The sequence below is a fragment of the Lithobates pipiens genome, unplaced genomic scaffold (assembly GCF_037356315.1).
Source record: "Lithobates pipiens isolate NorthernLeopardFrog02 unplaced genomic scaffold, aLitPip1_a1.2 Scaffold_28, whole genome shotgun sequence".
NCBI lineage: Eukaryota > Metazoa > Chordata > Amphibia > Anura > Ranidae > Lithobates > Lithobates pipiens.
In genome coordinates, this window is record NW_027507789.1 from 34088248 (window position 1) to 34232426 (window position 144179).

Genomic DNA, 144179 nt, shown 5'->3' on the forward strand with positions numbered 1-144179 from the left:
CGAACTTTTGAGGACTAAAATGTCTCTAAGAAAGTAATGGAAAGGGCTAGAGGGCTGAAAATGGCAACAAAATCTTGTTAAGAGCATGGCAAGTGCTCTGCAAACAAATGTGGATAGGGAAATTACTTAAAATAACATAAAAAAAAATAAAAAAATAAAGTATATATGCTGGAGGCCCCCTTCTCAGAAGAAGAGGTACAGTAAGTGATTAGGAAACCTCAGAAACTCAACGGCACAATGCCACACATATGGTGGAAATGACCCAGAATACGCCCTTTCTGGAAAAAATGATTCAATTTAATGGATATGTGAAATAAAAAGGTTATGGCGCTAAACCCTATTAGTGATGAGGTGAGTTGACTTATCAAATCCTAGTGTTTGATTTTTTATATAAAAAGAGAAAGAAAAAGAAAAGAGCTGTTGGTGATACCGTGAAAAAAATATATATATCCTAAAGCAATTTTATCCAAAACAAATTGTGTGTGATTAATGTGGAGTCAGCATTCATGTTCCATTATAATAAAAACAAAAAATGAGTATTAAATTATCATATACGTATCAGCCTGCTAAAAACATGTAAACCTTCATTAAATGTGCAAATTAGTGGAAATAATGTTAATATTCAACAGTATGTTAGTGTAAAACAGATTGTGCAAACATGTGCAAAAAAATGTACAAAAAAGCAACTAAAGGTCAGAACAACCAAGGATCAGAAATAATTTAACCATAAAATCGCATGAAGTCGCTAAATGTGCGAATAGACAATATTTTCAACCAATAATCGCATGAAGACGCATCTGTGTCCAATATAAGTCCAAAATTAATATTTGGCTTGGTAGTGCTGCCTCTTCAGACTATTTTTGTAATTGTTACAAAAAGTCAATGGGGGGTATTTGATTTATTCGTGCAAATAGTGCGGGCTTTCAATTAGAGAACTTCATCCCCGGTGCGCCACTCTGTGCTATAGTATGTGAATGCTCTCACCAGAGTTAATGCCCCTGTGGGGCTGGATGGACCTTCACAATGTAAGCCACTGTGTCGCTCTCTGGCTGCTGCTGGTGCACTGGGTGAAGCTTCGTTGTTCCGTCCGTATGGTATCCAACGTTAATTATATAAGGGAAGACATATCCATAGTGTAATACGTTCTTAACCAAATCGTTCGTTTATTAATATTAAAATCTACTCACATTTTACATTAAAAGCATATGCATATAGGAAAAACTCCGCCGTTCGTCTCAAACGAGTGCACACAACGTGGCCACGCCCTACGCGTTTCGTCACTACGACGTCCTCTGGAGCGGCCATATTGGTGCACCTTATTGCTTAAATAGGGTGCAGTGCTCCACTACGCCTGCGCTAAAATAACAGCGCCATTTTGGGTGTGGGATGCCCTTACTCTACTGGGGATGAATGCCATTACTCCCCCTAGTGTCCTTAGGGAAGACTGATATACTTAGCCTTGGAGCACTGCAGCCTACCCATAAACCATACTCAGTTTAGATGACATTCTTTAGTATTTCCCATTTAACCGGACGTTTATAATTAAGAGAATAAAAATAAAAATAAAATTAAATGACACTAAAAATACATTGAATAAATGTATGTATAGGAATACATACATAAAATTCACGTATATAAAATTCATACATATAAAAAATTCTTACATAAAAATTCATGCATAAGAAGGGGGGTATACATTAATACTGAAAAAACGCATAAATTTGTAAAGATTATAAAAATTATAAAAATTATTTAAGAGGTTTTTTAATATTATTTGATTATTTAAGGGGTTTTTTATGTTTAAAAAAGGTTTTTTATGCATACTAATATGTGAATGTAAATGGAGAATTTATTCCAAAGGAAAGTTTTCCAAGAGGAAAGTTTTTTTGGGAAGGAATTAAATAAAATAAAATTCTTAAGAAATAGATATATATGAAGGTGCTAAGAAGGTCTGTTTAACATCGTCCTATAGGTGATTGTAGTGTTTATGACTGTATGTTTGATTCCTACAGGGGAACTTTTAGATAATTTTGATCAGTCTTGTTGTAATTCCGACACGTCCAATGTATTTTGAATGAATAACATTCGACCTGAACCCGAAGGTGTGGGCCATGTGATGTTAATATTGGGGTAGATAGGTTACTTATATATGTGGTTAGATCTTATCGGGATCCTGTAGTGTTATGTATGTGTATGGGTAACATTCGACTACGGAATGTTCGTCCAGCATTATCTAATGCTGAGGCAAACAGTTAACTGTTAAAAGTTAGTTAAGAAGCAATTGACTATTAAAAGTTAGTTAAGAAGCAATTGAGGTCTAATTCTATGTTCATTCCCCTTGGCTGGAGGGTGTCTAAATTAAAAATCCATTTCGTTTCGTTCCTGGATATTTTGATCGTTTTGTCTTCCCCTCTCCAGTGGCCTCTTATTTTGTCTATTCCGTAGAAAATCATTTGTCCAGGGTCCCGATTGTGGAAATCCCTAAAGTGTTTGGAGACACTGTGTTTCTGGAAGCCTTTTTTGATATTTGCAATATGTTCCCTTATCCTGACTTTTAACTCCCTGGTGGTCCTTCCCACATATTGCTTATGGCAAGGACATTCAATGACGTAAGTAACGTGGGAGCTGTTACAAGTAATCAATTCTTTGATTTTATATTCTTTCCCATTAGAGGTGGAATTAAAAGTAGTTTTCTTCTTTTCTGTCTTTTTACTATTTCTGCATGGGAGGCAATTTCCGCACTTGTAGAATCCTTTTAGGGTTTCGGAAATTTTTATTTGTTTTGGTGGGTCCACCACATTTTTTACTAGTTTGTTTCGGAGTGTTGGAGCCCTCCTGTAGATGAACCGTGGTTTGTTCGGCAACATGGCCTGGAGTGAGCTGTCTGCTTGTAAAATCGGCCAGTGTTTTTTGATGATACGCTCTACATCTTTATGTTGTCTGTTATACCCTGTAAGGAACGCGATGTCATGGAGGTTTTGTTTTGGTTTTACTTTCTTGCCTTCAATTAGTTTTTTCCTATCCATATGTTTTACTTCATTTTTTAATTTACGGAGATTTTCTTCTTTATATCCTTTCTTCCTAAACCTTTCGATGACTATATCCGCCTGCTTATCAAAGTCGTCAATTTTGCTACAGTTCCTGTATAGCCGTAGAAGCTGGCCTTTGGGTATGTTCCCTAGCCACCTAGAATGGTGGCAGCTGTTTGTGGGGATGTACCCATTGCGATCCGTGGTCTTGAAGAAGGTGCGGGTGCCAAGATTTCCTTCATGTTTGTAAATTTGGAGGTCCAGATAATCTACAGTCTGGGTGTTAAACTTTCCTGTGAATTTGATGTGATATATATTGTCATTGATTTCTCCAAAAAAGTCTTGCAGTTGTTCTACCGTGCCTCCCCATACCAATATAATATCGTCTATATATCGACGGTAAAATTTCAAATTTTGCCTATGCACTCCATAAATTTGTTCTTCCTCCCATCGGTTCAAAAACAAGTTCGCCACACTTGGAGCGTACTTTGCCCCCATTGCCACGCCTTTCGTCTGTGTATAGAAAGTTCCATTGTACCAGAAATAGTTCGAAGTCATTGCCATCCTTAGGCCTTCAATGATGTATCTTATTTGTTCCTGTTTTAAATCCGATAGTCGTTGTAATGCCCACTCGACACTACTGATGCCATCCTCTTGTTTTATATTTGTATATAGCGATTCCACGTCTATTGTCACCAATATGTCACTTTCACTAATGGGGATTCCATTCAAGTCCTCTAGTAATTGCTTACTGTCCCTTAAGTATGACCTTCCTTTTGTCACCAGGGGCTGTAGGAAACCATCCACATATGCCCCCAACCTGGAAAACAAAGAATCGATTCCACTTATTATGGGTCTCCCAGGTGGGTGAGTTTGATTTTTGTGGATCTTAGGGACGTGATAAATAACTGGGGTCTTTGCCGCCTTTGGAAATAGGTATTTCACCTCTTTTTTATTCAAAATGCCTTGGTCTTTGCCTTTTTTGATATATTTCTTAAGTTTAGTTTCATATTCTGATTTCGGGTTTTTCTTCAGCTTTTTATATGTGTCAGGTATATTTAACAAGTTCTCCATTTCTTTCTCATAGTCTTGTTTATCCAAAATGACAAGGCCGCCTCCCTTGTCTGCGGGTCTGATGATAATCCCCTTTCTCTTTTCAATTGATTTAATGGTGTCCCATATTCCTTTTCCTTTGGTTTTTCTCACCTCTATATTCCTTAGGTCATGTTCGACCATCTTTTTGAAGACCTTAATGTTTTCATCCTGCTGGACTTTGGGATTGAAGGTTGAATTGTTTCTTAATTGCGAATGCTGGTAAAGTGTGTTAGTGTCTTCCTTCATATGTGGATTCTTGGTTGCAAAGAATTTTTTGATGTTAAGTTTTCTCACAAATCTTTGGAGGTCTATATATGTTTCAAATTTATCTAGTCCCTTATCTGGGGCAAACTTTAAGCCCATGTCCAGCACCCTGAGTTCTTCCTCCGTAAAAACCGCCTTACTTAAATTATAAATGCCCTCCCCTATTGTTCCCTTCTTCTTTTTCTGGAGGCCTCCTCTCTTTCCTCGTATGCGTTTTCTGCTCTTCTGTCTTGTATCCAGTGTGTTTCTTCCCCTCTTTGATTCCGATGATGGCCGTTTCCCCCATAGTTCCTCCTCGTATTGTCTTCTCTGGTCCATCTCGGGTTCCATCCACCATTTCTTCTGGGGGGCCCGTACTGTTGATTCCTTATTGGATATCGAAATGGTCTCCAATCTCTCTGGGGACCATGTCTCATATCTCTCGGGCCTGGTGGTCTGTGTTCCTGTCCCCTGGGAAAAAAATCTCTTTCAAACCTCCGGTTTCTAAATGGGGTGTATTGGGGGTATTCCCTTAGAGGAGAGTATCTGTTGTGATGTCTCGGAATATTTGGTGTATAGGGAGTATGATTCCCCCTATATCTGTCTTGCTCATATTCCCCTACTGTCCTCCCTTCGGGTCTCCTATACCCTGGTGTGTGTGGAATGTCATTTCTTACTGTTCCATCTTGTGTGTGTGTGGGTTGGTTCCACTCCTGTTCTGTGTTTTGGGTTGGGTTTTCCCTGGATTCTTCCATTATGGATAGTTCATTGTCTTCCTCGTTATAGTTGCCCTCTATTTGCCATTTGTAAACCTGCTGGTTTTTGTAATCCAGCACATCCCTCTTGAATTTCTTTTGCTTCTTTTGTTGTATTTCCTTATCATACTTTTTTATGTGTTCTTGTAAAATCTTTTCCCTATCTATATATTCTGCTGTTTCTTTAAATGGTATGAGTTGATCCCTGAGTTGTGATATCTCTGTTTCTATGTTTTTCAATTTATGTTGGCGTCTGATCACTATTTTTTGTAGGAGTGCTCTTTCACTCTGATTGAAAAACTGATACCACTCTTCCATAAGGTGCCTATCGCTTATTGCATCATTTGGGGAGACATCCCATCTTAATCTCCTGGGTGTAATTTGTTCCGCTATATACTTTTCAAGAATGGCCACATCCCACCATACCCTCAATTGCTTCTCAAGGCTATGTTTCAGGTGTTTGAATAAACTATCCAAGTCCTGCTTAATGACCACATGTTCTTGATTAAATACCTCCACAAGGTTTACCATTCTGCTATTAACATATTTAAAAATATCCATTGCTGCAACTTTGAATTAGGGTCCGATAGGTCCCTTATATATAGATGAATAAATAAATAAAGTCGCGCTATGGAAAAACCAAATCTCCTAAGTGATAGAAATATGTGAAATAAATTAAAAATAAAAATATACTGGGTTAGAGCTGCCTGTGCCTGAAGCCCTCACTTCCTTATTGGGGAGGAGAGGGAAATGAAAATGTGAAATAAAAAGGTTATGGCGCTAAACCCTATTAGTGATGAGGTGAGTTGACTTATCAAATCCTAGTGTTTGATTTTTTATATAAAAAGAGAAAGAAAAAGAAAAGAGCTGTTGGTGATACCGTGAAAAAAATATATATATCCTAAAGCAATTTTATCCAAAACAAATTGTGTGTGATTAATGTGGAGTCAGCATTCATGTTCCATTATAATAAAAACAAAAAATGAGTATTAAATTATCATATACGTATCAGCCTGCTAAAAACATGTAAACCTTCATTAAATGTGCAAATTAGTGGAAATAATGTTAATATTCAACAGTATGTTAGTGTAAAACAGATTGTGCAAACATGTGCAAAAAAATGTACAAAAAAGCAACTAAAGGTCAGAACAACCAAGGATCAGAAATAATTTAACCATAAAATCGCATGAAGTCGCTAAATGTGCGAATAGACAATATTTTCAACCAATAATCGCATGAAGACGCATCTGTGTCCAATATAAGTCCAAAATTAATATTTGGCTTGGTAGTGCTGCCTCTTCAGACTATTTTTGTAATTGTTACAAAAAGTCAATGGGGGGTATTTGATTTATTCGTGCAAATAGTGCGGGCTTTCAATTAGAGAACTTCATCCCCGGTGCGCCACTCTGTGCTATAGTATGTGAATGCTCTCACCAGAGTTAATGCCCCTGTGGGGCTGGATGGACCTTCACAATGTAAGCCACTGTGTCGCTCTCTGGCTGCTGCTGGTGCACTGGGTGAAGCTTCGTTGTTCCGTCCGTATGGTATCCAACGTTAATTATATAAGGGAAGACATATCCATAGTGTAATACGTTCTTAACCAAATCGTTCGTTTATTAATATTAAAATCTACTCACATTTTACATTAAAAGCATATGCATATAGGAAAAACTCCGCCGTTCGTCTCAAACGAGTGCACACAACGTGGCCACGCCCTACGCGTTTCGTCACTACGACGTCCTCTGGAGCGGCCATATTGGTGCACCTTATTGCTTAAATAGGGTGCAGTGCTCCACTACGCCTGCGCTAAAATAACAGCGCCATTTTGGGTGTGGGATGCCCTTACTCTACTGGGGATGAATGCCATTACTCCCCCTAGTGTCCTTAGGGAAGACTGATATACTTAGCCTTGGAGCACTGCAGCCTACCCATAAACCATACTCAGTTTAGATGACATTCTTTAGTATTTCCCATTTAACCGGACGTTTATAATTAAGAGAATAAAAATAAAAATAAAATTAAATGACACTAAAAATACATTGAATAAATGTATGTATAGGAATACATACATAAAATTCACGTATATAAAATTCATACATATAAAAAATTCTTACATAAAAATTCATGCATAAGAAGGGGGGTATACATTAATACTGAAAAAACGCATAAATTTGTAAAGATTATAAAAATTATAAAAATTATTTAAGAGGTTTTTTAATATTATTTGATTATTTAAGGGGTTTTTTATGTTTAAAAAAGGTTTTTTATGCATACTAATATGTGAATGTAAATGGAGAATTTATTCCAAAGGAAAGTTTTCCAAGAGGAAAGTTTTTTTGGGAAGGAATTAAATAAAATAAAATTCTTAAGAAATAGATATATATGAAGGTGCTAAGAAGGTCTGTTTAACATCGTCCTATAGGTGATTGTAGTGTTTATGACTGTATGTTTGATTCCTACAGGGGAACTTTTAGATAATTTTGATCAGTCTTGTTGTAATTCCGACACGTCCAATGTATTTTGAATGAATAACATTCGACCTGAACCCGAAGGTGTGGGCCATGTGATGTTAATATTGGGGTAGATAGGTTACTTATATATGTGGTTAGATCTTATCGGGATCCTGTAGTGTTATGTATGTGTATGGGTAACATTCGACTACGGAATGTTCGTCCAGCATTATCTAATGCTGAGGCAAACAGTTAACTGTTAAAAGTTAGTTAAGAAGCAATCAGAGTGAAAGAGCACTCCTACAAAAAATAGTGATCAGACGCCAACATAAATTGAAAAACATAGAAACAGAGATATCACAACTCAGGGATCAACTCATACCATTTAAAGAAACAGCAGAATATATAGATAGGGAAAAGATTTTACAAGAACACATAAAAAAGTATGATAAGGAAATACAACAAAAGAAGCAAAAGAAATTCAAGAGGGATGTGCTGGATTACAAAAACCAGCAGGTTTACAAATGGCAAATAGAGGGCAACTATAACGAGGAAGACAATGAACTATCCATAATGGAAGAATCCAGGGAAAACCCAACCCAAAACACAGAACAGGAGTGGAACCAACCCACACACACACAAGATGGAACAGTAAGAAATGACATTCCACACACACCAGGGTATAGGAGACCCGAAGGGAGGACAGTAGGGGAATATGAGCAAGACAGATATAGGGGGAATCATACTCCCTATACACCAAATATTCCGAGACATCACAACAGATACTCTCCTCTAAGGGAATACCCCCAATACACCCCATTTAGAAACCGGAGGTTTGAAAGAGATTTTTTTCCCAGGGGACAGGAACACAGACCACCAGGCCCGAGAGATATGAGACATGGTCCCCAGAGAGATTGGAGACCATTTCGATATCCAATAAGGAATCAACAGTACGGGCCCCCCAGAAGAAATGGTGGATGGAACCCGAGATGGACCAGAGAAGACAATACGAGGAGGAACTATGGGGGAAACGGCCATCATCGGAATCAAAGAGGGGAAGAAACACACTGGATACAAGACAGAAGAGCAGAAAACGCATACGAGGAAAGAGAGGAGGCCTCCAGAAAAAGAAGAAGGGAACAATAGGGGAGGGCATTTATAATTTAAGTAAGGCGGTTTTTACGGAGGAAGAACTCAGGGTGCTGGACATGGGCTTAAAGTTTGCCCCAGATAAGGGACTAGATAAATTTGAAACATATATAGACCTCCAAAGATTTGTGAGAAAACTTAACATCAAAAAATTCTTTGCAACCAAGAATCCACATATGAAGGAAGACACTAACACACTTTACCAGCATTCGCAATTAAGAAACAATTCAACCTTCAATCCCAAAGTCCAGCAGGATGAAAACATTAAGGTCTTCAAAAAGATGGTCGAACATGACCTAAGGAATATAGAGGTGAGAAAAACCAAAGGAAAAGGAATATGGGACACCATTAAATCAATTGAAAAGAGAAAGGGGATTATCATCAGACCCGCAGACAAGGGAGGCGACCTTGTCATTTTGGATAAACAAGACTATGAGAAAGAAATGGAGAACTTGTTAAATATACCTGACACATATAAAAAGCTGAAGAAAAACCCGAAATCAGAATATGAAACTAAACTTAAGAAATATATCAAAAAAGGCAAAGACCAAGGCATTTTGAATAAAAAAGAGGTGAAATACCTATTTCCAAAGGCGGCAAAGACCCCAGTTATTTATCACGTCCCTAAGATCCACAAAAATCAAACTCACCCACCTGGGAGACCCATAATAAGTGGAATCGATTCTTTGTTTTCCAGGTTGGGGGCATATGTGGATGGTTTCCTACAGCCCCTGGTGACAAAAGGAAGGTCATACTTAAGGGACAGTAAGCAATTACTAGAGGACTTGAATGGAATCCCCATTAGTGAAAGTGACATATTGGTGACAATAGACGTGGAATCGCTATATACAAATATAAAACAAGAGGATGGCATCAGTAGTGTCGAGTGGGCATTACAACGACTATCGGATTTAAAACAGGAACAAATAAGATACATCATTGAAGGCCTAAGGATGGCAATGACTTCGAACTATTTCTGGTACAATGGAACTTTCTATACACAGACGAAAGGCGTGGCAATGGGGGCAAAGTACGCTCCAAGTGTGGCGAACTTGTTTTTGAACCGATGGGAGGAAGAACAAATTTATGGAGTGCATAGGCAAAATTTGAAATTTTACCGTCGATATATAGACGATATTATATTGGTATGGGGAGGCACGGTAGAACAACTGCAAGACTTTTTTGGAGAAATCAATGACAATATATATCACATCAAATTCACAGGAAAGTTTAACACCCAGACTGTAGATTATCTGGACCTCCAAATTTACAAACATGAAGGAAATCTTGGCACCCGCACCTTCTTCAAGACCACGGATCGCAATGGGTACATCCCCACAAACAGCTGCCACCATTCTAGGTGGCTAGGGAACATACCCAAAGGCCATCTTCTACGGCTATACAGGAACTGTAGCAAAATTGACGACTTTGATAAGCAGGCGGATATAGTCATCGAAAGGTTTAGGAAGAAAGGATATAAAGAAGAAAATCTCCGTAAATTAAAAAATGAAGTAAAACATATGGATAGGAAAAAACTAATTGAAGGCAAGAAAGTAAAACCAAAACAAAACCTCCATGACATCGCGTTCCTTACAGGGTATAACAGACAACATAAAGATGTAGAGCGTATCATCAAAAAACACTGGCCGATTTTACAAGCAGACAGCTCACTCCAGGCCATGTTGCCGAACAAACCACGGTTCATCTACAGGAGGGCTCCAACACTCCGAAACAAACTAGTAAAAAATGTGGTGGACCCACCAAAACAAATAAAAATTTCCGAAACCCTAAAAGGATTCTACAAGTGCGGAAATTGCCTCCCATGCAGAAATAGTAAAAAGACAGAAAAGAAGAAAACTACTTTTAATTCCACCTCTAATGGGAAAGAATATAAAATCAAAGAATTGATTACTTGTAACAGCTCCCACGTTACTTACGTCATTGAATGTCCTTGCCATAAGCAATATGTGGGAAGGACCACCAGGGAGTTAAAAGTCAGGATAAGGGAACATATTGCAAATATCAAAAAAGGCTTCCAGAAACACAGTGTCTCCAAACACTTTAGGGATTTCCACAATCGGGACCCTGGACAAATGATTTTCTACGGAATAGACAAAATAAGAGGCCACTGGAGAGGGGAAGACAAAACGATCAAAATATCCAGGAACGAAACGAAATGGATTTTTAATTTAGACACCCTCCAGCCAAGGGGAATGAACATAGAATTAGACCTCAATTGCTTCTTAACTAACTTTTAATAGTCAATTGCTTCTTAACTAACTTTTAACAGTTAACTGTTTGCCTCAGCATTAGATAATGCTGGACGAACATTCCGTAGTCGAATGTTACCCATACACATACATAACACTACAGGATCCCGATAAGATCTAACCACATATATAAGTAACCTATCTACCCCAATATTAACATCACATGGCCCACACCTTCGGGTTCAGGTCGAATGTTATTCATTCAAAATACATTGGACGTGTCGGAATTACAACAAGACTGATCAAAATTATCTAAAAGTTCCCCTGTAGGAATCAAACATACAGTCATAAACACTACAATCACCTATAGGACGATGTTAAACAGACCTTCTTAGCACCTTCATATATATCTATTTCTTAAGAATTTTATTTTATTTAATTCCTTCCCAAAAAAACTTTCCTCTTGGAAAACTTTCCTTTGGAATAAATTCTCCATTTACATTCACATATTAGTATGCATAAAAAACCTTTTTTAAACATAAAAAACCCCTTAAATAATCAAATAATATTAAAAAACCTCTTAAATAATTTTTATAATTTTTATAATCTTTACAAATTTATGCGTTTTTTCAGTATTAATGTATACCCCCCTTCTTATGCATGAATTTTTATGTAAGAATTTTTTATATGTATGAATTTTATATACGTGAATTTTATGTATGTATTCCTATACATACATTTATTCAATGTATTTTTAGTGTCATTTAATTTTATTTTTATTTTTATTCTCTTAATTATAAACGTCCGGTTAAATGGGAAATACTAAAGAATGTCATCTAAACTGAGTATGGTTTATGGGTAGGCTGCAGTGCTCCAAGGCTAAGTATATCAGTCTTCCCTAAGGACACTAGGGGGAGTAATGGCATTCATCCCCAGTAGAGTAAGGGCATCCCACACCCAAAATGGCGCTGTTATTTTAGCGCAGGCGTAGTGGAGCACTGCACCCTATTTAAGCAATAAGGTGCACCAATATGGCCGCTCCAGAGGACGTCGTAGTGACGAAACGCGTAGGGCGTGGCCACGTTGTGTGCACTCGTTTGAGACGAACGGCGGAGTTTTTCCTATATGCATATGCTTTTAATGTAAAATGTGAGTAGATTTTAATATTAATAAACGAACGATTTGGTTAAGAACGTATTACACTATGGATATGTCTTCCCTTATATAATTAACGTTGGATACCATACGGACGGAACAACGAAGCTTCACCCAGTGCACCAGCAGCAGCCAGAGAGCGACACAGTGGCTTACATTGTGAAGGTCCATCCAGCCCCACAGGGGCATTAACTCTGGTGAGAGCATTCACATACTATAGCACAGAGTGGCGCACCGGGGATGAAGTTCTCTAATTGAAAGCCCGCACTATTTGCACGAATAAATCAAATACCCCCCATTGACTTTTTGTAACAATTACAAAAATAGTCTGAAGAGGCAGCACTACCAAGCCAAATATTAATTTTGGACTTATATTGGACACAGATGCGTCTTCATGCGATTATTGGTTGAAAATATTGTCTATTCGCACATTTAGCGACTTCATGCGATTTTATGGTTAAATTATTTCTGATCCTTGGTTGTTCTGACCTTTAGTTGCTTTTTTGTACATTTTTTTGCACATGTTTGCACAATCTGTTTTACACTAACATACTGTTGAATATTAACATTATTTCCACTAATTTGCACATTTAATGAAGGTTTACATGTTTTTAGCAGGCTGATACGTATATGATAATTTAATACTCATTTTTTGTTTTTATTATAATGGAACATGAATGCTGACTCCACATTAATCACACACAATTTGTTTTGGATAAAATTGCTTTAGGATATATATATTTTTTTCACGGTATCACCAACAGCTCTTTTCTTTTTCTTTCTCTTTTTATATAAAAAATCAAACACTAGGATTTGATAAGTCAACTCACCTCATCACTAATAGGGTTTAGCGCCATAACCTTTTTATTTCACATTTTCATTTCCCTCTCCTCCCCAATAAGGAAGTGAGGGCTTCAGGCACAGGCAGCTCTAACCCAGTATATTTTTATTTTTAATTTATTTCACATATTTCTATCACTTAGGAGATTTGGTTTTTCCATAGCGCGACTTTATTTATTTATTCAATTTAATGGATAAGCTAGTGGGAAAATAAAATACTTTGAGATAAAAAAAATAAAAAATTATAATCTTGACCTAGGAGGTCGAGGAACATATGGAGTAGAAGGTTGAGGTGGCGGTGGATGTGGCAGTGTAGGTGGAAGCGGCGGTGGAGGAGGACGAGGTAGCCAACACTGTTTCAAAAATACAACAATGGCTGGGTAAGGCCGTGATGTGTCGAATTCTGTCCCCCGTTGGATAGTGTCCGCCCTGTACTGCGTTTTCTCAGTATGTAGGATAAGGGGATTTCGAAAATCTCCAAAGACAAACGGCGCTGCAGCATGTAACGGAGACACTGCAGCATGTAATCGCTCATGTGTGCCAGGCTGCCCAGAGACAACGAAAAGCTGTCCTCTGTGGGAGGTGTATCGTCTGTGTCCTCTGTATCCCCCCAGCCACGCATTAGTGATCGCCATAAGCTGGTCTGGGTGCCACCCTGCTGTGAACATGGATCCTCCTCCTCCATCTCCTCCTCCTCATCCTCCACCTCGTCGTCCTCCAGAACTGTGCCCTTGCTGCCGGACAATTGTGTACCTGGTGTTTGTTGGTGCAGGAACCCACCCTCATAGCCACTTGTCAATGTCTGCCCTGAAAGCCTTGCAAATGATCCCTCTTCCTCCTCCTACCGTGCCACATCCTCTTCCATCATCGCCCAAAGCGGTTTTTCAAGGAGGCATAGAACTGGGATAGTAACGCTGAGAGCGGCGTCATCGGCACTGGCCATGTTGGTGGAGTACTCAAAACAGCACAGCAAGGCACACAGGTCTTGCATGGAGGCCCAGTTATTGGTGGTAAAGTGGTGCTGTTCCGCAGAGTGACTCACGCGTGCGTGCTGCAGCTGAAACTCCACTATCGCCTGCTGCTGCTCGCACAGTCTGGCCAGCATGTGCAAGGTGGAGTTCCACCTTGTGGGCACGTCACATATGAGGTGGTGAGTGGGAAGGCCAAAGTTACGCTGCAGCGCTGACAGGTGAGCAGCAGCAGGGTGAGAACGCCTAAAGTGCGCACAGACGGCCCACACTTTCTGCAGCAGCTCTGGCATATGGGGGTAATTTTTAAGGAACCTCTGGACCACCAAGTTCAGCACATGCGCCAGGCAAGGGATGTGTGTCAAACCAGCTAGGCCCAGAGCTGCTATGAGATTTCGGCCATTATTGCACACCACCAGGCCGGGCTTGAGGCTCACTTCCACCAACCACTCATTGGTCTGTTGTTCCATGTCCCTCCATGACTCCTGCGCGGTGTGTGTTTTTTCCCCCAAACAGGAAAGTTTTAAAACTGCCTGCTGTCGTTTACCCCTGGCTGTGCTGAAGTTGGTGGTGAAGGTGTTACGCTGACTGGATGAGGAGGCGGTAGAGGATGTGGAAGCGGAATATGAGGAGTTAGCAACAGGAAGCAAACTGAAGCGCCCTGCAATCCTCGGTGGTGGAAGGACATGCGCCAAACTCTTATCCGCCTCAGGCCCAGCCGCCACTGCATTTACCCAGTGTGCTGTTAGGGAGATATGACGTCCGTGACCGTGTTTACTGGTCCAGGCATCCGTAGTTAGGTGGACCTTGCCACAGTGCACACCTGATTTTGTCCCCCACTTGGTTGTGCAGGGAAGGGATGGCTCGCCTGGAAAAGAAGTGGCGGCTAGGCACGACGTACTGTGGGACAGCCAATGCCATCAGGCTTTTAAAACTCTGCGTCTCCATCAGACGAAATGACAGCATTTCAAAGGTGAGGAATTTTGAAATGCTGGCATTAAGGGCCAGGGATTGCGGGTGGCTAGGGGGGTACTTTCTCTTCCGCTCCAGTGTTTGGGAGATAGAGAGCTGAACGCTTCCATGGGACATTGTGGAGATGGTTGGTGACCCAGGTGGTAGTGTTGCTGGCAGATCCTCTGTTTGTGGGTTGGCAGGTGCCATTGTTACAGAAGTGGATGAAGAGGCCGAGACTGCAGCAGAAGAGGTAGCAGGAGGAGTCAGAGACCTTTCTTGGTTTTTGAGGTGTCTACTCCACTGCAGCTCGTGCTGCCTCGTGTCTTGTCATCAGCACATTGTCTGAAGAACTGCCATGCTAGAGAACTCCTTGGACCTGGCTTTGGTGTGCTCAGTCCCTTGCTGTGTTGAGCAGTAGCAGGCGTACTGTTTTGGGGGACGGACGCTCCGTTTTTGCACTCTGCTCCCTCTTCTGCTCTGTTGGTGGCTCTGTGCGACCACCGCCTCTTCCTCTGAACTACACTGGTCACCTGCATGATTTTGATTCCATGTGGGGTCCAGGACCTCATCATTCTCCACATCATCTTCCACCCAGTCTTCACCCCTGCCCTCCTTGTCAGTCTGCACAATTGCGAAAGCAGCAGCAGTTGGCACCTGTGTTTCCTCAGTATCAGAGACATGCTGCGATGGTCCTCCCATGTACTAAACTTCAAACATAAGTGGTTGGGCATCAGTGCACACAATCTCTTCCACTTCTGGGTCAGTGCTAAGTGGATGGCCCTGGGAAACCCTGCTAACAGAGTCATCAGAATGCAGAAGAGACTGCTGCGTGATTTGGGGCTCAGACTGCTTGGCTGATTTGCAAGGGGGTGATGTGAAAGACTGATGGACATCGGCTGCAGGTGCCAACTCTGATCTTTCATCAGGAGACTGGGTGGGAGACAATGTCAAGGAACCGGAGGCACTGTCAGCAACCCAATCTACTATCGCCTGTACTTGTCCTGGCCTCAACATTTGTACAGCCACATTAGACCCGACCAAATACCGCTGCAGGCTCTGTCGTCTACTCGCACCTGAGGAAGGTGTTTCACTTGTGCGTGTAGCTGGCACAGATCGACCAGGTCCTTTCCCTGCAACAGGAGCTCTACCAGCAGCACCACGACCGGAGCCACATCCCTTCTTTGACATTCTCCTCATATTTTCCAAATTTAGGATCTTGCCCTAAATGGGTGTTTTTGCAATAGCAGAATACACCCGGAGTATGTAAATGTGTATCTTCGAGCTGCAGAAATGGCAAAAATGCTATTCCAAAAAAATGTTTTTGCCCTAAAAAATTTTTTGGAATAGCACAATAGAAGAAAAATATATAAATTGTGTAACACGCACCTCCACATATGCAGAAAACACTGCAAAGTTTTATTTTTTGGCACTAAATGGGTGTTTTTGCAATAGCAGAATACACCCAGAGTATGTAAACATGTATCTTAGAGCTGCAGAAATGGCGAAAATGCTATGGAAAAAAAAAGTTTTTTTGTCCTAAAATTTTTTTTTAGAATAGCACAATAGAAGAAAAATATATAATTTGTGTAACACACACCTCCACATATGCAGAAAACACTGCACTACACTTTTTTGGGGGTGTGTTTTTGCAATAGCAGGATACACCCACAGTATGTACAGGGTGTATGTCACAGTAACATATGCAGTGCTGGTGCACTGAGCTTGCAGATAAAAGTTAGATTTTCTCTGGCACTGGGCTCATGGCAGTGTAAACAGGAACCTTGCCCTACACTATCTTTTCTCTCAGTGCAGTGTAAAATCACTGACTAATTACAATAGATTTCAGAATCAGGACTCCTATGTTATACTTTCCCTAACAGCAGACAGGAACCTTTCCCTACACTGTCTAAAGCAGAGTGACGTGCTGTGCTATGTACACACAGGGCTGGGAGCCGGGCCCTTCTCCTCATAGGAGGGGCAAGCAAACTTTACTGGCCTCCTATTGGTTGTGTCCCAAGACACCTCCCTCTCCGTCCACCCATACCCCTATCCCTCCTCCCCTGAGTACCAATGCCCCCCCCTCTATCCACCTATCAGCAATGTCCCCCTCTTCCTCCCCTGCCAGCAACAATGCCCCCCCTCCATTGATCACCATTGATCACCAGTGTCCCCCTTCTAGCACCAATGCCCCCCCTTCCACTGATCACCAGTGCCCCCCCGCCCACACCTAGCACCAGTGTCCCCCTTCTAGCACCAATGCCCCCCCTTCCACTGATCACCAGTGCCCCCCGCCCACACCTAGCACCAGTTTCCCCCTTCTAGCATCAATTCCCCCCCATTGATCACCAGTGCCCCCCCTCTGCCTACACTTAGCACCAATGCCCCCCATTGATCACCAGTGCCCCTCCTCTGCCCACACCTAGCACCAATGCCCCCCCCTTCCACTGATCACCAGTGCCCCCCCTCTACCCACACATGGCACCAATGCCCCCATTTCCATTGATCACCAGTGCCCCCCCTGCCCACACCTAGCACCAATGCCCCCCTCAGCACTACTGTCCCCCCTCTAATTTCACTGAGCTATAATGTCCCTCCTAACCCCACTGAGCCCTATTTTCCCCCTCTCCCACCTTTCAGAGCATTGATTGCCCCCCCCCCCCCCACTGGGAGTATTGTGAGGACACTGAAGGACTGTTGTACGTTTGTCTTGTGTACAGCGAGTAGGCAATAAAGTGCTTGTAACCTCCAGACATGAAATATGAACAAAGCATATCCCTCTATAGTGTACTGATAGGCTGCACTGATGAGGAGGAACTGATGGGCTGCATTGATGGGCGGTACTGATGATGAGGCACTGACAGGCAGCACTGATGAGGAGGAACTGATGGGCACTGCTGGGCGGCACTGATGGAGAGGAACTGATGGGCGGCACCTTTAGGCGGCACTTATGAGGAGGAACTATTGGGCGGAACTGATGGGCACCGATGAGGAGGAACTGATGGGTGGTACTGATAGATGGTACTGATGAGGAGGCACTGATGGGCACCGATGAGGAGGAACTGATGGGTGGCACTGATCAAGAGGAACTGATGGGTGGCACTGATGAGGAGGAACTGAAGAGGAGGAGCTGATGGGTGGCACTGATGGACACATATGAGAGGGAATTGTTGGGTGGCACTAATAGGCTGCACTGATTATCAGTGTAAATGTGGCTGTCAAAATTGGTGGTTAGTGGCTCTCCTTTCCTTATGGTGTGGCAGCGCACAGGGAAAGAACTGTCCATACCCAGCAAGTCTGTTTACAATGTGATCAGCTGTGATTGTACACAACTGATCACATGGTAAAGGGCCATCCAATTCCCATGACAGGAGACTGTGACTGTCTCTCAATGGAACCAGTTTACACAGCTGTGGTGCGGTTGAGGTCCGCATTGGAAAAAGGTCCTGTGTGTCTTTGGTTTCAGGTGCGAAAGCAAAAAAAAATAAAAAATCGGACCCGACTCGTACCTGGATCGGTGTACAGGGGTGCACCGGACCCCAAGCTGGGACCCGTGGCTGTATCAGTGTGATCCCAGCCTAAAGGTTTTATTACCTTATTACATAGGATGCATTGAGATATAAAACTGTTACCCTTTACAACCCCTTTAATGCTCACTCCCCATCCACCCAGCCAACCTGGACTTGATTTGAAGCCCTTCACTGCCGTAGTGCAGCTAATTCAGAAATCGGCTTTTATCAAGCTGGTCTCATCTGACTATGAAATGTGTCTCATTTGGTTTTGATTCAGCTAATGTACCATAAAGCCCCATACACACTATCAGATTTTCTGCTGGTTTTTGTCTTCAGATTTACCAAAACCATGTAGTGCAAGGGCCTGCCTGATTGCATACAAATTGAAACTCCTAAGGTTTGACCTCATATTATATGGTTTTGGTAAATCTGAAGAAAAAACCGAGCAGAAAATCTGATAGTGTGTATGGGGCTTTATATGGAGAAAAAGCCACTGACGTGTAAGCGATGGTTATCCTTTTAAAGTGACTCTCAGGCCCCATTCACACCTGGAAGATCCAAAACCCCGGAGGAGAAAAAAAGAAATAAATTATTCTCTATGGAGTTGGTTTACATCTCCACTCCAATTGGCCTGAAGCTCAAAAAAGGTCTGGAGATATTTTTTTGTAGCTCAAATTGTGCAGATTTGCACTTTTTTTTACCATAGAAGTGAATGGAAACGCACCAATTGTGCATTTTGTGCACAGTTGCGTGTTTTGATGCTCATTTTTGTGCAATTTCCTGCTCAAAATAAAAAAAATAAAAATAGTAGTAATATATCAATAAATATATGTAAAATAAATACACAAATAACAAAAAATCATCATAAAATAAAAATAAATTAATAATATGTAATAATACTTAAATATATAATAATTAACTTCTAACCCTAAAACAAATTAAATAAATTATTATTATTAATAAAAAAATAATAAACACCCCCCAAAATATATATATATATTATTAGTAATAATACAGGGATCATTTTTACAGTAATCAATGCATTTTTAATCGCACCCAGGTTTCACTGCTATCAGCCTGCCAAGGGGCCATCATTTATCGTATTTATTTATGATTATTTTTATTTGTTTCTGTATTATTATTATTATTATACAGGATTTATATAGCGCTGACAGTTTACACAGTGCTTTACAACATTAGGGCAGACATTACAATACAATACATTTCAAGACAGGGGGAATCAGAGGGCCCTGCTCGTTAGATATGCCGCACAGTTATCTGGGACACGTGACAGGTCCCAGATGACTGTGCGGCGCGAGGGGAAGTGATGTCACCAGCCCGGGCAAGGAAAAAGGCAGACTACGAGGGACCCCCTAGCAACAGGTACCGTATTTAGAGGTGAGTAAAAAAAAAATTTCCAATTATTTTTATTTATTTTTTTAAAAGAATTTTAAGCGCTTTTTTATTTTTTGGTGGCAATACCACTTTAACTCTAACCCCTTACCATACAAAAAAATAGGAAAGAATAATAAAAAAAAATTAAAAAATTAAAATCTGATGAAGAAGCTAAAAAAGCTGAAAAACCTAGCAAAAAATTATGCAGCAGATAATAGTTTTCTCTATTAGCTAACAAAAAATGCCAAAGCTCAAAAACACTGTATAAAAACGCACAAATCGCACATAAAAACATGAAAAAAAAAAAGCTCAAAGACGCTAGGTGTGAATGCAGCCTTAACAAAATCCTTATACTGCCAAACTATTCTATACACATCCACTACTTAATAGTCCTGTTATCTCTTTTTCATTAAATAGTTTTTTTTTTTGTTTTTTTGTCCTCTGTGAGCTCCCAAACCTTTCCTTTTCCCCTCACTTCATTTGTTTGGGAGGAGCAGTGCACCTTAGTTTTGGTAATGTACGCTGCTCTATGCACACTATAAATGCTTTAACCACTTGCTGCCTGCCCTATAGGCAATCGACGGTGGCAAAGTGGTTGCATAATCCTGATCGGACGTCATATGACGTGATCAGGATTATGAGCCGCTGTGCTCCCCTCAGTCTGACACCCGGCAACTACAATCTCGGTAAAGAGTCTCCGATGGACACGGCTGATCACAGTGTAAATAGGAAGAGCCGTGATCGGCTTTTCCTCACTCGCGTCTGCCATACGCGAGTAGAGGAGAGCCGATCGGCTGCTCCTTTGACAGGGGGGTCTGTGCTGATCGATTATCAGCACAGCCCCCCCGAGGATGCCCACACTGGACCACCAGGGATGCCACCAGACCACCAGGGCTGCCCAGCAAAAGGTAATCCTCCCTAGACCACCAGGGATGCCAGTCAGTGCCACAATGGATGCCAATCAGTGCCCATAATGGATGCCAATCGGTGCCCACAATGGGCATCACTGATTGGCATGCATTATTGTTTGGCACTGATTGGCGTCCATTAGTACAGTATAACACCAATGCCGCCTATCAGTGCCCACCTGTGCCGCCTGTCAGTGCCCACCTGTGCCACCTATCAGTGCCCATCCGTGCCACCTATCAGTGCCCACCCATGCCCATCTGTGCCGCCTATCCATGCCCATCTGTGCCGTCCATCCATGCCAATCCGTGCCAGCTATCAGTGCCAATTTGTGCCACCTATCAGTGCCCATCTGTGTCGCCCACCAGTGCCGCCTATCAGTGCCCATCAGTGCCACCTATCAGTGCCACATATCAGAGTTAATCAATGCCACCTCATCAGTGCCACTTCATTGGTGCCACATCATTGGTGCCCATCAGTGCCGCCTTATCAGTGCCCATCAGTGAAAGAGAAAACGTACTTATTTACAAAGTTTTGAATCTGAAACAAAAAAAAAACATATTTTTTTTCAACATTTTCCGTATTTTTTTATTTGTAGCGCAAAAAATAAAAACCGTAGAGGTGATCAAATACCACCAAAAGAAAGCTCTATTTGTGGAAAAAAATGATAAAAATTTCATTTGGGTACAGTGTAGCATGACCGCGCAATTGTCATTTAAAGTGCGACAGCGCTGAAAGCTCAAAATTGGTCTGGGCAGGAAGGTGTTTAAGTGCCCTGTATTGAAGTGGTTAATAATAAAAAAATAATAAACACCCCCCCAAAAAAAATATATATTATTAGTAATAATACAGGAATCATTTTTACAGTAATCAATGCATCAGTACATCTCAGAAGCAAGCAAGAGAGGGTGGCTACATTCATATGTACATTGGGACTGTGGAGAGGGTGTGTAGCCACTAGGGTTGTCCCGATACCACTTTCTTAAGTACTCGCCGATACAGATTACCAATACTTTTTTTAATGTCATCTGACAGTTTGACTGATGGGCACTAACTGATGAAGACTGCTGGCTGGCACTGACTGATGAAGACTGCTGGCTGGCACTGACTGATGGAGACTGCTTGCTGACACTGATTGATGGGGACTGATAGGTGGCACTGACAGGTGGCTGGCACTGATAGGCGGCACTTATGGGCATTGATAGGTGGCACTGACAGATGGCTGGCACTGATAGGCAGAACTTATGGGCATTGATAGGTGGCACTGATGGCTAGCACTGATAGATGGCACTTATGGGCACTTATAGATGGGACAGACAAGTGGCTGGCACTGATAGATGGCACTTATGGGCACTGACAGGTAGCTGGCACTGAAATGCAGCAATAAATGACGTGAGGAAAATAATTTATTTTGAAATGGTTTGCTGTGATGCCCATCTTGGGACACCCTGCCGCAGTAAGCAGCAGCAGCCATCTTGTTACACCCACCTTGAACTATATGAACTGGTTGTAATAAGGCTTACTATAGCCGAGTGTGCACGGTGTACCAAGATGGGCGTCAGGGTGTTCAGCCGCCGACCGAATTTGATGGCTCTGGTCAGCGATCCTTATGCGGCTGTGCCCTGCACCCCTGCCAGCTTACCTAGCTAGTTCCTCTGCAGGTGAGGACTCGCTCTTCACTCTGCTGACTCCTCCTGCCCTCTCCGTCGACTGACTCCACCCGCTTACTCTGTACAAGTACTTGCGCAAATGCTCGGTATCAGGTCCGATAATAGTATTGGTATCAGGACATCCCTAGTAGCCACCCTCTAACAGTAAGTCGGATGACAGCAGCCCAAAAAAAAAGGAATTTAGAGATTTGTAGGAGGCTGAGAGCAATAGCAATCATTTTCTGAATTAAGAATACATTCTTCTTTATTCAGCTGTTTAGTGTCACTTTAAGTGTGCACCTGCTCCATCTATTGGGCATTATTCAGTACTACAAGCACCATATTCAGTATCAGACTGAAGTAGGTGTTAACAGCCCAGGAACAGTTCCCTTTTCTTGGTCCTGGTTCTGTCCTTGGTTTATTCTTAACCTTCTCACCAAATAACTCTAGACTGCCTGTGTTGTGCTCATCCTGGTTCTTAAGTGCTTATTCCTGTCGCCTCAGGTATGCTCAAATGAAGTATCTCCGCTCAATATCTCTTATAGAAATGGTCCTCATCAATTTGCTGCTTTGGGATGCTTTTTGAATCCTGCATTTTACAAGCATTGCAAGCAGTATCAAACCAAAACCAAGAATGTAACAGATTGTAGCTTACAAATCCTTAGATGTGGTGGCTGCATCAGTTTTCTTTTTCGACAATTGTGACAGCTTGCCCTCCAAACAAAGCAGCGATCCTTTCCATCTATTATCCTCGCTTCTTAGCCGAGCTCTGCCAATACCAGCCTCTTACCTGCCAACCTCTAATGCATCTACCAGCCTCTTACTTGCCGATCTCTGATACCTCTCATACACATACCTCCCAACTTTTTGAGAAGGGAATGAGGGACACCTATGAGCCAAATCTAAGAATTGGTAAGCTGTTTCTTGTAAAAAAAAAGAATTGGTAATCTGCAATATAATCTAATAAATATTTGCTTTTGGGTTTAATACCACTTTAACTGCTTCCGGACCAGCCGCCGCAGTTTTACTGCGGTAGGTTGGCTCCCCTGCACGAAACCATGTAACTGTACATGTGCTCACGGGGTCCGGATAGCAGGCGTGCGCCCGCTGCACAGCGGGGGTGCCGATGCCCGTGGCCGACGGTCACGATGACCGCCAGCCAGGAGCGATTGTGAGCTGGAGACATAGAACAGGGACCAGTGTATGCAAACACGCAACTTCCCTGTTCTGTTCTGACAGGAGTGACAGATCGTGTGTTCCTATTAGCTAGGAACCACGATCTGTCGCTTCCTGTAGTTAGTCCCTCCCCCTTCAGTTAGAATCACCTCCCAGGGCACACAGTTAACCCCTTCACCGCCAGTGACATTTTTACAGCAATCAATGCATTTTTAATCGTGCTGAACGCTGTATTAATGTCAATGGTTCCAAAAATGTGTCAAAATTATCTGATGTGTCCTCCATTAAGTCACAATAAAAATCGCAGATTGCCGCCATTACTAGTAAAAAAAAAAATATGGGCATATAGGGATTTTTAAGTACCGAAGTTTGGCATCTTTTCATGAGTGTGCGCAATTTTAAAGCGTGACATGTTGGGAATCTGTTTACTCAGAGTAACATCATGCTTCACATTATACAAAAAAAATGACTATATCGTGTGTTTTTTTTTCAAACAATTGGTCTAACTTTACTGTTTTGCTATTTTTTAAATCATGAAATCAAAAAAAGCGCTTGAAAAATTGTTGTGCAAATACCTTGCGAGATAAAGTTGCAACAATCGCCATTTTATTTCCTAGGGTGTCTGCTAAAAAAATATATACAATGTTTGGGGTTTATGAGTAATTTTCTAGCAAAAAAATGTAGGAGAGGAGTGCCAGAATAGGCCCGGCATGGAAGTGGTTAATACATATGTTTAGCGGCAAAGAAGGTGGGCTTTAATGCCTGCATGCCACACATATGCACCAATGAGGTTTCTGTGCTGAAAATGCACTCACTGCTTGCTCTCAGTATGGAGAATGCGCTGTTAAAAAACTGCTTTGAGTAATGATCAGGAACTGATGAGTCTGGCTCCGGAACCATATGACCACTGTGACAGACAACCACACTGGTCACGTGATCGGGCAGCAGACTTTCCTATTCCACCCCCGGTGCAATCCAATTCAAGGAATATTGGTGCAGGGCAGGAATGGGTTAATGAATACAGAGCTGTATTAAAGTGGTTGTAAACCTCTGACATGAAATTTGAACAAAGCGCATCCCTCTATCTCAATTAAGACCATTAAGTGTCACTTTTGTCTCCTATTAACTATTACCTATTCCTCTGCTATTAACATGAATCTCTTCTGACAAGTTTTCCTGACACCAAGAGAAAAATGGTGGCAAGGGAGGGAGCGCCAGCTGATTGACAGCCCATTCTGTTCCTGTGTGCTGTATGAAGGAGGGTGCGTCCCTTTCCGCCAATCAGCTCTCGGAGCTCTCCTCACTGAGCTCTGTAAAGTATAATTTCAGCTCTCAGGCAAGCTTTATAAATTCTGCACTTTGAAAGGATGTATAGAAGAGGAGACTACAGATAAACATGTACAACTTATGTAGGAGGATTTATTTGATATCTGTGTATCACATGAGGCCAGTCACTTCACTGGATATATGTAATGCCGCACACAAACGACCGGAATGTGACAGCAAAGGTCCGACGAAACGAATCCGTCGGACAATTCGATCATGTGTAGGCTCCATCGGACCTTTGCTGTCCAAAAATCTGACGGACTTTAGAAATAGAACATGTTTCAAATTTTTTTGCCGGAACGCTGCCGGACTCGGTTCCTATCGAGATATCCATTCGTGTGTATGCTAGTCTGACGGACAAAAAACAACCCTAGGGCAGCTATTGGCTACTGGCTATGAACTTCCTTATTCTAGTCTGGTCGTACGTCATCACGTTCAAATCCGTCGGACTTTGGTGTGATTGTGTGTGGCCAAGTCTGTTCATTTGGAAAGTCTATCGGAACTCCGCCGAAAGTCCGTCGGGAAGACCGTCGGACGTAGTCTACCGGAAAGTCCAGTGGTGTGTACGCTGCATAAGGGTTTACAACCACTTTAATTTGTGTGTTTTATATCTGCCTAGATTTCAGCTTTAAATTAAACAGACATTTATGAACAATCAGGCCAACTTAGTATTACGCAGTATTAAAAACCCAAACTAGTTTATATTGCAGCCAACCAATTCAGATGTAATGGCTGAATTAGCTTGCTTTTTCAGGCTTTTTCCTTTATTTTCACCTGGTGATCTGGTCAGTGAGTACCGTATTTATCGGCATATAACACACTTTTCCCCCTTAAAATCAGTGGAAAATCATGGGTGCGTGTTATATGCCGATCCCCCCCGCTGTCTGTGGGGAAGAGGAGCGCCGCCGACATAGACCAAGCCGAGTGTACTGTGTACTCGGCTCCGCTCCCAGTCACGCCCAGTCCCGCCTCTTAACATTTACATCCCGCCATTGGACCAATGTTGTGTCAGTCATAGGAGCCGGGCCAAGGGATGGGACTGCAAAACGAGCCAAGAGGAGCCGAGGACACAGGACATCCAGCTCTGTCTCTCGGCGGCACAATTTAAAAAACTCATGCTCAAATCATGCTGCAATTGGCCATGGCTGCAGATGGACATTATTGGGTATGGCTGCAGATGGACACTATTGGGTATGGCTGCAGATGGACACTATTGGCCATGGCTGCAGATGGACACTATTGGGTATGGCTGCAGATGGACACTATTGGCTATGGCTGCAGACGGAGACTATTGGGCATGGCTGCAGATGGACACTATTGGCCATGGCTGCAGATGGACACTATTGGGTATGGCTGCAGTGGACACTATTGGGTATGGCTGCAGATGGAGACTATTGGGTATGGCTGCAGATGGAGACTATTGGCCATGGCTGCAGATGGACACTATTGGGAATGGCTGCAGATGGACACTATTGAGCATGGCTGCAGATGGACACTGATCATTCTGCAATGATGGGCAATGCAGCAGATGGACAATTATAAGGCTGCATTGATGGGCATTTAAATGTAAGTTTTCCATAAACTTCCCTCCTAAAAGTTTTTTCCTTAAACTTCCCTCCTAAACTTGGGGCGCCCATTAAACGTAGATAAATACTGTATTTTGTTTTTCTACAGAACAGCTGTCCTACAGATGTAACAACAAGAATGTTGAGACAAACCATTTACTACTGACAGGGGTGCTTACAATGATGAGCTTTTATTTATTCATGTAAAACCAAAAGAAAAAAAAAAGTTTGTGGTAACGGCTTATTAAAGTGGACCTTCAGTCATTTTTTTCATCTTTCCATCTATTATATCTTCTGCCCTTGTTGTTTTAACTTGGATAGTAAAACATTTTTTTTCTGCCAGTAAATACCTTATACAGCCCACTTCCTGTTTCTTGTCTGGTGAAACGCCAAGGCTTATGACATCATTCACATCCATCCATCTCTTCCTCTCTCTCTCTCTCTCTGAGTGTTTGCCAGGAAGGGAGAGGGGATGAGTCAAAAGAGAGCCAATGAGAGCTGGAGGTGTGCCTCTGTGTAAATCCAAGAAGTGAACAGGCAGCAGCTTCAGCTTCTCACAGTTAAAATGGATGCAGCCAGACTCAGCGGAGGGAGATTTCTGCAGCATATTTGGCAAGTACAACATCACAGTATATATAAAATAATATGCAAAGTGGTTGGAGGGAAGCTTCAGAATGGCAAAGATTATTTTTTGTATTACAAATCATGTGAGCAGACTGCAGTTCCTCTTTAAGCATTAGCTGGAGTTCGGCTTTAATTTGTCTAAATCGGCTAGTACATTTAACACTCTCCTCTCCTCAGATTGACAATGTTGCTGTTCAAATGTGCTCCCTGTGCTCTTTCATCCAGAGGGAGGAGGGGGGACACTCTAGAACAGGAGCTGTGTTACAGATCATTCGGAGTAAACAGAGGGAAAAAGTCTAAAAACGAAAACTTCTAATGATTGGTATAATTGTAAAATATTACATTTTTGTTTTGGGGTTTAATACCACTTTAACATGATGATAATAATAATAGAACTAATAATAATAATGACTATTAGTTCTATAATTATTATTATTTATATTATTACTATTAGTAATATTAGTTCTATTATTAGTAATATTAGTTCTATTATTATTATTAGTTTTATTATTATTATCTCTATTATTATTATTATTATTAGTTTTATTATTACTATTATTAGGTCTATTATTAATTATTATTATCCCTATTATTATTATTATTAGTTTTATTATTATTATTATTATTATTATTATTAGGTCTATTAATAAGTATTATTATCTCTATTATTATTAATATTATTATTAGTTCTATTATTATTAGTATTATTATTATCATCATCTCTATTATTATTATTATTATTATTATTCGTTTTATTATTAATATTATTAGGTATGTTATTAATTATTATTATCTCTATTATTATTATTAGTTTTATTATTACGTCTATTATTAATTATTATTATTATCCCTATTATTATTATTATTAGTTATATTATTATTATTAGTTTTATTATTATTACTATTATTAGGTCTATTAATAAGTATTATTATCTCTATTATTATTAATACTATTATTATTAGTTCTATTATTATTAGTTTTATTTTTATTATTACCATCATCTCTATTATTATTATTATTATTATTATTATTATTATTAATAATAATTGTATTATTAATATTATTAGGTATATTATGAATTATTATTATTATCTCTATTATTATCTCTATTATTATTAGTTCTATTATTATTATTATTATTTATTGTTGTTAGTATTATATGCACTGAATAAACTGAGATCAGACATATAACTCTCAGCATGCTGAAGTCACAATGTATTCTATTGTGCACCATGTAGTATAAAGTGTTAATGAGTATTTTTTCCTTTGGTCATGAATACTCTGTATAGTATAATAAGAGTATGTGCTGGAGTCTTATTGAGCAGGCTGAGCTCTTCATTGTCACATCAGGTTGGACAGAGATGTATGTGCAAGTGGATAATAGCCATGCAGACGTCACCCTTTCTGTTTGATCTGTGTCTCCCCAGCACCCCGTTCTCCTCCCACTCAGGGAGTTCAGGTATATAAGAATGTGGGCTTCAACTTCCCGACACAACTACCATCTCACAGTCCCAGTGCGGGGAATTACTGAGCATCAGAAATCTAAGGAGAGGAAGAGAGAAGACTGGAGCTGCAGAGGATGTAAGTAAATGCAACACTTTATACAGCTTTGCACTGCTACGAGGGTCATAGGCACTTTTCTATATGATTTCTATGTACTGTATGACTCGCTGTCATGGGTGGTCATTTTGACATTTACATTACTGCTGCTTCTGGGGAATTCTAATTGGGCCACTGCTAGGTGAGATTTTTCAACCTGACAAAAGTGAGGCCGCGTACACACGCGGGGACTGTCTGCCGAAACTAAGTTCGTCAAACAGTCCGCTCAAACTTTTGAATGAACGAACACGCCCACACACGGCACTTTTTGAGCGGACAAATACGGCAAACTTTGTTCGTCGTACTAAGTCCGCGCAACTTTTGAAATGAACGGACTCGCCCACACACGAGGCAACAGTCCGCTCATTTCGAGCGCGTGTGCAGGTAGGCGGGGCCCGCGACGGAGACGTCGCGGGCTCCGCCGCCTGGAATGTACTTAAAGGGGAACCCCAACGCCGAAAAAAATCGGCTTGGGGGTCCCCCCAAAGTCCACAACAGACCCTTGTCCGAGCACGCTACCCGGCCGGCCAGGAAAGGGGGGCGAGCGAGCGCCCCCCCCTCCCGAGCCGTACCAGGCCGCGTGCCCTCAACATGGGGGGTGCCTTGGGGAAGGGGGGGCCACGCGGCCCCCCCCACCCCAAAGCACCTTGTCCCCATGTTGATGAGGACAAGGGCCTCTTCCCGACAACCCTGGCCGTTGGTTGTCGGGGTCTGCGGGCGGGGGGCTTATCGGAATCCGGGAGCCCCCTTTAATAAGGGGGCCCCCGGATACCGGCCCCCCACCCTATGTGAATGAGTATGGGGTACAATGTACCCCTACCCATTCACCTGTAAAATAAAAGTACCCAAAAAAAAACCACAACACACGAGATAAAATATTTTATTGCACAGCTCCGGGGGTCTTCCGTCTTCGGGGGTCTTCTCGCCGGACTCCTCCGCTATCTTCTTGTAGCTCTTTTGCTAGCGGAGGAGTCCGGCTTTCTTCCTCCCCGCCGCCGGCCTCTTCTCCCGACTTCGGGGGTCTTGTCCCCCTCTTCGGTTCTTCTGCCGGGCCACCACGCCTTCTTATAGCTCTTTTGCAGGCGGTGGCCCGGTCTTCTGTCGCCGCCGCCTTCCGTTCTTCTGCCGGGCCACCACGCCTTCTTATAGCTCTTTTAGAGGCGGTGGCCCGGTCTTCTGTCGCCGCTGTCGCCTTCCGTTCTTCTTCTTGTTCTTCTTCTTCTTCTTCTTCTCCAGGAGATGTTGACACGTCGCTCTCTCCGGCCGGAATGCCAGAGCCGCGCTGTGCGGCCACTTATATAGTGACAATGGGGCGGTGTCACATGGTATATGTCACATGGGTTGGTCACATGGTGACCCCGCCCCCTTACGATGTCATAGTCCCCATGTGACATCAACCCATGTGACCAACCCATGTGACATATACCATGTGACACCGCCCCATTGTCACTATATAAGTGGCCGCGCAGCGCGGCTCTGGCATTCCGGCCGGAGAGAGCGACGTGTCAACATCTCCTGGAGAAGAAGAAGAAGAACAAGAAGAAGAACGGAAGGCGACCGGAAGGCGACAGCGGCGACAGAAGACCGGGCCACCGCCTCTAAAAGAGCTATAAGAAGGCGCGGTGGCCCGGCAGAAGAACCGAAGAGGGGGACAAGACCCCCGAAGTCGGGAGAAGAGGCCGGCGGCGGGGAGGAAGAAAGCCGGACTCCTCCGCTAGCAAAAGAGCTACAAGAAGATAGCGGAGGAGTCCGGCGAGAAGACCCCCGAAGACGGAAGACCCCCGGAGCTGTGCAATAAAATATTTTATCTCGTGTGTTGTGTTTTTTTTTTGGGTACTTTTATTTTACAGGTGAATGGGTAGGGGTACATTGTACCCCATACTCATTCACATAGGGTGGGGGGCCGGTATCCGGGGGCCCCCTTATTAAAGGGGGCTCCCGGATTCCGATAAGCCCCCCGCCCGCAGACCCCGACAACCAACGGCCAGGGTTGTCGGGAAGAGGCCCTTGTCCTCATCAACATGGGGACAAGGTGCTTTGGGGTGGGGGGCCGCGCGGCCCCCCTTCCCCAAGGCACCCCCCATGTTGAGGGCACGCGGCCTGGAACGGCTCGGGAGGGGGGGCGCGCTCGCTCGCCCCCCTTTCCTGGCCGACCGGGTAGCATGCTCGGACAAGGGTCTGTTGTGGACTTTGGGGGGACCCCCACGCCGATTTTTTTCGGCGTTGGGGTTCCCCTTTAAGTCCATACCAGGCGGCGGGGCCCGCGACGTCTCCTTCGCGGGCCCCGCCTACCTCGCGCTCGAAATGAGCGGACTGTCCTCCGAGCAGGAACAGTTTGCTCATTTCGAAAGTGGCCTACACACGGGCGGACTGTCCGCTCAAACCAAGTTCCAGCGGACAGTTTTTCGGAATTTCCGAAAAACTTTGTTCGTCAAACTGTCCGCTGAAACTGTCCGCTGAAGCCCCACACACGAGCGGACTGTCTGCTGAAACACTGTTCAGCGGACAAAGTTGAGCGAACAGTCCGCCCGTGTGTACGCGGCCTCACTCTTCATTTGTCTGACATCCAATCCATTTCTGGTGAGGTTCTTCAATCTGACAAAAGTCACTCTTCATTTGTCTGACACCCTGTCCATTTCAGGTGAGGTTACATAGTTACATAGTTAGTCAGGTGGAAAAAAGACCCAAGTCCATCCAGTTCAACCACAAAAAAAATAATAAGAAAATAAAAAAAAATAATATCATACAATCCCATATGCCCAATTCTATACCCACAGTTGATTCAGAGGAAGGCAAAAAAAAAACAGCAGAGCATGATCCAATTTGCTAAAGCAGGGGAAAAAATTCCTTCCTGATCCCCCGAGAGGCAATCGGATTTTCCCCAGATCAACTTTACCTATAAATGTCAGTACCCAGTTATATTATGTACATTTAGGAAAGAATCCAGGCCCTTCTTTAAGCAATCCACTGAGCTGGCCAGAACCACCTCTGCAGGGAGTCTATTCCACAATTTTACAGCTCTTACTGTGAAGAATCCTTTCCGTATTTGGAGATGAAATCTCTTTTCCTCTAGACGTAAAGAGTGCCCCCTTGTCCTCTTTGTTGACTGTAAAGTGAATAACTCGACACCAAGTTCCCTATATGGACCCCTTATATATTTGTACATGGTGATCATATCCCCCCTTAATCTCCTCTTATCAAGAGTGAATAAATTCAGTTCCTCTAATCTTTCCTCATAGCTGAGCTCCTCCATGCCTCTTATCAGTTTGGTTGCCCTTCTCTGCACTTTCTCCAGTTCCCCGATATCCTTTTTGAGAACTGGTGCCCAAAACTGAACGGCATATTCCAGATGAGGTCTTACTAATGATTTGTACAGGGGCGAAATTATATCTCTCTCTCTGGAGTCCATACCTCTCTTAATACTGGAAAGGACTTTGCTCGCTTTGGAAACCGCAGCTTGGCATTGCATGTTGTTATTGAGCTTATGATCTACCAAAACCCCCAGATCCTTCTCCACCATGGATCCCCCCAGTTGTACTCCCCCTAGTATGTATGATATGCATATTCTTCGCCCCCAAGTGCATAACTTTACATTTCTCAACATTAAACCTCATCTGCCACATAGTCGCCCAATTAGACAGAGCATTGAAGACGGCTTGTAAATTGGAGACATCCTGTAAGGACGTTATTCCACTGCATAGCTTGGTGTCATCTGCAAAGATGTTACTTTTGATCCCAGACCCAATATCATTTATAAAGATATTAAAAAGTAAGGGTCCCAACACTGGACCTACCTTAGACCATTCAGAGTAAGAATCATTGACCACTACTCTCTGAATTCTGTCTTTTAGCCAGTTTTCTATTCATTTACAAACTGATATTCCCAAACCTGTAGACTTTACCTTACACATGAGCCGTGTGTGGGGAACTGTATCGAACGCTTTTGCAAAATCCAAGTATATCACGTCCACCGCCACCCCTCTGTCCAAGGTATTACTTACCTCCTCATAAAAAGAAATCAGGTTTGTCTGACAACTTCTGTCTTTCATGAATCCATGTTGTCTGTTGCTTAAAAACGGAAAATTGTATACTCACCTTCGGTAATTTTCCTTTCCTGACGCTCCTTCATGGCAGCACACACTGGGTTGTGACTCCGCCCCCACAACCTGACAGGATTGGATATCTATAAATTTGAAGGGGAGACCTCCCGCTGCATTCTCCGTATATATTAACACCAAGAAACAGGGAGGGAATTGTGTGCTGCCATGAAGGAGCGTCAGGAAAGGAAAATTACCGAAGGTGAGTATACAATTTTCCGTTTTCCTGACGCCTTCATGGCAGCACACACTGGGAAATAACTCGCCAGTCGGGTGGGTGCAAGTAAAAAATAAACTTTAATTCCTTATAAAGCAGAAGAATTTGCTCTAATAACAGCTTTTCCAAAGTCGGTCATGGATAGGTAAGCTGAATCCACTTTGTAGTGGGAAATGAAGGTATGTCTGGAGGACCAGGATGCTGCTCTGCATATCGTCTCTGGAGACACTCTACAATACGCTGCCCAGGAGGTAGCCACTGCCCTTGTAGAATGAGCCCTGATGCCTTCAGGAATTGCCAGTTGCTGGGAGGAATATGCTTTTTTAATGATCCTAACCAGCCAGGATGCGATGGTGCGTGAAGAGGCTGCTTGACCCCGCTTAGAACCGTGAGGAATGACCAAGAGAGAATCTGTCCTTCTGATTGTGGTAGTAGCAGATAGATAACTGACAATGGCTGACTTCACATCCAAAGGGTGCGGATCCCCCTGATCGTTACGGAAGGATGGAAGAATGATATCCTGGTTATAATGGAATGGAGTGGCCACTTTGGGTATAAACTGCTCCGAGGGTCTTAGAACCACTTTGTCGGGAAAGAGCACCAAATATGGCTCCGAGATCATTAGTGCTTGTATTTCCGATACCCTTCTAGCTGATGTAATAGCAATCAGGAAAGTTAGCTTCAAGGTCAAGTCCCATAAAGAAATCTTTTCAGATGGAATAAATGGAGGTGAGGACAGGGCATGAAGAACTACCGATAAATCCCATGATGGAAAAAACGGCTTCCTGGGAGGTTTGATCTTCAGATAGGCTCTCAAAAACTGAACAACTAGAGGATGAAAGGCCCACTTAGTGTCCGTTTTGACTGATAGAGCAGACACCTGAACCTTGAGGGTGCTTAGACTCAGGCCCTTATTGACCCCCGACTGGAGAAATTCCAGAATGTGAGCAGGTTCTGGAGAGACGTTATTCCATCCTCTCTGCTGAGCCATGGAACAGAATCTTTCCCAAACTCTAGAATAAACTGAGTTGGTCGTGAATCTCCTAGCTTGCATCAGGGTAGAAATGACCTCCTGAGAACAGCCCTGGGCTCTCAGCCTAGCCCTCTCAATTTCCAGGCCATCAGGTGCAGCCTCTCTGGAGCAGGGTGCAGGAACTGTCCTTGGGACAAAAGATCCGGAGATACCCGAAGTGGAATAGGAGGTTGAAGGCTGAGTTGCAGAAGAGTCGTGAACCACGGCCTCCTCGGCCACAGTGGGATAATTGCGATCACAGTAGCTGAGGATCTCCGGAGTCTGGATAGAAATCTTGCTATCAACGGAGTTGGAGGAAAAATGTACCCCAGCCTGAAATTCCATGGGTGGCTCAGACAGTCCACCCCTTCCGCCGATGGAAATGACCCTCTTGATAGGAACCTGAGACATTTGGTATTTGCTGGTGTAGCCGCAAGGTCTATCTCCGGCATTCCCCAAATTTCTGTCAGAAGAGCGAAGGTTCGAGGATTCAGGGACCACTCGCTGTTGGAAAGGGACTCCCGACTCAGGTAGTCGGCTAACATGTTCTGTGCTGCTGGGACATATATCCAGTCCTTCCAGTCCTGAAAGATGAATCTGAGCCCAATCTAATATGGGTCGAACTTCCTCCATCAAGGTGGCACTCCTGGTACCTCCTTGCCTCTGAATGTAGGCCACTGCCACTTTGTTGTCCATGCGGATAACTACATTCTTGCCTCTGAGGAGAGGCGCAAAGGCTCGCAAGGCTTGGAAAGCCGCTCGAAGCTCCAAGATGTTGGAAACTAGGCCCACCGCCTGAAAGAGCCATTGCCCCTGAGCTGCCAGGTCTCGAAAATGGGCTCCCCAACCTGTCTGGCAAGCGTCCGAAGTTATAATCTCTGGATCTGGAGGAATTATCGGCCTGAATCTCCCGAGATTGCTGTGGTGAGTCCACCACCATATCGATTGCTTCACTGAACTGGGAACCCGGATGGTCTGACGCATCGATACTCCATCCCACTGCCTGAGAAATGAGCTCTGGAGAGGTCTCATGTGCCACTGGGACCACTGGACCATAGGTATAGTTGCTGACATGGACCCCAGAACACTTAGGCAGACTCTGGCTGGCAACTGATCTGTCGATAATAGCCTCTGCATTTTTTGTACTAGAGGTTTGACTTTCTCTTGTGGAAGCTGTATCCTGTTTAGTCTGGTGTCCAGGTCTGCTCCCAGAAAGACCATTCTCTGCGTTGGATGCAAACTGCTCTTTTTCCAGTTGATTATCCATCCAAATTTCTGGAGGGCCGCAAGGAGAATCTCCCGATGGAGAGTTAGAGATTCTTGATCCTTCGCTAACAGCAGGATGTCGTCCAGATAGTGGTGGACTCGTAATCCTTTTTCCCTGAGGAAAGCTATTAGTGGCAGCAGAATTTTGGTAAATGTCCTGGGAGCCGAGGAGATGCCGAACGGAAGACACTGAAATTGGAAGTGGTGTTGATTTATGGCGAAACGCAGGAATTTCTGAAAAAACGGGTGAACTGGAACATGAAGATAGGCGTCTGACAAGTCTATAGAAAGCATCCAGTCGTTCAGGTTTATGGCTAAGAGAATGGATTGCAAACTCTCCATTTTGAAAGACTCCACTTGGACGCTTCTGTTGAGTCTTTTGAGATCTAGTACGGGCCGTAAGTCGCCTGTCTTCTTCTTCACCAAAAAAAGAGGGGAATAAAACCCCCTCCCTCTTTGGTGCGATGGTACCTCTAGGATTGCACCCTTTAGTCTTAATTCCGTTACATATTTTACTAACAGGCCTCTCTTGATTGAGGAAGACGGAAGCCTGGTTGCGCGGAAGTAGCTTAGTGGAAGACCGTTCTTGAACTTCCATCTGTGGCCAAATTTTATCGTGGAGAGTGCCCATAAGTCTTCTATGTGACTTGCCCATACTTTGAAAAAACTCTTCAGCCTGGCGCCCACCTGGGCCGGGTGGGCAGGCAGATCTTCAAAATGATTTAGGCTGATCCCCAGTCGGGATGGCCTTGGACTTCTGTAACTTGAGAAAGGAGGTCTTTGTGCTTCTCCAATCTCTTCTAAACTCCCTACCTGGACGGTAGGATCTGGACTCCCGGTATTTGTCCGGTAAATTACGCCTGAAGACTGGACCTTTCTGCGCCCTAGGTCTTCTGTCGGAAGGGATCATGCCTGATTTGCCTCCGGAAACTTTGGAGATGGCCGAATCTAGTTTAGCGCCAAACAGATTTGAGCCATCGTAAGGAATGCGACACCAGTTAGTTTTAGAGGCTGCGTCTGCAACCCATGGCTTGAGCCATAAAGCTCTTCTTGCAGTTACTGAAGCCAGCATTGATCTTGCAGAAGATCTAATAATGTCTACCGAAGCTTCTGCTACGAAATCCCCTGCTAGTCTGATCTCCTGCAAGGAGGATATTATCTTCTCCATCTCCACACCGTCTTTGAGATCTCTTTCCACTCCGGATGCCCATCCTGAGATGGCCCTGGCTACTGCCCCTGTAGTAATCGCTGGTCTACAGGCTCCTCCAGCCGTGGAATAAGCTTTTTTTAATTCTAGATCCATTTTCCGATCTAAAACATCCCGGAAGGAGACCGCATCTTCGATCGGTAGGGTTACATGACGGGCTAAGCGCATCAATGAAGAGTCAACGACGGGGGCATTCATAAGGGGCTTTACCTTCGCCTCCTTCAAAGGATACATCTTTGCCAGTCTATTAGAGAGGCTCGCTCTTTTATCTGATCTTTCCCATTCGTCCTTGATGAGGTCCTCAAGCTCCTCAATAAAAGGGAAGGTCTCTGGATCCCTTTTCAAATTCGGAAAATATTTCCGTACCTTAGGAGGATTAGCCGAATCTTCCTGCCAGCCAATTGCCTCCTTAACGGATTTTGCAAAAGGCTCCACCAGGGAAAAGTCAAAGCCAGCTGACATATCCTGACACTCTTCCTCAGATGAGGATTCTGAAGCTTGGGTGAGGCGAGGTTCCGCAGAGGATGTGCTGGGAACTGCTCTATCTAGAGCTGGCGTTGCTGACTCAAGCAATGTGTCTCGAACGGACTCCCTAATGAGATCCGTGGCCATTCTAGCATCCGCCTCCTTTTCCCTAGTGGCCTCACAGAAGCAGGAGCGACAGACGAGCTTGTCTGGCAAAGCTGGGGCACCGCATACCCAGCAGGCATTTGGTGCAGGACGGGCATGGCGACTTTGATGCGAAGGAGATTTCCTGCGTCCTGACTGGCTACGGTGCGTGTGGCTATGCCGTGAATGGCTATGCCGTCGGTGGCGTGAAGGGGATCTTGAGCGGCTTCTATGCGATCTTCTGCTTGAAGTATGGCTGGATCTTCTTCCCTGTCTCGAACTTGCCGTTCTTGACTCAGCTGGGCTGCCGAAAGAAAAAAAGGCAGCACTAAGCGTCCAGCACTCTTTTGATCTCCCCTTCAATACGTACCTACTGGAAAAGCCTCTTACCTAACTTGCTGATGGTGGTCTGCGTGGGCAGTGGACTCCATAAGGAAAGGGTACAGGATAGTCTAAAAACGTAAGAAGGAACGCATAAGCAGGAAGGGACTACTATGATTCGTACCGAGAAAAAACGCACATTTTATATATATATTTTTTTTTTTTAAATAAAATCGCTATGAATGCATAAAAAAAATACGTTGAAATTTAATAAAAATAAATTAAATATTTAACTACAATTATTAAAATAATATTAAACATAAGCAAAAACAGTTAAAATAATATAAGAAATCCCACAGGGACTTACCTTAGAAAAAACCAAATTTTTAGGGATGCAGAACAGTTCTTTCCACTAGCAGCAGCCATCAATAGAAACTTCATAGAATTTCACACAGGAGCACTGTGTTTTTAAAAAATGGCGCCATACCGCCGCTGTGTGACGCTCCGCGCATGCGCAGAAGCGATACGAGCGCTCCAGCGCCATTTTAGAAGAGGGAAACCTTAGGAAAGTATAGGAGCAGAAAATCTCAGTACGGGGCATGCGCAGAACGGCGGAACGAACGGCGGACAAGAGGGATAACAGGTGCCAGCAGACCTGAACCCTCCGCTGCAGCCACTCCTGATGCCCATCCAGAAAAACAAGGTACAAAGTAAATTCAGGAAGGGACTACTATGATGACCATAGGAGGGAAACTTAGGGGTACTATGTACAAAAAGGCATAAAGAAATGGAAAGGAGAGAAAGAGGAATCCACTGCAAAATAAGCTTCTTTAAAGCTTGTAAAATGCCAGGCAGAAAAAGATATCAACGCCCCTTGAGACCACCAGAGCGGGGGGCTCCCTCCATAGAAGCTCCTTTAGAGACTGTACAGGAGGGACTTCCAAACAGGAGAGGCTTGAACCTGCTGGGGCGAATGCGGTAGAGGCTTGATTCATCTGTCACATGGAAGCGCGTCCGTCCAACCTGTCAGGTGAGGATAAAAAAGAGAATGCAGCGGGAGGTCTCCCCTTCAAATTTATAGATATCCAATCCTGTCAGGTTGTGGGGGCGGAGTCACAACCCAGTGTGTGCTGCCATGAAGGCGTCAGGAAATATTTTTTTCCTGCAAGAACTCATCTATGTGATCTTTTATTAATCCCTCCAGTATCTTCTCAACTATAGAAGTTAAACTAACAGGTCTATAGTTACTTGGTAAAGACTTTGTTCCCTTTTTAAATATTGGCACCACATTGGCCCTGCGCCAATCCAGTGGTACTATTCCTGTCATTAATGAGTCCCTAAAAATTAGATACAATGGCTTTGGAATTACAGAGTTCAATTCTTTTAGGATCCGTGGGTGGTTCTTCAACCTGGTTCTTCAGTCACTCTTCGTTTGTCTGACATCTTCTCCATTTCTAGTGAGGTTCTTCAACCTGACAAAAGTCACTCTTCATTTGTCTGACATCCTGTCCATTTCTAGCTCGGACCTCCTAGGCAGAAACTAGTGCTGTACCAGGGCAAGAATCGGAGAAGAGCTTTTATGTCAGAATTACGCAGGCTCTCAGAAAAATTCTTCAGAAAAATATTTCTTGCCTGGCTGTCATGCTGATCTAATGTCATCTTCTTTTCTGAGTTCCTGATCTGGCACATGGGTGCAGATCAGGAATTCTGATTTGATGCATACTTGCTACAGAGCAGAAAGTACTGGTTGGGATCCTTGTACATGGAAGTCCACAGCTTTATTTTGCTGGTTCTGTTGCAATGGGACAACTCCCAAGCAGATTTGCTCTTTTGTGCTTTAGTTAATGTTTTAAATTTATTTATTACAAGTACTTATATAGCACCGTCAATTTACGCAGCGCTTTACATATACTGTATATTGTACATTCACATCAGTTTCCTGCCCTTGAGGCATTTACAATCTAAAGTTCCCAACTCGCATTCACATATACACATACCAGGACAAATTTAGACAGAAGCCAATAATTTACCAGCATGTCTTTGAAGTAGGGATTCACCTAGACAGTCCGGGTTTTGAATCATATTATTCAGACAGGAATGGGACTCGGAACGGGGCCTGACGGGAGGGTGAGGGGGCACTATGTGCCCCGCATTACTATTCTCTTTGGAGTGCCCAAAGGTATCACAGGTCTGTTACAATCCTATAGTTTATACTAAAATGCGCTTCTGGAAGAATGGTGAAACATTCCCATAGACACACTCCTAAACCTTGTGGACAGCCTTCCCAGAGGAGTTGAAGCTGTTATAAAGGGTGGCCTAACTCAATACGGAACCCTACAAAATAAGACTGGGATGCCGCTAAAGTTCATGGGCGTGTAAAAGCAGGCGTCCCAATGCTTTTGATAATATAGTGTATTTGTATGTCTCACTTCCATCACAGATCCAGAAAACAAGGGAAGTAGTCCTCATTTCAGAATACTGGCCTGAGCCTGCTATGCTAAACAATAGGTTATGTGACAATAACGATAAATTAAAAAATGATTGGAATTATTCAGTTTACAGAGTTTTATTGGATTGTAGAAAGTTTGTTTTTTTTAATCAATTCTAGTTTACCTTTTCAAATGCCATTGATATATATCATCTATCATAAGCTTACTTACCAACACCAATCCTGCTCCTTGGCTGCACAGTAACCGTTATGGGTGATCCCAGGACACAGCATCATTGGGACAGAGATCCAAGGTGACCCAGATTTGCCGAGTCAATCCCTCAGCTATGCACAAGTACTTCTTTGTCAGGACTTTGTACTTCTTTGTCAGGAATTGTCTATTCATTTCTCTGGTCACTGGAGGTATAAATATATATAATTAGGATTCTGCATTGTTGGCGGGATAACTGTTACTTTTTTTTTTTTTTTTTACTTTTATCTCCCAGCACGATGGCCAGATCCATTTACCTTCTGTTATTGCACCTTGCCTTATGCATACACTGCTACATTCTTCATCCAGATTACAGGTAAGTAATTATTCCATAAGGAATGATGTTATAACAGCTACTCTAATGGTATGCACGCTCGGTTAATAACTTCATTTGCTTTGTGTATTACACCTAGCCACAGGTGTTGCAGGAAATATTGTTTAACCGATTCAGCACCGGGAAGATTTTCCCCCTTTATGTCCAGGTGATTTTTTTGCGATACGGCACTGTGTCGCTTTAACTGACAATTGCTTGGTTGTGTGACGTTGTATCCAAACAAAATTGACATCTTTTTCCCCCCACAAATAGAGCTTTCTTTTGGTGGTATTTGATCACCTCTGCGGTTTTGATTTTTTGCGCTATAAACAAGAAAAGAGCGTTAATTTTGAAAAAAAAACAATATTTTTTATAGGGCTGTGAAAATTAAATTCCTTGATTAATCACATTAATTTTTTTGATCAATCAAAATTCTCACCTCTCCGCCGGCTTCCAGGTCTTCAGGGAGTTCCGTCGGAGATCCGGTGACGTCACGGATCTTAAACCTTTTGATACCCACTTGCATGACCACCTGATGATGCACAGGGGTCCATGCCATAAGGTGAAAGTGATTAGTTAGACCGGAGGTGGAGGGATTGTCACGCTACTGGGGAAAAAAAACTACTTATGTCAGTGCTACAGTTTGAATTTAAAACTTATTTGTGTGAACTGTGAAGTTAAGTCATGGATTGTGGAAACTAACTAGTGTCGTGTGATTGTGGTATACACAATATACATTTACCACTGACTAATGCAGAGTTGCAATGCAAGGAGATCAACTAAAAGTAGTTGGATCTGTATGTGTGTTTATAATTAATTGAAATTTTAATCAGTAACAGCCCTAATTTGTTACTTTTTGCTATAATAAATATCCCCCCCCAAAAAAGAAAAAATTCTTCCTCAGTTTAGGTCAATATGTATTCTTCTACATATCTTTGGTAAAAAAAACAAAAAAAAAAAAACAATCGCAATAAGTGTATATTGATTGGTTTGCACAAAAGAGGGGATAGATTTATGGCATTTTTATTATTATTTTAATTTTTTTTTACTAGTAATGTGGTGATCAGCAATTATTAGCAGGACTGCGACATTGCAGTAGATAGATCGGACACTTTTGACACTTTTTTGAGACCAGTGACATTTATACAGCGATCAATGCTAAAAATAGCAACTGATTACTGTATAAATGTCACAGGCAGGCAAGTGGTTAACACTTGGGGGCGTTTAAGGGGTTAAATGTGTTGAGCTGTCCAGGTGGTATGGATCGCCCAGTCCTGTGGTGCAGTGCCCGGATGATGAGGGGCCCCTCAGCGGAGGGCTAGCAGGCTGCATGTTCCCCGACACAGACAGCGCTCCGCCTTCCTGCACTTCAACACTTGTTCGCTAGGTGGCGCTGGGCACCATACAATCTGCTGCTAGGAGACGGCTGACTAAACAACCCGCAGAGATGTGTCCTCATTATATGTTCTCACAACATGAGGCGTGCCGGTGTCTTGTCAAATAACGTACTCCATCGGATAGTGTCCGCTGCGTACTGCACATGCGCAGTACACAGCAACACAGATTCCGAAAATTGCCAAGGATGAACGGCGCCTGCGCCCTGAGTCCAGGTTCTGGCCCCACTATCCAAGTGGACATAGAGTAGGATAAAAAAGAGCCGAGCGCAGCAAAGCTCACCCGCGAGGGGCCTGCTAAAATTCACAACCCTATGTCCGCTTGGATGGTGGGGCTACCACCTCCACTCACGGACACTATTTGATGGCCGGACACTATATGGCAGAACACCGGTGTCCTATCATATAAGGTCCCCCATCGGATAGTGTCCGCTGTACACAGCAACACAGATTCCGAAAATTGCCGAGGACGAACGGCGCCTGCGCCGTGAGTCCAGGTTCTGGCCCCACTATCCAAGTGGACAAAGAGTAGGAATAAAAAAGAGCCGAGCGCAGCGAAGCCGAGCCCGAAGTGTGGCGAGCAAAGCTCGCCCGCGAGGGGCCCGCTAAAATTCACAACCCTATGTTCGCTTGGATGGTGGGGCTACCACCTCCACTCATGGCGCAGGCGCCGTTCAGCTTTGGAGATTTTCCGAAGCTGCGTCTGCTCCGTACTGCGCATGCGCAGTACGGAGCGGACACTATTTGATGGCCGGACACTATACGGCAGAACACCGGTGTCCTATCATATAAGGTCCCCCATCGGATAGTGTCCGCTGTACACAGCAACACAGATTCCGAAAATTGCCAATGATGAATGGCGCCTGCGCTGTGAGTCCAGGTTCTATCCCCACCATCCAAGTGGACATAGAGTAGCAATATAAAAGAGCCGAGCGCAGCGAGGCCGAGCCCGAAGCGTGGCGAGCGAAGCGCGCCCGCGAGGGGCCCTCTAATATTCACAACCCTGTCCGCTTGGATGGTGGGGCTACCGCCTCCACTCAGGGCGCAGGCGCCGTTCATCTTCAGAGATTTTCCGAAGCTTCGTCTGCTCATGCGCAGTACGGGGCGGATGCTATATGATGGCAGGACACTATCTGCCAGAACACCGGTTCGCTCGGCTCTTTTATATTCCTACTCTACGTCCACTTGGATGGTGGGGGTAGAACCTGGACTCACGGCGCAGGCGCCGTTCATCCTCTGTGATTTTCGGAATCTGTGTTGCTGTGTACTGCGCATGGGCAGGGAAGGTATATCACTTTTACTGCCCACTGGGTGAACCTTCTGACGGCCGTCAAGCATGTAACCCGTGGCACCCGTGTAGATTTGGTTTTACCGCCATGGATTGCATGCAGGCCTGACTTTTCTTCTCCTCCTCCTCCTACTCCATCCTCCTCCCTCTCCTCTTCAGCTGACTCCTCCTTTTCCGCTGCTAGCGTCTCTTCCGCTGCGCCGCCCTAGCTCCCCAGAACCTATTCCACATGCCAGGTGAGACGTTGCCATGCCGTGCTGCGTCTGTTGTGCCTGGAAGCCAAGAGCCACACTGGCCCGGCACTCCTTTCAGCTTTGCGTTCACAGGCAGATCAGTGGCTAACACCGCTCAATTTGACAGTTGGTAAAGTGGTGTGTGACAACGGTGCCAATCTGCTTAGCGCATTGAAACAGGGCAAAATCACGCACGTGCCATGCATGGCACACGTCTTAAACTTGGTCGTGCAGCGATTCCTTGTCAAATACCCTGGGGTCCAGGACATCTTGCGGCAGGCAAGGAAAATCTCGGCCCATTTCAGAAGATCTCACATGGCCATGGCTCGCCTTGCTGACATTCAGTGGCGACACAATCTGCCGGTCAGACGTCTTATTTGCGATTGCCCGACGCGATGGAACTCCACCTTCTATATGCTTGATAGGCTGCTCCAGCAGAAACGTGCAGTTAACGTCTACCTGTATGAACTGAGCGGCAGAACCGATTCTGGGGAGCTGGGGGTTCTTTCACCGCGCCAGTGGCTGCTCATACGCGACGCATGCAGACTTCTGCGCCCATTTGAGGAGATCACCAAACTGGTCAGTCGCAGCCATGGCGCCATCAGTGACATGGTACCTTATGCCTTCTTAATGGAGTGTGCATTGTGTCGTGTCATTGATCAAGCTGTGGAGGAGCAGGAGCGGGAAGATGAGGAAGTCGCAATGCTGGATGAATTCCCAGGGGGGGGCTACTCTATCTGAGACAAGTCAACAACAGGAGTCTGAAGAGGAGTCAGAGGAGGATGGTGCCGGGGCGGATGAGGAGGAGCAAGAAGAGCATGCTTTAAACCTTTCTGGGATCCCTGTTGTGCGTGGATGGGGAGAGGAGAATGAAGAGGACGACATTATCCTGGATGATGAGCAGGAGCCAGGCCACCACACCGCTTCCACTTTAGTGCAAATGGGGGCCTTCATGCTCCAGTGTTTTCATAGGGACCCCCGTATAAAAAGCATAAGGGTCAAGGACCAGTACTGGGTGGCAACGTACTTACAAACACAAAATGGCAGAAATGTTACCGCCGTCACAGAGGGCTGTCAAAATGCAGCACTTCCAGGCCTTGCTTCGAGAAATGCTGCATTCTGCTTTTGCGTGCGCTGGCAGAGGAGCAATTCCCACTCCCAAAGAAGGAGCGGGTACCAATCCAACAGCGCCTGCAAGAAGAGGCCGGTTTGAAGATGTGTTGGTGACTTCGGATATGAGGTCATTCTTTCAGCCGACCCATCGGCAGGTGTCATCCAGATCCAGCATCAGGGAACGCCTAGACCGCCAGGTGTCCGACTACATCGGGTTAACGGCCGATTTGGACGCTCTGAGGAGTGATGAACCCCTGGACTACTGGGTGGGCAGGCTTGACCTCTGGCCAGAGCTTGCCCAGTTTGCAATCGAACTGTTGGCTTGCCCCTCATCCAGTGTCATGTCCGAAAGGACGTTCAGCACAGCAGGGGAGATCGTGACCGATAAGCGTACTCGCCTAGCTCACGACAGTGTTAACTACCTTACATTTCAAAAAATGAATGAGGCATGGATCTCGGAGGAATTCAACACATGTGACCAATAGACCATGTATATGTCTATAAACAATTTTTTTAATCGAGCACAGAGACCTTCTTTTTTCATATGGCTCACTTCCTTGTCCAAAAAAAGCACACCGTACTATATGCCCGTACTCTCCTCTTTGAAGAGGTTGAGTGGTGTCATATTTCTACTGGGGCTGCTTATTATGAGGGGCTCCCACCATCCCTGTGCTGTGCTGACATCCTCCTGGGGCTGTACCTCTGCTGTGCATATTATGATTGGCTCCCACCCTCCCTGTGCTGTGCTAACTACCTCCTTTGGCTGTACCTCTGCTGTGCATATTTTGAGGTGCTCCCACCATCCCTGTGCTATGCTCATTATGAGGGGCTCCCACCATCCCTGTGCTGTGCTGACTTACCCCTAGGGCTGCTTATTATGAGGGGCTCCCACCATCCCTGTGCTATGCTGACATCCTCCTGGGGCTGCTTATTATGAGGGGCTCCCACCATCCCTGTGCTATGCTCATTATGAGGGGCTCCCACCATCCCTGTGCTATGCTGACTTCCTCCTGGGGCTGCTTACGGTGCAGATGTCAGTGCTGTATATCATGGTGCTGATGTCAGTGCTCTCTATCACGGTGCTGCTGTCAGTGCTGTATATCACGGTGCTGGTGTGAGTGCTTTATGTCACACTGCTGATGTCAGTGCTCTCTATCACAGTGCTGCTGTCAGTACTGTATATCACGGTGCTGGTGTGAGTGCTTTATGTCACGCTGCTGATGTCAGTGCTCTCTATCACGGTGCTGCTGTCAGTGCTGTATATCACGCTGCTGGTGTGAGTGCTTTATGTCACGCTGCTGATGTCAGTGCTCTCTATCACGGTGCTGTTGTCAGATGACTCTATCACGGTGCAGGTGTCATTGCTGTATGTCACGCTGCTGATGTCAGTGCTCTCTATCACGGTGCTGGTGTCAGATGACTCTATCACGGTGCAGGTGTCATTGCTGTATGTCACGCTGCTGGTGATCATCTCCTGCACCCTCTTCTTTGTCTACCCTGGTCCCTGACCTTCCCTCTCCTCCATTGCCTTCATGCGCTCCACAGTCCTGAATTGTCACAACAATTTCCCATATAAAAAAAGAATGCTTGTAGTTGTCGATCCCAGATTCACCTCATACATGTGTTATGTCATTGGCCATGTGGTGGGACTATGTTTGCACAGCTATTAATTATTTTGTGGCTGCAAATTTGACCTGTAGATTTGAGAAGTTCGCCTCCCATTGAAGTCAATGGGGCCCACCGCGAATGTTCCGGTTCGCAAACTATCGGCCGCGTTCGTGGTCCGCGTTCGCGAAACGTCCCGTCGGAAGTTCGTCCACTATACACCAGCATCTCCCCTTTAATTCCTGTTCTATAATAAAGGCATCTGCAGGAGTTAGTGGATGTTTTGTGCATCCAGCACAATATACACTACCCAATTGCTGGTTTTCCCATCTCCCTTCAGGCCATTACCATGTCTGAAAGGCCAACAAGGAGAGGCAGACAGGCACGAGCCGATAAAAGAGGGAAAGCAGGCTCTGTGTCTAGAGACAACAGTGCTGGTCATGGACGCGGTGCATCGTCATCATCAGCACCTGGCCATGGGACACGCTTGTCCTTATTTTCGGCAGCTGGACGTGTTGAGCCGCATCATGCCGAAGACTTGGTAGAGTGGATGACCAAGCCCTCTTCATCCTCCTCATCCTCTGTCACCCAGGCTCAGGGTACTAGCAAAGCAGCTGTCAATGCATTGTCTTCCCTCGTTTCAAGTCCCCTGAACTCTTTGAGCACAGTGTTGGGTATATGCTCCAGGAGGATGCCCAGTGTTTTGTAGGCTCTGATGATGATACTCAGCTAGAGGAAGGCAGTAGCGTGAACGCAGAGAGAGGGGATGCTCAAGAAGGACAGCAATCTGGCAGTCATAGTCCACAAGCTGCAGCATACTGCCAGGTTTACTCCAGCGATGAAGAGGGAGGGGATGATGAGGGCACTGATTCCACATGGGTGCCTGGTAGGAGAGAGGAGGAGGAGGCACATGTCCAACGAGGCAGGATGCCCTCTGGGGGCCAGCTTAGGGGGCAGCACACCGACTGAATCACACCGCAGAGCTCCGCCTGTGCAGGGCGCTGCCTCTGCGTGTTATTCTAAAAGTTCTTTGGTGTGGGCCTTTTTTGAGACGAGCGCATCAGATCGCACCGCTGCTATTTGCAACATATGTCTCAAGCGTATCTCGCGTGGCCAAAACATCAGCCACACTGGGGCAGATATTTTGTCAGCTCTGCAGGGGCAGGCCGAGAGGTGGTTGACACCAGCTTAAGCCAGGAATGGTGGTTTGCGACAATGGCACCAACCTCCTCTCCGCCCTCCGACAGGGACAACTGACCCATGTGCCCTGTGTGGCTCACGTCCTTAACCTGGTGGTGCAGCGGTTCTTGGGCAGGTACCCGGGCTTACAGGATGTCCTGAAGCAGGCCAGGAAAGTCTGTGTGCATTTCCGCCGATCATTTAATGCCTGTGCTTGGCTGGCTGAGCTCCAAAAGGAGTTGAACCTGCCCAAGAACCGCCTTATATGTGACATGTCCACCAGGTGGAACTCAACGTTGGCCATGCTGCAGCGGCTGCACACACAGCAGAGGGCCATCAATGAGTACCTGTGTGACTACGGCACTAGGACAGGGTTAGGGGAGCTCGTTTTTTTTTCACCACTCCAGTGGGGCATGATCAGGGATGCATGCACTGTCCTGTCACTGTTTGAGGAGGCCACAAGGATGGTGAGCAGTGACAGTGCATGCATCAGTGACACTGTACCTCTTGTCCACCTGTTGGAGCACACGCTGCGTGGAATAATGGACAGGGCCCCCTTTATCCAGACAGTGTTCCTGCTGTCCCACCCATCACACAGGAAGAGGACGAGGAGGAGGAGGAGGATGATTGTGTCAGCATGGAGGTGGAGGCTGGCACTCAGCAGCAGCAGCAGTCTTGTAGGGATGATTTACAGTCCCAAGAAACCCGTGGACTTGTACGTGGCTGGGATGAGGTAGCAGCGGATCATGTTGTCCTTTGTGACCCAGAGGACTCTGGACTGAATGCCTCAGCTAACCTACGCTGCATGGCCTCCCTGATCCTCCCTGATCCTGCAAAGCCTACGGAAGGATCCTCGTATTCTTCGGATCAAGGAGAGGGACCATTACTGGCTGGCCACTCTCCTTGATCCACGGTACAAGGGTAAGGTTGCCGACCTTAACTGCCCATCGCAGAGGGAGCAGAGGATGAGACATCTCTGGGAGGCCTTGCAGAAAGGTCTGTGCAACGCGTTCCCAGAGACTGGGAGGTTACAAACTCCTGGTCCTGGACAACGTGTTACTAAGGCATTGGTCAGAAGGAGTGGTGGAGAAGGTGGCCGTCTGACCAATGCGTTCAGACAATTTTTTAGTCCGCAGCCCCAAGGTATGATCGGTTCCAGCAACCATCGCCAGCGTCTGATTTACATGGTGCAGTAATACCTAGGGGCAAGGTCAGACTTGGACACCTTTCCCACCAAAATCCTCTGGCTTACTGGGTCTTGAGGATGGATCACTGGCCAGAGCTTGCACAGTATGCAATTGAGCTACTGGCCTGTCCTGCATCCAGCGTTCTTTCGGAACACACCTTCAGTGCTGCTGGTGGCTTTGTTACTGATCACAGGGTGTGCCTGTCCACCGACTCGGTGATCGACTGACCTTCATAAAGATGAATCAGTCTTGGATCACCCACAGCTACCAAGCACCTGAAGCTGATGTAACCGAATAATTTTTTTTTTAAATATCACATCCCTTCAAGATTGCCTATGCTGATGCTGAGTGACTGTCCTGTTATGTTGATTGTTTATCCTCTTCCTCCTCCGCTGATATGTTGGAAGAACATTTTTGGTTCTGGGTGATGCCACCAGCCCAATTTTTCAGCCCCTGTTTAACAGGGGCGTTTAATTACAATTTTTGATGCAATGCTTTGCAGCAGGGCTCATTCCTGCACCACAACTAGAGTATATAAAGAGTAGAAAAGGGAATTTTGGGACTTTGAGTGAGGTTGTAGACAGTGGTAAACTGGATGGAAATACATATTTATTAGTCATAAAAAATGCACAATACATCTCAAAAATAGAACCACATATAAGGAATAACATTATAGTGAATGTGATCCTAAAAATATCCATATGCACATAAGTATGCGCACATGCGATACAGGCATCAAGGGTACGACAGTGCATAACAACCAAGTGCCACATAGTGGTCTAAAATGATAAGTAATTACATTTGATGAATTAATCTATGTACATAAGTCATCTGAACAACATTGCGAAAGAAATATAAATTTATAAAACCATTGAGACCATGATGGTTAAAATTGGATGTTTGAAAATTGATGTTGGAATCGGTGCTTATATCTGCATCCCTATTGCCCGACGTGTTTCGTGTATGGAACACTCATCAGGGGCGGATGCTCTAGGATATCTACAAGATATAAGGAGGTGTAATTAGTCTGGTTATATTGAAGTGTATAGGGGATGAGACAATGAAGCTCACCCCGAGTACTTACATAGAATCCATGCGATGAAGTGTGGCAAGTGTGGAACCAGGGCCAAAAATTAGTCCGTGTTCCCCTGCCACCCATGTGTTAGGTTGTTAGAGCCCTGGTTGGCCATGCACCAGGTCCGGGCTCTGTCCATCCTGGACTTAATTATTTTAGGTCCAGGAGACTGTCCAACATATATGCGTTATGACATAGTCCTGTGATGTATTTGTGTGGTGTTTTGCTGTGTGACCCGGGGCCTTAATCTGTCTGTCTCTGGGAGCTGCGATGCGCTCTGCGTGCCCCCTCCCTACCGCCCCTCTCTCCGCCCCTTTTTGGGCGGACGGATGTGGGTGGGGGGGTTTGGTGCACACAGCGCATCGGCGCCACGCTTCCCGCTTCACGTGTGACGTCACACTTTGGCGTCGTGACGTGGAGCGTGAGTCGTTCCATCTGGTTGGTACAGCTGGGGAATATGGGCGTCCTCTGTGGGCGGCACAGACCGTCCGCGTCGGAACGCCTCCCCGTCTGTGCCAGACCTGCGTGACGCTGGTGGTGGATTCCTTGCACGTGTGCTGGGCGGCTATATCTGGCCTCCCCTGACCCAGTTTTGACGCTCCAATCTGTAGATTTCACATCACACCACTATGGGACTCCAGGATGCCACCTTAGGTTATTATATCCATTAATTTGATTACCAGTTCTTTGCCCTCATTTCTTTATGGGAAACAACATACATGACACTATGATATTGTCTTTTTTAGAATTCCTCTGGCTGTCCCCATTGGTCCAGTATCTGGTTCCATTTAGAACATCAACAATTGGTATCATGTGTCTCTGGTGTTCTGGGGGGGCTGTGTGTTTTGCGCCCCGCTGGCGTGCAGCTGTACGCTACCTCAGCTCCCATGACGGACTAATTTTTGGCCCTGGTTCCACACTTGCCACACTTCATCTCATGGATTCTATGTAAGTACTCGGGGTGAGCTTCATTGTCTCATCCCCTATACACTTCAATATAACCAGACTAATTACACCTCCTTATATCTTGTAGATATCCTAGAGCATCCGCCCCTGATGAGTGTTCCATACACGAAATGCGTCGGGCAATAGGGATGCAGATATAAGCACCGATTCCAACATCAATTTTCAAACATCCAATTTTAACCATCATGGTCTCAATGGTTTTATAAATTTATATTTCTTTCGCAATGTTGTTCAGATGACTTATGTACATAGATTAATTCATCAAATGTAATTACTTATCATTTTAGACCACTATGTGGCGCTTGGTTATTATGCACTGTCGTACCCTTGATGCCTGTATCGCATGTGCGCATACTTATGTGCATATGGATATTTTTAGGATCACATTCACTATAATGTTATTCCTTATATGTGGTTCTATTTTTAAGATGTATTGTGCATTTTTTATGACTAATAAATATGTATTTCCATCCAGTTTACCTTCACTATGTCTACAACCTCACTCAAAGTCCCCAAATTCCCTTTTCTACTTTTTGTAACAGGGATGGAGGCACATCATAAATGTGCCTCATTTAAAGCGGGAGTCCGCCGGGACTCCGCGTTTTTTTTTGTTTTAAAAGTCAGCAGCTACAAATACTGCAGCTGCTGACTTTTAAAATAGTGACACTTACCTGTCCAGCGCGCCCGCGATGTCGGCACCCGAAGCCGATCTCTAGATCGACACTCGAGTGCTGCCGCCGCCATCTTGGGTATGGGAATCAGGAAATGGAGCCTTTCGGCTTCATTTCCCGGTTCCCTACTGCGCATGCGCGAGCCGCGCTGCGCAATGAGGACGGTCCCCGCTGCCTCTGGGATCTGTGTGTTTCCCAGCAGGCAGCGGGGCACTTGCGGAAGGGGGCGGGGACACTTGCGGAAAGGGGCGTAATGTACGCCCCTTTCCGCAGAGAGCTAGCCCGGAAGTGAGTGCAGTTACCTAGATTATCCAGGTAACTGCACCCCCCTCCCCCCTGAAAGGTGCCAATTGTGGCGCCGGAGGGGGAGGAGGAATCCGATGAGTGGAAGGTCCATTTTAGGGTGGACCTCCGCTTTAAAGTCCAAAATTTCCCCCTTTTTAGTATTCGCAATAGGGATGGAGGTTTGTTTTGACAGGGTGAGCAGTGTTCCCCTGCCACCCATGTGTTAGGTTGTTAGAGCCCTGGTTGGCCATGCACCAGGTCCGGTCTCTGTCCATCCTGGACTTAATTATTTTAGGTCCAGGAGACTGTCCAACATATATGCGTTATGACATAGTCCTGTGATGTATTTGTGTGGTGTTTTGCTGTGTGACCCGGGGCCTTTATCTGTCTGTCTCTGGGAGCTGTGATGCGCTCTGCGTGCCCCCTCCCTACCGCCCCTCTCTCCGCCCCTTTTTGGGCAGACGGATGTGGGTGGGGGGGTTTGGTGCACACAGCGCATCGGCGCCACGCTTCCCGCTTCACGTGTGACGTCACACGTTGGCGTCGTGACGTGGAGCGTGAGTCGTTCCATCTGGTTGGTACAGCTGGGGAATATGGGCGTCCTCTGTGGGCGGCACAGACCGTCCGCGTCGGAACGCCTCCCCGTCTGTGCCAGACCTGCGTGACGCTGGTGGTGGATTGCTTGCACGTGTGCTGGGCGGCTATATCTGGCCTCCCCTGACCCAGTTTTGACGCTCCAATCTGTAGATTTCACATCACACCACTATGGGACTCCAGGATGCCACCTTAGGTTATTATATCCATTAATTTGATTACCAGTTCTTTGCCCTCATTTCTTTATGGGAAACAACATACATGACACTATGATATTGTCTTTTTTAGAATTCCTCTGGCTGTCCCCATTGGTCCAGTATCTGGTTCCATTTAGAACATCAACAATTGGTATCATGTGTCTCTGGTGTTCTGGGGGGGCTGTGTGTTTTGCGCCCCGCTGGCGTGCAGCTGTACGCTACCTCAGCTCCCATGACGGACTAATTTTTGGCCCTGGTTCCACACTTGCCACACTTCATCGCATGGATTCTATGTAAGTACTCGAGGTGAGCTTCATTGTCTCATCCCCTATACACTTCAATATAACCAGACTAATTACACCTCCTTATATCTTGTAGATATCCTAGAGCATCCGCCCCTGATGAGTGTTCCATACACGAAACGCGTCGGGCAATAGGGATGCAGATATAAGCACCGATTCCAACATCAATTTTCAAACATCCAATTTTAACCATCATGGTCTCAATGGTTTTATAAATTTATATTTCTTTCGCAATGTTGTTCAGATGACTTATGTACATAGATTAATTCATCAAATGTAATTACTTATCATTTTAGACCACTATGTGGCGCTTGGTTGTTATGCACTGTCGTACCCTTGATGCCTGTATCGCATGTGCGCATACTTATGTAAATATGGATATTTTTAGGATCACATTCACTATAATGTTATTCCTTATATGTGGTTCTATTTTTGAGATGTATTGTGCATTTTTTATGACTAATAAATATGTATTTCCATCCAGTTTACCTTCACTATGTCTACAACCTCACTCAAAGTCCCAAAATTCCCTTTTCTACTTTTTGTAACAGGGATGGAGGCACATCATATACAGTGGTGTGAAAAAGTGTTTGCCCCCTTCCTCATTTCCTGTTCCTTTGCATGTTTGTCACACTTAAGTGTTTCGGAACATCAAACCAATTTAAACAATAGTCAAGGACAACACAAGTAAACACAAAATGCAATTTGTAAATGAAGGTGTTTATTATTAAAGGTGAAAAAAAATCCAAACCATCATGGCCCTGTGTGAAAAAGTGATTGCCCCCTAAACCTAATAACTGGTTGGGCCACCCTTAGCAGCAACAACTGCAACCAAGCGTTTGCGATAACGTGCAATGAGGCTTTTACAGCGTCCTGGAGGAATTTTGGCCCACTCATCTTTGCAGAATTGTCCTAATTGTCCTAATTCAGTTACATTAGAGGATTTTCGAGCATGAACGGCCTTTTTTAGGTCATACCACAACATCTCAATAGGATTCAGGTCAGGACTTTGGCTAGGCCACTCCAAAGTCTTCATTTTCTTTTTTCTTCAGCCATTCGGTGGTGGACTTGCTGGTGTGTTTAGGATCATTGTCCTGCTGCAGAACCCAAGTTCGTTTCAGCTTGAGTACTCGAACAGATGGTCGGACATTCTCCTTCAGGATCTCTTGGTAGACAGCAGAATTCATAGTTCCTTTTATCACGGCAAGTCTTCCAGGTCCTGAAGCAGCAAAACAGCCCCAGACCATCACACTACCACCACCATATTTTACTGTTGGTATAATGTTCTTTTTATGAAATGCAGTGTTCCTTCTACGCCAGATATACTTGGACACACACCTTCCAAAGAGTTCCACTTTTGTCTCATCGGTCCACAGAATGTTGTCCCAAAAGTCTTGGGGATCATCAAGATGTGTTGTGGAGAAATTGAGACGAGCTTTGGTGTTCTTTTTGCTCAGCAGTGGTTTTCGCCTTGGAACTCTGCCATGCAGGCCATTTTTGCCCAGTCTTTTCCTGATGGTGGAGGCATGAACGCTGACCTTAACTGAGGCAAGTGAGGCCTGCAGTTCCTTGGACGTTGTTGTGGGGTCTTTTGTGACATCTTGGATGAGTCGTCGCTGCGCTCTTGGGGTAATTTTGGGCGGCCGGCCACTCCTGGGAAGGTTCACCACTGTTCCATGTCTTCGCCATTTGTGGATAATGGCTCTCACTGTGGTTCGCTGGATTCCCAAAGCTTTGGAAATGGCTTTATAACCATTTCAAGACTGATAGATCTCAATTACTTTCTTTCTCAATTGTTCCTGAATTTCTTTGGGTCTCGGCATGATGTGTAGCTTTTAAGGATCTTCTGGTGGACCTTACTGTGTCAAGTAGCTCCTATTTAAGTGATGCCTTGATTGTGAACAGGTGTGGCAATAATCAGGCCTGGGTGTGGCTAGAGAAATTGAACTCAGGTGTGGACAACCACAGTTATAGTATGTTTTAACAAGGGGGGCAATCACTTTTTCACACAGGGCCATGATGGTTTGGATTTTTTTTCACCTTTAATAATAAACACCTTCATTTACAAATTGCATTTTGTGTTTACTTATGTTGTCCTTGACTATTGTTTAAATTGGTTTGATGTTCCGAAACACTTAAGTGTGACAAACATGCAAAGGAACAGGAAATGAGGAAGGGGGCAAACACTTTTTCACACCACTGTATGTGCCTCATTTAAAGTCCCAAATTTCCCCCTTTTTAGTACAACTAGAGTATATGGGAGAGGTTGCAGTGTCGTGGCACCAGCACCAGTGCCACCAGCCCAAGTTTTCAGCCAGGGGCATTTAATTACAATTTTTGATGCAATGCTTTGCAGCAGGGCTCATTCCTGCACTACAACTAGAGTATATTGGAGAGGTTGCAGTGTAGTGGCACCAGCACCAGTGCCACCAGCCCAATTTTCAGCCCCTGTTTAACAGGGGCATTTAATTACAATTTTTGATGCAATGTTTTGCAGCAGGGCTCATTCCTGCACTACAACTAGAGTATATGGGAGAGGTTGCAGTGTCGTGGTACCAGCACTAGTGCCTAAGGCCCAATTTTTCAGCCCCTGTTTAACGGGGCAGGCAATTACAATTCTTGATATAATATTTCACAGCAGGGCCCGTTCCTTTGCCCACCGAGAATAACTTTGAGGACTTATAGTGTTGTGGCACCAGCACCAGCACCACAACCACCAAAGGCCCAATTTTTCTACCACTGTTCAACAATGGCATGTAATTACAATTCTTGATATAATCGTTCACAGCAGGGCGCTCCAGCGCCCACCAAGAGTCACTTTGAGGGCTTACAATGTTGTGGCAACACCAACACCTTGTTCCGCCATTTCTGCAGAGCATATAGGGCAGGCCCCTACTTTCAAACATCCAACTTACAAATGTCTCCTACTTGCAAATGGAAGGAGACAACGGGGAGTGAGATGAAAAAAGACGGATGGCAAAACAAATTATACAGGGGTGATAATCCTCCCCTATGTTTTCCAAAAAGCTTAAAAATAGATTTTTTGACTGGAGCTACACTTTAAAAATGTACCAGTTCAAAATTACAAACAGATTCTACTTAACACAACAAATCTACACAGTCCCTGTCTTGTTTGCACCACCTGTATACTGCTGTTCTGAGTATATAGGGCTTGGGGGCCCCACGTCTTTCCTTTTTTTAATATGGGTAAGGGGCTCCCCTTAATATCCGTACAAGACCCAAAGGGGCTGGTAATGGGCTACCCATGCCATTTTTCTCAATGATTTTCATCCATATTGCCAGAACCAGATATTACATTAAAAACGCAAGCAGTTTTAAATGACTTTTTTTCCGTTAAATGTCATTTTGTGCAGGGACTGTTCTAAACATGGGAAACATGTGGCACTTCACAGGCATACTATAGACACCCCAGGCATGATATTTAAAGGAATATTTCACTTTTTTTTTTACTTTAATCGTCATTAAAATCAGTGCTCCCGCCAAAACGGCCATTTTTAAAAACATTTTAGGCATTGAACCATGTCCCCTGGGGCAAGAGCCAGGTCCCCAAACCCTTTTTAGGACAGTATCTTGCATACTAGCCATTAAAATTAGCACTTTTTATTTCGAACCTTCGAGTCCCATAGACTTCAATGGGGTTCTAAAGTTCGTACGAATTTGCGGTCCATTCGAAAGTTCTGATGCGAACTGAACCGGGGGGTGTTCGGCTCATCCCTAGTCACCACATATACCAAAACTGGGTTAAAGTGTAAATACCATAGAATTAAAAATTCCAAACCAGTATGTGATACCACTTAAATATCCAACCAAATTAATGAAAGTATGTGAAAAATTAAGTGATAAATGAACCACCTGCCGAGCAATATGTCTTCTACAAAAGGACAAGAGGTTAAGTGACACTAATTGAGTCCACAAAAAAGTCCAAAAACCAGTAAACATTAAAGTCTGTATAGAAATATATATAAAAAATTATATTGAAGATCCAAAATAACTAAGTGTTGCAAAAAATGTGACCAAAAGTTGTGTTCACAAAGTAAGATAAGGTGACGCTTGTGCTCAGCAGATCAGGTGACGCTTGTGCTTCCCCTCAAGGGTCCCCACTCACCAGCTCCTATTACCCCTGCAGGGGTTGTAGGCGTATATAGATAGCCGTGGATGATTTTTCCTGGTGACTTATCCAGCCACACACCGGTAGCCCCTCTCACTGGCTTCTCCAGCTACTGCAGCAAATCAGGAAATCCACACCAATCTTCTTTTTTTAGGACGAGGTTCAGGGTTTACCCACGGATGAATCCTGTGTAGTTGGAGGCAGAAGAACTCCTACGGTGGCTGTGTCTTCAGGATGGAGACTGAGAATGTGTTCACCATGTGGAAGGCTCTAAAATGGCCAACAGTACACAGAGCCAAGAAATTTAAGCACTTTGGGGCAGAATTAGATGGCCCGTGCTGCAAAAAAATAAAACTTTGTGATATTCCACCCATAAATCCACCCACAAGAAATATAAAAATCTGCCCATCACAAAGTTTTATTTTTTGTGCTGCACTGGCCATCTAATTCCTCCAAGTGGCCATATATCCCCCCATCATGGACATGAATTTGCAGTGGGGAGCGTGGGGCAGATCTGAACAGCTGATGGTAAAATCAGCTGTTGTGATATTACGTACAGCGCATGCATTGTGCATGCGCCCTCCAGCCCAGGCACTATTCGATGGGGGGCATATGACCGTCTAGCTAAAAGGCCAATATAATGATAATAATAATAATAAAAAATTGCATATTAATCATTGATATATAAAGATGTAGCGCCCTGTTCCTAATGAGCAGACGCTATTGTTTTTCCAAAATGAAGTTGTCTGAAGCTGCAGTTTGGCTCAGGCTAATTATTTCAAAGTTCTGGTTTCTGTACCAGTTCAGCTGGGTTGTGCTAGTTCCACTTGGCCGTAGGTGTCGCTGTCGCCACCGGTAAGTGTTGGAAATGCAACAGGCTGAATGTACTGAATACCCCTTTTACTCGGAAATAGCCCAGTGGGAGTGGTTCACCCGCTGTGCATTCTGGGTGGGGGTATTTAAGGTACTGATGCCATTTTGAAAGGTCTCTTTTGTGGGGTTTGCTATCCCGACTTCATGGCCCTCCTGACCTGGGGTGTGTGCTGCCTGTTCCTATGTCTGAGGGCCGGCTGGCCCGAGGCTTTGCAACTGAAAGGGTAGTCCCAAAAGTCTTGGGGCCTACTGATCCAGGGGTGGTCCTGTGCTGTCTTGCCTGCGGGGAGAAGCCAAGCAACTGGAGGATCCAGGGGAGGACTTTTCCATGAGAGGACTGAGCAACAAGGCTGGTATCTCTGGAGGAGCCTGGAGATTCAGTTGGAGGACCCAACCCGGGTCACTAACCACACAGTATCGCCGGATCGGCCGAAGGAAACTGGTACTGTGTGACAGTTCTTTAATGAATTTAATGACGTTCATTTAAATTAAAAGTCTGTGGCAGAGACTTTGTTTGCGCAATCGATCCAGCTGCTAGGTCAGTGAGAGGCCTATCCGGTGATTGCTGGATCCAGCTTGTGGAAGCTGTTTGTCCTCTGGATCAAGGAAATACCTCTAACCCACAATTACCAAGTACCTGAACTCCCCTTAACCCTCTATCCCTCTATTGCAAATCGGTTGGTTTATCTCAAATAAATCTTGGAAAAAGGACTAAGTGTTGGAGCTGACATTCTTTGATTCACTTTACAACGGGACCCCTGAGATGGTGAAGCGAGCAGGTGAGGTAACGGTAAGCCCAATAAAAACCAGCAGCTCCTCCGGGGGTCAGTGCTACATAGAGAAATAAACATATTTTATAAATGCTGGAAGCATGGCATGGCTATAAATGGCTCTCCATGGCTGGTAAACCCACACATCCCAATACCTACCCTGTTATCCCCAAAGGCAAAGATGGCATTGAGACCCTCCCAGGGGAATCAACAGAAATGCACCCCAACTTAATGTGGCTGCAGGGGGCTAACAGAGACCTAGCATGTAAAAATAAAAACTTGTATCAGTATAACACATGAACACCATCGGGATAAATTGTATACCAGACAAAAGGGCTAACATAGCCTCATTACTCACAATTACATGATATTAAAGTCACAGTGCCATATTCGCGTTTGGGGATATCAGGGTAGGTATTGGGATGTGTGGGTTTACCAGCCATGGCGAGCCATTTATGGCCATGCCATGCTTCCAGCATTTATAAAATATGTTTGTTTCTCTATATATATCAATTATTAATAAGCAATTTTTTGTGTGCTTTTTCTGTTTTTTATTCAGAATCCACATTTTTGCACAGGTTAATAACATAATTTCCCCTGAAGAAGCAAATGTTTTGGCGAAACATGTAGAGATCTATTACCTGTAACTTATATTGGCCTTTTAACATCTCGGCTTGTTTTAAATGTATATTTTCTTGTCCTGGCCTTGTTTACACAAACTTACATGTTAGGAAACAGAACTTCAAACAGTGCCCTTGCCATTATGAAGTTAAACAGAAATCTCTTGACATCATCCAAGTGCCTGATGTCACGCCTGACCTTTGTGGTGACAACCTAGGTACCACAGTGTTTTCTACTACAAACGATGACAACAAAATAGCCTTGTCAGTCGAAGACAGAGAGTTCATCAAAATAATGGACAACGAATTCTTCCAGGATGAGTCTAACAGCTGGGTTGCACCATTACTGCTTCGTGCTGCAAGGGTTAAACTCCCAACCAATCATGAACAGGCTCTATCCAGATTCAACTCACTTCAACAAACACTAAAGAACAGGCCTGAAATGAAGGACCATTTCATCTCTTTTATGAAAAGGATCTTTGACAATGATCACGCCAAACCAGCCCCACCACTTCAATGACACAATGAGTGCTGGTACCTGCCTTTCTTCGGAGTGTATCATCCACGTAAGCCAAAGCAAATCAAGGTAGTATTTGACTCCGGTGCCAAGCATCAAGGCGTATCCCTGAACGACGTTCATCTCACTTGTCCAAACCTAACCAACAACCTTTCTAGGTGTACATATGAGGTTTAGAAGAGAGCCAGTTGCCATAACTGCTGACATTGAACAAATGTTTCATTGCTCCATTGTATGTTAAGACCATAAGAACTGCCTAAGTTTTCTGTGGCACCATGACAACAACATGGACAATGAGATGATTGAATACCGCATGAAGGTACATGTTTTTCAGAAATAGTCCCTCACCCGCTGTTGCAACATACGGTTTATGAAGGACTGCCCTTGATGGTGAAAAGGAGTATGGCATGGATGCTCGACACTTCATTGAGAGAGACTTCTATGTGGACGATGGACTTAAATTTTTACCTACAGGCGAAGAAGCCATAAACCTGCTCCAAAGGACACAAGGTATGCTTTCTGAGGCTAACCTCAGACTACACAAGATTGCTTCAAATAGTGTTGCTGTTATGAAAGCCTTTCAACCTGGCGATCAAGCCACATGGTTTAAAGACTTGAATATGGGAATGGACATACCACCTGTACAGAGAAGTCTGGACCTATGGTGGGATTTATTAATAGACAACAACAAAAGCCTGGGGAATGCCCAGGAAAAAAAAGCCTGCTTACCACCAGCTCGCAGACAACCAAATAAACCTGTCTAACAGTATGTGTTAAAAACAGGAGTTTAGACTGTACGCATTTGCAAAGGCATGCCTGAGCCACAGAGCCACGTCATGGCACCCTGGTATCTGTGGTCCTAACACTAAATTAAAAGACACTTATTAAAAGACACCTTCAGCTTTCAAGTCAGCTCTGCAGACAAGCCATTTACGAAAAGTGGTGTTCTGTCAGTGGTGAACAGCCTATATGATCCATTGAGATTCGTAGCTCCCATCACCATACAAGGTAAATCCTTACTTAGACAGTTCTCAGAGACTATTAAAGATTGGCTTCAGCTGACTTTTTCAGCGTGCAGTCTGGCGGACTAAGTATTTCGGAATGTTCGAAATACTGTCCGCTGGACTCACATTTCGGCGGACAATCCGCCCGTGTGTATGCCAGTCCGCCGTACTTTTGAAATGAGCGGACTTTTCCCGCCCGGAGAAAAGTCCGCTCATTTCGAGCGGGTCTCCAGGTAGGCGGGGCCCGCAAAGGAGACGTCGCTGGCCCCGCCGCATGGTATGGACTTAAAGGGGAACCCCAACGCCGAAAAAAATCGGCGTGGGGGTCCCCCCCAAGTCCACAACAGACCCTTGTCCGAGCACGCTACCCGGCCGGCCAGGAAAGGGGGGGCGAGCGAGCGCCCCCCTCCTGAGCCGTACCAGGCCGCGTGCCCTCAACATGGGGGGGTGCCTTGGGGAAAGGGGGGGGCTGCGCGCCCCCCCCACCCCAAAGCACCTTGTCCCCATGTTGATGAGGACAAGGGCCTCTTCCCGACAACCCTGGCCGTTGGTTGTCGGGGTCTGCGGGCGGGGGGCTTATCGGAATCCGGGAGCCCCCTTTAATAAGGGGGCCCCCAGATACCGGCCCCCCACCCTATGTGAATGAGTATGGGGTACAATGTACCCCTACCCATTCACCTGTAAAATAAAAGTACAAAAAAAAAACACAACACACGAGATAAAATACTTTATTGCACAGCTCCGGGGGTCTTCTGTCTTCGGGGGTCTTCTCGCCGGACTCCTCCGCTATCTTCTTGTAGCTCTTTTGCTAGCGGAGGAGTCCGGCTTTCTTCCTCGCCGCCGGCCTCTTCTCCCGACTTCGGGGGTCTTGTCCCTCTCTTCAGTTCTTCTGCTGGGCCACCGCGCCTTCTTCTAGCTCTTTTACAGGCGGTGGCCCGGTCTTCTGTCGCCGCCGCCGCCCGTTTTTCTTCTTCTTCTTCTTCTCCTTCTTCTTCTCCAGGAGATGTTGACACGACGCTCTCTCCGGCCACAATGCCAGGGACGCGCTGCGCGGCCACTTATATAGGGACAAGGGGCGGTGTCACATGGCTTTATGTCACATGGGTTGGTCACATGGGTTGATGTCACATGGGGACTATGACATCGTAAGGGGGCGGGGTCACCATGTGACACCAACCCATGTGACATAAAGCCATGTGACACCGCCCCTTGTCCCTATATAAGTGGCAGCGGAGCACGTCCCTGGCATTCCGGCCGGAGAGATCGTCGAGGCAACATCTCCAGGAGAAGCAGAAGAAGAACGGGCGGCGGCGGCGGCGGCGGCGACAGAAGACCGGGCCACCGCCTGTAAAAGAGCTAGAAGAAGGCGCGGTGGCCCGGCAGAAGAACCGAAGAGGGGGACAAGACCCCCGAAGTCGGGAGAAGAGGCCGGCAGCGAGGAAGAAAGCCGGACTCCTCCGCTAGCAAAAGAGCTACAAGAAGATAGCGGAGGAGTCCGGCGAGAAGACCCCCGAAGACGGAAGACCCCCGGAGCTGTGCAATAAAGTATTTTATCTCGTGTGTGTTGTTTTTTTTTTGTACTTTTATTTTACAGGTGAATGGGTAGGGGTACATTGTACCCCATACTCATTCACATAGGGTGGGGGGCCGGTATCCGGGGGCCCCCTTATTAAAGGGGGCTCCCGGATTCCGATAAGCCCCCCGCCCGCAGACCCCGACAACCAACGGCCAGGGTTGTCGGGAAGAGGCCCTTGTCCTCATCAACATGGGGACAAGGTGCTTTGGGGTGGGGGGGCCGTGCGGCACCCCCTTCCCCAAGGCACCCCCCCATGTTGAGGGCACGCAGCCTGGTACGGCTCAGGAGGGGGGGCGCTCACTCGCCCCCCTTTCCTGGCCGGCCGGGTAGCGTGCTCGGACAGGGGTCTGTTGTGGACTTTGGGGGGGACCCCCACGCCGATTTTTTTCGGCGTTGGGGTTCCCTTTTAAGTCCATACCAGGAGGCGGAGCCAGCGACGTCTCCCTCGCGGGCTCCGCCTACCTGGAGACGCGCTCAAAATGAGCGGACTTTCCTCCGCGTGTGTGGGCAAGTCCGTTCATTTCAAAAGTAGGGGCGGATAGTACGGCGGATTGTCTGACGGACTAAGTTGGCCAGACAGTCCGCCCGTGTGTACGCGGCTTTAGATGGAATCCGTATACCACACTGCTACACTTCTGCCTCCCTTGCCACAAGTCAGAGGAAAGAGCTTCACATCTTCTCAGATGCATCCACTGAGGCCATCACAGCTGTCTCTTACCTCAAGCTAAGAGTTTCTTCTAAACAAGCCCACATAGGGTTTCTGTTTGGGAAAGCTAAGTTAGCACCTAAGCCTGAACACACGATTCCCAGGCTTGAACTTTGTGGAACTGTGCTAGCTGTAGAAATAGCAGATTTCATACTGCGTGAGCTAGACATTCAGATAGATGACGTCACATTCTACACAGACAGCAAAGTTGTTCTGCGCTACATCTACAACCAGACTAAACGTTTCTATGTCTATGTCAGCAACCGTGAACTTTAGTTGACATGTCTTGAAGCCTTAAACTAAGAGTTATTGTTATTGCATTATATGCATGTTCTTTTATGTTTTTCAGGTCTTCAAGACATCCAGAAAATTACATTGTATTGTTATTTGCAGTTGCATCACTACCATTCTGATGTATATAGTGGCATTTACCATGCCAGGCGGGGAGTGTGCTGCCCCAACGGGCATTTTCTATGGGCGTTTATATTTAGTTCACATGCTGCCATCTAGTGACCCTTTGTGGTAATGCACTTGTGTTCTCAAGTTTATTTTCCCTTATGTATGACAAACTTCCTTTGTATGTAACGTTCCACCCTTCTTCCTGTGCTTTTGTACTTCCTATGTCATCAATGCAACTATCAAGCCTCATGTAGCAGGGCACATGTATTCTGCATTGTAAGCTGCAGACAATATCATCTTTTAACCGCACAATACCATAACCTATTCATCTGTATCCTGTCATCTGCTGTATCCTGCTGTTTAGAATAAAAGCACCTCTGTGGGTAGAATCGATATTGGTGAGTTCAAGCTATCTGATGAGGATAGTCTTCAGTGATTATATCTTATAGCCAGGCATAGAGGTCTTCACAACAATCAGAGTCAGAATAGATGTATAGATCCAGTGATCATTTTGAATTTAATATATTAACTTTGTTATTTTTAAATAATTAAATAATTGACACAAGGAATACAAAATTCTAAAAATAAAGATTTATTAATAAAATGATATGAAAAAAACATTTACATTGTACACAAATTAATAAACTTTCCATTACATTGGAATATGTATGCAGCTAAGCAAAAAATAAATAACTGCATTAGATTGGGGATATTATGAGATATAATTAAATGCAAAGTTACAAATTTGAGCCAATTAACCTACCTACATGTCTTTGGAGTGTGGGAGGAAACCGGAGTACCCGGAGGAAACCCACGCAGGCACAGGGAGAACATGCAAACTCCAGGCAGGTAGTGTCGTGGTGGGGATTTGAACTATCGACCCTTTTTACTGCCAGGTGAAAGTGCTAACCACTACACCACTGTGCCGCCCTAAACCTATACCACCGCTTTAAGAAGGTTTTCGTGTTTACACAGCCATCCTGTTTGAAGAGAAACCAGATCCTAAAAATTGATAGATAGCTTATCCCAATTACCAGTGAACACCAACTCATTGTTGTTTATGTATTCCAACTCCAAAAAAAATGCCAGCGTGTCGCCACTTCCTCGCCATAGAATCACAATATCTTCTCTTGAAAGGAACTAGATCACAAGGGTGGGTAGGTGTTTCCACCACATCCCCTCCTATGGCCTCTGACCGAGCCTCTCTATTTGGTGATGGCTCCCTGGAGTCAATAACCTCATTGATGTTTAATTCCTGCCACTTATATACTTTGTTTTCTCTATAGTTGTTCCAATTCCTTTGGTATTTTTAGTTTTTTTATGTTTGATGCAGGGCCGTCTTTAATATTGATTGGACCCTGAGCAAAAATTTTCTTAGCCACCCCCCCCCCCATGCAATTTCGCTCTCCACTTTCTCTGAGACATACAATAAATAGCAGCTAGACTTAAAATCAGTTTACTGTATCAGATCAGGCAGCAATTGCGATTGGTTGCCAGAGGTTACAGTATATCATTACTGCTTACTGACTGGTTGCTAGAGGTTACAGCACTCCTTAAGGCTCACTGATTAGCTGCTAGAGGTTACAGCACATTTCTGCTTGTTGATTGGCTGCTAGAGATTACTGTACAGTAATACTGCTCACTGGTTGCGATAGGTTACAGCACATCTTCTCCTCACTGCAGGGGGGGCATGATATACCTATGAATGCTGCCTTTATTTACATATCAATGCCGTTGGCCTCAGCTATTTACATATGCATGTGACTGCTATTTACATATGAATGCCAGTATTTACATGTAAACACAGGTCTGCAGGTGAGTCATCTGTACACAACAATAGGGCAGAGCTGGGCAGCATTCGTAGCAGCACAGGACTAAAACTTCAAGGGACAAGGGAATGTAAACTGGGATAGTTGGCAAGTATGAGGCAGCTACTTTGGGCCCCACAACAATGACAGGGCCCTGGGCAGCTGCCCCTTTTGCCCTGCCTTAAAGACGGCCCTGGTTTGATGTCTTCATCAGCTTTAGCTAAAAACTTTTGTATTTGAGCAGATATTTCTTTGTATGCTGATGTGTCTTTGAATGGACGCCATCTTTCTTTTAATTCAGCTATTTTTGTGGCTATTTGTTGGAGCAGTGTGACCATATGCAAACGGAGGTGTGCCAGAGTCCCAGAGTCTAAGGAGCCACCTGGACTTCACCAGAGCCACTGGAGGTGCGGATGTTGCACTGCAAGGCAGCTCCCAGGTTGTGGATCTCTAGCACACCCGTGCGGGCACAGTACATCCAAATAGGCTTAATATTACCTAGGTTTCAGGCATTATAGTGTCCACTGACATCAATGCTTGGGTGTTAATATTGCTTCTACAGACACCAATGCTAGGGATTTTTGCACCCACTGAAACCATTGTCAGTGGTTATTATTGCGTCCACTGACCTCTTATCCACTGACCTCTTATCCTTTACAAGCAAGGAAGCTTCCATCTTAATTTCATGTTTGATCTGCAGTTCTCATGGTGTTGTATAGGTGCTAAGTCATGACACCAGCCATATGATGTGTTTATAGTTTGGTTGAAAACAACATGTTCTGCTTTAAAAGTACCCTATAATATTAAAAAATGTACATTTGAAAAATGATAGTCCTTCAGTCTGTTAGATACCCTGCCACCAGGTTCTGTCAACTGGCTAGGTGCCTTGCCACCTGGGTCTGGAAGCTCGCTGAGTGCCCTGCTGCTGGGGCCTGGAAGCTGGCTGAGTTACCCGCAGATCAGATCCTTTAAGAAGAAGAAGACTTGGAACTTGCAGCTCCACAAGGGAGAAAATATCCCAATGCTGGGATCCCATGGACTATCTGCAGGCTTAACATGGAGTCCCTTAACCCATACTGCTTTTCATTTTACCAGTCTCCAAGGTCTTACCAAGGAATTGGTTCCCCAGCAAAGGTCCCCTAACGCCCTTGGAATCTGCACAAACGTCAGATGGAAATCTGCCCTCACCCAGAACACCTCTACTACTGGAGCTGTAAGTGTAACTGTATTTTAACAGTCACCCTGGTCTTACCAAGACATTGGTTCCCCGGAAAAGGTCCCCTAACGCCCTTGGAATCGCAGAGGCACACATTACAACTGGATCAGGACAAACGTCAGATGGAAATCTGCCCTCACCCAGAACACCTCTACTACTGGAGCTGTAAGTGTAACTGTATTTTAACAGTCACCCTGGTCTTACCAAGACATTGGTTCCCAAGCAAAGGTCCCCTAACACCCTTGGAATCGCAGAGGCACACATTACAACTGGATCAGGACAAAATTCAGATGGAAATCTGCCCTCACTCAGAACACCTCTACTACTGGAGCTGTAAATAAAAAGCAGAGATCTGGACCACCAGGCTTTGACACAACCTAAGCAAATGGCTCATGAAATTTGTCTACAGGAACCTTAGACCAAACGGGTAACCCATGCCAGGCATGCAACAAGCATGGAGATGCAGAGGTATTAGAACTATGGAGCTGGTGATATTTTGACCCTAGTAAAAGAGACTGACTGGGCAGCAGGCACAAAACTAACAGAAGCAGGCTGGGCAGTAGGTGGTATATAAGCAACATCAGGCTTGTCAGCAAATAAAGGTTTAGTGGCATATGGCTGGGCAACAGGTGAAATACCAATGGATTCAAGCTGGATAGCAAGTAAAGGATTAGTAGTCAGAGTGGACAGTAGGTAGAGAATCAGTGGCATCAGACTGGATAGCTGGTGGCGTATCAGACTGGTCAGTGGATAAAGAATCAGTGGAATCTTTCTGGGCAGCAGGTGAAGTACCAATGGAGTAAAACTAGATAGAGGGCAAAAGATTAGTAGTATCAGCCTGAACAGTAGGTAGAAGATCAGTGGCATCAGATTTGATAGCTGGTGGCGTATCCATGAAGTCAGGCTGGTCAGCGGGTGAAGGATCAGTGGAATCTGGCTGGGCAGCAGGTGAAGTACCAATAGGTGAGATCTGTGAGAGCAGCTTCCCTGCACAGTTCTGCAGAAGTAGAGATGCCTTTTAGGTGAGCACAATAGAGGAAGCGCTGGTGTACCATTCAAGTGCTCACCAACCAGATGGTGGTTAAAAATGCAGAGTAGTTCAGCATTTCATGTCCTATAAAAAAAGAAGAGAAAATTAGTTCTGATCCACTTATCTTAAAAAAAAAATTTTTTTTACCTTAACCGCTTGCCAACCAGCTGCTGTCATTATACAGCGGCAGGTCTGCACGATCACTTGAAATCCCGGTTCTGTGAGGCAAGGAGAGACAGATTGTGAGTTCCTAATAACTAGGAACCACGATCTGTCATCTCCTATAGTCAGTCCCCCCCCCCCCTACAGTTAGAACACACAGGGAACACAGCTAACTCCTTGATTGTCCCCTAGTGTTAACCCCTTCCCTGCCAGTGACATTTACACTGTAATCAGTGCATTTTTATAGCACTGATAGCACTGGTTCTGTATATAATTGTATTCTATTTTATATGTATTGCACAATGCCCTCACTGTGCACACGGCACTAACAATGTTTTCAGTACATGTTTTGCATTCTTTCGAGTTCTGATTAGAATAAGCCTGCCTATGTAACGCCCCTTGTTACCATAAACGTACAATTGTAATATTAATGTGATACCTACGTAATCATGTGTATAAAAACCTTCACATGCGCCATAATAAAGGAGAACGGTTATTTGGAAAGATGCTGAGCGTATCTTTTGTGTCTGTTCCCTACTGCAGTAGTTATTAATTTGGAACCACTAATCAATATGAGGATAGGAGTTGCCTATCATCAAAATATCCATTTCAGGTGGCGAGCCAGCCAGGAGGGGTTATCAGGTGACCCTGAGTATCCGAAACGAGGAGCTTGAGACGATCCGGGAATTTCTGATAATCAGCCGGCTGAGGTAAGCCTTTTGCTTACATTTGAGTTATCAGACTTCCTTAAACGGTAAGGCATTTTCGGGACAAAGGGTACCTATTTTACTCCCCTTAATCGAACTGTATTGATTAGTGGTTATATGTTATGTTGTCACTGTCTACTGTCCATCAGAGTGTTATAGAGAAAGGGAAGAATAGTGCTGTTCACAGAGTATAATGTAGTACATCTGCTAGTTAAAGTAGTTTAGAGGCAAGAGGGTATAGGCACACGTAGAGAAGACTGGCCAGTCATTATGGGCATTAAATTAAGTAAGGGAATGATGGGTAAGAGACCCTCAAAAATGCCCAGCGCAAGAGGAGCGCTATATATGAACCGAAGGTGCGGTTCCGCCTATACTGAGCCCCTAGATTAATGGTTAAAGTGGACAGGGATCCACAAAGGGTAACTGGGTTACCACCAAAGTCCACAGGGACAAAGAATCATGCAGAGTATACAGCTAGAGAAACAGCTATTTATGTGAGCAGGATGGATCAAGAGTGACATTAACACTAGACGGAAAGGGACTTTTTGATGTTAAGTTGTGGGATGAATTTGGGGTCAGGCACTACAACTAGTAAAGTCAAGAAACAGTAATGAGAGTTAAAACAGAATGCTTTATATGTTGTCAGAGAGGGAAGATGGGATGAGCACTATAGCTGCCCGTCTGATCATAGAAGGTACAGTATGTGAAGTATGGTATTACAATACATTGGATGCAAAGGATATCAGAACAAAATAAAGAAAGCAGAAATTTAAGCAAGAAAGTATTAAAAAGCGTTAAAAGAAAGTGAGAGAATGATAGGCATGTGTTGTGTACAAATGGGAATAATGTAAGCAATTTTAGAGATATATTTGAGTATGTTTGTGAATGCTGGAACCTTTAGTTCGCTCGCTTGTGTCATGTACGCAGATGTGACCCCCTCCTTTGTGCTCTCCTCAAAGAATGTAGCTGGGATGAGAGTTGGTGATAAGCTGGGAGGACACCATGCCAATTTCAGCTACATTCTTTGAGGAGAGCAGAAAGGAGGGGGTCACATCTGCGTACATGACACAAGCGAGCGAACTAAAGGTTCCAGCATTCACAAACATACTCAAATATATCTCTAAAATTGCTTACATTATTCCCATTTGTACACAACACATGCCTATCATTCTCTCACTTTCTTTTAACGCTTTTTAATACTTTCTTGCTTAAATTTCTGCTTTCTTTATTTTGTTCTGATATCCTTTGCATCCAATGTATTGTAATACCATACTTCACATACTGTACCTTCTATGATCAGACGGGCAGCTATAGTGCTCATCCCATCTTCCCTCTCTGACAACATATAAAGCATTCTGTTTTAACTCTCATTACTGTTTCTTGACTTTACTAGTTGTAGTGCCTGACCCCAAATTCATCCCACAACTTAACATCAAAAAGTCCTTTTCCGTCTAGTGTTAATGTCACTCTTGATCCATCCTGCTCACATAAATAGCTGTTTCTCTAGCTGTATACTCTGCATGATTCTTTGTCCCTGTGGACTTTGGTGGTAACCCAGTTACCCTTTGTGGATCCCTGTCCACTTTAACCATTAATCTAGGGGCTCAGTATAGGCGGAACCGCACCTTCGGTTCATATATAGCGCTCCTCTTGCGCTGGGCATTTTTGAGGGTCTCTTACCCATCATTCCCTTACTTAATTTAATGCCCATAATGACTGGCCAGTCTTCTCTACGTGTGCCTATACCCTCTGGCCTCTAAACTACTTTAACTAGCAGATGTACTACATTATACTCTGTGAACAGCACTATTCTTCCCTTTCTCTATAACACTCTGATGGACAGTAGACAGTGACAACATAACATATAACCACTAATCAATACAGTTCGATTAAGGGGAGTAAAATAGGTACCCTTTGTTCCGAAAATGCCTTACCGATCAAGGAAGTCTGATAACTCAAATGTAAGCAAAAGGCTTACCTCAGCCGGCTGATTATCAGAAATTCCCGGATCGTCTCAAGCTCCTCGTTTCGGATACTCAGGGTCACCTGATAACCCCTGCTGGGCTGGCTTCGCCACCTGAAATGGATATTTTGATGATAGGCAACTCCTATCCTCATATTGATTAGTGGTTCCAAATTAATAACTACTGCAGTAGGGAACAGACACAAAAGATACGCTCAGCATCTTTCCAAATAACCGTTCTCCTTTATTATGGCGCATGTGAAGGTTTTTATACACATGATTACGTAGGTATCACATTAATATTACAATTGTACGTTTATGGTAACAAGGGGCGTTACATAGGCAGGCTTATTCTAATCAGAACTCGAAAGAATGCAAAACATGTACTGAAAACATTGTTAGTGCCGTGTGCACAGTGAGGGCATTGTGCAATACATATAAAATAGAATACAATTATATACAGAACCTACAAATTTCCATTACACTGTATAATTGTCAATGGTTTCAAAAATGTGTCAAATGTGTCAAAAGTGTCCGATTTGTCTGCCATAATGTTGCAGTCCCGATAAAAATCGCAGATATTACTAGTAAAAAAAAATTAAAATAAAATAAAAACGCCCTAAATGTAATCTAAAAATCTAAAAATGATTGGTTAAACCCACAAGTGCTTTTTTACCATTACTATACTTATATTGGCCTTTGGAATTTACAAACGCAGCAAATTATAAAGTGGATGAAAGGTTTAGCACTGGGAATACCTTTTGAAAGATAAATAGTGTATTTTATGTACAACTATATAGATTGGACCAATATGAGGAGGAAAGAGGGACAGAGGGACTTTTTTTCCAAATCAGGGACAGTCCCTTGAAATCAGGAACAGTTGGGTGCTATGTTATGTTACGGAATATACTTGTAGTCCATCTATTCAAAAAATTAGAGTCTGGGACTATACTCACTTTAGAAGACATTCCACGCCAAGAACGCTTTTTCCTACTGCTGCATGGATTGGCGACGTCGTTGTTCCTCTTTAGTCTGTAAAACCTGGGACTTGTGGTGGCAGCCTCCACTGGTGCGGGCATCTGACTTGCAGCCGCACCTGGTCCCTGGGAGGACTGGTCAGACGTGTCTACTTCTGGTGCGGGACACGAGCTCGCAGCCGACACTGGTGCAGGACACGAGCTCGCAGCCGACACTTGTCTCCGGATTGCTGCTATGATGCTGCTCACTTCAGCCATACTATAAGATCGATTTATCCTGTTCCTGCACACTGGTGCAGGACACGAGCTCGCAGCCGACACTGGTGCAGGACACGAGCTCGCAGCCGACACTGGTGCAGGACACGAGCTCGCAGCCGACACTGGTGCAGGACACGATCTCGCAGCCGCCACTGGTGCAGGACACGATCTCGCAGCCGCCACTGGTGCCGAGACTTGTCTCCTGCTTGCTGCTATGATGTCTTCACATCTCAGTTCCTATAAAAAGAGGTAAAAATTAGTTCTCTTCCACATATCTTAAAAGGTGTGTGTATTGTGATCACTAAAATTGTTGTTATTTTCAGCATAACGCAAGGTCCATTTCTTTATTTTGCTCCCCCTCCCCCATAATACTGCAATATAAAAAAGCAAGGGAGACATTGTTAAAGGAATTGTAAAGTCAGAAGGTTTTTTTTGGATAAAAAAAAACCTTTTGTGTGTAGCCCCCCCCTCTCAGCCCCTCCCCCCCAATACTTACCTGAGCCCATCATTATCCAGCGATGTTGCAGGAGTGTCTCAGCTGTAGACACATGTGCAGTTCAATTTGTTTCAAAATAAAATTTGGAAAAACTTTTGTTATTCAGAAATTTGGATGTATCCACATTTCTGAATTGGAAAAGTACAGAGGAAAGAGGGACTGAAGGACTTTCTTCCAAATCAGGGACAGTCCCTTGAAATCAGGGACAGTTGGGAGCTATGTTATGTTATGGAATATACTTCTAGTCCATCTATTGATAAAATGAAAGTCAGGGACTATACTCACTTTAACCATTCCATGAGATCTCTTTATCCTTTTCCTACATGGATGGTCGGCGATGTTGGGCCTCTTTTTCCCTCGTCCCTGGGTGGACTGAACACATATGCGTGTGGGAAAAGAACTCGCAGCTACCACTGGTGCAGGACACGAGCTCGCAGCCACCACTGGTTCCGGGACTTGTCTCCTGCTTGCTGCTATCATGTCTTCACATCTCACATCCTATAAAAAGAGGTAAAAATTAGTTCCCTTCCACATATCTTAAAAGGTGATTTTATTATGATCACTAAAATTGGTGTTATTTTCAGCATTATGCAAAGTCCATTTCGCTATTTTGCTCCCCCTCCCCCACAATACTGCAATATAAAAAAATGCCGGGGAGAAGTTATTAAAAGAGTTGTAAAGTCAGAAGGCTTTTTTTTTTTTAATCTTGATGCATTCTATACATTAAGATAAAACAACCTTCTGTGTGTAGCAGCCCCCTCAGCCCCCCAATACTTAGCTGAGCCCATCTTTATCCAGCAATGTTGCAGGAGTGTCTCAGCTGTAGACACGTGCGATTCGTTTCATTCCGAAATAAAATTCGGATAAATTTTCGTTATTCAAATATCCGAATTAGAAAAGTACTGAAGTTAAACGAATCCGAAATAACGAAAACTTTTTGAATATTTTTTTAATGCAAATAGTTTGCCAATTTCCAAAGAGAATAAAATAGAATAAAAAATAAAGGAATAGGATAGAAATATTATTTTTTTCGATTCTATTTCTTAATTTCTATTCTATTTTATTACTTTTGGAAATCGAATTGAATGGTTTTGCAAATTCGAAAATCGATTTGAAAACGAATAAACAAAACAAATTCCAAAAACAAACAAAACGAATGAAATTCGTTGAACTAAATACATTTATGTAAATAACGAATCGAAGCGAAACCAATTTTTTCATTCTGCACGTGTTCTCTCAGCTGCTCAGGACTCCCCTCCTCATTGGCTAAGACAGCAGCATGGCGCGATTGGCTCTCATTGCTGTCAATCAAATTCAGTCAGCCAATCAGGAGAGAGAGAGGGGCGGGACCGGGTCACGGCTCTGTGTCTGAATGGATACAGAGAGCGGTGACTCGGCTCAGGTGCCACATAGCAGGCTGCTTGCTGTGAGGGTACTCAACAGGAGGGAGGGGCCAGGATCACAGAAAAGAGACCCGTGAAGAGGAGGATCCGGGCCACTCTATGCAAAACCAACTGCACAGCACAGGTAATTATAACGCTTTTTTTTTGTTTTTTTTTTAAAAAGAAGACTTTACAAAGAATTTATCTATACTTACCTTAGACCCCATACACTATTAGATTTTCTGCATATTTTCGTTTTCAGATTTACCAAAACCATGTAGTGCAAGGGCCTGCCGGATTGCATACAAATTGAAACTCTTAAGGTTCGACCTCATATTATATGGTTTTGCTAAATCTGAAGACAAAGATCTGCAGAATATGTAATAGTGTGTATGGGGTCAAACTCCCGACTTCCATGTGGGGCCTAGGTACAGTTCCCCTGGCGAGATCCTAGGGAATACCGAGTGTCCAAATCTCATGAAAAAACTCTCCTGCGCTGCGCTGGAGGAGCTTCTTGTGACATTTTGAATCCTCAGCATTCTCTGCAATATTGCCGGAAGGAGCGTAACGTCATCCCCCGCAGTGCGGAAGTCAAAGGTAGAGTAAGCATATTTACTTTTTTCCATATAGCTTTTATAATAAATTTCAGTGTTATGGTATGGACCATACTTGTATGAATTTATAGAATAAAAGACAACTAACTTACAAAGACTTTCTGGCTTATTGGGGCATTGCGGAGATACATAGATATAAGTGTTCTCCTGTGTATGTGTGATGGTGAGATCTCTACGTGTTCTCCTGTGTATGTGTGATGGTGAGATCTCTACGTGTTCTCCTGTATATGTGTGATGGTGAGATCTCTACGTGTTCTCCTGTGTATGTGTGATGGTGAGATCTCTACGTGTTCTCCTGTGTATGTGTGATGGTGAGCTCTCTACGTGTTCTCCTGTATATGTGTGATGGTGAGATCTCTACGTGTTCTCCTGTGTATGTGTGATGGTGAGATCTCTACGTGTTCTCCTGTGTATGTGTGATGGTGAGATCTCTACGTGTTCTCCTGTGTATGTGTGATGGTGAGCTCTGTACGTGTTCTCCTGTATATGTGTGATGGTGAGATCTCTACATGTTCTCCTGTATATGTGTGATGGTGAGATCTCTACGTGTTCTCCTGTGTATGTGTGATGGTGAGATATCTACATGTTCTCCTGTGTATGTGTGATGGTGAGATCTCTACGTGTTCTCCTGTGTATGTGTGATGGTGAGATCTCTACATGTTCTCCTGTGTATGTGTGATGGTGAGATCTCTACGTGTTCTCCTGTGTATGTGTGATGGTGAGATATCTATGTGTTCTTCAGTGTATGTGTGATGGTGAGATCTCTACGTGTTCTGCTATGTATGTGTGATGGTGAGCTCTCTACGTGTTCTCCTGTGTATGTGTGATGATGGGATCTCTACGTGTTCTCCTGTGTATGTGTGATGGTGAGATCTCTACGTGTTCTCCTGTATATGTGTGATGGTGAGATCTCTATGTTTTCTCCTGTGTATGTATCACCTACATACTTTTTATATAAGAAACTTGTATTTATAATTGGCTTGTACTTACCTCAAATGATATTGGTGTGATCTTCCTTTGGGCTACTGACGTAGCATCCCCCACCTGTGCCTGGACCTGGCGTGGTAATAGTCCTCTTCTCTGGAAGAGAACATATGATCTGGCTCTTGACTGATAATCTGCAGAAAAGAAAAAATAAGGAGAAATGTAGAGCGAGACATGGCGGGTGCATACATTTCTTAGAAAGTCAATGCCTGACAGTTTTTTTCTGCTGAGACACTAATGCCCTGTACACACGGTCGGAAATTCCGATGGAAAAGGTCCGATCAGATTATATTGTTGGAAAATCCGATCGTGTGTGGGCTCTATAGGATTTTCTGACGGAAAAAATTTGAGAGCAGGACCTCAAATTGTCCGACAACAAAATCCGATCAGACTTTTTCCGATCGTTTCTAGAGAATTCCGATCGTACAAAGTGACACGCATGCTCAGATCAAATTACGAGACCAAAGCTATTGGCTACTAGCCGCAACATAGTCCAGTCGCAACGAACAAACGTCATCACGTTCTGAACGATCGGATTTTCCGACAACTTTGTCCGACTGTGTGTATACAACACCAGTTTCGGATAAAATCCGTTGGAAAAAATCAGACGGATTTTGTTGTCGGAATGTCCGATCATGTGTATGGGGGCTTACACTTACCATATGGAGTGGTCCTCGATCTCATCATCTTACGCTGGCGCTTGGTGTCAGGACCTGCGGTGTTATGACAGGTTCCCTCAGAGGGCTGAAACAAAGAAAAAATAACATTAGCGAGGGAGTCCTCTAGGTGTTTTCCTATGTATGTGTGACGTTTAGATCTCTACATGTTCTCCTATGTATGTGTGATGGTGAGATCTCTACATGTTCTCCTGTGTATGCGTGATGGTGAGATCTCTACGTGTTCTCCTGTGTATGTGTTATGGTGAGATCTCTACGTGTTCTCCTGTGTATGTGTGATGGTGAGATCTCTACGTGTTCTCTTGTGTATGTGTGATGATGGGATCTCTACGTGTTCTCCTGTGTATGTGTGATGGTGAGATCTCTACGTGTTTTCCTGTGTATGTGTGATGATGGGATCTCTACATGTTCTCCTGTGTATGTGTGATGGTGAGATCTCTACGTGTTCTCCTGTGTATGTGTGATGATGGGATCTCTACGTGTTCTCCTGTGTATGTGTGATGGTGAGATCTCTACGTGTTCTCCTGTGTATGTGTGATGGTGAGATCTCTACGTGTTCTCCTGTGTATGTATCACCTACATACTTTTGATATAAGAAACTTGTATTTATAATTGGCTTGTACTTACCTCAGATGGCATTGGTGTCCCAAAGATCTTCTCTTGGGCTACTGGCGTGGCATCCCCAACCTGTGCCAGGACCTGTCGTGGTATGAGACCTCTTCTCTGGAAGAGCAATTTTGATCTTGCTCTTGCTTGATAATCTGCGGTGGTATGACAGGGTCCTGCCAGTTTCTTATAGAGAGTCCCTCTGGTCACTGGAGTGGTGTCAGGACCTGCGATGGTATGGCAGGGTCCCTCGGAGGTGTGATGGTATGTCCCTCCGGTTTCTAGAGTGGTGTCAGGACCTGCGATGGTATGGCAGGGTCCCTCAGAGGAATGATGGAAAGTCCCTCTGGTCACTGGAGTGGTGTCAGGACCTGCGATGGTATGGCAGGGTCCCTCGGAGGGCTGATGGAAAGGCCCTCCGGTTATTTGAGTGGTGTTGGGACCTGCGATGGTATGGCAGGGTCCCTCAGAGGGCTGATGGAAAGTCCCTCTAGGCACTGAAGCAGTGTCAGGACCTGCGATGGTATGGCAGGGTCCCTCAGAGGAATTATGGAAAGTCCCTCTGGTCACTGGAGTGGTGTCAGGACCTGCGATGGTATGGCAGGGTCCCTCGGAGGGCTGATGGAAAGGCCCTCCGGTTATTTGAGTGGTGTTGGGACCTGCGATGGTATGGCAGGGTCCCTCAGAGGGCTGATGGAAAGTCCCTCTAGGCACTGAAGCAGTGTCAGGACCTGCGATGGTATGGCAGGGTCCCTCAGAGGAATGATGAAAAGTCCCTCTGGTCACTGGAGTGGTGTCGGGACCTGCGATGGTATAGCAGGGTCCCTGGGAGGACTGATAGAAAGTCTCTCCAGTTATTGGAGTGTTGTAGGGACCTGCGATGGTATTGCAGGGTCCCTGGGAGGACTGATAGAAAGTCTCTCCGTTTACAACACTGGTATAGTGACCTGCGTTGGTATGGCAGGGTCCCTGGGAGGACTGATAGAAAGTCTCTCCGCTTATGGGACTGGTATAGTGACCTGCGGTGGTATGGCAGGGTCCCTGGGAGGACTGATAGAAAGTCTCTCCGCTTATGGGACTGGTGTAAGGCTCTGCGGTGGTATAGCAGAGCACATCGGAGGAATGATAGAACGTCTCTCCGTTTATAATAGTAGTATAGGGACCTGCCATTGTATAGCAAGATCCCTGTGAGGGCTGATGGTAAGCCACTCCTTCTTCCGAAATTGAGTGGAGACCTGCGGTGGAATAGCAGGGTCCCTGGGAGGACTGATGGAATGTCTCTCCAGTTACCGAAATGGGGTAACTACTCATCTTTCAGGAAGAAAAAAATTGTTGTCGTAATCGATGTAATCGCTGTATTCGCTAAAACCGCTAAAGATCAGCAATCTGCAGGAAAGAAGAGAGAAAAAATAATGATAAATATGGAGGAAGACATGGGGGGAGACACAAATTCTTTATAAATCATATTGAAAATGAAAGAGAATTTTGGAGAGGAATCTACCTTCAGGAGGGTTAGCAAAAAATTAAATCCAGCGGAGGGCAGCACTGCCTCATACTGCCCTCTGCTGGATTCATTTTTTGCTAACCCTTCTGGCCAACGGTCATGTGATGTCTTGATTTTTGTTTTTTAAACTTTATTCAACATACTGTATGCTATGTAATGAACATGTAATGTTATGTAATGGGTGCTTATGTTATGCAATGCTGAATGGTTGGTAAATAGATGGATATCAGAATCATATATATGGCACAGCCACGTCCTTGTTAATACCCATTGCCCTATGTAGTACAATGACTTCTCTATGTACATATTCAATATGGCTGGCTGCAATTTATTGGCTCATATTGTCTTTGTACTGCAGAACTCTAAATAAAGGCTTTATCATTTAAAAAAATGTAATCAGCATTTTTTTTTTAAATAGCATGTTATATATGGAGAAAAAAAAATTTTGAAAAAAAAAAAAATTTTGTTGAAAAAAAAAAAATTTTTTTTTAAAATAATTTTTGGTTAAAAAATATGTTTTGAATTTTTTTTTAAATAGCATGTTATATTTTGAAGCTGAGATTTGAAAATATTGGTCACATGACACCCAGCAGGACAAGTGCTGGCAGTTAGATCTGTCCCCAGTATCCAGGAGAGAATTTTATATGGTCTTACCACTTCGACAGTCAACCAACAAATGACCACCAACAGCGGGCTGAGCAGCCTTATATAGTCCCTGACCAACTGACCAACTGACCAACTGACAAGTGTCGTCATGGCAACAGAAAAAAAAACGTTTTTTTTTTTTTTTTTCAAAAAACGTTATGCAGTGTATGTTCAGTAACAAACATTTAAACAACACATCATGTTTTGTAATGGGAGCTTATGTTAGGTATTAGTGGTAAAATATAAAAATATTGAAAAGCCGAGCTTTGAAAATAACTGTCAAATGATTGAAAACAGAGCAATACATAACATAAGCACCCATTACATAACATTACTGACAGATACACGCTGCAATATTCTGCTTGTTAAGTGTTCTTGTATAGCAAGACCACTTACTGTTATCTCACATATATATATTATTATTATTATAGCCAAATTTACCACCCTAACTCCTCCCACAGCTTTTACACTACATACACAGTAATATACCGAAACGTGCGGATTGTTCCCGATTGGTGTGCTATATTACTTTGTGGAACGTTTCACCGAATGGTCCACGAAATATCATAATTTTTGCGGCAAAATTGGTCTCATAGGAATGAATGGCAAAATGTTCAAAACTAGAGTGGGAAGTGACAAAAGCTGACAACCCCATGACCAGCCAGAACATTATGTCCCCCATGATCAGCCAAAACATTATGTCTACAACATCATCAGACAAAATATTATGACCACCCCATTATCAGCAAAAACATTATGACCACCCCATGGAAAAAAATAATAATTAAAAAAAATAATCATTTAAAAAATAAATTTAAAAATAAAAATAAAAAAGTGATAAAAAATAATAATTAAAAAAAATAAAAAAATGATTTGAAAATTAAAAAAAATAAATAAAAAAATAAAGACATTAAAAAAAAAATCATTATAAAAAATAATAAAAAAAAACATTATGTCTACAACATGATCAGCCAAAACATTATGACCCCCCATTAATAGCCAAAATATTATGATCACCCCATGGGAAAAAAATTAGGTAAAAAAAAATTTTGAAAAAAAAAATCCAGAAACGCATTTGTGAGAGTCAGGCACTGGTGTTGGATGAGAAGGCCTGGCTTGCAGTCTCTGCTCTAATTCATCCCAAATGTGTTTTATCGGGTTGACTGTCCATTCAAGTTCCTCCACCCCAAACTGGCTCTTCTATGTCTTTATGGACCTTGCTCTGTGCACTGGTTCACAGTCATGTTGGAACAGGATGAGGCCATCCTCACACTGTTCCCACAAAGTTGGGAGCATGAAATTGTTCAAAATGTCTTAGTATGCTGATGCCTTAAGAGTTCCATTCACTGGAACTAAGTGGCCAAACCCAAGCCCTCACCATATTTAAGTTTGGAGAGGCAGGGACTTTATTTTTGCTTCCCCCGCTACTCACTGCTCCCAGGTGGCCTAAGATATAATCAATGGGTCCCATCAGCTTATTTAGAGGGGCCCAGGCAGCGGCGTCGCTTTGGGGGTACAGACCATGGTGATACCGGGGCCCCTGCTACAAACTGTGTACTAGTATTACTGGCAGAGCAGCAGAACAGCGATGTGAGTGTGCCCAGCCTACTCCTGCCTTTCTAAGCACTTACTTCCCTGTCAGGTGGAGTGAATTCCACCGACAGGATCTCCCTAGTCCCGAAGTCACGGATGAGTTTGTCACGATTCACGTATGAGTCTGCACGTGAGCTCGTCGGGACGGGGCGTGTTTAAAAATTTTTTTTTTACCTTTTATATTATATTTTAAAAAAAATAAAAATAAAAATTGTCACGTTTATTCCTAATACAAGGAATGTAAATATCCCTTGTAATGCATTGCATGACAGGACCTCTTACATATAAGATCTGGGGTCAAAAAGACCTCAGATCTCATATTTACACTAAAATGCAATAAAAAAAAATTGTAATTTAAAAAAATAATTTTAAAAAATGGCCCTTTAAGAGCTTTGGACATAAGTGACGTTTTGACGTCGCTTCCGCCCAGCATTTGTATGGAGATGGGTGGGGAGACAGGAGACAAGACGCGGCCCCTCTCCACTGATAAAAGTGATCTTGCGGAATCTGCCGCAGAGACCACTTTTATCTTGTAGCGGACCGCATGCTGAAGAAGAGGATACCGGGGGTTATGGCAGCTAGCTACTGCCATAACAACGATATTCCTCTTCAAACAGCCAACATAAAACTGTGGCGGGGTGGTCTGTAAGTGGTTAAATACAGTTCTGTAAGCAACACCTTATTTTTTGGCCCTGCCCCTCCTGAGGCTAGACTCTGGATCCACCCCTGTCATAGATACCAACAATAGGGCACAATTCCCCCTCACTGACACCAATGAGGGTACACAATTCCTCCCATTGACACCAACAATGGGACACAATTCCTCCCACTGACATCAACGATGGAGCATTATTTCTTGGTAATGAAGTCTGGCCCCCCTAAAGTTCAATGGACAGTAAATTGCCCGTTTGTTTAGAAAGACCCTTGCCTAAAACGATACTATTATGAATATAAGAAACAGCTAGGGTTGAGCGGACACCTGGATGTTCGGGTTCGACGGGTTCAGCCGAACTTCAGAAAAAAGTTTGGGTTCGGGACCGAACTTGACCCGAACTTGACCCCGAACCCAAACCCCATTGAAATCAATGGGGACCCGAACTTTTGAGGACTAAAATGGCTCTAAGAAAGTAATGGAAAGGGCTAGAGGGCTGAAAATGGCAACAAAATCTTGTTAAGAGCATGGCAAGTGCTCTGCAAACAAATGTGGATAGGGAAATTACTTAAAATAACATAAAAAAAAATAAAAAAATAAAGTATATATGCTGGAGGCCCCCTTCTCAGAAGAAGAGGTACAGTAAGTGATTAGGAAACCTCAGAAACTCAACGGCACAATGCCACACATATGGTGGAAATGACCCAGAATACGCCCTTTCTGGAAAAAATGATTCAATTTAATGGATAAGCTAGTGGGAAAATAAAATACTTTGAGATAAAAAAAAATAAAAAATTATAATCTTGACCTAGGAGGTCGAGGAACATATGGAGTAGAAGGTTGAGGTGGCGGTGGATGTGGCAGTGTAGGTGGAAGCGGCGGTGGAGGAGGACGAGGTAGCCAACACTGTTTCAAAAATACAACAATGGCTGGGTAAGGCCGTGATGTGTCGAATTCTGTCCCCCGTTGGATAGTGTCCGCCCTGTACTGCGTTTTCTCAGTATGTAGGATAAGGGGATTTCGAAAATCTCCAAAGACAAACGGCGCTGCAGCATGTAACGGAGACACTGCAGCATGTAATCGCTCATGTGTGCCAGGCTGCCCAGAGACAACGAAAAGCTGTCCTCTGTGGGAGGTGTATCGTCTGTGTCCTCTGTATCCCCCCAGCCACGCATTAGTGATCGCCATAAGCTGGTCTGGGTGCCACCCTGCTGTGAACATGGATCCTCCTCCTCCATCTCCTCCTCCTCATCCTCCACCTCGTCGTCCTCCAGAACTGTGCCCTTGCTGCCGGACAATTGTGTACCTGGTGTTTGTTGGTGCAGGAACCCACCCTCATAGCCACTTGTCAATGTCTGCCCTGAAAGCCTTGCAAATGATCCCTCTTCCTCCTCCTACCGTGCCACATCCTCTTCCATCATCGCCCAAAGCGGTTTTTCAAGGAGGCATAGAACTGGGATAGTAATGCTGAGAGCGGCGTCATCGGCACTGGCCATGTTGGTGGAGTACTCAAAACAGCACAGCAAGGCACACAGGTCTTGCATGGAGGCCCAGTTATTGGTGGTAAAGTGGTGCTGTTCCGCAGAGTGACTCACGCGTGCGTGCTGCAGCTGAAACTCCACTATCGCCTGCTGCTGCTCGCACAGTCTGGCCAGCATGTGCAAGGTGGAGTTCCACCTTGTGGGCACGTCACATATGAGGTGGTGAGTGGGAAGGCCAAAGTTACGCTGCAGCGCTGACAGGTGAGCAGCAGCAGGGTGAGAACGCCTAAAGTGCGCACAGACGGCCCGCACTTTCTGCAGCAGCTCTGGCATATGGGGGTAATTTTTAAGGAACCTCTGGACCACCAAGTTCAGCACATGCGCCAGGCAAGGGATGTGTGTCAAACCAGCTAGGCCCAGAGCTGCTATGAGATTTCGGCCATTATTGCACACCACCAGGCCGGGCTTGAGGCTCACTGCCACCAACCACTCATTGGTCTGTTGTTCCATGTCCCTCCATGACTCCTGCGCGGTGTGTGTTTTTTCCCCCAAACAGGAAAGTTTTAAAACTGCCTGCTGTCGTTTACCCCTGGCTGTGCTGAAGTTGGTGGTGAAGGTGTTACGCTGACTGGATGAGGAGGCGGTAGAGGATGTGGAAGCGGAATAGGAGGAGTTAGCAACAGGAAGCAAACTGAAGCGCCCTGCAATCCTCGGTGGTGGAAGGACATGCGCCAAACTCTTATCCGCCTCAGGCCCAGCCGCCACTGCATTTACCCAGTGTGCTGTTAGGGAGATATGACGTCCGTGACCGTGTTTACTGGTCCACGCATCCGTAGTTAGGTGGACCTTGCCACAGTGCACACCTGATTTTGTCCCCCACTTGGTTGTGCAGGGAAGGGATGGCTCGCCTGGAAAAGAAGTGGCGGCTAGGCACGACGTACTGTGGGACAGCCAATGCCATCAGGCTTTTAAAACTCTGCGTCTCCATCAGACGAAATGACAGCATTTCAAAGGTGAGGAATTTTGAAATGCTGGCATTAAGGGCCAGGGATTGCGGGTGGCTAGGGGGGTACTTTCTCTTCCGCTCCAGTGTTTGGGAGATAGAGAGCTGAACGCTTCCATGGGACATTGTGGAGATGGTTGGTGACCCAGGTGGTAGTGTTGCTGGCAGATCCTCTGTTTGTGGGTTGGCAGGTGCCATTGTTACAGAAGTGGATGAAGAGGCCGAGACTGCAGCAGAAGAGGTAGCAGGAGGAGTCAGAGACCTTTCTTGGTTTTTGAGGTGTCTACTCCACTGCAGCTCGTGCTGCCTCGTGTCTTGTCATCAGCACATTGTCTGAAGAACTGCCATGCTAGAGAACTCCTTGGACCTGGCTTTGGTGTGCTCAGTCCCTTGCTGTGTTGAGCAGTAGCAGGCGTACTGTTTAGGGGACGGACGCTCCGTTTTTGCAGCCTGCTCCCTCTTCTGCTGTGTTGGTGGCTCTGTGCGACCACCGCCTCTTCCTCCGAACTACACTGGTCACCTGCATGATATTGATTCCATGTGGGGTCCAGGACCTCATCATCCTCCACATCATCTTCCACCCAGTCTTCACCCCTGCCCTCCTTGTCAGTCTGCACAATTGCAGCAGTTGGCACCTGTGTTTCCTCAGTATCAAAGACATGCTGCGATGGTCCTCCCATGTACTAAACTTCAAACATAAGTGGTTGGGCATCAGTGCACACAATCTCTTCCACTTCTGGGTCAGTGCTAAGTGGATGTCCCTGGGAAACCCTGCTAACAGAGTCATCAGAATGCAGAAGAGACTGCTGCGTGATTTGGGGCTCAGACTGCTTGGCTGATTTGCAAGGGGGTGATGTGAAAGACTGATGGACATCGGCTGCAGGTGCCAACTCTGATCTTTCATCAGGAGACTGGGTGGGAGACAATGTCAAGGAACCGGAGGCACTGTCAGCAACCCAATCTACTATCGCCTTGTCCTGGCCTCAACATTCGTACAGCCGCATTAGACCCGACCAAATACCGCTGCAGGCTCTGTCGTCTACTCGCACCTGAGGAAGGTGTTTCACTTGTGCGTGTAGCTGGCACAGATCGACCAGGTCCTTTCCCTGCAACAGCAGCTCCACCAGCAGCACCACGACCAGAGCCACGTCCCTTCTTTGACATTCTCCTCATATTTTCCAAATTTAGGATCTTGCCCTAAATGGGTGTTTTTGCAATAGCAGAATACACCCAGAGTATGTAAATGTGTATCTTAGAGCTGCAGAAATGGCGAAAATGCTATTCCAAAAAAAGATTTTTGCCCTAAATTTTTTTTTGGAATAGCACAATAGAAGAAAAATGTATAAATTGTGTAACACGCACCTCCACATATGCAGAAAACACTGCAAAGTTTTATTTTTTTTGCACTAAATGGGTGTTTTTGCAATAGCAGAATACACCCAGAGTATGTAAACGTGTATCTTAGAGCTGCAGAAATGGCGAAAATGCTATGGAAAAAAAAAGTTTTTTGCCCTAAATTTTTTTTTTAGAATAGCACAATAGAAGAAAAATATATAATTTGTGTAACACACACCTCCACATATGCAGAAAACACTGCACTACACTTTTTTGGGGGTGTGTTTTTGCAATAGCAGGATACACCCACAGTATGTACAGGGTGTATGTCACAGTAACATATGCAGTGCTGGTGCACTGAGCTTGCAGATAAAAGTTAGATTTTCTCTGGCACTGGGCTCATGGCAGTGTAAAAAGACCGTGCACTGCAACCCAACCAGGTAAATCTGTGTAGATCGCTGAGTTATTAGAATAGATTTCTGAATCTGGACTGCTAGATAATTCTCTCTTCCTCAAAAGCACCAACAGGAACCTTGCCCTATACTATCTTTTCTCTCAGTGCAGTGTAAAATCGCTGACTAATTACAATAGATTTCAGAATCAGGACTCCTATGTTATACTTTCCCTAACAGCAGACAGGAACCTTTCCCTACACTGTCTAAAGCAGAGTGACGTGCTGTGCTATGTACACACAGGGCTGGGAGCCGGGCCCTTCTCCTCATAGGAGGGGCAAGCAAACTTTACTGGCCTCCTATTGGTTGTGTCCCAAGACACCTCCCTCTCCGTCCACCCATACCCCTATCCCTCCTCCCCTGAGTACCAATGTCCCCCCTCTATCCACCTATCAGCAATGTCCCCCTCTTCCTCCCCTGCCAGCAACAATGCCCCCCCTCCATTGATCACCAGTGTCCCCCTTCTAGCACCAATGCCCCCCTTCCACTGATCACCAGTGCCCCCCCCCGCCCACACCTAGCACCAGTGTCCCCCTTCTAGCACCAATGCCCCCCTTCCACTGATCACCAGTGCCCCCCGCCCACACCTAGGACCAGTTTCCCCTTATTAGCATCAATTCCCCCCCATTGATCACCAGTGCCCCTCCTCTGCCCACACCTAGCACCAATGCCCCCCTTCCACTGATCACCAGTGCCCCCCCTCTACCCACACATGGCACCAATGCCCCCATTTCCATTGATCACCAGTGCCCCCCCCTGCCCACACCTAGCACCAATGCCCCCCTCAGCACTACTGTCCCCCCTCTAATTTCACTGAGCTATAATGTCCCTCCTAACCCCACTGAGCCCTATTTTCCCCCTCTCCCACCTTTCAGAGCATTGATTGCCCCCCCCACTGGGAGTATTGTGAGGACACTGAAGGACTGAAGCGAGTAGGCACTAAAGTGCTTGTAACCTCCAGACATGAAATATGACCAAAGCATATCCCTCTATAGTGTACTGATAGGCTGCACTGATGAGGAGGAACTGATGGGCTGCATTGATGGGCGGTACTGATGATGAGGCACTGACAGGCAGCACTGATGAGGAGGAACTGATGGGCACTGCTGGGCGGCACTGATGGAGAGGAACTGATGGGCGGCACTGTCAGGCGGCACTTATGAGGAGGAACTAATGGGCGGAACTGATGGGCACCGATGAGGAGGAACTGATGGGTGGTACTGATAGATGGTACTGATGAGGAGGCACTGATGGGCACCGATGAGGAGGAACTGATGGGTGGCACTGATCAGGAGGAACTGATGGGTGGCACTGATGAGGAGGAACTGAAGAGGAGGAGCTGATAGGTGCCATTGATGGAGACATATGAGGAGGAACTGAAGAGGAGGAGCTGATGGGTGGCACTGATGGACACATATGAGGGGGAATTGTTGGGTGGCACTAATAGGCTGCACTGATTATCAGTGTAAATGTGGCTGTCAAAATTGGTGGTTAGTGGCTCTCCTTTCCTTATGGTGTGGCAGCGCACAGGGAAAGAACTGTCCATACCCAGCAAGTCTGTTTACAATGTGATCAGCTGTGATTGTACACAACTGATCACATGGTAAAGGGCCATCCAATTCCCATGACTGGAGACTGTGACTGGCTCTCAATGGAACCAGTTTACACTGCTCTGGTGCGGTTGAGGTCCGCATTGGAAAAAGGTCCTGTGTGTCTTTGGTTTCAGGTGCGAAAGCAAAAAAAAAAAATCGGACCCGACTCCTACCTGTACAGGGGTGCACCGGACCCCAAGCTGGGACCCGTGGCTGTATCAGTGTGATCCCAGCCTAAAGGTTTTATTACCTTATTACATAGGATGCATTGAGATATAAAACTGTTACCCTTTACAACCCCTTTAATGCTCACTCCCCATCCACCCAGCCAAGCTGGACTTGATTTGAAGCCCTTCACTGCCGTAGTGCAGCTAATTCAGAAATCGGCTTTTATCAAGCTGGTCTCATCTAACTATGAAATGTGTCTCATTTGGTTTTGATTCAGCTAATGTACCATAAAGCCCCATACACACTATCAGATTTTCTGCTGGTTTTTGTCTTCAGATTTACCAAAACCATGTAGTGCAAGGGCCTGCCTGATTGCATACACATTGAAACTCCTAAGGTTTGACCTCATATTATATGGTTTTGGTAAATCTGAAGGAAAAACCGAGCAGAAAATCTGATAGTGTGTATGGGGCTTTATATGGAGAAAAAGCCACTGACGTGTAAGCGATGGTTATCCTTTTAAAGTGACTGGCCCCATTCACACCTGGAAGATCCAAAACCCCGGAGGAGAAAAAAAGAAATAAATTATTCTCTATGGAGTTGGTTTACATCTCCACTCCAATTGGCCTGAAGCTCAAAAAAGGTCTGGAGATATTTTTTTGTAGCTCAAATTGTGCAGATTTGCACTTTTTTTTACCATAGAAAAGAATGGAAACGCACCAATTGTGCATTTTGTGCACAGTTGCGTGTTTTGATGCTCATTTTTGTGCAATTTCCTGCTCAAAATAAAAAAATAAAAATAGTAGTAATATATCAATAAATATATGTAAAATAAATACACAAATAACAAAAAAAAATCATAAAATAAAAATAAATTAATAATATGTAATAATACTTAAATATATAATAATTAACTTCTAACCCTAAAACAAATTAAATAAATTATTATTATTAATAAAAAATAAAATAAACACCCCCCAAAAAATATATATATATTATTAGTAATAATACAGGGATCATTTTTACAGTAATCAATGCATTTTTAATCGCACCCAGGTTTCACAGCTATCAGCCTGCCAAGGGGCCATCATTTATCGTATTTATTTATGATTATTTTTATTTGTTTCTGTATTATTATTATTATTATTATACAGGATTTATATAGCGCTGACAGTTTACACAGTGCTTTACAACATTAGGGCAGACATTACAATACAATACATTTCAAGACAGGGGGAATCAGAGGGCCCTGCTCGTTAGAGCTTACAATCTAGTTTCTCTATTTATTTTGCATTCATGTAGTAGTAGTAGTAGTAGTAGTAGTAGTAGTAGTAGTAGTAGCCTAATAAAATAAATAATATATAACCTTAAAGTGGGGTGCCCCTAAAAAAATAAAAAAATAAAAGTCAGCAGCTACAAATACTGCAGCTGCTGACTTTTAATAATCGGACACTTACCTGTCCCGGGGTCCAGCGATGCGGGGGAACGAAGCCCCCTCTTGTTCCGCACGCCATCATTCGTGCTGTGGGCACCCGCTGCGCATGCGCGAGTGGTGCAGGGCGCCGTGATATGCCGCACAGTTATCTGGGACACGCCACAGGTCCCAGATGACTGTGCGGCGCGAGGGGAAGTGATGTCACCAGCCCGGGCAAGGAAAAAGGCAGACTACGAGGGACCCCCTAGCAACAGGTATTTAGAGGTGAGTAAAAAAAAAAAAAAATTCCAATTATTTTTATTTATTTTTTTAAAAGAATTTTAAGCACTTTTTTATTTTTTGGTGGCAATACCACTTTAACTCTAACCCTTTACCATACAAAAAAATAGGAAAGAATAATAAAAAAAAATAAAAAAATTTAAATCTGATGAAGAAGCTAAAAAAGCTGAAAAACCTAGCAAAAAATTATGCAGCAGATAATAGTTTTCTCTATTAGCTAACAAAAAAATGCCAAAGCTCAAAAACACTGTATAAAAACGCACAAATCGCACATAAAAACATGAAAAAAAAAAAGCTCAAAGACGCTAGGTGTGAATGCAGCCTTAACAAAATCCTTATACTGCCAAACTATTCTATACACATCCACTACTTAATAGTCCTGTTATCTCTTTTTCATTAAATAGTTTTTTTTTTAGTTTTTTGTTTTTTTGTCCTCTGTGAGCTCCCAAACCTTTCCTTTTCCCCTCACTTCATTTGTTTGGGAGGAGCAGTGCACGTTAGTTTTGGTAATGTACGCTGCTCTATGCACACTATAAATGCTTTAACCACTTGCTGCCTGCCCTATAGGCAATTGACGGTGGCAAAGTGGTTGCATAATCCTGATCGGACGTCATATGACGTGATCAGGATTATGAGCCGCTGCGCGCCCCCAGGGGCACGCATCGCGGCGATCATTGTTGCGGGGTCTGGCACCTGGCAACTACGATCTCGGTAAAGAGTCTCCTATGGACACGGCTGATCACAGTGTAAATAGGAAGAGCCGGGGATCGGCTTTTCCTCACTCGCGTCTGCCAGACGCGAGTAGAGCCGATCGGCTGCTCCTCTGACAGGGGGGTCTGTGCTGATCGATTATCAGCACAGCCCCCCCCGAGGATGCCCACACTGGACCACCAGGGACGCCACCATACCACCAGGGCTGCCCAGCAAAAGGTAATCCTCCATAGACCACCAGGGATGCCAGTCAGTGCCACAATGGATGCCAATCAGTGCCCATAATGGATGCCAATCAGTGCCCACAATGGGCATCACTGATTGGCATGCATTATTGTTTGGCACTGATTGGCATCCATTAGTACAGTATAACACCAATGCCGCCTATCAGTGCCCACCTGTGCTGCCTGTCAGTGCCCACCTGTGCCACCTATCAGTGCCCATCCGTGCCACATATCAGTGCCCACCCATGCCCATCTGTGTCGCCTATCCATGCCCATCTGTGCCGCCCATCCATGACAATCCGTGCCAGCTATCAGTGCCAATTTGTGCCACCTATCAGTGCCCATCCGTGTCGCCCATCAGTGCCGCCTATCAGTGCCCATCAGTGCCACCTATCAGTGCCACATATCAGAGTCCATCAATGCCACCTCATCAGTGCCACTTCATTGGTGCCACATCATTGGTGCCCATCAGTGTCGCCTTATCAGTGCCCATCAGTGTAGCCCCATCAGTGCCCATCAGTGAAGGAGAAAACGTACTTATTTACAAAGTTTTGAATCTGAAACAAAAAAAAAACATATATTTTTTCAAAATTTTCGGTATTTTTTTATTTGTAGCGCAAAAAATAAAAACCGTAGAGGTGATCAAATACCACCAAAAGAAAGCTCTATTTGTGGGAAAAAAATGATAAAAATTTTATTTGGGTACAGTGTAGCACGACCGCGCAATTGTCATTCAAAGTGCAACAGCGCTGAAAGCTCAAAATTGGTCTGGGCAGGAAGGTGTTTAAGTGCCCGGTATTGAAGTGGTTAATAATAAAAAAATAATAAACACCCCCCCAAAAAATATATATATTATTAGTAATAATACAGGAATTATTTTTACAGTAATCAATGCATCAGTACATCTCAGAAGCAAGAGAGGGTGGCTACGTTCATATGTACATTGGGACTGTGGAGAGGGTGTGTAGCCACTAGGGTTGTCCCGATACCACTTTCTTAAGTACTCGCCAATACAGATTACCAATACTTTTTTTAATGTCATCTGACAGTTTGACTGATGGGCACTGACTGATGAAGACTGCTGGCTGGCACTGACTGATGGAGACTGCTGGCTGGCACTGACTGATGGAGACTGCTTGCTGACACTGATTGATGGGGACTGATAGGTGGCACTGACAGGTGGCTGGCACTGATAGGCGGCACTTATGGGCATTGATAGGTGGCACTGACAGGTGGCTGGCACTGATAGGCAGATGTTATGGCCATTGATAGGTGGCACTGATGGCTAGCACTGATAGATGGCACTTATGGGCACTTATAGATGGGACAGACAAGTGGCTGGCACTGATAGATGGCACTTATGGGCACTGACAGGTAGCTGGCACTGATGGCTGGCACTGAAATGCAGCAATAAATGACAGGAGGAAAGGATTTATTTTGAAATGGTTTGCTGTGACGCCCATCTTGGGACACCCTGCCGCAGTAAGCAGCAGCAGACATCTTGTTACACCCACCTTGAACTATATAGACTGGTTGTAATAAGGCTTACTATAGCCGAGTGTGCAGGGTGTACCAAGATGGGTGTCAGGGTGTTCAGCCGCCGACCGAATTTGATGGCTCTGGTCACCGATCCTTATGTGGCTGCGCCCTGCAACCCTGCCAGCTTACCTAGCTTGTTCCTCTGCAGGTGAGGACTCGCTCTTCACTCTGCTGACTCCTCCTGCCCTCTCCGTCGACTGACTCCACCCGCTTACTCTGTACAAGTACTTGCGCAAATGCTCAGTATCGGGTCCGATAATAGTATAGGTATCAGGACATCCCTAGTAGCCACCCTCTAACAGTAAGTCGGATGACAGCAGCCCAAAAAAAAAGGAATTTAGAGATTTGTAGGAGGCTGAGAGCAATAGCAATCATTTTCTAAATTAAGAATACATTCTTCTTCTTTATTCAGATGTTTAGTGTCACTTTAAGTGTGCACCTGCTCCATCTATTGGGCATTATTCAGTACTACAAGCACCATATTCAGTATCAGACTGAAGTAGGTGTTAACAGCCCAGCAACAGTTCCCTTTTCTTGGTCCTGGTTCTGTCCTTGGTTTATTCTTAACCTTCTCACCAAATAACTCTAGACTGCCTGTGTTGTGCTCATCCTGGTTCTAAAGTGCTTATTCCTGTCGCCTCAGGTATGCTCAAATGAAGTATCTCCGCTCAATATCTCTTATGGAGATGGTCCTCATCAATTTGCTGCTTTGGGATGCTTTTTGAATCCTGCATTTTACAAGCATTGCAAGCAGTATCAAACCAAAACCAAGAATGTAACAGATTGTAGCTTACAAATCCTTAGATGTGGTGGCTGCATCAGTTTTCTTTTTCGACAATTGTGACAGCTTGCCCTCCAAGCAAAGCAGCGATCCTTTCCATCTATTATCCTCGCTTCTTAGCCGAGCTCTGCCAATACCAGCCTCTTACCTGCCAACCTCTAATGCATCTACCAGCCTCTTACTTGCCGATCTCTGATACCTCTCATACACATACCTCCCAACTTTTTGAGAAGGGAATGAGGGACACCTATCAGCCAAATCTAAGAATTGGTAAGCTGTTTCTTGTAAAAAAAAAAAGAATTGGTAATCTGCAATATAATCTAATAAATATTTGCTTTTGGGTTTAATACCACTTTAACTGCTTCCGGACCAGCCGCCGCAGTTTTACTGCGGTAGGTTGGCTCCCCTGCACGAAACCAGGTAACTGTACATGTGCTCACGGGGTGCGGATAGCAGGCGTGCGCCCGCTGCACAGCAGGGGTGCCGATGCCCGTGGCCGATGGTCACGATGACCGCCAGCCAGGAGCGATTGTGAGCTGGAGACATAGAACAGGGACCAGTGTATGTAAAACACGCAACTTCCCTGTTCTGTTCTGACAGGAGTGACAGATCGTGTGTTCCTATTAGCTAGGAACTACGATCTGTCGCTTCCTGTAGTTAGTCCCTCCCCCTTCAGTTAGAATCACCTCCCAGGGCACACAGTTAACCCCTTCACTGCCAGTGACATTTTTACAGCAATCAATGCATTTTTAATCGTGCTGAATGCTGTATTAATGCCAATGGTTCCAAAAATGTGTCAAAATTGTCTGATGTGTCCTCCATTAAGTCACAATAAAAAACGCAGATTGCCGCCATTACTAGTAAAAAAAATAAAATAATAAAAATGCTATAAATCTATCCCCTATTTTGTAGACGCTATAACATTTGCGCAAACCAATCATTATACACTTATTGTGATTTTTTTTTATTTTTTCTACTAAAAATATGTAGAAGAATACATATCGGCCTAAACTGAGGAAAAAAATGTTTTTTTTATATATTTTTGGGGGATATTTATAGCAAAATGTAAAAGCACTTTTTTTTTCAAAATTGTCGCTCTTTTTTTGATTATAGCGCAAAAAATAAAAACCCCAGAGGCGATCAAATACCACCAAAAAAAAGCTCTGTTTGTGGGGAAAAAAGACGTCAATTTTGTTTTGGTACAACGTTGCACGACCACGCAATTGTCAGTTAAAGGGACGCAGTGCCGAATTGCAAAAAGTGCTCTGGTCAGGAAGGGGGTAAATTCATCCGGGGCTGATGGGGTTAACCACTTCCCACCCAAAGAGGTCATATGACGTCTTTGAATTTCAGTAGGAATATCTGAATGATGCCTGCCGCTACAGGCATCATTCAGATATCCTTGTTTTCAGCTGGCGATTCTGTGCACCATAAGAACAATCACAGCGGCAGTTCCGCCGCTTGATCATTCTTACAGGCGATGGGAGGGGACATCGCCCTCCGCCGGATGATGACCATAGAGATTTCCAGTGACCAGATGGTCATCAGTCATCTCTATGACCGTTGGAGGACTGGGCGCGATGTTATGACGTCACGTCCGGGCCACAGATGTAAACAAAGCCGCGATCACAGCTGGTAAGCATGAGATCGTGGATTTTTTTTCCCAATCTCATGCTTTCCAGCCTGAAGGAGAGATGGGGGGTCTTATGGACCCCACATCTATCCATATAAAGGACCTGTCACAAATGATTCCTATTACAGGGAATGTTTACATTCCTTGTAATAGGAACAAAAGTGATCATAAAAAAATGTAAAAGAAAGTGTAAAAAAAAATAAAGAAATAAAGTAAAATATATATTTTTTTTTAAACGCACCTGTCCCTGGTAGCTTGCGCTCAGAAGCAAATGCACATGTAAGTCCCGCCCACATATGTAAACGCTGTTCACACATGTGAGGTATCGCCTGCGTGCGTTAGAGCGCAAGCAAGAATTCTAGCACTAGACCTCCTCTGTAACTCTAAACACGTAACCTGTAAACAATTTTAAAGCGTAGCATATGGGGATTTTTAAGTACCAAGGTTTGGCATCTTTTCATGAGTGTGCGCAATTTTAAAGCGTGATATGTTGGGTATCTGTTTATACAAAAAAAAAATTACTATATTGTGTGTTTTTTTTTCAAACAATTGGTCTAACTTTACTGTTTTGCTATTTTTTAAATCATGAAATCAAAAAAAGCGTTTGAAAAATTGTTGCGCAAATACCTTGCGAGATAAAGTTGCAACCATCGCCATTTTATTTCCTAGGGTGTCTGCTAAAAAAATATATACAATGTTTGGGGGTTATGAGTAATTTTCTAGCAAAAAAATGTAGGAGAGGAGTGCCAGAATAGGCCCGGCATGGAAGTGGTTAATACATATGTGCAGCGGCAAAGAGGGTGGGCTTTAATGCCTGCATGCCACACATATGCACCAATGAGGTTTCTGTGCTGAAAATGCACTCACTGCTTGCTCTCATTATGGAGAATGCGCTGTTAAAAAACTGCTTTGAGTAATGATCAGGAACTGATGAGTCTGGCTCCGGAACCATATGACCACTGTGACAGACAACCACAGTGGTCACGTGATCGGGCAGCAGACCTTCCTATTCCACCCCCGGTGCAATCCAATTCAAGGAATATTGGGGCAGGGCAGGAATGGGTTAATGAATACAGAGCTGTATTAAAGTGGTTGTAAACCTCAGACATGAAATATGAACAAAGCGCATCCCTCTATCTCAATTAAGACCATTAAGTGTCACTTTTGTCTGCTATTAACTATTACCTATTCCTCTGCTATTAACATGAATCTCTTCTGACAAGTTTTCCTGACACCAAGAGAAAAATGGTGGCAAGGGAGGGAGCGCCAGCTGATTGACAGCCCATTCTGTTCCTGTGTGCTGTATGAAGGAGGGTGCGTCCCTTTCCTCCAATCAGCTCTTAGATCTCTCCTCACTGAGATCTGTAAAGTGTAATTTCAGCTCTCAGGCAAGCTTTATAAATTCTGCACTTTGAAAGGATGTATAGAAGAGGAGACTACAGATAAACATGTACAACTTATGTAGGAGGATTTATTTCATATCTGTGTATCACATGAGGCCAGTCACTTCACTGGATATATGTAATGCCGCATACAAACGACCGGAATGTGACAGCAAAGGTCAGACGAAACGAATCCGTCGGACAATTCGATCATGTGTGGGCTCCATCGGACCTTTGCTGTCCAAAAATCTGACGGACTTTAGAAATAGAACATGTTTCAAATTTTTTTGCCGGAACGCTGCCGGACTCGGTTCCTATCGAGATATCCATTCGTCTGTATGCTAGTCCGACGGACAAAAAACAACCCTAGGGCAGCTATTGGCTACTGGCTATGAACTTCCTTATTCTAGTCTGGTCGTACGTCATCACGTTCAAATCCGTCGGACTTTGGTGTGATTGTGTGTGGCCAAGTCTGTTCATTTGGAAAGTCTATCGGAACTCCGCCGAAAGTCCGTCGGGAAGACCGTCGGGCGTAGTCTACCGGAAAGTCCAGTCGTGTGTACGCTGCATAAGGGTTTACAACCACTTTAATTTGTGTGTTTTATATCTGCCTAGATTTCAGCTTTAAATTAAACAGACATTTATGAACAATCAGGCCAACTTAGTATTACACAGTATTAAAAACCCAAACTAGTTTATATTGCAGCCAACCAATTCAGATGTAATGGCTGAATTAGCTTGCTTTTTCAGGCTTTTTCCTTTATTTTCACCTGGTGATCTGGTCAGTGAGTACCGTATTTATCGGCATATAACACACTTTTCCCCCTTAAAATCAGTGGAAAATCATGGGTGCGTGTTATATGCCGATCCCCCCCGCTGTCTGTGGGGAAGAGGAGCGCCGCCGACATAGACCAAGCCGAGTGTACTGTGTACTCGGCTCCGCTCCCAGTCACGCCCAGTCCCGCCTCTTAACATTTACATCCCGCCATTGGACCAATGTTGTGTCAGTCATAGGAGCCGGGCCAAGGGATGGGACTGCAAAACGAGCCAAGAGGAGCCGAGGACACAGGACATCCAGCTCTGTCTCTCGGCGGCACAATTTAAAAAACTCATGCTCAAATCATGCTGCAATTGGCCATGGCTGCAGATGGACATTATTGGGTATGGCTGCAGATGGACACTATTGGGTATGGCTGCAGATGGACACTATTGGCCATGGCTGCAGATGGACACTATTGGGTATGGCTGCAGATGGACACTATTGGCTATGGCTGCAGACGGAGACTATTGGGCATGGCTGCAGATGGACACTATTGGCCATGGCTGCAGATGGACACTATTGGGTATGGCTGCAGTGGACACTATTGGGTATGGCTGCAGATGGAGACTATTGGGTATGGCTGCAGATGGAGACTATTGGCCATGGCTGCAGATGGACACTATTGGGAATGGCTGCAGATGGACACTATTGAGCATGGCTGCAGATGGACACTGATCATTCTGCAATGATGGGCAATGCAGCAGATGGACAATTATAAGGCATTTAAATGTAAGTTTTCCATAAACTTCCCTCCTAAAAGTTTTTTCCTTAAACTTCCCTCCTAAACTTGGGGCGCCCATTAAACGTCGATAAATACTGTATTTTGTTTTTCTACAGAACAGCTGTCCTATAGATGTAACAACAAGAATGTTGAGACAAACCATTTACTACTGACAGGGGTGCTTACAATGATGAGCTTTTATTTATTCATGTAAAACCAAAAGAAAAAAAAAAGTTTGTGGTAACGGCTTATTAAAGTGGACCTTCAGTCATTTTTTTCATCTTTCCATCTATTATATCTTCTGCCCTTGTTGTTTTAACTTGGATAGTAAAACATTTTTTTTCTGCCAGTAAATACCTTATACAGCCCACTTCCTGTTTCTTGTCTGGTGAAACGCCAAGGCTTATGACATCATTCACATCCATCCATCTCTCCCTCTCTCTCTCTCTCTCTGAGTGTTTGCCAGGAAGGGAGAGGGGATGAGTCAAAAGAGAGCCAATGAGAGCTGGAGGTGTGCCTCTGTGTAAATCCAAGAAGTGAACAGGCAGCAGCTTCAGCTTCTCACAGTTAAAATGGATGCAGCCAGACTCAGTGGAGGGAGATTTCTGCAGCATATTTGGCAAGTACAACATCACAGTATATATAAAATAATATGCAAAGTGGTTGGAGGGAAGCTTCAGAATGGCAAAGATTATTTTTTGTATTACAAATCATGTGAGCAGACTGCAGTTCCTCTTTAAGCATTAGCTGGAGTTCGGCTTTAATTTGTCTAAATCGGCTAGTACATTTAACACTCTCCTCTCCTCAGATTGACAATGTTGCTGTTCAAATGTGCTCCCTGTGCTCTTTCATCCAGAGGGAGGAGGGGGGACACTCTAGAACAGGAGCTGTGTTACAGATCATTCGGAGTAAACAGAGGGAAAAAGTCTAAAAAAGAAAACTTCTAATGATTGGTATAATTGTAAAATATTACATTTTTGTTTTGGGGTTTAATACCACTTTAAAATGATGATAATAATAATAGAACTAATAATAATAATGACTATTAGTTCTATAATTATTATTATTTATATTATTACTATTAGTAATATTAGTTCTATTATTAGTAATATTAGTTCTATTATTATTATTAGTTTTATTATTATTATCTCTATTATTATTATTATTATTATTAGTTTTATTATTACTATTATTAGGTCTATTATTAATTATTATTATCCCTATTATTATTATTATTAGTTTTATTATTATTATTATTATTATTAGGTCTATTAATAAGTATTATTATCTCTATTATTATTAATATTATTATTAGTTCTATTATTATTAGTATTATTATTATCATCATCTCTATTATTATTATTATTATTATTCGTTTTATTATTAATATTATTAGGTATGTTATTAATTATTATTATCTCTATTATTATTATTCGTTTTATTATTACGTCTATTATTAATTATTATCATCATCTCTATTATTATTATTATTCGTTTTATTATTACTATTATTAGGTCTATTAATAAGTATTATTATCTCTATTATTATTAATACTATTATTATTAGTTCTATTATTATTAGTTTTATTTTTATTATTACCATCATCTCTATTATTATTATTATTATTATTATTATTAATAATTTTATTATTACTATTATTAGGTATATTATGAATTATTATTATTATCTCTATTATTATTATTATTATTATTAGTTATATTATTATTATTATTTATTGTTGTTAGTATTATATGCACTGAATAAACTGAGATCAGACATATAACTCTCAGCATGCTGAAGTCACAATGTATTCTATTGTGCACCATGTAGTATAAAGTGTTAATGAGTATTTTTTCCTTTGGTCATGAATACTCTGTATAGTATAATAAGAGTATGTGCTGGAGTCTTATTGAGCAGGCTGAGCTCTTCATTGTCACATCAGGTTGGACAGAGATGTATGTGCAAGTGGATAATAGCCATGCAGACGTCACCCTTTCTGTTTGATCTGTGTCTCCCCAGCACCCCGTTCTCCTCCCACTCAGGGAGTTCAGGTATATAAGAATGTGGGCTTCAACTTCCCGACACAACTACCATCTCACAGTCCCAGTGCGGGGAATTACTGAGCATCAGAAATCTAAGGAGAGGAAGAGAGAAGACTGGAGCTGCAGAGGATGTAAGTAAATGCAACACTTTATACAGCTTTGCACTGCTACGAGGGTCATAGGCACTTTTCCATATGATTTCTATGTACTGTATGTCTCGCTGTCATGGGTGGTCATTTTGACATTTACATTACTGCTGCTTCTGGGGAATTCTAATTGGGCCACTGCTAGGTGAGATTTTTCAACCTGACAAAAGTGAGGCCGCGTACACACGCGGGGACTGTCTGCCGAAACTAAGTTCGTCAAACAGTCCGCTCAAACTTTTGAATGAACGAACAAATACGGCAAACTTTGTTCGTCGTACTAAGTCCGCGCAACTTTTGAAATGAACGGACTCGCCCACACACGAGGCAACAGTCCGCTCATTTCGAGCGCGTGTGCAGGTAGGCGGGGCCCGCGACGGAGACATTGCGGGCTCCGCCGCCTGGAATGTACTTAAAGGGGAACCCCAACGCCGAAAAAAATCGGCGTGGGGGTCCCCCAAAGTCCACAACAGACCCTTGTCCGAGCACGCTACCCGGCCGGCCAGGAAAGGGGGGCGAGCGAGCGCCCCCCCCCCCTCCCGAGCCGTACCAGGCCCCCCCCACCCCAAAGCACCTTGTCCCCATGTTGATGAGGACAAGGGCCTCTTCCCGACAACCCTGGCCGTTGGTTGTCGGGGTCTGCGGGCGGGGGGCTTATCGGAATCCGGGAGCCCCCTTTAATAAGGGGGCCCCCGGATACCGGCCCCCCACCCTATGTGAATGAGTATGGGGTACAATGTACCCCTACCCATTCACCTGTAAAATAAAAGTACCCAAAAAAAAAACACAACACACGAGATAAAATATTTTATTGCACAGCTCCGGGGGTCTTCCGTCTTCGGGGGTCTTCTCGCCGGACTCCTCCGCTATCTTCTTGTAGCTCTTTTGCTAGCGGAGGAGTCCGGCTTTCTTCCTCCCCGCCGCCGGCCTCTTCTCCCGACTTCGGGGGTCTTGTCCCCCTCTTCGGTTCTTCTGCCGGGCCACCGCGCCTTCTTATAGCTCTTTTGCAGGCGGTGGCCCGGTCTTCTGTCGCCGCCGCCTTCCGTTCTTCTGCCGGGCCACCGCGCCTTCTTATAGCTCTTTTAGAGGCGGTGGCCCGGTCTTCTGTCGCCGCTGTCGCCTTCCGTTCTTCTTCTTGTTCTTCTTCTTCTTCTTCTTCTCCAGGAGATGTTGACACGTCGCTCTCTCCGGCCGTAATGCCAGAGCCGCACTGTGCGGCCACTTATATAGTGACAATGGGGCGGTGTCACATGGTATATGTCACATGGGTTGGTCACATGGTGACCCCGCCCCCTTACGATGTCATAGTCCCCATGTGACATCAACCCATGTGACCAACCCATGTGACATATACCATGTGACACCGCCCCATTGTCACTATATAAGTGGCCGCGCAGCGCGGCTCTGGCATTCCGGCCGGAGAGAGCGACGTGTCAACATCTCCTGGAGAAGAAGAAGAAGAACAAGAAGAAGAACGGAAGGCGACCGGAAGGCGACAGCGGCGACAGAAGACCGGGCCACCGCCTCTAAAAGAGCTATAAGAAGGCGCGGTGGCCCGGCAGAAGAACCGAAGAGGGGGACAAGACCCCCGAAGTCGGGAGAAGAGGCCGGCGGCGGGGAGGAAGAAAGCCGGACTCCTCCGCTAGCAAAAGAGCTACAAGAAGATAGCGGAGGAGTCCGGCGAGAAGACCCCCGAAGACGGAAGACCCCCGGAGCTGTGCAATAAAATATTTTATCTCGTGTGTTGTGTTTTTTTTTTGGGTACTTTTATTTTACAGGTGAATGGGTAGGGGTACATTGTACCCCATACTCATTCACATAGGGTGGGGGGCCGGTATCCGGGGGCCCCCTTATTAAAGGGGGCTCCCGGATTCCGATAAGCCCCCCGCCCGCAGACCCCGACAACCAACGGCCAGGGTTGTCGGGAAGAGGCCCTTGTCCTCATCAACATGGGGACAAGGTGCTTTGGGGTGGGGGGGCCGCGCGGCCCCCCTTCCCCAAGGCACCCCCCATGTTGAGGGCACGCGGCCTGGAACGGCTCGGGAGGGGGGGCGCGCTCGCTCGCCCCCCTTTCCTGGCCGGCCGGGTAGCGTGCTCGGACAAGGGTCTGTTGTGGATTTTGGGGGGACCCCCACGCCGATTTTTTTCGGCGTTGGGGTTCCCCTTTAAGTCCATACCAGGCGGCGGGGCCCGCGACGTCTCCTTCGCGGGCCCCGCCTACCTCGCGCTCGAAATGAGCGGACTGTCCTCCGAGCGGGAACAATTTGCTCATTTCGAAAGTGGCCTACACACGGGCGGACTGTCCGCTCAAACCAAGTTTCAGCGGACAGTTTTTCGGAATTTCCGAAAAACTTTGTTCGTCAAACTGTCCGCTGAAACTGTCCGCTGAAGCCCCACACACGAGCGGACTGTCTGCTGAAACACTGTTCAGCGGACAAAGTTGAGCGAACAGTCCGCCCGTGTGTACGCGGCCTCACTCTTCATTTGTCTGACATCCAATCCATTTCTGGTGAGGTTCTTCAACCTGACAAAAGTCACTCTTCATTTGTCTGACACCCTGTCCATTTCAGGTGAGGTTACATAGTTACATAGTTAGTCAGGTGGAAAAAAGACCCAAGTCCATCCAGTTCAACCACAAAAAAAAATAATAAGAAAATTAAAAAAAAATAATATCATACAATCCCATATGCCCAATTCTATACCCACAGTTGATCCAGAGGAAGGCAAAAAAAAACAGCAGAGCATGATCAAATTTGCTAAAGCAGGGGAAAAAATTCCTTCCTGATCCCCCGAGAGGCAATAAGATTTTCCCCAGATCAACTTTACCTATAAATGTCAGTACCCAGTTATATTATGTACATTTAGGAAAGAATCCAGGCCCTTCTTTAAGCAATCCACTGAGCTGGCCAGAACCACCTCTGCAGGGAGTCTATTCCACAATTTTACAGCTCTTACTGTGAAGAATCCTTTCCGTATTTGGAGATGAAATCTCTTTTCCTCTAGACGTAAAGAGTGCCCCCTTGTCCTCTTTGTTGACTGTAAAGTGAATAACTCGACACCAAGTTCCCTATATGGACCCCTTATATATTTGTACATGGTGATCATATCCCCCCTTAATCTCCTCTTATCAAGAGTGAATAAATTCAGTTCCTCTAATCTTTCCTCATAGCTGAGTTCCTCCATGCCTCTTATCAGTTTGGTTGCCCTTCTCTGCACTTTCTCCAGTTCCCCGATATCCTTTTTGAGAACTGGTGCCCAAAACTGAACGGCATATTCCAGATGAGGTCTTACTAATGATTTGTACAGGGGCGAAATTATATCTCTCTCTCTGGAGTCCATACCTCTCTTAATACTGGAAAGGACTTTGCTCGCTTTGGAAACCGCAGCTTGGCATTGCATGTTGTTATTGAGCTTATGATCTACCAAAACCCCCAGATCCTTCTCCACCATGGATCCCCCCAGTTGTACTCCCCCTAGTATGTATGATATGCATATTCTTCGCCCCCAAGTGCATAACTTTACATTTCTCAACATTAAACCTCATCTGCCACATAGTCGCCCAATTAGACAGAGCATTGAGGACGGCTTGTAAATTGGAGACATCCTGTAAGGACGTTATTCCACTGCATAGCTTGGTGTCATCTGCAAAGATGTTACTTTTGATCCCAGACCCAATATCATTTATAAAGATATTAAAAAGTAAGGGTCCCAACACTGGACCTACCTTAGACCATTCAGAGTAAGAATCATTGACCACTACTCTCTGAATTCTGTCTTTTAGTCAGTTTTCTATTCATTTACAAACTGATATTCCCAAACCTGTAGACTTTACCTTACACATGAGCCGTGTGTGGGGAACTGTATCGAACGCTTTTGCAAAATCCAAGTATATCACGTCCACCGCCACCCCTCTGTCCAAGGTATTACTTACCTCCTCATAAAAAGAAATCAGGTTTGTCTGACAACTTCTGTCTTTCATGAATCCATGTTGTCTGTTGCTTAAAATATTTTTTTCCTGCAAGAACTCATCTATGTGATCTTTTATTAATCCCTCCAGTATCTTCTCAACTATAGAAGTTAAACTAACAGGTCTATAGTTACTTGGTAAAGACTTTGTTCCCTTTTTAAATATTGGCACCACATTGGCCCTGCGCCAATCCAGTGGTACTATTCCTGTCATTAATGAGTCCCTAAAAATTAGATACAATGGCTTTGGAATTACAGAGTTCAATTCTTTTAGGATCCGTGGGTGGTTCTTCAACCTGGTTCTTCAGTCACTCTTCGTTTGTCTGACATCTTCTCCATTTCTAGTGAGGTTCTTCAACCTGACAAAAGTCACTCTTCATTTGTCTGACATCCTGTCCATTTCTAGCTCGGACCTCCTAGGCAGAAACTAGTGCTGTACCAGGGCAAGAATCGGAGAAGAGCTTTTATGTCAGAATTACGCAGGCTCTCAGAAAAATTCTTCAGAAAAATATTTCTTGCCTGGCTGTCATGCTGATCTAATGTCATCTTCTTTTCTGAGTTCCTGATCTGGCACATGGGTGCAGATCAGGAATTCTGATTTGATGCATACTTGCTACAGAGCAGAAAGTACTGGTTGGGATCCTTGTACATGGAAGTCCACAGCTTTATTTTGCTGGTTCTGTTGCAATGGGACAACTCCCAAGCAGATTTGCTCTTTTGTGCTTTAGTTAATGTTTTAAATTTATTTATTACAAGTACTTATATAGCACCATCAATTTACGCAGCGCTTTACATATACTGTATATTGTACATTCACATCAGTTTCCTGCCCTTGAGGCATTTACAATCTAAAGTTCCCAACTCGCATTCACATATACACATACCAGGACAAATTTAGACAGAAGCCAATAATTTACCAGCATGTCTTTGAAGTAGGGATTCACCTAGACAGTCCGGGTTTTGAATCATATTATTCAGACAGGAATGGGACTCGGAACGGGGCCTGACGGGAGGGTGAGGGGGCACTATGTGCCCCGCATTACTATTCTCTTTGGAGTGCCCAAAGGTATCACAGGTCTGTTACAATCCTATAGTTTATACTAAAATGCGCTTCTGGAAGAATGGTGAAACATTCCCATAGACACACTCCTAAACCTTGTGGACAGCCTTCCCAGAGGAGTTGAAGCTGTTATAAAGGGTGGCCTAACTCAATACGGAACCCTACAAAATAAGACTGGGATACCGCTAAAGTTCATGGGCGTGTAAAAGCAGGCGTCCCAATGCTTTTGATAATATAGTGTATTTGTATGTCTCACTTCCATCACAGATCCAGAAAACAAGGGAAGTAGTCCTCATTTCAGAATACTGGCCTGAGCCTGCTATGCTAAACAATAGGTTATGTGACAATAACGATAAATTAAAAAATGATTGGAATTATTCAGTTTACAGAGTTTTATTGGATTGTAGAAAGTTCGTTTTTTTTAATCAATTCTAGTTTACCTTTTCAAATGCCATTGATATATATCATCTATCATAAGCATACTTACCAACACCAATCCTGCTCCTTGGCTGCACAGTAACCGTTATGGGTGATCCCAGGACACAGCATCATTGGGACAGAGATCCAAGGTGACCCAGATTTGCCGAGTCAATCCCTCAGCTATGCACAAGTACTTCTTTGTCAGGACTTTGTACTTCTTTGTCAGGAATTGTCTATTCATTTCTCTGGTCACTGGAGGTATAAATATATATAATTAGGATTCTGCATTGTTGGCAGGATAACTGTTACTTTTTTTTTTTTTACTTTTATCTCCCAGCACGATGGCCAGATCCATTTACCTTCTGTTATTGCACCTTGCCTTATGCATACACTGCTACATTCTTCATCCAGATTACAGGTAAGTAATTATTCCATAAGGAATGATGTTATAACAGCTACTCTAATGGTATGCACGCTCGGTTAATAACTTCATTTGCTTTGTGTATTACACCTAGCCACAGGTGTTGCAGGAAATATTGTTTAACCGATTCAGCACCGGGAAGATTTTCCCCCTTTATGTCCAGGTGATTTTTTTGCGATACGGCACTGTGTCGCTTTAACTGACAATTGCTTGGTTGTGTGACGTTGTATCCAAACAAAATTGACATCTTTTTCCCCCCACAAATAGAGCTTTCTTTTGGTGGTATTTGATCACCTCTGCGGTTTTGATTTTTTGCGCTATAAACAAGAAAAGAGCGTTAATTTTGAAAAAAAAACAATATTTTTTATAGGGCTGTGAAAATTAAATTCCTTGATTAATCACATTAATTTTTTTGATCAATCAAAATTCTCACCTCTCCGCCGGCTTCCAGGTCTTCAGGGAGTTCCGTCGGAGATCCGGTGACGTCACGGATCTTAAACCTTTTGATACCCACTTGCATGACCACCTGATGATGCACAGGGGTCCATGCCATAAGGTGAAAGTGATTAGTTAGACCGGAGGTGGAGGGATTGTCACGCTACTGGGGAAAAAAAACTACTTATGTCAGTGCTACAGTTTGAATTTAAAACTTATTTGTGTGAACTGTGAAGTTAAGTCATGGATTGTGGAAACTAACTAGTGTCGTGTGATTGTGGTATACACAATATACATTTACCACTGACTAATGCAGAGTTGCAATGCAAGGAGATCAACTAAAAGTAGTTGGATCTGTATGTGTGTTTATAATTAATTGAAATTTTAATCAGTAACAGCCCTAATTTGTTACTTTTTGCTATAATAAATATCCCCCCCCAAAAAAGAAAAAATTCTTCCTCAGTTTAGGTCAATATGTATTCTTCTACATATCTTTGGTAAAAAAAACAAAAAAAAAAAAACAATCGCAATAAGTGTATATTGATTGGTTTGCACAAAATAGGGGATAGATTTATGGCATTTTTATTATTATTTTAATTTTTTTTTACTAGTAATGTGGTGATCAGCAATTATTAGCAGGACTGCGACATTGCAGTAGATAGATCGGACACTTTTGACACTTTTTTGAGACCAGTGACATTTATACAGCGATCAATGCTAAAAATAGCAACTGATTACTGTATAAATGTCACAGGCAGGCAAGTGGTTAACACTTGGGGGCGTTTAAGGGGTTAAATGTGTTGAGCTGTCCAGGTGGTATGGATCGCCCAGTCCTGTGGTGCAGTGCCCGGATGATGAGGGGCCCCTCAGCGGAGGGCTAGCAGGCTGCATGTTCCCCGACACAGACAGCGCTCCGCCTTCCTGCACTTCAACACTTGTTCGCTAGGTGGCGCTGGGCACCATACAATCTGCTGCTAGGAGACGGCTGACTAAACAACCCGCAGAGATGTGTCCTCATTATATGTTCTCACAACATGAGGCGTGCCGGTGTCTTGTCAAATAACGTACTCCATCGGATAGTGTCCGCTGCGTACTGCACATGCGCAGTACACAGCAACACAGATTCCGAAAATTGCCAAGGATGAACGGCGCCTGCGCCCTGAGTCCAGGTTCTGGCCCCACTATCCAAGTGGACATAGAGTAGGATAAAAAAGAGCCGAGCGCAGCAAAGCTCACCCGCGAGGGGCCTGCTAAAATTCACAACCCTATGTCCGCTTGGATGGTGGGGCTACCACCTCCACTCACGGACACTATTTGATGGCCGGACACTATATGGCAGAACACCGGTGTCCTATCATATAAGGTCCCCCATCGGATAGTGTCCGCTGTACACAGCAACACAGATTCCGAAAATTGCCGAGGACGAACGGCGCCTGCGCCGTGAGTCCAGGTTCTGGCCCCACTATCCAAGTGGACATAGAGTAGGAATAAAAAAGAGCCGAGCGCAGCGAGGCCGAGCCCGAAGTGTGGCGAGCAAAGCTCGCCCGCGAGGGGCCCGCTAAAATTCACAACCCTATGTTCGCTTGGATGGTGGGGCTACCACCTCCACTCATGGCGCAGGCGCCGTTCAGCTTCGGAGATTTTCCGAAGCTGCATCTGCTCCATACTGCGCATGCGCAGTACGGAGCGGACACTATTTGATGGCCGGACACTATACGGCAGAACACCGGTGTCCTATCATATAAGGTCCCCCATCGGATAGTGTCCGCTGTACACAGCAACACAGATTCCGAAAATTGCCAATGATGAACGGCGCCTGCGCTGTGAGTCCAGGTTCTATCCCCACCATCCAAGTGGACATAGAGTAGCAATATAAAAGAGCCGAGCGCAGCGAGGCCGAGCCCGAAGCGTGGCGAGCGAAGCGCGCCCGCGAGGGGCCCTCTAATATTCACAACCCTGTCCGCTTGGATGGTGGGGCTACCGCCTCCACTCAGGGCGCAGGCGCCGTTCATCTTCAGAGATTTTCCGAAGCTTCGTCTGCTCATGCGCAGTACGGGGCGGATGCTATATGATGGCAGGACACTATCTGCCAGAACACCGGTTCGCTCGGCTCTTTTATATTCCTACTCTACGTCCACTTGGATGGTGGGGGTAGAACCTGGACTCACGGCGCAGGCGCCGTTCATCCTCTGTGATTTTCGGAATCTGTGTTGCTGTGTACTGCGCATGGGCAGGGAAGGTATATCACTTTTACTGCCCACTGGGTGAACCTTCTGACGGCCGTCAAGCATGTAACCCGTGGCACCCGTGTAGATTTGGTTTTACCGCCATGGATTGCATGCAGGCCTGACTTTTCTTCTCCTCCTCCTCCTACTCCATCCTCCTCCCTCTCCTCTTCAGCTGACTCCTCCTTTTCCGCTGCTGGCGTCTCTTCCGCTGCGCCGCCCAAGCTCCCCAGAACCTATTCCACATGCCAGGTGAGACGTTGCCATGCCGTGCTGCGTCTGTTGTGCCTGGAAGCCAAGAGCCACACTGGCCCGGCACTCCTTTCAGCTTTGCGTTCACAGGCAGATCAGTGGCTAACACCGCTCAATTTGACAGTTGGTAAAGTGGTGTGTGACAACGGTGCCAATCTGCTTAGCGCATTGAAACAGGGCAAAATCACGCACGTGCCATGCATGGCACACGTCTTAAACTTGGTCGTGCAGCGATTCCTTGTCAAATACCCTGGGGTCCAGGACATCTTGCGGCAGGCAAGGAAAATCTCGGCCCATTTCAGAAGATCTCACATGGCCATGGCTCGCCTTGCTGACATTCAGTGGCGACACAATCTGCCGGTCAGACGTCTTATTTGCGATTGCCCGACGCGATGGAACTCCACCTTCTATATGCTTGATAGGCTGCTCCAGCAGAAACGTGCAGTTAACGTCTACCTGTATGAACTGAGCGGCAGAACCGATTCTGGGGAGCTGGGGGTTCTTTCACCGCGCCAGTGGCTGCTCATACGCGACGCATGCAGACTTCTGCGCCCATTTGAGGAGATCACCAAACTGGTCAGTCGCAGCCATGGCGCCATCAGTGACATGGTACCTTATGCCTTCTTTATGGAGTGTGCATTGTGTCGTGTCATTGATCAAGCTGTGGAGGAGCAGGAGCGGGAAGATGAGGAAGTCGCAATGCTGGATGAATTCCCAGGGGGGGGCTACTCTATCTGAGACAAGTCAACAACAGGAGTCTGAAGAGGAGTCAGAGGAGGATGGTGCCGGGGCGGATGAGGAGGAGCAAGAAGAGCATGCTTTAAACCTTTCTGGGATCCCTGTTGTGCGTGGATGGGGAGAGGAGAATGAAGAGGACGACATTATCCTGGATGATGAGCAGGAGCCAGGCCACCACACCGCTTCCACTTTAGTGCAAATGGGGGCCTTCATGCTCCAGTGTTTTCATAGGGACCCCCGTATAAAAAGCATAAGGGTCAAGGACCAGTACTGGGTGGCAACGTACTTACAAACACAAAATGGCAGAAATGTTACCGCCGTCACAGAGGGCTGTCAAAATGCAGCACTTCCAGGCCTTGCTTCGAGAAATGCTGCATTCTGCTTTTGCGTGCGCTGGCAGAGGAGCAATTCCCACTCCCAAAGAAGGAGCGGGTATCAATCCAACAGCGCCTGCAAGAAGAGGCCGGTTTGAAGATGTGTTGGTGACTTCGGATATGAGGTCATTCTTTCAGCCGACCCATCGACAGGTGTCATCCAGATCCAGCATCAGGGAACGCCTAGACCGCCAGGTGTCCGACTACATCGGGTTAACGGCCGATTTGGACGCTCTGAGGAGTGATGAACCCCTGAACTACTGGGTGGGCAGGCTTGACCTCTGGCCAGAGCTTGCCCAGTTTGCAATCGAACTGTTGGCTTGCCCCTCATCCAGTGTCATGTCCGAAAGGACGTTCAGCACAGCAGGGGGGATCGTGACTGATAAGCGTACTCGCCTAGCTCACGACAGTGTTAACGACCTTACATTTCAAAAAATGAATGAGGCATGGATCTCGGAGGAATTCAACACATGTGACCAATAGACCATGTATATGTCTATAAACAATTTTTTTAATCGAGCACAGAGACCTTCTTTTTTCATATGGCTCACTTCCTTGTCCAAAAAAAGCACACCGTACTATATGCCCGTACTCTCCTCTTTGAAGAGGTTGAGTGGTGTCATATTTCTACTGGGGCTGCTTATTATGAGGGGCTCCCACCATCCCTGTGCTGTGCTGACATCCTCCTGGGGCTGTACCTCTGCTGTGCATATTATGATTGGCTCCCACCCTCCCTGTGCTGTGCTAACTACCTCCTTTGGCTGTACCTCTGCTGTGCATATTTTGAGGTGCTCCCACCATCCCTGTGCTATGCTCATTATGAGGGGCTCCCACCATCCCTGTGCTGTGCTGACTTACCCCTAGGGCTGCTTATTATGAGGGGCTCCCACCATCCCTGTGCTATGCTGACATCCTCCTGGGGCTGCTTATTATGAGGGGCTCCCACCATCCCTGTGCTATGCTCATTATGAGGGGCTCCCACCATCCCTGTGCTATGCTGACTTCCTCCTGGGGCTGCTTACGGTGCAGATGTCAGTGCTGTATATCATGGTGCTGATGTCAGTGCTCTCTATCACGGTGCTGCTGTCAGTGCTGTATATCACGGTGCTGGTGTGAGTGCTTTATGTCACACTGCTGATGTCAGTGCTCTCTATCACAGTGCTGCTGTCAGTACTGTATATCACGGTGCTGGTGTGAGTGCTTTATGTCACGCTGCTGATGTCAGTGCTCTCTATCACGGTGCTGCTGTCAGTGCTGTATATCACGCTGCTGGTGTGAGTGCTTTATGTCACGCTGCTGATGTCAGTGCTCTCTATCACGGTGCTGTTGTCAGATGACTCTATCACGGTGCAGGTGTCATTGCTGTATGTCACGCTGCTGATGTCAGTGCTCTCTATCACGGTGCTGGTGTCAGATGACTCTATCACGGTGCAGGTGTCATTGCTGTATGTCACGCTGCTGGTGATCATCTCCTGCACCCTCTTCTTTGTCTACCCTGGTCCCTGACCTTCCCTCTCCTCCATTGCCTTCATGCGCTCCACAGTCCTGAATTGTCACAACAATTTCCCATATAAAAAAAGAATGCTTGTAGTTGTCGATCCCAGATTCACCTCATACATGTGTTATGTCATTGGCCATGTGGTGGGACTATGTTTGCACAGCTATTAATTATTTTGTGGCTGCAAATTTGACCTGTAGATTTGAGAAGTTCGCCTCCCATTGAAGTCAATGGGGCCCACCGCGAATGTTCCGGTTCGCAAACTATCGGCCGCGTTCGTGGTCCGCGTTCGCGAAACGTCCCGTCGGAAGTTCGTCCACTATACACCAGCATCTCCCCTTTAATTCCTGTTCTATAATAAAGGCATCTGCAGGAGTTAGTGGATGTTTTGTGCATCCAGCACAATATACACTACCCAATTGCTGGTTTTCCCATCTCCCTTCAGGCCATTACCATGTCTGAAAGGCCAACAAGGAGAGGCAGACAGGCACGAGCCGATAAAAGAGGGAAAGCAGGCTCTGTGTCTAGAGACAACAGTGCTGGTCATGGACGCGGTGCATCGTCATCATCAGCACCTGGCCATGGGACACGCTTGTCCTTATTTTCGGCAGCTGGACGTGTTGAGCCGCATCATGCCGAAGACTTGGTAGAGTGGATGACCAAGCCCTCTTCATCCTCCTCATCCTCTGTCACCCAGGCTCAGGGTACTAGCAAAGCAGCTGTCAATGCATTGTCTTCCCTCGTCTCAAGTCCCCTGAACTCTTTGAGCACAGTGTTGGGTATATGCTCCAGGAGGATGCCCAGTGTTTTGTAGGCTCTGATGATGATACTCAGCTAGAGGAAGGCAGTAGCGTGAACGCAGAGAGAGGGGATGCTCAAGAAGGACAGCAATCTGGCAGTCATAGTCCACAAGCTGCAGCATACTGCCAGGTTTACTCCAGCGATGAAGAGGGAGGGGATGATGAGGGCACTGATTCCACATGGGTGCCTGGTAGGAGAGAGGAGGAGGAGGCACATGTCCAACGAGGCAGGATGCCCTCTGGGGGCCAGCTTAGGGGGCAGCACACCGACTGAATCACACCGCAGAGCTCCGCCTGTGCAGGGCGCTGCCTCTGCGCGTTATTCTAAAAGTTCTTTGGTGTGGGCCTTTTTTGAGACGAGCGCATCAGATCGCACCGCTGCTATTTGCAACATATGTCTCAAGCGTATCTCGCGTGGCCAAAACATCAGCCACACTGGGGCAGATATTTTGTCAGCTCTGCAGGGGCAGGCCGAGAGGTGGTTGACACCACGCCAGCTTAAGCCAGGAATGGTGGTTTGCGACAATGGCACCAACCTCCTCTCCGCCCTCCGACAGGGACAACTGACCCATGTGCCCTGTGTGGCTCACGTCCTTAACCTGGTGGTGCAGCGGTTCTTGGGCAGGTACCCGGGCTTACAGGATGTCCTGAAGCAGGCCAGGAAAGTCTGTGTGCATTTCCGCCGATCATTTAATGCCTGTGCTTGGCTGGCTGAGCTCCAAAAGGAGTTGAACCTGCCCAAGAACCGCCTTATATGTGACATGTCCACCAGGTGGAACTCAACGTTGGCCATGCTGCAGCGGCTGCACACACAGCAGAGGGCCATCAATGAGTACCTGTGTGACTACGGCACTAGGACAGGGTTAGGGGAGCTCGTTTTTTTTTCACCACTCCAGTGGGGCATGATCAGGGATGCATGCACTGTCCTGTCACTGTTTGAGGAGGCCACAAGGATGGTGAGCAGTGACAGTGCATGCATCAGTGACACTGTACCTCTTGTCCACCTGTTGGAGCACACGCTGCGTGGAATAATGGACAGGGCCCCCTTTATCCAGACAGTGTTCCTGCTGTCCCACCCATCACACAGGAAGAGGACGAGGAGGAGGAGGAGGATGATTGTGTCAGCATGGAGGTGGAGGCTGGCACTTAGCAGCAGCAGCAGTCTTGTAGGGATGATTTACAGTCCCAAGAAACCCGTGGACTTGTACGTGGCTGGGATGAGGTAGCAGCGGATCATGTTGTCCTTTGTGACCCAGAGGACTCTGGACTGAATGCCTCAGCTAACCTACGCTGCATGGCCTCCCTGATCCTCCCTGATCCTGCAAAGCCTACGGAAGGATCCTCGTATTCTTCGGATCAAGGAGAGGGACCATTACTGGCTGGCCACTCTCCTTGATCCACGGTACAAGGGTAAGGTTGCCGACCTTAACTGCCCATCGCAGAGGGAGCAGAGGATGAGACATCTCTGGGAGGCCTTGCAGAAAGGTCTGTGCAACGCGTTCCCAGAGACTGGGAGGTTACAAACTCCTGGTCCTGGACAACGTGTTACTAAGGCATTGGTCAGAAGGAGTGGTGGAGAAGGTGGCCGTCTGACCAATGCGTTCAGACAATTTTTTAGTCCGCAGCCCCAAGGTATGATCGGTTCCAGCAACCATCGCCAGCGTCTGATTTACATGGTGCAGTAATACCTAGGGGCAAGGTCAGACTTGGACACCTTTCCCACCAAAATCCTCTGGCTTACTGGGTCTTGAGGATGGATCACTGGCCAGAGCTTGCACAGTATGCAATTGAGCTACTGGCCTGTCCTGCATCCAGCGTTCTTTCGGAACGCACCTTCAGTGCTGCTGGTGGCTTTGTTACTGATCACAGGGTGTGCCTGTCCACCGACTCGGTGATCGACTGACCTTCATAAAGATGAATCAGTCTTGGATCACGCACAGCTACCAAGCACCTGAAGCTGATGTAACCGAATAATTTTTTTTTTAAATATCACATCCCTTCAAGATTGCCTATGCTGATGCTGAGTGACTGTCCTGTTATGTTGATTGTTTATCCTCTTCCTCCTCCGCTGATATGTTGGAAGAACATTTTTGGTTCTGGGTGATGCCACCAGCCCAATTTTTCAGCCCCTGTTTAACAGGGGCGTTTAATTACAATTTTTGATGCAATGCTTTGCAGCAGGGCTCATTCCTGCACCACAACTAGAGTATATAAAGAGTAGAAAAGGGAATTTTGGGACTTTGAGTGAGGTTGTAGACATAGTGAAGGTAAACTGGATGGAAATACATATTTATTAGTCATAAAAAATGCACAATACATCTCAAAAATAGAACCACATATAAGGAATAACATTATAGTGAATGTGATCCTAAAAATATCCATATGCACATAAGTATGCGCACATGCGATACAGGCATCAAGGGTACGACAGTGCATAACAACCAAGTGCCACATAGTGGTCTAAAATGATAAGTAATTACATTTGATGAATTAATCTATGTACATAAGTCATCTGAACAACATTGCGAAAGAAATATAAATTTATAAAACCATTGAGACCATGATGGTTAAAATTGGATGTTTGAAAATTGATGTTGGAATCGGTGCTTATATCTGCATCCCTATTGCCCGACGTGTTTCGTGTATGGAACACTCATCAGGGGCAGATGCTCTAGGATATCTACAAGATATAAGGAGGTGTAATTAGTCTGGTTATATTGAAGTGTATAGGGGATGAGACAATGAAGCTCACCCCGAGTACTTACATAGAATCCATGCGATGAAGTGTGGCAAGTGTGGAACCAGGGCCAAAAATTAGTCCGTGTTCCCCTGCCACCCATGTGTTAGGTTGTTAGAGCCCTGGTTGGCCATGCACCAGGTCCGGGCTCTGTCCATCCTGGACTTAATTATTTTAGGTCCAGGAGACTGTCCAACATATATGCGTTATGACATAGTCCTGTGATGTATTTGTGTGGTGTTTTGCTGTGTGACCCGGGGCCTTAATCTGTCTGTCTCTGGGAGCTGCGATGCGCTCTGCGTGCCCCCTCCCTACCGCCCCTCTCTCCGCCCCTTTTTGGGCGGACGGATGTGGGTGGGGGGGTTTGGTGCACACAGCGCATCGGCGCCACGCTTCCCGCTTCACGTGTGACGTCACACTTTGGCGTCGTGACGTGGAGCGTGAGTCGTTCCATCTGGTTGGTACAGCTGGGGAATATGGGCGTCCTCTGTGGGCGGCACAGACCGTCCGCGTCGGAACGCCTCCCCGTCTGTGCCAGACCTGCGTGACGCTGGTGGTGGATTCCTTGCACGTGTGCTGGGCGGCTATATCTGGCCTCCCCTGACCCAGTTTTGACGCTCCAATCTGTAGATTTCACATCACACCACTATGGGACTCCAGGATGCCACCTTAGGTTATTATATCCATTAATTTGATTACCAGTTCTTTGCCCTCATTTCTTTATGGGAAACAACATACATGACACTATGATATTGTCTTTTTTAGAATTCCTCTGGCTGTCCCCATTGGTCCAGTATCTGGTTCCATTTAGAACATCAACAATTGGTATCATGTGTCTCTGGTGTTCTGGGGGGGCTGTGTGTTTTGCGCCCCGCTGGCGTGCAGCTGTACGCTACCTCAGCTCCCATGACGGACTAATTTTTGGCCCTGGTTCCACACTTGCCACACTTCATCTCATGGATTCTATGTAAGTACTCGGGGTGAGCTTCATTGTCTCATCCCCTATACACTTCAATATAACCAGACTAATTACACCTCCTTATATCTTGTAGATATCCTAGAGCATCCGCCCCTGATGAGTGTTCCATACACGAAACGCGTCGGGCAATAGGGATGCAGATATAAGCACCGATTCCAACATCAATTTTCAAACATCCAATTTTAACCATCATGGTCTCAATGGTTTTATAAATTTATATTTCTTTCGCAATGTTGTTCAGATGACTTATGTACATAGATTAATTCATCAAATGTAATTACTTATCATTTTAGACCACTATGTGGCGCTTGGTTATTATGCACTGTCGTACCCTTGATGCCTGTATCGCATGTGCGCATACTTATGTGCATATGGATATTTTTAGGATCACATTCACTATAATGTTATTCCTTATATGTGGTTCTATTTTTAAGATGTATTGTGCATTTTTTATGACTAATAAATATGTATTTCCATCCAGTTTACCTTCACTATGTCTACAACCTCACTCAAAGTCCCCAAATTCCCTTTTCTACTTTTTGTAACAGGGATGGAGGCACATCATATATGTGCCTCATTTAAAGCGGGAGTCCGCCGGGACTCCACGTTTTTTTTTGTTTTAAAAGTCAGCAGCTACAAATACTGCAGCTGCTGACTTTTAAAATAGTGACACTTACCTGTCCAGCGCGCCCGCGATGTCGGCACCCGAAGCCGATCTCTAGATCGACACTCGAGTGCTGCCGCCGCCATCTTGGGTATGGGAATCAGGAAATGGAGCCTTTCGGCTTCATTTCCCGGTTCCCTACTGCGCATGCGCGAGCTGCGCTGCGCAATGAGGACGGTCCCCGCTGCCTCTGGGATCTGTGTGTTTCCCAGCAGGCAGCGGGGCACTTGCGGAAGGGGGCGGGGACACTTGCGGAAAGGGGCGTAATGTACGCCCCTTTCCGCAGAGAGCTAGCCCGAAGTGGGTGCAGTTACCTGGATTATCCAGGTAACTGCACCCCCCTCCCCCCTGAAAGGTGCCAATTGTGGCGCCGGAGGGGGGGGAAAGGAATCCGATGAGCGGAAGGTCCATTTTAGGGTGGACCTCCGCTTTAAAGTCCAAAATTTCCCCCTTTTTAGTATTCGCAATAGGGATGGAGGTTTGTTTTGACAGGGTGAGCAGTGTTCCCCTGCCACCCATGTGTTAGGTTGTTAGAGCCCTGGTTGGCCATGCACCAGGTCCGGTCTCTGTCCATCCTGGACTTAATTATTTTAGGTCCAGGAGACTGTCCAACATATATGCGTTATGACATAGTCCTGTGATGTATTTGTGTGGTGTTTTGCTGTGTGACCCGGGGCCTTTATCTGTCTGTCTCTGGGAGCTGCGATGCGCTCTGCGTGCCCCCTCCCTACCGCCCCTCTCTCCGCCCCTTTTTGGGCAGACGGATGTGGGTGGGGGGGTTTGGTGCACACAGCGCATCGGCGCCACGCTTCCCGCTTCACGTGTGACGTCACACGTTGGCGTCGTGACGTGGAGCGTGAGTCGTTCCATCTGGTTGGTACAGCTGGGGAATATGGGCGTCCTCTGTGGGCGGCACAGACCGTCCGCGTCGGAACGCCTCCCCGTCTGTGCCAGACCTGCGTGACGCTGGTGGTGGATTGCTTGCACGTGTGCTGGGCGGCTATATCTGGCCTCCCCTGACCCAGTTTTGACGCTCCAATCTGTAGATTTCACATCACACCACTATGGGACTCCAGGATGCCACCTTAGGTTATTATATCCATTAATTTGATTACCAGTTCTTTGCCCTCATTTCTTTATGGGAAACAACATACATAACACTATGATATTGTCTTTTTTAGAATTCCTCTGGCTGTCCCCATTGGTCCAGTATCTGGTTCCATTTAGAACATCAACAATTGGTATCATGTGTCTCTGGTGTTCTGGGGGGGCTGTGTGTTTTGCGCCCCGCTGGCGTGCAGCTGTACGCTACCTCAGCTCCCATGACGGACTAATTTTTGGCCCTGGTTCCACACTTGCCACACTTCATCGCATGAATTCTATGTAAGTACTCGAGGTGAGCTTCATTGTCTCATCCCCTATACACTTCAATATAACCAGACTAATTACACCTCCTTATATCTTGTAGATATCCTAGAGCATCCGCCCCTGATGAGTGTTCCATACACGAAACGCGTCGGGCAATAGGGATGCAGATATAAGCACCGATTCCAACATCAATTTTCAAACATCCAATTTTAACCATCATGGTCTCAATGGTTTTATAAATTTATATTTCTTTCGCAATGTTGTTCAGATGACTTATGTACATAGATTAATTCATCAAATGTAATTACTTATCATTTTAGACCACTATGTGGCGCTTGGTTGTTATGCACTGTCGTACCCTTGATGCCTGTATCGCATGTGCGCATACTTATGTAAATATGGATATTTTTAGGATCACATTCACTATAATGTTATTCCTTATATGTGGTTCTATTTTTGAGATGTATTGTGCATTTTTTATGACTAATAAATATGTATTTCCATCCAGTTTACCTTCACTATGTCTACAACCTCACTCAAAGTCCCAAAATTCCCTTTTCTACTTTTTGTAACAGGGATGGAGGCACATCATATATGTGCCTCATTTAAAGTCCCAAATTTCCCCCTTTTTAGTACAACTAGAGTATATGGGAGAGGTTGCAGTGTCGTGGCACCAGCACCAGTGCCACCAGCCCAAGTTTTCAGCCAGGGGTATTTAATTACAATTTTTGATGCAATGCTTTGCAGCAGGGCTCATTCCTGCACTACAACTAGAGTATATTGGAGAGGTTCCAGTGTAGTGGCACCAGCACCAGTGCCACCAGCCCAATTTTCAGCCCCTGTTTAACAGGGGCATTTAATTACAATTTTTGATGCAATGTTTTGCAGCAGGGCTCATTCCTGCACTACAACTAGAGTATATGGGAGAGGTTGCAGTGTCGTGGTACCAGCACTAGTGCCTAAGGCCCAATTTTTCAGCCCCTGTTTAACGGGGCAGGCAATTACAATTCTTGATATAATATTTCACAGCAGGGCCCGTTCCTTTGCCCACCGAGAATAACTTTGAGGACTTATAGTGTTGTGGCACCAGCACCAGCACCACAACCACCAAAGGCCCAATTTTTCTACCACTGTTCAACAATGGCATGTAATTACAATTCTTGATATAATCGTTCACAGCAGGGCGCTCCAGCGCCCACCAAGAGTCACTTTGAGGGCTTACAATGTTGTGGCAACACCAACACCTTGTTCCGCCATTTCTGCAGAGCATATAGGACAGGCCCCTACTTTCAAACATCCAACTTACAAATGTCTCCTACTTGCAAATGGAAGGAGACAACGGGGAGTGAGATGAAAAAAGACAGACGGCAAAACAAATTATACAGGGGTGATAATCCTCCCCTATGTTTTCCAAAAAGCTTAAAAATAGATTTTTTGACTGGAGCTACACTTTAAAAATGTACCAGTTCAAAATTACAAACAGATTCTACTTAACACAACAAATCTACACAGTCCCTGTCTTGTTTGCACCACCTGTATACTGCTGTTCTGAGTATATAGGGCTTGGGGGCCCCACGTCTTTCCTTTTTTTAATATGGGTAAGGGGCTCCCCTTAATATCCGTACAAGACCCAAAGGGGCTGGTAATGGGCTACCCATGCCATTTTTCTCAATGATTTTCATCCATATTGCCAGAACCAGATATTACATTAAAAACGCAAGCAGTTTTAAATGACTTTTTTTCCGTTAAATGTCATTTTGTGCAGGGACTGTTCTAAACATGGGAAACATGTGGCACTTCACAGGCATACTATAGACACCCCAGGCATGATATTTAAAGGAATATTTCACTTTTTTTTTTACTTTAATCGTCATTAAAATCAGTGCTCCCGCCAAAACGGCCATTTTTAAAAACATTTTAGGCATTGAACCATGTCCCCTGGGGCAAGAGCCAGGTCCCCAAACCCTTTTTAGGACAGTATCTTGCATACTAGCCATTAAAATTAGCACTTTTTATTTCGAACCTTCGAGTCCCATAGACTTCAATGGGGTTCTAAAGTTCGTACGAATTTGCGGTCCATTCGAAAGTTCTGATGCGAACTGAACCGGGGGGTGTTCGGCTCATCCCTAGTCACCACATATACCAAAACTGGGTTAAAGTGTAAATACCATAGAATTAAAAATTCCAAACCAGTATGTGATACCACTTAAATATCCAACCAAATTAATGAAAGTATGTGAAAAATTAAGTGATAAATGAACCACCTGCCGAGCAATATGTCTTCTACAAAAGGACAAGAGGTTAAGTGACACTAATTGAGTCCACAAAAAAGTCCAAAAACCAGTAAACATTAAAGTCTGTATAGAAATATATATAAAAAATTATATTGAAGATCCAAAATAACTAAGTGTTGCAAAAAATGTGACCAAAAGTTGTGTTCACAAAGTAAGATAAGGTGACGCTTGTGCTCAGCAGATCAGGTGACGCTTGTGCTTCCCCTCAAGGGTCCCCACTCACCAGCTCCTATTACCCCTGCAGGGGTTGTAGGCGTATATAGATAGCCGTGGATGATTTTTCCTGGTGACTTATCCAGCCACACACCGGTAGCCCCTCTCACTGGCTTCTCCAGCTACTGCAGCAAATCAGGAAATCCACACCAATCTTCTTTTTTTAGGACGAGGTTCAGGGTTTACCCACGGATGAATCCTGTGTAGTTGGAGGCAGAAGAACTCCTACGGTGGCTGTGTCTTCAGGATGGAGACTGAGAATGTGTTCACCATGTGGAAGGCTCTAAAATGGCCAACAGTACACAGAGCCAAGAAATTTAAGCACTTTGGGGCGGAATTAGATGGCCCGTGCTGCAAAAAAATAAAACTTTGTGATATTCCACCCATAAATCCACCGACAAGAAATATAAAAATCCGCCCATCACAAAGTTTTATTTTTTGTGCTGCACTGGCCATCTAATTCCTCCAAGTGGCCATATATCCCCCCATCATGGACATGAATTTGCAGTGGGGAGCGTGGGGCAGATCTGAACAGCTGATGGTAAAATCAGCTGTTGTGATATTACGTACAGCGCATGCATTGTGCATGCGCCCTCCAGCCCAGGCACTATTCGATGGGGGGCATATGACCGTCTAGCTAAAAGGCCAATATAATAATAATAATAATAAAAAATTGCATATTAATCATTGATATATAAAGATGTAGCGCCCTGTTCCTAATGAGCAGACGCTATTGTTTTTCCAAAATGAAGTTGTCTGAAGCTGCAGTTTGGCTCAGGCTAATTATTTCAAAGTTCTGGTTTCTGTACCAGTTCAGCTGGGTTGTGCTAGTTCCACTTGGCCGTAGGTGTCGCTGTCACCACCGGTAAGTGTTGGAAATGCAACAGGCTGAATGTACTGAATACCCCTTTTACTCGGAAATAGCCCAGTGGGAGTGGTTCACCCACTGTGCATTCTGGGTGGGGGTATTTAAGGTACTGATGCCATTTTGAAAGGTCTCTTTTGTGGGGTTTGCTATCCCGACTTCATGGCCCTCCTGACCTGGGGTGTGTGCTGCCTGTTCCTATGTCTGAGGGCCGGCTGGCCCGAGGCTTTGCAACTGAAAGGGTAGTCCCAAAAGTCTTGGGGCCTACTGATCCAGGGGTGGTCCTGTGCTGTCTTGCCTGCGGGGAGAAGCCAAGCAACTGGAGGATCCAGGGGAGGACTTTTCCATGAGAGGACTGAGCAACAAGGCTGGTATCTCTGGAGGAGCCTGGAGATTCAGTTGGAGGACCCAACCCGGGTCACTAACCACACAGTATCGCCGGATCGGCCGAAGGAAACTGGTACTGTGTGACAGTTCTTTAATGAATTTAATGACGTTCATTTAAATTAAAAGTCTGTGGCAGAGACTTTGTTTGCGCAATCGATCCAGCTGCTAGGTCAGTGAGAGGCCTATCCGGTGATTGCTGGATCCAGCTTGTGGAAGCTGTTTGTCCTCTGGATCAAGGAAATACCTCTAACCCACAATTACCAAGTACCTGAACTCCCCTTAACCCTCTATCCCTCTATTGCAAATCGGTTGGTTTATCTCAAATAAATCTTGGAAAAAGGACTAAGTGTTGGAGCTGACATTCTTTGATTCACTTTACAACGGGACCCCTGAGATGGTGAAGCGAGCAGGTGAGGTAACGGTAAGCCCAATAAAAACCAGCAGCTCCTCCGGGGGTCAGTGCTACAAAGAGAAATAAACATATTTTATAAATGCTGGAAGCATGGCATGGCTATAAATGGCTCTCCATGGCTGGTAAACCCACACATCCCAATACCTACCCTGTTATCCCCAAAGGCAAAGATGGCATTGAGACCCTCCCAGGGGAATCAACAGAAATGCACCCCAACTTAATGTGGCTGCAGGGGGCTAACAGAGACCTAGCATGTAAAAATAAAAACTTGTATCAGTATAACACATGAACACCATCGGGATAAATTGTATACCAGACAAAAGGGCTAACATAGCCTCATTACTCACAATTACATGATATTAAAGTCACAGTGCCATATTCGCGTTTGGGGATATCAGGGTAGGTATTGGGATGTGTGGGTTTACCAGCCATGGCGAGCCATTTATGGCCATGCCATGCTTCCAGCATTTATAAAATATGTTTGTTTCTCTATATATATCAATTATTAATAAGCAATTTTTTGTGTGCTTTTTCTGTTTTTTATTCAGAATCCACATTTTTGCACAGGTTAATAACATAATTTCCCCTGAAGAAGCAAATGTTTTGGCGAAACATGTAGAGATCTATTACCTGTAACTTATATTGGCCTTTTAACATCTCGGCTTGTTTTAAATGTATATTTTCTTGTCCTGGCCTTGTTTACACAAACTTACATGTTAGGAAACAGAACTTCAAACAGTGCCCTTGCCATTATGAAGTTAAACAGAAATCTCTTGACATCATCCAAGTGCCTGATGTCACGCCTGACCTTTGTGGTGACAACCTAGGTACCACAGTGTTTTCTACTACAAACGATGACAACAAAATAGCCTTGTCAGTCGAAGACAGAGAGTTCATCAAAATAATGGACAACGAATTCTTCCAGGATGAGTCTAACAGCTGGGTTGCACCATTACTGCTTCGTGCTGCAAGGGTTAAACTCCCAACCAATCATGAACAGGCTCTATCCAGATTCAACTCACTTCAACAAACACTAAAGAACAGGCCTGAAATGAAGGACCATTTCATCTCTTTTATGAAAAGGATCTTTGACAATGATCACGCCAAACCAGCCCCACCACTTCAATGACACAATGAGTGCTGGTACCTGCCTTTCTTCGGAGTGTATTATCCACATAAGCCAAAGCAAATCAGGGTAGTATTTGACTCCGGTGCCAAGCATCAAGGCGTATCCCTGAACGACGTTCATCTCACTTGTCCAAACCTAACCAACAACCTTGTAGGTGTACATATGAGGTTTAGAAGAGAGCCAGTTGCCATAACTGCTGACATTGAACAAATGTTTCATTGCTCCATTGTATGTTAAGACCATAAGAACTGCCTAAGTTTTCTGTGGCACCATGACAACAACATGGACAATGAGATGATTGAATACCGCATGAAGGTACATGTTTTTCAGAAATAGTCCCTCACCCGCTGTTGCAACATACGGTTTATGAAGGACTGCCCTTGATGGTGAAAAGGAGTATGGCATGGATGCTCGACACTTCATTGAGAGAGACTTCTATGTGGACGATGGACTTAAATTTTTACCTACAGGCGAAGAAGCCATAAACCTGCTCCAAAGGACACAAGGTATGCTTTCTGAGGCTAACCTCAGACTACACAAGATTGCTTCAAATAGTGTTGCTGTTATGAAAGCCTTTCAACCTGGCGATCAAGCCACAGGGTTTAAAGACTTGAATATGGGAATGGACATACCACCTGTACAGAGAAGTCTGGACCTATGGTGGGATTTATTAATAGACAACAACAAAAGCCTGGGGAATGCACAGGAAAAAAAAAGCCTGCTTACCACCAGCTCGCAGACAACCAAATATACCTGTCTAACAGTATGTGTTAAAAACAGGAGTTTAGACTGTACGCATTTGCAAAGGCATGCCTGAGCCACAGAGCCACGTCATGGCACCCTGGTATCTGTGGTCCTAACACTAAATTAAAAGACACTTATTAAAAGACACCTTCAGCTTTCAAGTCAGCTCTGCAGACAAGCCATTTACGAAAAGTGGTGTTCTGTCAGTGAACAGCCTATACGATCCATTGAGATTCGTAGCTCCCATCACCATACAAGGTAAATCCTTACTTAGACAGTTCTCAGAGACTATTAAAGATTGGCTTCAGCTGACTTTTTCAGCGTGCAGTCTGGCGGACTAAGTATTTCGGAATGTTCGAAATACTGTCCGCTGGACTCACATTTTGGCGGACAATCCGCCCGTGTGTATGCCAGTCCGCCGTACTTTTGAAATGAGCGGACTTTTCCCGCCCGGAGAAAAGTCCGCTCATTTCGAGCGGGTCTCCAGGTAGGCGGGGCCCGCGAAGGAGACGTCGCTGGCCCCGCCGCATGGTATGGACTTAAAGGGGAACCCCAACGCCGAAAAAAATCGGTGTGGGGGTCCCCCCCAAGTCCACAACAGACCCTTGTCCGAGCACGCTACTCGGCCGGCCAGGAAAGGGGGGGCGAGCGAGCGCCCCCCTCCTGAGCCGCACCAGGCCGCGTGCCCTCAACATGGGGGGGTGGCTTGGGGAAAGGGGGGGCTGCGCGGCCCCCCCACCCCAAAGCACTTTGTCCCCATGTTGATGAGGACAAGGGCCTCTTCCCGACAACCCTGGCCGTTGGTTGTCGGGGTCTGCGGGCGGGGGGCTTATCGGAATCCGGGAGCCCCCTTTAATAAGGGGGCCCCCAGATACCGACCCCCCACCCTATGTGAATGAGTATGGGGTACAATGTACCCCTACCCATTCACCTGTAAAATAAAAGTACAAAAAAAAACACAACACACGAGATAAAATACTTTATTGCACAGCTCCGGGGGTCTTCTGTCTTCGGGGGTCTTCTCGCCGGACTCCTCCGCTATCTTCTTGTAGCTCTTTTGCTAGCGGAGGAGTCCGGCTTTCTTCCTCGCCGCCGGCCTCTTCTCCCGACTTCGGGGGTCTTGTCCCCCTCTTCGGTTCTTCTGCTGGGCCACCGCGCCTTCTTCTAGCTCTTTTACAGGCGGTGGCCCGGTCTTCTGTCGCCGCCGCCCGTTTTTCTTCTTCTTCTTCTTCTCCTTCTTCTTCTCCAGGAGATGTTGACACGACGCTCTCTCCGGCCACAATGCCAGGGACGCGCTGCGCGGCCACTTATATAGGGACAAGGGGCGGTGTCACATGGCTTTATGTCACATGGGTTGGTCACATGGGTTGATGTCACATGGGGACTATGACATCGTAAGGGGGCGGGGTCACCATGTGACACCAACCCATGTGACATAAAGCCATGTGACACCGCCCCTTGTCCCTATATAAGTGGCAGCGGAGCACGTCCCTGGCATTCCGGCCGGAGAGATCGTCGAGGCAACATCTCCAGGAGAAGCAGAAGAAGAACGGGCGGCGACAGAAGACCGGGCCACCGCCTGTAAAAGAGCTAGAAGAAGGCGCGGTGGCCCGGCAGAAGAACCGAAGAGGGGGACAAGACCCCCGAAGTCGGGAGAAGAGGCCGGCAGCGAGGAAGAAAGCCGGACTCCTCCGCTAGCAAAAGAGCTACAAGAAGATAGCGGAGGAGTCCGGTGAGAAGACCCCCGAAGACGGAAGACCCCCGGAGCTGTGCAATAAAGTATTTTATCTCGTGTGTGTTGTTTTTTTTTTGTACTTTTATTTTACAGGTGAATGGGTAGGGGTATATTGTACCCCATACTCATTCACATAGGATGGGGGGCCGGTATCCGGGGGCCCCCTTATTAAAGGGGGCTCCCGGATTCCGATAAGCCCCCCGCCCGCAGACCCCGACAACCAACGGCCAGGGTTGTCGGGAAGAGGCCCTTGTCCTCATCAACATGGGGACAAGGTGCTTTGGGGTGGGGGGGCCGTGCGGCCCCCCCTTCCCCAAGGCACCCCCCCATGTTGAGGGCACGCAGCCTGGTACGGCTCAGGAGGGGGGGCGCTCACTCGCCCCCTTTCCTGGCCGGCCGGGTAGCGTGCTCGGACAGGGGTCTGTTGTGGACTTTGGGGGGGACCCCCACGCCGATTTTTTTCGGTGTTGGGGTTCCCTTTTAAGTCCATACCAGGCGGCGGAGCCAGCGAAGTCTCCCTCGCGGGCTCCGCCTACCTGGAGACGCGCTCAAAATGAGCGGACTTTCCTCCGCGTGTGTGGGCGAGTCCGTTCATTTCAAAAGTAGGGGCGGATAGTACGGCGGATTGTCTGACGGACTAAGTTGGCCAGACAGTCCGCCCGTGTGTACGCGGCTTTAGATGGAATCCGTATACCACACTGCTACACTTCTGCCTCCCTTGCCACAAGTCAGAGGAAAGAGCTTCACATCTTCTCAGATGCATCCACTGAGGCCATCACAGCTGTCTCTTACCTCAAGCTAAGAGTTTCTTCTAAACAAGCCCACATAGGGTTTCTGTTTGGGAAAGCTAAGTTAGCACCTAAGCCTGAACACACGATTCCCAGGCTTGAACTTTGTGGAACTGTGCTAGCTGTAGAAATAGCAGATTTCATACTGCGTGAGCTAGACATTCAGATAGATGACGTCACATTCTACACAGACAGCAAAGTTGTTCTGCGCTACATCTACAACCAGACTAAACGTTTCTATGTCTATGTCAGCAACCGTGAACTTTAGTTGACATGTCTTGAAGCCTTAAACTAAGAGTTATTGTTATTGCATTATATGCATGTTCTTTTATGTTTTTCAGGTCTTCAAGACATCCAGAAAATTACATTGTATTGTTATTTGCAGTTGCATCACTACCATTCTGATGTATATAGTGGCATTTACCATGCCAGGCGGGGAGTGTGCTGCCCCAATGGGCATTTTCTATGGGCGTTTATATTTAGTTCACATGCTGCCATCTAGTGACCCTTTGTGGTAATGCACTTGTGTTCTCAAGTTTATTTTCCCTTATGTATGACAAACTTCCTTTGTATGTAACGTTCCACCCTTCTTCCTGTGCTTTTGTACTTCCTATGTCATCAATGCAACTATCAAGCCTCATGTAGCAGGGCACATGTATTCTGCATTGTAAGCTGCAGACAATATCATCTTTTAACCGCACAATACCATAACCTATTCATCTGTATCCTGTCATCTGCTGTATCCTGCTGTTTAGAATAAAAGCACCTCTGTGGGTAGAATCGATATTGGTGAGTTCAAGCTATCTGATGAGGATAGTCTTCAGTGATTATATCTTATAGCCAGGCATAGAGGTCTTCACAACAATCAGAGTCAGAATAGATGTATAGATCCAGTGATCATTTTGAATTTAATATATTAACTTTGTTATTTTTAAATAATTAAATAATTGACACAAGGAATACAAAATTCTAAAAATAAAGATTTATTAATAAAATGATATGAAAAAAACATTTACATTGTACACAAATTAATAAACTTTCCATTACATTGGAATATGTATGCAGCTAAGCAAAAAATAAATAACTGCAATAGATTGGGGATATTATGAGATATAATTAAATGCAAAGTTACAAATTTGAGCCAATTAACCTACCTACATGTCTTTGGAGTGTGGGAGGAAACCGGAGTACCCGGAGGAAACCCACGCAGGCACAGGGAGAACATGCAAACTCCAGGCAGGTAGTGTCGTGGTGGGGATTTGAACTATCGACCCTTTTTACTGCCAGGTGAAAGTGCTAACCACTACACCACTGTGCCGCCCTAAACCTATACCACCGCTTTAAGAAGGTTTTCGTGTTTACACAGCCATCCTGTTTGAAGAGAAACCAGATCCTAAAAATTGATAGATAGCTTATCCCAATTACCAGTGAACACCAACTCATTGTTGTTTATGTATTCCAACTCCAAAAAAAATGCCAGCGTGTCGCCACTTCCTCGCCATAGAATCACAATATCTTCTCTTTGAAAGGAACTAGATCACAAGGGTGGGTAGGTGTTTCCACCACATCCCCTCCTATGGCCTCTGACCGAGCCTCTCTATTTGGTGATGGCTCCCTGGAGTCAATAACCTCATTGATGTTTAATTCCTGCCACTTATATACTTTGTTTTCTCTATAGTTGTTCCAATTCCTTTGGTATTTTTAGTTTTTTTATGTTTGATGCAGGGCCGTCTTTAATATTGATTGGACCCTGAGCAAAAATTTTCTTAGCCACCCCCCCCCCCCCCCCCCATGCAATTTCGCTCTCCACTTTCTCTGAGACATACAATAAATAGCAGCTAGACTTAAAATCAGTTTACTGTATCAGATCAGGCAGCAATTGCGATTGGTTGCCAGAGGTTACAGTATATCATTACTGCTTACTGACTGGTTGCTAGAGGTTACAGCACTCCTTAAGGCTCACTGATTAGCTGCTAGAGGTTACAGCACATTTCTGCTTGTTGATTGGCTGCTAGAGATTACTGTACAGTAATACTGCTCACTGGTTGCGATAGGTTACAGCACATCTTCTCCTCACTGCAGGGGGGGCATGATATACCTATGAATGCTGCCTTTATTTACATATCAATGCCGTTGGCCTCAGCTATTTACATATGCATGTGACTGCTATTTACATATGAATGCCAGTATTTACATGTAAACACAGGTCTGCAGGTGAGTCATCTGTACACAACAATAGGGCAGAGCTGGGCAGCATTCGTAGCAGCACAGGACTAAAACTTCAAGGGACAAGGGAATGTAAACTGGGATAGTTGGCAAGTATGAGGCAGCTACTTTGGGCCCCACAACAATGACAGGGCCCTGGGCAGCTGCCCCTTTTGCCCTGCCTTAAAGACGGCCCTGGTTTGATGTCTTCATCAGCTTTAGCTAAAAACTTTTGTATTTGAGCAGATATTTCTTTGTATGCTGATGTGTCTTTGAATGGACGCCATCTTTCTTTTAATTCAGCTATTTTTGTGGCTATTTGTTGGAGCAGTGTGACCATATGCAAATGGAGGTGTGCCAGAGTCCCAGAGTCTAAGGAGCCACCTGGACTTCACCAGAGCCACTGGAGGTGCGGATGTTGCACTGCAAGGCAGCTCCCAGGTTGTGGATCTCTAGCACACCCGTGCGGGCACAGTACATCCAAATAGGCTTAATATTACCTAGGTTTCAGGCATTATAGTGTCCACTGACATCAATGCTTGGGTGTTAATATTGCTTCTACAGACACCAATGCTAGGGATTTTTGCACCCACTGAAACCATTGTCAGTGGTTATTATTGCGTCCACTGACCTCTTATCCACTGACCTCTTATCCTTTACAAGCAAGGAAGCTTCCATCTTAATTTCATGTTTGATCTGCAGTTCTCATGGTGTTGTATAGGTGCTAAGTCATGACACCAGCCATATGATGTGTTTATAGTTTGGTTGAAAACAACATGTTCTGCTTTAAAAGTACCCTATAATATTAAAAAATGTACATTTGAAAAATGATAGTCCTTCAGTCTGTTAGATACCCTGCCACCAGGTTCTGTCAACTGGCTAGGTGCCTTGCCACCTGGGTCTGGAAGCTCGCTGAGTGCCCTGCTGCTGGGGCCTGGAAGCTGGCTGAGTTACCCGCAGATCAGATCCTTTAAGAAGAAGAAGACTTGGAACTTGCAGCTCCACAAGGGAGAAAATATCCCAATGCTGGGATCCCATGGACTATCTGCAGGCTTAACATAGAGTCCCTTAACCCATACTGCTTTTCATTTTACCAGTCTCCAAGGTCTTACCAAGGAATTGGTTCCCCAGCAAAGGTCCCCTAACGCCCTTGGAATCTGCACAAACGTCAGATGGAAATCTGCCCTCACCCAGAACACCTCTACTACTGGAGCTGTAAGTGTAACTGTATTTTAACAGTCACCCTGGTCTTACCAAGACATTGGTTCCCCGGAAAAGGTCCCCTAACGCCCTTGGAATCGCAGAGGCACACATTACAACTGGATCAGGACAAACGTCAGATGGAAATCTGCCCTCACCCAGAACACCTCTACTACTGGAGCTGTAAGTGTAACTGTATTTTAACAGTCACCCTGGTCTTACCAAGACATTGGTTCCCAAGCAAAGGTCCCCTAACACCCTTGGAATCGCAGAGGCACACATTACAACTGGATCAGGACAAAATTCAGATGGAAATCTGCCCTCACTCAGAACACCTCTACTACTGGAGCTGTAAATAAAAAGCAGAGATCTGGACCACCAGGCTTTGACACAACCTAAGCAAATGGCTCATGAAATTTGTCTACAGGAACCTTAGACCAAACGGGTAACCCATGCCAGGCATGCAACAAGCATGGAGATGCAGAGGTATTAGAACTATGGAGCTGGTGATATTTTGACCCTAGTAAAAGAGACTGACTGGGCAGCAGGCACAAAACTAACAGAAGCAGGCTGGGCAGTAGGTGGTATATAAGCAACATCAGGCTTGTCAGCAAATAAAGGTTTAGTGGCATATGGCTGGGCAACAGGTGAAATACCAATGGATTCAAGCTGGATAGCAAGTAAAGGATTAGTAGTCAGAGTGGACAGTAGGTAGAGAATCAGTGGCATCAGACTGGATAGCTGGTGGCGTATCAGACTGGTCAGTGGATAAAGAATCAGTGGAATCTTTCTGGGCAGCAGGTGAAGTACCAATGGAGTAAAACTAGATAGAGGGCAAAAGATTAGTAGTATCAGCCTGAACAGTAGGTAGAAGATCAGTGGCATCAGATTTGATAGCTGGTGGCGTATCCATGAAGTCAGGCTGGTCAGCGGGTGAAGGATCAGTGGAATCTGGCTGGGCAGCAGGTGAAGTACCAATAGGTGAGATCTGTGAGAGCAGCTTCCCTGCACAGTTCTGCAGAAGTAGAGATGCCTTTTAGGTGAGCACAATAGAGGAAGCGCTGGTGTACCATTCAAGTGCTCACCAACCAGATGGTGGTTAAAAATGCAGAGTAGTTCAGCATTTCATGTCCTATAAAAAAAGAAGAGAAAATTAGTTCTGATCCACTTATCTTAAAAAAAAATTTTTTTTTACCTTAACCGCTTGCCAACCAGCTGCTGTCATTATACAGCGGCAGGTCTGCACGATCACTTGAAATCCCGGTTCTGTGAGGCAAGGAGAGACAGATTGTGAGTTCCTAATAACTAGGAACCACGATCTGTCATCTCCTATAGTCAGTCCCCCCCCCCCCTACAGTTAGAACACACAGGGAACACAGCTAACTCCTTGATTGTCCCCTAGTGTTAACCCCTTCCCTGCCAGTGACATTTACACTGTAATCAGTGCATTTTTATAGCACTGATAGCACTGGTTCTGTATATAATTGTATTCTATTTTATATGTATTGCACAATGCCCTCACTGTGCACACGGCACTAACAATGTTTTCAGTACATGTTTTGCATTCTTTCGAGTTCTGATTAGAATAAGCCTGCCTATGTAACGCCCCTTGTTACCATAAACGTACAATTGTAATATTAATGTGATACCTACGTAATCATGTGTATAAAAACCTTCACATGCGCCATAATAAAGGAGAACGGTTATTTGGAAAGATGCTGAGCGTATCTTTTGTGTCTGTTCCCTACTGCAGTAGTTATTAATTTGGAACCACTAATCAATATGAGGATAGGAGTTGCCTATCATCAAAATATCCATTTCAGGTGGCGAGCCAGCCAGGAGGGGTTATCAGGTGACCCTGAGTATCCGAAACGAGGAGCTTGAGACGATCCGGGAATTTCTGATAATCAGCCGGCTGAGGTAAGCCTTTTGCTTACATTTGAGTTATCAGACTTCCTTGATCGGTAAGGCATTTTCGGGACAAAGGGTACCTATTTTACTCCCCTTAATCGAACTGTATTGATTAGTGGTTATATGTTATGTTGTCACTGTCTACTGTCCATCAGAGTGTTATAGAGAAAGGGAAGAATAGTGCTGTTCAAAGAGTATAATGTAGTACATCTGCTAGTTAAAGTAGTTTAGAGGCAAGAGGGTATAGGCACACGTAGAGAAGACTGGCCAGTCATTATGGGCATTAAATTAAGTAAGGGAATGATGGGTAAGAGACCCTCAAAAATGCCCAGCGCAAGAGGAGCGCTATATATGAACCGAAGGTGCGGTTCCGCCTATACTGAGCCCCTAGATTAATGGTTAAAGTGGACAGGGATCCACAAAGGGTAACTGGGTTACCACCAAAGTCCACAGGGACAAAGAATCATGCAGAGTATACAGCTAGAGAAACAGCTATTTATGTGAGCAGGATGGATCAAGAGTGACATTAACACTAGACGGAAAGGGACTTTTTGATGTTAAGTTGTGGGATGAATTTGGGGTCAGGCACTACAACTAGTAAAGTCAAGAAACAGTAATGAGAGTTAAAACAGAATGCTTTATATGTTGTCAGAGAGGGAAGATGGGATGAGCACTATAGCTGCCCGTCTGATCATAGAAGGTACAGTATGTGAAGTATGGTATTACAATACATTGGATGCAAAGGATATCAGAACAAAATAAAGAAAGCAGAAATTTAAGCAAGAAAGTATTAAAAAGCGTTAAAAGAAAGTGAGAGAATGATAGGCATGTGTTGTGTACAAATGGGAATAATGTACCGGTAAGCAATTTTAGAGATATATTTAAGTATGTTTGTGAATGCTGGAACCTTTAGTTCGCTCGCTTGTGTCATGTACGCAGATGTGACCCCCTCCTTTGTGCTCTCCTCAAAGAATGTAGCTGGGATGAGAGTTGGTGATAAGCTGGGAGGACACCATGCCAATTTCAGCTACATTCTTTGAGGAGAGCACAAAGGAGGGGGTCACATCTGCGTACATGACACAAGCGAGCGAACTAAAGGTTCCAGCATTCACAAACATACTGAAATATATCTCTAAAATTGCTTACATTATTCCCATTTGTACACAACACATGCCTATCATTCTCTCACTTTCTTTTAACGCTTTTTAATACTTTCTTGCTTAAATTTCTGCTTTCTTTATTTTGTTCTGATATCCTTTGCATCCAATGTATTGTAATACCATACTTCACATACTGTACCTTCTATGATCAGACGGGCAGCTATAGTGCTCATCCCATCTTCCCTCTCTGACAACATATAAAGCATTCTGTTTTAACTCTCATTACTGTTTCTTGACTTTACTAGTTGTAGTGCCTGACCCCAAATTCATCCCACAACTTAACATCAAAAAGTCCCTTTCCGTCTAGTGTTAATGTCACTCTTGATCCATCCTGCTCACATAAATAGCTGTTTCTCTAGCTGTATACTCTGCATGATTCTTTGTCCCTGTGGACTTTGGTGGTAACCCAGTTACCCTTTGTGGATCCCTGTCCACTTTAACCATTAATCTAGGGGCTCAGTATAGGCAGAACCGCACCTTCGGTTCATATATAGCGCTCCTCTTGCGCTGGGCATTTTTGAGGGTCTCTTACCCATCATTCCCTTACTTAATTTAATGCCCATAATGACTGGCCAGTCTTCTCTACGTGTGCCTATACCCTCTTGCCTCTAAACTACTTTAACTAGCAGATGTACTACATTATACTCTGTGAACAGCACTATTCTTCCCTTTCTCTATAACACTCTGATGGACAGTAGACAGTGACAACATAACATATAACCACTAATCAATACAGTTCGATTAAGGGGAGTAAAATAGGTACCCTTTGTTCCGAAAATGCCTTACCGATCAAGGAAGTCTGATAACTCAAATGTAAGCAAAAGGCTTACCTCAGCCGGCTGATTATCAGAAATTCCCGGATCGTCTCAAGCTCCTCGTTTCGGATACTCAGGGTCACCTGATAACCCCTGCTGGGCTGGCTTCGCCACCTGAAATGGATATTTTGATGATAGGCAACTCCTATCCTCATATTGATTAGTGGTTCCAAATTAATAACTACTGCAGTAGGGAACAGACACAAAAGATACGCTCAGCATCTTTCCAAATAACCGTTCTCCTTTATTATGGCGCATGTGAAGGTTTTTATACACGTGATTACGTAGGTATCACATTAATATTACAATTGTACGTTTATGGTAACAAGGGGCGTTACATAGGCAGGCTTATTCTAATCAGAACTCGAAAGAATGCAAAACATGTACTGAAAACATTGTTAGTGCCGTGTGCACAGTGAGGGCATTGTGCAATACATATAAAATAGAATACAATTATATACAGAACCTACAAATTTCCATTACACTGTATAATTGTCAATGGTTTCAAAAATGTGTCAAATGTGTCAAAAGTGTCCGATTTGTCTGCCATAATGTTGCAGTCCCGATAAAAATCGCAGATATTACTAGTAAAAAAAAATTAAAATAAAATAAAAACGCCCTAAATGTAATCTAAAAATCTAAAAATGATTGGTTAAACCCACAAGTGCTTTTTTACCATTACTATACTTATATTGGCCTTTGGAATTTACAAACGCAGCAAATTATAAAGTGGATGAAAGGTTTAGCACTGGGAATACCTTTTGAAAGATAAATAGTGTATTTTATGTACAACTATATAGATTGGACCAATATGAGGAGGAAAGAGGGACAGAGGGACTTTTTTTCCAAATCAGGGACAGTCCCTTGAAATCAGGAACAGTTGGGTGCTATGTTATGTTACGGAATATACTTGTAGTCCATCTATTCAAAAAATTAGAGTCTGGGACTATACTCACTTTAGAAGACATTCCACGCCAAGAACGCTTTTTCCTACTGCTGCATGGATTGGCGACGTCGTTGTTCCTCTTTAGTCTGTAAAACCTGGGACTTGTGGTGGCAGCCTCCACTGGTGCGGGCATCTGACTTGCAGCCGCACCTGGTCCCTGGGAGGACTGGTCAGACGTGTCTACTTCTGGTGCGGGACACGAGCTCGCAGCCGACACTGGTGCAGGACACGAGCTCGCAGCCGACACTTGTCTCCGGATTGCTGCTATGATGCTGCTCACTTCAGCCATACTATAAGATCGATTTATCCTGTTCCTGCACACTGGTGCAGGACACGAGCTCGCAGCCGACACTGGTGCAGGACACGAGCTCGCAGCCGACACTTGTCTCCGGATTGCTGCTATGATGCTGCTCACTTCAGCCATACTATAAGATCGATTTATCCTGTTCCTGCACACTGGTGCAGGACACGAGCTCGCAGCCGACACTGGTGCAGGACACGAGCTCGCAGCCGACACTTGTCTCCGGATTGCTGCTATGATGCTGCTCACTTCAGCCATACTATAAGATCGATTTATCCTGTTCCTGCACACTGGTGCAGGACACGAGCTCGCAGCCGACACTGGTGCAGGACACGAGCTCGCAGCCGACACTGGTGCAGGACACGATCTCGCAGCCGCCACTGGTGCCGAGACTTGTCTCCTGCTTGCTGCTATGATGTCTTCACATCTCAGTTCCTATAAAAAGAGGTAAAAATTAGTTCTCTTCCACATATCTTAAAAGGTGTGTGTATTGTGATCACTAAAATTGTTGTTATTTTCAGCATAACGCAAGGTCCATTTCTTTATTTTGCTCCCCCTCCCCCATAATACTGCAATATAAAAAAGCAAGGGAGACATTGTTAAAGGAATTGTAAAGTCAGAAGGTTTTTTTTGGATAAAAAAAAACCTTTTGTGTGTAGCCCCCCCCTCTCAGCCCCTCCCCCCCAATACTTACCTGAGCCCATCATTATCCAGCGATGTTGCAGGAGTGTCTCAGCTGTAGACACATGTGCAGTTCAATTTGTTTCAAAATAAAATTTGGAAAAACTTTTGTTATTCAGAAATTTGGATGTATCCACATTTCTGAATTGGAAAAGTACAGAGGAAAGAGGGACTGAAGGACTTTCTTCCAAATCAGGGACAGTCCCTTGAAATCAGGGACAGTTGGGAGCTATGTTATGTTATGGAATATACTTCTAGTCCATCTATTGATAAAATGAAAGTCAGGGACTATACTCACTTTAACCATTCCATGAGATCTCTTTATCCTTTTCCTACATGGATGGTCGGCGATGTTGGGCCTCTTTTTCCCTCGTCCCTGGGTGGACTGAACACATATGCGTGTGGGAAAAGAACTCGCAGCTACCACTGGTGCAGGACACGAGCTCGCAGCCACCACTGGTTCCGGGACTTGTCTCCTGCTTGCTGCTATCATGTCTTCACATCTCACATCCTATAAAAAGAGGTAAAAATTAGTTCCCTTCCACATATCTTAAAAGGTGATTTTATTATGATCACTAAAATTGGTGTTATTTTCAGCATTATGCAAAGTCCATTTCGCTATTTTGCTCCCCCTCCCCCACAATACTGCAATATAAAAAAATGCCGGGGAGAAGTTATTAAAAGAGTTGTAAAGTCAGAAGGCTTTTTTTTTTTAATCTTGATGCATTCTATACATTAAGATAAAACAACCTTCTGTGTGTAGCAGCCCCCTCAGCCCCCCAATACTTAGCTGAGCCCATCTTTATCCAGCAATGTTGCAGGAGTGTCTCAGCTGTAGACACGTGCGATTCGTTTCATTCCGAAATAAAATTCGGATAAATTTTCGTTATTCAAATATCCGAATTAGAAAAGTACTGAAGTTAAACGAATCCGAAATAACGAAAACTTTTTGAATATTTTTTTAATGCAAATAGTTTGCCAATTTCCAAAGAGAATAAAATAGAATAAAAAATAACGGAATAGGATAGAAATATTATTTTTTTCGATTCTATTTCTTAATTTCTATTCTATTTTATTACTTTTGGAAATCGAATTGAATGGTTTTGCAAATTCGAAAATCGATTTGAAAACGAATAAACAAAACAAATTCCAAAAACAAACAAAACGAATGAAATTCGTTGAACTAAATACATTTATGTAAATAACGAATCGAAGCGAAACCAATTTTTTCATTCTGCACGTGTTCTCTCAGCTGCTCAGGACTCCCCTCCTCATTGGCTAAGACAGCAGCATGGCGCGATTGGCTCTCATTGCTGTCAATCAAATTCAGTCAGCCAATCAGGAGAGAGAGAGGGGCGGGACCGGGTCACGGCTCTGTGTCTGAATGGATACAGAGAGCGGTGACTCGGCTCAGGTGCCACATAGCAGGCTGCTTGCTGTGAGGGTACTCAACAGGAGGGAGGGGCCAGGATCACAGAAAAGAGACCCGTGAAGAGGAGGATCCGGGCCACTCTATGCAAAACCAACTGCACAGCACAGGTAATTATAACGCTTTTTTTTTTAAAAAGAAGACTTTACAAAGAATTTATCTATACTTACCTTAGACCCCATACACTATTAGATTTTCTGCATATTTTCGTTTTCAGATTTACCAAAACCATGTAGTGCAAGGGCCTGCCGGATTGCATACAAATTGAAACTCTTAAGGTTCGACCTCATATTATATGGTTTTGCTAAATCTGAAGACAAAGATCTGCAGAATATGTAATAGTGTGTATGGGGTCAAACTCCCGACTTCCATGTGGGGCCTAGGTACAGTTCCCCTGGCGAGATCCTAGGGAATACCGAGTGTCCAAATCTCATGAAAAAACTCTCCTGCGCTGCGCTGGAGGAGCTTCTTGTGACATTTTGAATCCTCAGCATTCTCTGCAATATTGCCGGAAGGAGCGTAACGTCATCCCCCGCAGTGCGGAAGTCAAAGGTAGAGTAAGCATATTTACTTTTTTCCATATAGCTTTTATAATAAATTTCAGTGTTATGGTATGGACCATACTTGTATGAATTTATAGAATAAAAGACAACTAACTTACAAAGACTTTCTGGCTTATTGGGGCATTGCGGAGATACATAGATATAAGTGTTCTCCTGTGTATGTGTGATGGTGAGATCTCTACGTGTTCTCTTGTGTATGTGTGATGATGGGATCTCTACGTGTTCTCCTGTGTATGTGTGATGGTGAGATCTCTACGTGTTTTCCTGTGTATGTGTGATGATGGGATCTCTACATGTTCTCCTGTGTATGTGTGATGGTGAGATCTCTACGTGTTCTCCTGTGTATGTGTGATGATGGGATCTCTACGTGTTCTCCTGTGTATGTGTGATGGTGAGATCTCTACGTGTTCTCCTGTGTATGTGTGATGATGGGATCTCTACGTGTTCTCCTGTGTATGTGTGATGGTGAGATCTCTACGTGTTCTCCTGTATATGTGTGATGGTGAGATCTCTATGTTTTCTCCTGTGTATGTATCACCTACATACTTTTTATATAAGAAACTTGTATTTATAATTGGCTTGTACTTACCTCAGATGGCATTGGTGTCCCAAAGATCTTCTCTTGGGCTACTGGCGTGGCATCCCCAACCTGTGCCAGGACCTGTCGTGGTATGAGACCTCTTCTCTGGAAGAGCAATTTTGATCTTGCTCTTGCTTGATAATCTGCGGTGGTATGACAGGGTCCTGCCAGTTTCTTATAGAGAGTCCCTCTGGTCACTGGAGTGGTGTCAGGACCTGCGATGGTATGGCAGGGTCCCTCGGAGGTGTGATGGTATGTCCCTCCGGTTTCTAGAGTGGTGTCAGGACCTGCGATGGTATGGCAGGGTCCCTCAGAGGAATGATGGAAAGTCCCTCTGGTCACTGGAGTGGTGTCAGGACCTGCGATGGTATGGCAGGGTCCCTCGGAGGGCTGATGGAAAGGCCCTCCGGTTATTTGAGTGGTGTTGGGACCTGCGATGGTATGGCAGGGTCCCTCAGAGGGCTGATGGAAAGTCCCTCTAGGCACTGAAGCAGTGTCAGGACCTGCGATGGTATGGCAGGGTCCCTCAGAGGAATGATGGAAAGTCCCTCTGGTCACTGGAGTGCTGTCAGGACCTGCGATGGTATGGCAGGGTCCCTCGGAGGGCTGATGGAAAGGCCCTCCGGTTATTTGAGTGGTGTTGGGACCTGCGATGGTATGGCAGGGTCCCTCAGAGGGCTGATGGAAAGTCCCTCTAGGCACTGAAGCAGTGTCAGGACCTGCGATGGTATGGCAGGGTCCCTCAGAGGAATGATGAAAAGTCCCTCTGGTCACTGGAGTGGTGTCGGGACCTGCGATGGTATAGCAGGGTCCCTGGGAGGACTGATAGAAAGTCTCTCCAGTTATTGGAGTGTTGTAGGGACCTGCGATGGTATTGCAGGGTCCCTGGGAGGACTGATAGAAAGTCTCTCTGTTTACAACACTGGTATAGTGACCTGCGTTGGTATGGCAGGGTCCCTGGGAGGACTGATAGAAAGTCTCTCCGTTTACAACACTGGTATAGTGACCTGCGTTGGTATGGCAGGGTCCCTGGGAGGACTGATAGAAAGTCTCTCCGCTTATGGGACTGGTATAGTGACCTGCGGTGGTATGGCAGGGTCCCTGGGAGGACTGATAGAAAGTCTCTCCGCTTATGGGACTGGTGTAAGGCTCTGCGGTGGTATAGCAGAGCACATCGGAGGAATGATAGAACGTCTCTCCGTTTATAATAGTAGTATAGGGACCTGCCATTGTATAGCAAGATCCCTGTGAGGGCTGATGGTAAGCCACTCCTTCTTCCGAAATTGAGTGGAGACCTGCGATGGAATAGCAGGGTCCCTGGGAGGACTGATGGAATGTCTCTCCAGTTACCGAAATGGGGTAACTACTCATCTTTCAGGAAGAAAAAAATTGTTGTCGTAATCGATGTAATCGCTGTATTCGCTAAAACCGCTAAAGATCAGCAATCTGCAGGAAAGAAGAGAGAAAAAATAATGATAAATATGGAGGAAGACATGGGGGGAGACACAAATTCTTTATAAATCATATTGAAAATGAAAGAGAATTTTGGAGAGGAATCTACCTTCAGGAGGGTTAGCAAAAAATTAAATCCAGCGGAGGGCAGCACTGCCTCATACTGCCCTCTGCTGGATTCATTTTTTGCTAACCCTTCTGGCCAACGGTCATGTGATGTCTTGATTTTTGTTTTTTAAACTTTATTCAACATACTGTATGCTATGTAATGAACATGTAATGTTATGTAATGGGTGCTTATGTTATGCAATGCTGAATGGTTGGTAAATAGATGGATATCAGAATCATATATATGGCACAGCCACGTCCTTGTTAATACCCATTGCCCTATGTAGTACAATGACTTCTCTATGTACATATTCAATATGGCTGGCTGCAATTTATTGGCTCATATTGTCTTTGTACTGCAGAACTCTAAATAAAGGCTTTATCATTTAAAAAAATGTAATCAGCATTTTTTTTTTAAATAGCATGTTATATATGGAAAAAAAAAAAATTTGAAAAAAAAAAATTTTGTTGAGAAAAAAAACCATTTTTTTTTTAAATAATTTTTGGTTAAAAAATATGTTTTGAATTTTTTTTTTAAATAGCATGTTATATTTTGAAGCTGAGATTTGAAAATATTGGTCACATGACACCCAGCAGGACAAGTGCTGGCAGTTAGATCTGTCCCCAGTATCCAGGAGAGAATTTTATATGATCTTACCACTTCGACAGTCAACCAACAAATGACCACCAACAGGGGCCTTAGCAGCCTTATATAGTCCCTGACCAACTGACCAACTGACAAGTGTCGTCATGGCAACAGAAAAAAAAAAACGTTTTTTTTTCTGTTGCCCCGACAAGTGTCGTCATGGCAACAGAAAAAAAAACGTTTTTTTTTTTTTTCAAAAAAACGTTATGCAGTGTATGTTCAGTAACAAACATTTAAACAACACATCATGTTTTGTAATGGGAGCTTATGTTAGGTATTAGTGGTAAAATATAAAAATATTGAAAAGCCGAGCTTTGAAAATAACTGTCAAATGATTGAAAACAGACCAATACATAACATAAGCACCCATTACTTAACATTACTGACAGATACACGCTGCAATATTCTGCTTGTTAAGTGTTCTTGTATAGCAAGACCACTTACTGTTAGCTCACATATATATATTATTATTATTATAGCCAAATTTACCACCCTAACTCCTCCCACAGCTTTTACACTACATACACAGTAATATACCGAAACGTGCGGATTGTTCCCGATTGGTGTGCTATATTACTTTGTGGAACGTTTCACCGAATGGTCCACGAAATATCATAATTTTTGCGGCAAAATTGGTCTCATAGGAATGAATGGCAAAATGTTCAAAACTAGAGTGGGAAGTGACAAAAGCTGACAACCCCATGACCAGCCAGAACATTATGTCCCCCATGATCAGCCAAAACATTATGTCTACAACATCATCAGACAAAATATTATGACCACCCCATTATCAGCAAAAACATTATGACCACCCCATGGAAAAAAATAATAATTAAAAAAAATAATCATTTAAAAAATAAATTTAAAAATAAAAATAAAAAAGTGATAAAAAATAATAATTAAAAAAAATAAAAAAATGATTTGAAAATTAAAAAAAATAAATAAAAAAATAAAGACATTAAAAAAAAAATCATTATAAAAAATAATAAAAAAAAACATTATGTCTACAACATGATCAGCCAAAACATTATGACCCCCCATTAATAGCCAAAATATTATGATCACCCCATGGGAAAAAAATTAGGTAAAAAAAAATTTTGAAAAAAAAAATCCAGAAACGCATTTGTGAGAGTCAGGCACTGGTGTTGGATGAGAAGGCCTGGCTTGCAGTCTCTGCTCTAATTCATCCCAAATGTGTTTTATCGGGTTGACTGTCCATTCAAGTTCCTCCACCCCAAACTGGCTCTTCTATGTCTTTATGGACCTTGCTCTGTGCACTGGTTCACAGTCATGTTGGAACAGGATGAGGCCATCCTCACACTGTTCCCACAAAGTTGGGAGCATGAAATTGTTCAAAATGTCTTAGTATGCTGATGCCTTAAGAGTTCCATTCACTGGAACTAAGTGGCCAAACCCAAGCCCTCACCATATTTAAGTTTGGAGAGGCAGGGACTTTATTTTTGCTTCCCCCGCTACTCACTGCTCCCAGGTGGCCTAAGATATAATCAATGGGTCCCATCAGCTTATTTAGAGGGGCCCAGGCAGCGGCGTCGCTTTGGGGGTACAGACCATGGTGATACCGGGGCCCCTGCTACAAACTGTGTACTAGTATTACTGGCAGAGCAGCAGAACAGCGATGTGAGTGTGCCCAGCATACTCCTGCCTTTCTAAGCACTTACTTCCCTGTCAGGTGGAGTGAATTCCACCGACAGGATCTCCCTAGTCCCGAACTCACGGATGAGTTTGTCACGATTCACGTATGAGTCTGCACGTGAGCTCGTCTGGACGGGGCGTGTTTAAAAAATTTTTTTTTACCTTTTATATTATATTTTTACACTGTTTTAAAAAAATAAAAATAAAAATTGTCACGTTTATTCCTAATACAAGGAATGTAAACATCCCTTGTAATGCATTGCATGACAGGACCTCTTACATATAAGATCTGGGGTCAAAAAGACCTCAGATCTCATATTTACACTAAAATGCAATAAAAAAAATTTGTAATTTAAAAAAATAAATGTAAAAAATGGCCCTTTAAGAGCTTTGGACATAAGTGACGTTTTGACGTCGCTTCCGCCCAGCATTTGTATGGAGATGGGTGGGGAGACAGGAGACAAGACGCGGCCCCTCTCCACTGATAAAAGTGATCTCGCAGAATCTGCCGCAGAGACCACTTTTATCTTGTAGCGGACCGCATGCTGAAGAAGAGGATACCGGGGGTTATGGCAGCTAGCTACTGCCATAACAACGATATTCCTCTTCAAACAGCCAACATAAAACTGTGGCGGGGTGGTCTGTAAGTGGTTAAATACAGTTCTGTAAGCAACACCTTATTTTTTGGCCCTGCCCCTCCTGAGGCTAGACTCTGGATCCACCCCTGTCATAGATACCAACAATAGGGCACAATTCCCCCCCACTGACACCAATGAGGGTACACAATTCCTCCCATTGACACCAACAATGGGACACAATTCCTCCCACTGACATCAACGATGGAGCATTATTTCTTGGTAATGAAGTCTGGCCCCCCTAAAGTTCAATGGACAGTAAATTGCCTGTTTGTTTAGAAAGACCCCTGCCTAAAACGATACTATTATGAATATAAGAAACAGCTAGGGTTGAGCGGACACCTGGATGTTCGGGTTCGACAGGTTCATACGAACTTCAGAAAAAAGTGTGGGTTCGGGACCGAACTTGACCCGAACTTGACCCCGAACCCAAACCCCATTGAAATCAATGGGGACCCGAACTTTTGAGGACTAAAATGGCTCTAAGAAAGTATTGGAAAGGGCTAGAGGGCTGAAAATGGCAACAAAATCTTGTTAAGAGCATGGCAAGTGCTCTGCAAACAAATGTGGATAGGGAAATTACTTAAAATAACATAAAAAAAAATAAAAAATAAAGTATATATGCTGGAGTCCCCTTTCTCAGAAGAAGAGGTACAGGAAGTGATTAAGAACCTCAGAAACTCAACGGCACAATGCCACACATATGGTGGAAATGACCCAGAGTACGCCCTTTGTGGAAAAAAATTATTCAATTTAATGGATAAGCTAGTGGGAAAATAAAATACTTTGAAATAAAAAAAATAAAAAATTATAATCTTGACCTAGGAGGTCGAGGATCATATGGAGTAGAAGGTTGAGGTGGCGGTGGATGTGGCAGTGTAGGTGGAAGCGGCGGTGGAGGAGGACGAGGTAGCCAACACTGTTTCAAAAATACAACAATGGCTGGGTAAGGCCGTGATGTGTCGAATTCTGTCCCCCGTTGGATAGTGTCCGCCCTGTACTGCGTTTTCTCAGTATGTAGGATAAGGGGATTTAAAAAATCTCCAAAGACGAACGGCGCTGCAGCATGTAACGGAGACACTGCAGCATGTAATCGCTCATGTGTGCCAGGCTGCCCAGAGACAACGAAAAGCTGTCCTCTGTGGGAGGTGTATCGTCTGTGTCCTCTGTATCCCCCCAGCCATGCATTAGTGATCGCCATAAGCTGGTCTGGGTGCCACCCTGCTGTGAACATGGATCCTCCTCCTCCATCTCCTCCTCCTCATCCTCCACCTCGTCGTCCTCCAGAACTGTGCCCTTGCTGCCGGACAATTGTGTACCTGGTGTTTGTTGGTGCAGGAACCCACCCTCATAGCCACTTGTCAATGTCTGCCCTGAAAGCCTTGCAAATGATCCCTCTTCCTCCTCCTACCGTGCCACATCCTCTTCCATCATCGCCCAAAGCGGTTTTTCAAGGAGGCATAGAACTGGGATAGTAACGCTGAGAGCCATGTTGGTGGAGTACTCAAAACAGCACAGCAAGGCACACAGGTCTTGCATGGAGGCCCAGTTATTGGTGGTAAAGTGGTGCTGTTCCGCAGAGTGACTCACGCGTGCGTGCTGCAGCTGAAACTCCACTATCGCCTGCTGCTGCTCGCACAGTCTGGCCAGCATGTGCAAGGTGGAGTTCCACCTTGTGGGCACGTCACATATGAGGTGGTGAGTGGGAAGGCCAAAGTTACGCTGCAGCGCTGACAGGTGAGCAGCAGCAGGGTGAGAACGCCTAAAGTGCGCACAGACGGCCCGCACTTTCTGCAGCAGCTCTGGCATATGGGGGTAATTTTTAAGGAACCTCTGGACCACCAAGTTCAGCACATGCGCCAGGCAAGGGATGTGTGTCAAACCAGCTAGGCCCAGAGCTGCTATGAGATTTCGGCCATTATTGCACACCACCAGGCCGGGCTTGAGGCTCACTGCCACCAACCACTCATCGGTCTGTTGTTCCATGTCCCTCCATGACTCCTGCGTGGTGTGTGTTTTTTCCCCCAAACAGGAAAGTTTTAAAACTGCCTGCTGTCGTTTACCCCTGGCTGTGCTGAAGTTGGTGGTGAAGGTGTTACGCTGACTGGATGAGGAGGCGGTAGAGGATGTGGAAGCGGAATAGGAGGAGTTAGCAACAGGAGGCAAACTGAAGCGCCCTACAATCCTCGGTGGTGGAAGGACATGCGCCAAACTCTTATCCGCCTCAGGCCCAGCCGCCACTGCATTTACCCAGTGTGCTGTTAGGGAGATATGACGTCCGTGACCGTGTTTACTGGTCCACGCATCCGTAGTTAGGTGGACCTTGCCACAGTGCACACCTGATTTTGTCCCCCACTTGGTTGTGCAGGGAAGGGATGGCTCGCCTGGAAAAGAAGTGGCGGCTAGGCACGACGTACTGTGGGACAGCCAATGCCATCAGGCTTTTAAAACTCTGCGTCTCCATCAGACGGAATGACAGCATTTCAAAGGTGAGGAATTTTGAAATGCTGGCATTAAGGGCCAGGGATTGCGGGTGGCTAGGGGGGTACTTTCTCTTCCGCTCCAGTGTTTGGGAGATAGAGAGCTGAACGCTTCCATGGGACATTGTGGAGATGGTTGGTGACCCAGGTGGTAGTGTTGCTGGCAGATCCTCTGTTTGTGGGTTGGCAGGTGCCATTGTCACAGAAGTGGATGAAGAGGCCGAGACTGCAGCAGAAGAGGTAGCAGGAGGAGTCAGAGACCTTTCTTGGTTTTTGAGGTGTCTACTCCACTGCAGCTCGTGCTGCCTCGTGTCTTGTCATCAGCACATTGTCTGAAGAACTGCCATGCTAGAGAACTCCTTGGACCTGGCTTTGGTGTGCTCAGTCCCTTGCTGTGTTGAGCAGTAGCAGGCGTACTGTTTTGGGGGACGGACGCTCCGTTTTTGCACCCTGCTCCCTCTTCTGCTGTGTTGGTGGCTCTGTGCGACCACCGCCTCTTCCTCTGAACTACACTGGTCACCTGCATGATTTTGATTCCATGTGGGGTCCAGGACCTCATCATCCTCCACATCATCTTCCACCCAGTCTTCACCCCTGCCCTCCTTGTCAGTCTGCACAATTGCGAAAGCAGCAGCAGTTGGCACCTGTGTTTCCTCAGTATCAGAGACATGCTGCGATGGTCCTCCCATGTACTAAACTTCAAACATAAGTGGTTGGGCATCAGTGCACATAATCTCTTCCACTTCTGGGTCAGTGCTAAGTGGATGGCCCTGGGAAACCCTGCTAACAGAGTCATCAGAATGCAGAAGAGACTGCTGCGTGATTTGGGGCTCAGACTGCTTGGCTGATTTGCAAGGGGGTGATGTGAAAGA